General features: G+C 39.9%; 7 protein-coding genes and 2 long non-coding RNA genes across 13 annotated transcripts; 5 read left to right on the forward strand and 4 right to left on the reverse strand.

Moving 5' to 3' along the window:
• Positions 1 to 4,969: 4,969 nt before the first annotated feature.
• Positions 4,970 to 16,222, reverse strand: LOC140565495 (receptor-type tyrosine-protein phosphatase H-like). 2 transcript variants are annotated; one of them, XM_072691429.1, is made up of 18 exons: positions 15,762 to 16,222; positions 14,539 to 14,629; positions 14,165 to 14,428; positions 13,284 to 13,547; positions 12,393 to 12,656; positions 11,483 to 11,746; positions 10,638 to 10,901; positions 9,440 to 9,694; positions 9,222 to 9,315; positions 8,738 to 8,761; positions 8,558 to 8,639; positions 8,230 to 8,320; positions 8,082 to 8,155; positions 7,700 to 7,837; positions 7,424 to 7,546; positions 7,031 to 7,191; positions 6,745 to 6,880; positions 4,970 to 6,353 (listed from the first exon to the last, which is right to left on the reverse strand). In XM_072691429.1, the coding sequence occupies exons 1-18, from the start codon at positions 15,813 to 15,815 to the stop codon at positions 6,123 to 6,125; spliced, it is 2,874 nt and encodes a 957-aa protein (XP_072547530.1). In that variant the 5' UTR covers positions 15,816 to 16,222; the 3' UTR covers positions 4,970 to 6,122. The 2 variants fall into 2 exon arrangements, with proteins under 2 accessions (XP_072547530.1, XP_072547536.1); XM_072691435.1 differs by lacking the exons at positions 8,558 to 8,639; positions 8,738 to 8,761; positions 9,222 to 9,315 and having other exon boundaries at positions 9,507 to 9,694; positions 15,762 to 16,220.
• LOC140565510 (uncharacterized) lies at positions 14,771 to 17,919 on the forward strand. Its single transcript, XR_011980600.1, has 3 exons — positions 14,771 to 14,800; positions 16,230 to 16,280; positions 17,901 to 17,919. It is a non-coding gene; the product is annotated as an uncharacterized lncRNA (long non-coding RNA).
• Positions 17,920 to 22,149: 4,230 nt separating this feature from the next.
• LOC140536701 (ferritin, lower subunit) lies at positions 22,150 to 26,058 on the forward strand. The gene is made up of 5 exons (XM_072658669.1): positions 22,150 to 22,257; positions 23,771 to 23,872; positions 24,055 to 24,201; positions 24,826 to 24,951; positions 25,381 to 26,058. Exons 2-5 carry the CDS (start codon positions 23,771 to 23,773, stop codon positions 25,528 to 25,530), a joined length of 525 nt encoding a protein of 174 aa, XP_072514770.1. The 5' UTR covers positions 22,150 to 22,257; the 3' UTR covers positions 25,531 to 26,058.
• Positions 26,059 to 30,676: 4,618 nt separating this feature from the next.
• rpgrip1 (RPGR interacting protein 1) lies at positions 30,677 to 48,162 on the reverse strand. Its single transcript, XM_072658681.1, has 28 exons — positions 48,078 to 48,162; positions 47,902 to 47,952; positions 47,634 to 47,751; positions 45,665 to 45,870; positions 44,600 to 44,705; positions 44,409 to 44,423; positions 42,830 to 42,973; positions 42,435 to 42,540; positions 41,882 to 41,905; positions 41,364 to 41,510; positions 39,984 to 40,057; positions 39,531 to 39,739; positions 39,314 to 39,420; positions 39,148 to 39,198; positions 38,879 to 39,058; positions 38,257 to 38,374; positions 37,166 to 37,678; positions 36,487 to 36,641; positions 35,847 to 36,201; positions 34,315 to 34,511; positions 33,995 to 34,039; positions 33,661 to 33,855; positions 33,454 to 33,517; positions 32,790 to 32,878; positions 32,493 to 32,682; positions 31,354 to 31,438; positions 31,025 to 31,152; positions 30,677 to 30,897 (listed from the first exon to the last, which is right to left on the reverse strand). The coding sequence occupies exons 1-28, from the start codon at positions 48,160 to 48,162 to the stop codon at positions 30,677 to 30,679; spliced, it is 3,978 nt and encodes a 1,325-aa protein (XP_072514782.1).
• On the forward strand, positions 38,345 to 39,834 carry LOC140536717 (uncharacterized). Its single transcript, XR_011977623.1, has 3 exons — positions 38,345 to 38,377; positions 38,885 to 39,078; positions 39,732 to 39,834. It is a non-coding gene; the product is annotated as an uncharacterized lncRNA (long non-coding RNA).
• A 2,976-nt stretch (positions 48,163 to 51,138) lies between the features above and the next one.
• Positions 51,139 to 56,077, reverse strand: btr33 (bloodthirsty-related gene family, member 33). The gene is made up of 6 exons (XM_072658701.1): positions 55,508 to 56,077; positions 54,609 to 54,704; positions 54,025 to 54,258; positions 53,117 to 53,264; positions 52,919 to 52,945; positions 51,139 to 51,713 (listed from the first exon to the last, which is right to left on the reverse strand). Exons 1-6 carry the CDS (start codon positions 56,075 to 56,077, stop codon positions 51,139 to 51,141), a joined length of 1,650 nt encoding a protein of 549 aa, XP_072514802.1.
• Positions 56,078 to 59,508: 3,431 nt separating this feature from the next.
• On the forward strand, positions 59,509 to 71,052 carry syt5b (synaptotagmin Vb). 2 transcript variants are annotated; one of them, XM_072658714.1, is made up of 9 exons: positions 59,509 to 59,675; positions 61,876 to 62,070; positions 64,742 to 64,923; positions 65,896 to 65,997; positions 66,245 to 66,412; positions 67,216 to 67,383; positions 68,856 to 68,973; positions 69,069 to 69,202; positions 69,739 to 71,052. In XM_072658714.1, exons 2-9 carry the CDS (start codon positions 61,887 to 61,889, stop codon positions 69,946 to 69,948), a joined length of 1,266 nt encoding a protein of 421 aa, XP_072514815.1. In that variant the 5' UTR covers positions 59,509 to 59,675; positions 61,876 to 61,886; the 3' UTR covers positions 69,949 to 71,052. The 2 variants fall into 2 exon arrangements, with proteins under 2 accessions (XP_072514815.1, XP_072514824.1); XM_072658723.1 differs by lacking the exon at positions 66,245 to 66,412.
• Positions 71,053 to 72,196: 1,144 nt separating this feature from the next.
• cavin1b (caveolae associated protein 1b) lies at positions 72,197 to 92,990 on the reverse strand. Its single transcript, XM_072691454.1, has 2 exons — positions 92,195 to 92,990; positions 72,197 to 74,765 (listed from the first exon to the last, which is right to left on the reverse strand). The coding sequence occupies exons 1-2, from the start codon at positions 92,714 to 92,716 to the stop codon at positions 73,914 to 73,916; spliced, it is 1,374 nt and encodes a 457-aa protein (XP_072547555.1). The 5' UTR covers positions 92,717 to 92,990; the 3' UTR covers positions 72,197 to 73,913.
• A 3,585-nt stretch (positions 92,991 to 96,575) lies between these two features.
• On the forward strand, positions 96,576 to 120,079 carry atp6v0a1b (ATPase H+ transporting V0 subunit a1b). Of its 3 annotated transcripts, none has more exons than XM_072691467.1 (22): positions 96,576 to 96,658; positions 100,072 to 100,254; positions 100,392 to 100,470; positions 101,345 to 101,442; positions 101,554 to 101,682; positions 102,008 to 102,090; positions 102,186 to 102,312; positions 102,468 to 102,550; positions 103,288 to 103,381; positions 104,679 to 104,891; positions 105,090 to 105,240; positions 106,294 to 106,433; positions 106,677 to 106,840; positions 107,229 to 107,319; positions 107,494 to 107,612; positions 108,284 to 108,500; positions 108,797 to 108,904; positions 110,936 to 111,130; positions 113,230 to 113,247; positions 115,976 to 116,093; positions 116,695 to 116,866; positions 118,217 to 120,079. In XM_072691467.1, exons 2-22 carry the CDS (start codon positions 100,138 to 100,140, stop codon positions 118,308 to 118,310), a joined length of 2,610 nt encoding a protein of 869 aa, XP_072547568.1. In that variant the 5' UTR covers positions 96,576 to 96,658; positions 100,072 to 100,137; the 3' UTR covers positions 118,311 to 120,079. The 3 variants fall into 3 exon arrangements, with proteins under 3 accessions (XP_072547568.1, XP_072547585.1, XP_072547576.1); XM_072691484.1 differs by having other exon boundaries at positions 111,023 to 111,130; XM_072691475.1 differs by having other exon boundaries at positions 96,588 to 96,672.
• Positions 120,080 to 126,445: the final 6,366 nt, after the last annotated feature.

The following is a 126,445-nucleotide window of genomic DNA, read 5'->3' on the forward strand; positions in this document are numbered from 1 at the left end:
GTAGATATATTCACAAGAACCATTATATTTAAACAATGCAGGTGGAAGGTGTGAAAATAAACATGTTGGCAGGGTGTAAGATAGCAATGAGCATTGTGAAGTACCTTGCGCAGGGTGTAAGATAGGGCCCTGAGGTAGGGCCCTTATTATAGTATATCTTGAAGACTATGGTAAAGTATGCAGGGTCTCAAGAGGATAGACCTATAAGCAACCATAGACCCATATAGACCATGCTTACTTCTATTCAATGTTGGCTCCAACTGTCAGTATTCCATAACTCAAAAAAGATTATTGGTAGCCAGCTTTAAACTATACTGCAGGCCTGAATCGATTTTGGATTGTGTCATAATATATATTTGGCCATTGCCTGCCTTGAATGTAGTACAGCAAGGATCAGTCAGGCAGATATTCTACTGGTGCTTCATGGTGGGGTGTAATTTAAGCATTAAAACAACTCCTTTAGCTATATAGATCAGTAATATCATAATTTCTCCTATGTTTGAGAATATAAATTGCTGCCGTTTATATTCTGTGTTAATCTTGTTTTCTGCCCTCCCCCCCTATTTCTTTCCTTAGATGCATATTTTACTCTGTTGGCAAATGCTAAGCATTAAAATTGTAACCACAAAAAGAATGTAGTTACTTCAAATGTTTTACTGCTCAATGCACAGATACACACTAACCTGTTCCTTAGGTGATGACCCCTTATTGTCGGGTCATTTGCAAGATTTCCATTGCAGTCTGCTTTGTTTAGTCTGTCATATACAGATGAAAGATACGTATTGTGTGTCTGTCCTGTGTTTGTATTTGCCAATGAGGGGCATTACCAGCAAGGCTGTATAACAGGTCTGAGAGGATCCATTTATCATTCACTTTCTCTTTATGTTTACTCATTTTCTTCCCTTAATTCTGTTGCTTCTATATATTTTATGACACAATTCTGTGCAGATTTAAATCACATTAATTACATGAATCAACATTTTTTCCCCTGTTTTATCAATGTGATAGAACTTTATAATTAATATAAAAATATATAAATGTTTAATTAAACATCTACCACCTTCAAATTTTTCTTTGTCTTAAAGAGTTTTACTAAAAAAAAGTTTGTGTCCTTGATAAAGGATTTTAAAAAGAGATTTGTACAATACGGAAAATGTGTGAAATATAACTTATATACAGTATAACAAACATTTGTGCATACAATTAATTATTCATCGTCCCTATATGTGAAATGATGAACGCAAACATTCAAACTTTTAAAATGAACAGAAAACATTAAAAACTGTTCAGGGTTTTATTTACGGCAATTAGCAGAGGCTCCTGTCCAGAGCGACTTAGGTTATATGAAGGTTATATGATGTCATAGCTAATATTCTTTAATGAGCCTTACCTTAACATGCAATAGTAGCAAAACTGTTCAAAGCTCATGACTGCCCAAACTTTCTAAAGACAGTGCACTTTTTCCATTCACATTCTACACTTCACAGAAGCTTAAGGGAAGGGTTTGATTACACCAACATTATAGTGTTTTTAAAAACTATAAAAATTTGTTTAAATAAATTGTATTTAATCTGGTAGCTCATGTAAAGGATATTGGAAGTTCTGTTTGGATTTATTTCATTTAAATACTATTTTTTGTCAGCCAAATGAACATCACTCTGAATGTTTGTACAGGTGAGTTTTATTCTTCTACTTCCTCTTATTTTTGTTAAATAATTAGACAACATGCCATTAAATAAAATTGAATAGAGAAGACATGAGGGGTTTCAATTATTAACTATTATCAGCTTTATCCTGTAAACCTTTATCTTGTACTCATAATATTACAGTAAACGGTTTTTTATATGCAATGATAAAGCCTTTGTCAAGTCTGCTGCACTCTAATAAAAGACTTTGCAGAAGCGTTTCCATACTTATAGAGCTGTATGAAATACATATGATATTAGGAATGTGAGATTTGAATGAGCAAGTTCTATTTTAGGTAAAAAAACATCCTCCCCTCAATATATACATTCACATTTGGCCAATCTGTGATTATTTATTTTAATGTACTTACATATATATATATATATATATATATATATATATATATATACAGTCATGCCCGAAAGTATTCATACCCCTGGCAAAGTTTGACTTAAATTTACTTTTATTTAACCAGAAGTTATATTTTTGCCTTGAAACGACACAGGCATCTCCCAGGAGATAACACGATGATGTACAAGAGGCATCATTGTGGGAAAAAGTATTTCTCAGCTTTTATACACATTTGAACAAAAAGTGGCATGTCCAAAATTATTCATACCCTTTGAAAACTGTCACAGTATATGGGAAAATCCAAAGTTCTATACCATTCCAAATAGTCCAAGCTGTTTTAAAGCATCCTAATTACCCTGATTCATTGGGAACAGCTGTTTTAATCAACTCAACAGGAGAAAAACAGCAGCTCTCTGCAGTTGGTTTGTGGACAGTCATGGCTAAGACAAAGGAGCTCACTAATGTGGAGCTCACTTGTGGCCGCTCACAAGTCAGGAAAGGGCTATAAAGCCATATCAAAATGTTTTCAAGTTCCAGTGGCTACAGTGCAAAGTATTATTAAAAAATACAAGAAGTTCCGCACTGTGGAAAATCTCAGAAGATGTGGTCGGAAGCCAAAAGTGACACCTGTGCTGGCCAGGAGAATAGTGAGAGAGGTGAAGAAAAATCCAAGGATCACCACCAAGGCCATCCTGGTGAATCTGGACTCTGCTGGTGGCGACATCTCAAGGCAGACAGTTCAACGGACACTGCACACTGCTGGGTTCCACGGACGCAGGCCAAGGAGGACACCACTTCTCCAGAAAAGGCACACAAAAGCCCGCTTGACCTTTGCAAATGCTCATCTGGACAAAGAAGAAGACTTCTGGTGTTCTGTTTTATGGTCAGATGAAACAAAAATTGAATTGTTTGGCCACAATGATGTGTGCACCATTTGGCGTAAAAAAGGAGAAGCCTTCAACCATAAGAACACCATCCCCACTGTCAAACATGGTGGTGGGAACCTAATGTTTTGGGGGTGTTTTTCAGCCAATGGACCAGGGAACTTGATCGCAGTAAATGGCACCATGAAAAAAGAGCAATACATCAAGATTCTCAACAACAACATCAGGCAGTCTGCAGAGAAACTTGGCCTTGGGAACCGGTGGACATTTCAGCACGACAACGACCCAAAACACACAGCCAAAGTGGTGAAGAAATGGTTAGCAGACAAAAACATTAATGTTTTGCAGTGGCCCAGCCAGAGTCCTGACTTGAATCCAATTGAGAATCTGTGGAGGGAGCTAAAGATCAGGGTGATGGCAAGGAGACCCTCGAACCTCAAAGAGTTGGAGCTCATCACTAAAGATGAATGGGCAAAAATACCAGTGGAGACATGCAAAAAGCTGGTCAGCAATTACAGGAAGCGTTTGATTGCTGTAATAGCCAATAAAGGCTTTTCTATTAATTATTGAGAAGGGTATGAATAATTTTGGACATGCCACTTTTTGTTCAAATGTGTATAAAAGCTGAGAAATATTTTTTCCCACAATGATGCCTCTTGTACATCATTGTGTTATCTCCTGGGAGATGCCTGTGTCATTTCCAGGCAAAAATATAATTTCTGGTTAAATAAAAGTAAATTTAAGTCAAACTTTGCCAGGGGTATGAATACTTTCGGGCATGACTGTATATACCATATATATACCATATATATACCATATAAAACTGCCACAAATTTGAATAAAATAATAAAGATATTCTTTAAATTGTAAATATGTTGTCACACTCTCTTTAATACAAAATAGATACAGCATGCAATCCAATGTTATTAATGTATTTGAGCAATAACTGACCCTGCTTTGCTGTGTACTTCCTTTGTACCACTATTTTACTCTGTTCTAAAAGAACCATTTTTATTCAATATTTGTTTTAAAAAATCTTTAAAAACTAATAAAACGTCAAGTTGCAGAAACCGAAGATTAGTAGACACCATTCCCAGTATACTGACTGACTTACCCACACAAGAGCAGCACAGTGGCACAGAAACAGTGACAGCACAAGTTGTCCCATGATCCAGTCAGGAAAAACTGTTCATTAAGATCAGTAGGTTTTTGGACAAGATATTGCTTAAATGTTCGTATTTAAAGTCTATTAGTCTTTCTTTCTCCCTAAGAACTTATCTTGTCTCCTTTTTCCAGAATATCCTGGCACTTCAAACTTTGTTCTCCCTTTCTTATACTTCTCTGTTTTGAATCTCCACCTCTTTTAGTCTCTCTGTCTCATGTATCTTAATGCTCTCTTTCATTGTTGTTGTTGTTGGCGCATTCATTCTACTCACTTTGTTCTTTCAAAAATAAATATTTTGCATATCTTTTATCTAGTTCGTCATATTTAAATAATTTATATTTAAATACATTACATTGCTGTCGCTCAGTGAAGTCAATGTTTTTCTAGACACTATAATATGTTTCTATGCATTATAAAGTTTACTCTGAACTTCTGCATCAGTTCCATCTTTTGAATTTGTTCAAATCCCAGTGAATACACATGTTATGATATATCAGGGAGGTACTGCATTCTTCAAGCTTTAAGGAATATCTATCAAAGAATGTGTAAAATGTAATTAATAAAAAGTCAAAGTAAAACATAGTTGTTAATCAGCAACATCTTGGCAGCACTAACTGTGTATCTGCATGAACAAGCTGAAACCAACTGGCTGTTTCCTTTTTGCAGCTCAGTTCCTAAAACATGAAACCCACAGACTATATCTATGCTAAAAAACTGAAGCAAATATTAGTCTGTAGTCTATAAGAATATAAAGTGTTTTTGAGGATTTTAAGCTATAAGTGGTGTTTGCTTCAGACTTTCAACAGGAATTCCTAAATCTGAAATTTCTAAATATTCAGTGCATTACAGAAGTATTCAACCCTCTAAATCAACGGAGACGCTGTTTGTTCCAGCAAGAATATATTTATTGCAAATCAACAAAAATATATTAAAATATATTTTGTCAGCATTCCATCTCTTCACATTACCACTTCGTAGAACCACCTTTTGCTGTTCTTTTGGAAAGGCACGCCAGTTATAGAACCCTTTTCAGTACTGGAACCATTTATCTTACCACTGCAAGCCTTAGTACATATTAAGGCATATTATTCAGTAACTACAGGGACGTCTCTACAAGCTGACATCTCTACAAACGTGCCGACTGGCCACAGGCTGTTTAAGGGGTTAAAGCTTTATACCCTGCTTGGGAGTGACTTTCACTCATTCTTCCTATCACATTTGCTCCAGATTGCTCAGGACTACAGTGAAGCTTGTGGACTACAATGTGCAATAGTTCTACAGATTCTCAACTAGGTGGACTTTGACTTGATCATTGTAAAATCCTTTTTTGTTTCCTTTTTTGTTTACTTACATGCAATATGCTATTAACAATCTAAATGTATTAACTAAAGACAAAACTTTTTTTAAACCCACATTATTACAGCTATTTTGCACCCAAAGACTTAATATCCCATACCTAAAGTGACTACAGTGCAAAACAAGCTGATTTAGTATTAAGGTATAGAAGTGTGTAACATTTGATTGTGAGTTCAACAATAAAAATTACTTATTTCATATTTGTTAAAAACAAACTGTTAACAATTAACTGTGTATCTGCATCTACATATAGAGCTCTCAATGTGAATTTAATAAAATACTGTTGATCTTTTAGTGTGCTTTGTGTTAATATGTAATATTACCCCTGTGTTTAAAAATTGTTTACATTTTTGCAATATTTCACATAATTCAGATAATCATAGAAGCCTATCAAGTCAAAATAGGGGTCATGAATATTACCATCATTCAACTTTGCATTTTTGCTTTGTGTATGCACAAACATGGGAAGGTGAGACATGAACAATTACTGGCAGGCTAGCAGATGTCATATCAAGTAAAATAGAACAACACGTTCTGCTTAGGGGTATGAAGTCATCAAAAATTATCTAAAAAAAACAAAATCAAGTATCCTGACAACGGTGATTAAGATGAATCTAATGAGAGAATTAGTGATTGATTTCTTGTGAACTAACTGTTTATACTTTTGAGTTGGCTGTGTTCTATGGTGTTAGGACAATAGCATTAGCATAGGTCATATCTGGATTTTCATAAATATCAGAATTTTCATTAGTATCTGGAATTTCATAAATATCTACATTTTCATTAGTATCTGGATTTTCATAAATATCCGGGTCTTCATAGATGTCTGAATTTTCATATACTGACTCAGGAATGGTTTTTGTGGGTCGCAGAGAATCCATGATGCACTGGTGCAAGAACATATACTGAGACTGCAAGGGAAAGGATAGCAGTGTTGGAAAAGCTTAAGGATAAAAGCAATATTAACTGCAATTACTGCAAGGTTTTTGTAATGATACATTTAAAAGCACGTATCATTATATGTAAGTAGAAATATAGATATAATACTTCTTTTATTTTAACATTTTTGCTTTCACTTGAGAATGTCTATTTTAGTTATTTCATGTAAAAATATACAGCAAGATCATAATAAAGTTACTAATAAATTTCTAATTTTACAAACATGTCTACAACATGTGCACTGGAAAGATATTGTAAAGTACAAGAACCTTTTCAACATATTTCTCCTCAACAATATCTTTCCATTGTTCTTTTTGCTGGTCTATGCTAAGGTCCCTCACTGCTGCTGGTAATGGGCTGTACCTCAGTCTGCACCATGAGAGGCCGGTTGAGTCTCATGCGATGTACACAGGCGGCAATGCTGACAGCTCTCTGTTTCTCAAGTTGCTGCAGTACCGTATCCAGGGCAATAAAAATGCCTGTCCTGCCCACTCCAGCACTGCAGAGCACACACACACACACACACACTCACATTCAACAGGACATACATACAACAGTCATCTTACTATGTTATAATTATTAAATATATAATTTATGCTTTATGTCTATTCTACATGTAGCATACTACTGTAGAGTGTGATGTGTTTACCTGCAGTGTACTACTGTAGGTCCTGTGGATGGGGAACTCTCTATGTGCTGTCGGACAGCCCCTTGGAACTGGATCAACTCATCTGTTCTCCTGGGAACTCCATGATGGGGCCAAGTCGTGAAATGGAAGTGACTTACTCTCCGTTCCTCAAAGTTAACAGTCTACACAAAACGCACACAAATAACAGACACACACACACACACATACACACACACACACACACACACACACACACACACACGACAAACAGTTTGTTCTCTCATGTTAAAAAAAATAATACAGTAAGAAAATAATAATAATAATAATAATAATAATAATAATAATAATAATAATAATAATGCATAAACATTATAAGGTATTTCTACATTTTTACCATTTAAGCATTAAACTCACATTTTTCACTTCAAATTCTCGCAGAGTCCAGCTTTTCTCTATCTGCTCTGATTTGACAGTGACCTGCAGGTTGCCATAAGCACAGGGACTGGAGTCCACTGGCCAGTACTGATCACACTTGATCTGCAGAACAATCAGGGAAAGAGTGTGAAAGGTCTCAGGTTCACTAATACAGTAGTAAAAAGCAATGCTTTTATATTACAACTGATGTTCACGACCGCTGTGGAATATAACGTTTATAAATAGTGCTTTAGTGCTGTATTCCCTCAAACATACCCTTGCACTCTCTGTACAGCTGGTCAGCATGACAATAGCCTGAGACTTCTGTTCCCACACCATCCTCCAGAAGTCACAGACCATGGAAGCAAGAGGACCCTGAGCAGCTATATACTGTTTGTTGTTTCTGCCATATCCCTAGCATATGTACACACACACACACACACACACACACACATTGAAACATTCATAACATTGTAGACCACAGTGTAGAAGTTGTACAGACTATGATCAGATTTGCTTAGCAACCTCAATCAATATATAACATATTATTACATTATTATTACTGGATTTCTTTGTATAGCGTTCAGTTGGATGTACCATACTTTATTTCCTCTGTTGTTTCTATATGACATTCAGGTGTGTTTGAAGGAAGACTTACAGGCATGTAGTTTGCATTGATATAGTCAGAGTCAGCACTGCTGTGTACACTGAGCTTTACACGAGATGAATCATCTACAGAAAAAGAAAAATATGTATATTTTGTTGTCTATTGTATTTTTTATGATATCCATAAGAGTAACACTCACAGGCCAGAACATTGCTGAATCTGTTCTTGCTCTGGTTCTTAGGGAGGAGAGCAGCTTTACAGCTCTGATCTGTACCCACAACTTTTAAGTCCTGTAAGCAACGAAACAACAACAATAATAAATCATTTCTGCAGCTGAAAATGATTGAGTAAAGCACATTAGAGGAAAACAGTTTTTTCACAGGCAGACCTTTTCCATGTGCCATTTCTATCTGGAAAGAGTACCATGGTTGCTTCTCACCATTGCACCATTGACTGTAATATGATTCATATTTACCCAAGACACACACACACACACACACACACACACACACACACACTGACTGTACCTCATATTCCTTGCTAAAGCCGCGATTCTCATCATGACTCATAGAGTTGAAGTGTTTTGGAAACTGTTTCAGGGAAATTGGCCTGGAAACAATGAAATAGCTAAATACAAATTGCTAAGCTAATCCCACACAATAATGAAATAATGTATATATATAACTACTACTGTAGAGCAAACTTACTCTTCAGATGACTTTCTAAACACACTGGAACAAAGAAATTGTAGACATCATTGGTCAGATTTGAATTGCTTTAAAGATAAAATATATATTGGAAATTGCTTCTAGACTCAAAAGTATCCAGATAAACAGCTTTAAAGATAAGACTTGTGTAGAAAACTACACAAAAACAGGCTGTATACAGCAACCATGTGAAAATATCATAGCCTATGGCTAAAATATCATAGCCATAGCCTAGCCATAACCATTTTTGTGATGACTATTTTTGTCAAATAAGAAGAAAAGAAAACAGGCCAACAAACACTTTATTTTATTCCCCCGTTCTCCACAAGGCAAATTACCATTTTTGCTAGTTTTTTCTAGATGCCCTAAACCTAATCAAACAGGTAATAATGACCTGTCCTCAAACCTGAGAAAATGTAGTAAGTGCAATCTGACTGTGGCAACGCAATCCAAGTGTTGTCTTAAAAACAATAGCAACACCCACCTGGGAAGCTCTGGCTTGTGATGCCATATAAAGATACCAATACAAAGAATGATGATGACCAACAGTAGGAACACCACAATGCCAGCTATGACTCCTGGAATAAATAGCTGAATTAGTTGTTTAATATTATTATTGATGGTTTGGATTCTTGAAATAAATCTGTTAAATATTTAAAACTGGAGGACTGTGTAGAGCAATCACATCTGTAACCTTCTCACCTCTTGGGTCAGTCTGACAGGTAATTGAGAGTAGGTTACTCTCTAAACCCCAAGAGAGTGCACTCACAGTCAGGGTGTACCACTTGGCAGGTTGCAGTCCCCCTACAGACAGACTTTCCCCACTCTCATTAAAACTTTGGCCATTCATGTTGACCTGCACAGCTGTCCTCTTCCCAATAGGAGGACCCCAAAAGACTGCTAGACCATAGCCTCCAGATACATACACACAGCGTAGACCAGTTACAGCAGCTGGAACTAGAGACAGGAGTGACAAGAGAGACAATAGAAGCATCATGATAAGGACAGAGCCTAAATGAAACATGCATTAGTGTTTATAGGCTTTTCTTGTTGAGTTTAATTTCTCTGTAAGTCTGCTTGGATAAATTGGTCAAATAAAGATTTTTCTTTTTTGCATGAAGTTTGTTAAAAATCACAAAAATTTCCTCTGCCTACCGAATTACTAGGAATAAGCATACATGGATATTCCATAACTGTCTGTGAAAGCATGGCAGGCAATTTCAAGTTTCACACAAACACTGCTGTACTTAGAAGTCATCAGTTATTGAGTTTCCCCACAAAGAAGGTGAGAAAATATTCCAGTGGGAGTGTGTGTGTGTGTGTGGGGGGGGTCATGAGAAAGGAGAAAACGGTGAAGACCTTGCATAGATCAGATGCAATACTTCAAGTTTCATTTGCTGTGCAGAACATCTTTCAGTAATTGGTCAAGTAGGGAGGATCTTGCTGGTCTCAAAGAAGGATAGCTGAAGAGGAAAGTGATGAGAGGGTCTGTCGCAGTTTTCAAAAGGGAGAGAAGGAAATATGTGGAAGGGTAGTTGCAATAAATGGAGCAAGAAGGTGAAAGACTTTGTGGAGGAGATGTGCAGGAAAAGCAGGGTTAAGAGTTAGAGTTAGTTAAGAGTTAGTTCAGAGTTAGTTAAGAAGGTTTCTTCGTCCAGAGTTTTTCATTATCACTGTTGCCTTGGCTTGCTCACTGGGTTTTGTTTTGTTGATCTTTTGTACTGATACTGGATTCCTGAAAAGCTGCTTTTTACAACATCAGCTGTAACAGGTGCTATGCAAATTACATTTGATTGATTGTGACAATGCTTTGCAGTCCATAGCATTCTGGCAAACCTAGGCTTATCTGGTTTTCATATAAAGTTGTTATTTCCTCGCTAATATAAACGGCCACACTTACTGGTGACACTGGTAAAGGTGTGTCCACTGCTCTCCACTCCTTCAAATACAGTGTACAGATTGAAGGTGTATTTAGTTCCAGGAGAAAGAGATGAGACTGTGTGTGTCACTACAGAACCTCCCTCTGATCCACTGATGGTGTTGTTTATTCCATTGTAGTTCAGTCTGTAACTGTAACTGCTGCTGTTGTTCACTTTGTTCCACTCTAATGTTAACTCAGTCTCAGTGCGACTCTTTACAGATACACTGTCAACACTGGATGGAACTGAAAGAGAGAGAGAGAGAGAGAGAGAGAGAGAGAGAGAGAGAGAGAGAGGGCAGTGGTAGAGGGGATGGAATTTTAAATAAGAGCTTAATTGCAAAACAGTGCTGAAGTGCACAACATATATCATTTATAAAATCTTCAGTTGTCTTTTACACAAAAAAGAAAATACCAAACACTGATGAAATCACAGCGCTTTAAACCTTACATATTTTTATAAAATATTGACAAAATGTGGCACCCAATTTTTGCCTTAAGCAAACAGAGCCAGTCAGGGGTGTATCCATGAAATATAATACACTGGGCCCCACATCCCTCATTTAATTATTACATTTTTAGGGCCCCTGTCAGTCACAGGCTATTTGAATTGCCCAAACACAAACCCATTTCCCCTCCCCAATATAGCACCCCTGGTACCAGTGACTGAATGTTTTTTATAAAGATTCACTGAGCACTGAAACATACAGTAACACATTGTGTAATTTATCATGGCACATAACATCAATGAGGAAATGTGTTTAAAAGGTTTGCTTTGATAAAGATTAATTATTTAAGACCCACAAGGATACAGTAGTTGCACTTACTGGTGACACTAGTAAAGGTGTATCCACTGCTCTCCACTCCTTCAAATACAGTGTACAGAGTGAAGGTGTATTTAGTTCCAGGAGAAAGAGATGAGACTGTGTGTGTCACTACAGAACCTCCCTCTGATCCGTTGATGGTGTTGTTTCTTTCATTGTAGTTCAGTCTGTAACTGTAACTGCTGCTGTTGTTCACTTTGTTCCACTCTAATTTTAACTCAGTCTCAGTGCGACTCTTTACAGATACACTGTCAACACTGGATGAAACTGAGAGAGAGAGAGAGAGAGAGAGAGAGAGAGAGAGAGAGAGAGAGAGAGAGAGAGGGCAGTGGTAGAGGGGATGGAATTAAATTTTAAATAAGAGCTTAATTGCAAAACAGTGCTGAAGTGCATGAAATAAATCTAAACATGACTGTGGGGTAAAGATTAATGTATATAAACAACATATATCATTTATAAAATCTTCAGTTGTCTTTTACACAATAAAAAAAAGAAAATACCAAACACTGATGAAATCACAGAGCTTTAAACCTTACATATTTTTTATAAAATATTGACAAAATGTGGCACCCAATTTTTGCCTTAAGCAAACAGAGCCAGTCAGGGGTGTATCCATGAAATATAATACACTGGGCCCCACATCCCTCATTTAATTATTACATTTTTAGGGCCCCTGTCAGTCACAGGCTATTTGAATTGCCCAAACGCAAACCCATTTCCCCTCCCCAATATAGCACCGCTGGTACCCGTGACTGGATGTTTTTTATAAAGATTCACTGAGCACTGAAACATACAGTAACACATTGTGTAATTTATCATGGCACATAACATCAATGAGGAAATGTGTTTAAAAGGTTTGCTTTGCTAAAGATTAATTATTTAAGACCCACAAGGATACAGTAGTTGCACTTACTTGTGACACTGGTAAAGGTGTATCCACTGCTCTCCACTCCTTCTAATACAGTGTACAGAGTGAAGGTGTATTTAGTTCCAGGAGAAAGAGATGAGACTGTGTGTGTCACTACAGAACCTCCCTCTGATCCATTGATGGTGTTGTTTCTTCCATTGTAGTTCAGTCTGTAACTGTAACTGCTGCTGTTGTTCACTTTGTTCCACTCTAATGTTAACTCAGTCTCAGTGCGACTCTTTACAGATACACTGTCAACACTGGATGAAACTGAGAGAGAGAGAGAGAGAGAGAGAGAGAGAGAGAGGGCAGTGGTAGAGGGGATGGAATTAAATTTTAAATAAGAGCTTAATTGCAAAACAGTGCTGAAGTGCATGAAATAAATCTAAACATGACTGTGGGGTAAAGATTAATGTATATAAACAACATATATCATTTATAAAATCTTCAGTTGTCTTTTACACAATAAAAAAAAAGAAAATACCAAACACTGATGAAATCACAGCGCTTTAAACCTTACATATTTTTTATAAAATATTGACAAAATGTGGCACCCAATTTTTGCCTTAAGCAAACAGAGCCAGTCAGGGGTGTATCCATGAAATATAATACACTGGGCCCCACATCCCTCATTTAATTATTACATTTTTAGGGCCCCTGTCAGTCACAGGCTATTTGAATTGCCCAAACGCAAACCCATTTCCCCTCCCCAATATAGCACCGCTGGTACCCGTGACTGAATGTTTTTTATAAAGATTCACTGAGCACTGAAACATACAGTAACACATTGTGTAATTTATCATGGCACATAACATCAATGAGGAAATGTGTTTAAAAGGTTTGCTTTGCTAAAGATTAATTATTTAAGACCCACAAGGATACAGTAGTTGCACTTACTTGTGACACTGGTAAAGGTGTATCCACTGCTCTCCACTCCTTCTAATACAGTGTACAGAGTGAAGGTGTATTTAGTTCCAGGAGAAAGAGATGAGACTGTGTGTGTCACTACAGAACCTCCCTCTGATCCATTGATGGTGTTGTTTCTTCCATTGTAGTTCAGTCTGTAACTGTAACTGCTGCTGTTGTTCACTTTGTTCCACTCTAATGTTAACTCAGTCTCAGTGCGACTCTTTACAGATACACTGTCAACACTGGATGAAACTGAGAGAGAGAGAGAGAGAGAGAGAGGGCAGTGGTAGAGGGGATGGAATTAAATTTTAAATAAGAGCTTAATTGCAAAACAGTGCTGAAGTGCATGAAATAAATCTAAACATGACTGTGGGGTAAAGATTAATGTATATAAACAACATATATCATTTATAAAATCTTCAGTTGTCTTTTACACAATAAAAAAAAAGAAAATACCAAACACTGATGAAATCACAGCGCTTTAAACCTTACATATTTTTTATAAAATATTGACAAAATGTGGCACCCAATTTTTGCCTTAAGCAAACAGAGCCAGTCAGGGGTGTATCCATGAAATATAATACACTGGGCCCCACACCCCTCATTTAATTATTACATTTTTAGGGCCCCTGTCAGTCACAGGCTATTTGAATTGTCCAAACGCAAACCCATTTCCCCTCCCCAATATAGCACCGCTGGTACCCGTGACTGAATGTTTTTTATAAAGATTCACTGAGCACTGAAACATACAGTAACACATTGTGTAATTTATCATGGCACATAACATCAATGAGGAAATGTGTTTAAAAGGTTTGCTTTGATAAAGATTAATTATTTAAGACCCACAAGGATACAGTAGTTGCACTTACTGGTGACACTGGTAAAGGTGTATCCACTACTCTCCACTCCTTCTAATACAGTGTACAGAGTGAAGGTGTATTTAGTTCCAGGAGAAAGAGACGAGACTGTGTGTGTCACTACAGATCCTCCCACTGATCCGTTGATGGTGTTGTTTCTTCCATTGTAGTTCAGTCTGTAACTGTAACTGCTGCTGTTGTTCACTTTGTTCCACTCTAATGTTAACTCAGTCTCAGTGCGACTCTTCACAGATATACTGTCAACACTGGATGGAGCTAAAAAAACAGAGAGGTGTGAAATGGATTTCAAATCCAGGTCTATTAAAGCTTTGATCATCAGCCAATGTAAATAATAACAGTAACAATCAAGTTACAATACATCATACGTGGTTGGGCTGGCAGTGCTCCGATTGTGACGATATGGCTAGATATCACCATAGATGTAGACAAAGATGTTGGAGTTGAGTAGAACTGACCCTGTGAAAAGAGCAGTAATAAACTTATGACCTATGTGCATACAACAGTATAGGCCCAGACTTTAATATGTAGTTAAAGTCATGTAGTTATTTTTCATGTTGGTTTTGAATTTCACACACATTTATTCTTAAGTATGTGCACATCTAATGCCATGTCTCGCAGAAGCAAGTGGTAAGAAGCTTCACTCGTTTTAGAATTGAGTGGTTAGAACTTTTAGGCTAAATATAATTACCAACTTCATTTTTGTTAGTTTCTGTTTCTAATCAAGGATAGCATACTGTGACATTTGTGCATTTTGTTGAGAAATGTGCACTAAAAAACTAAAGATACTTTAATTTGGAATGATTTGCTTTTAAGCTTTTCTTTGATCTGGCAGTGATAAGTTAGACTGGATAAGTAAAAATTAGAGCAACACTGTAACTCAACTAGTAAAGTATGATTCATTGTAATGCTGAGGTTTTCAGATTGATCCCTTTTGGCAGTGCAAAGATCACTTTTAACTGTTTCTCAGATTTTCAAAATATCAGTAACACTTTGCTTGGATGGCCTGTTGTAGATTGTGTCATAGATGTTTACCTAACATTCAACTAACATTCAACTGTATGTCTCTTCAATGCTGCATGATTTAGAAGATTGGGGTAGATATAGTAGGTGTTTTGAGTGAAACAAAATGAAAAATAATGAAGGAATAATTATTGTATTAGTAATTTATTCTGTAAACCATTCCATTTCATGTGAAACTAATAACAGAATGATAAGACTGCACCGTTTTTTCTTACATTTTGTTAATATTCTGTGCATTCATATCCCTTTATGTGCCACACCTTCTTGTTATCTGCTTCCCACTTTGTTCGTTCAGACTCTCAAACTGTTTGCCTGCTTATTTTATTTTTTTTATTTTACAAAATGTATGAACTCAAACATGCACTGATTTTGTTTTGTTGTTACTGATTCATTTCAGCAGTGAAAGAACTGGTTAAAACAAACAAAACAGAAGTGAATAAAAAATTAATTATTGAGCTACACCACAATATTTAGCCTTGCATTTCTTTACTAAACTAACAGAAGATTTTGTAGACATCATGATCTTTGTGTCTCAAGCATAGCTTACTATAGATTAAGACTGACTTACCCACACGAGAAACACATAGTGACACAGAAACAGCGACAGCACAAGATGTCCCATGATTTAACCCAGCAAAACAGTCCATAAAGACTAATGAAGTTCTTTACAGACAGCTCAACACCAGTCCTCCACAGCTTCACTTGTTGTAGAACTTTTACTGCACATAAACGTTAGACAGGTTCTTAGTTTGTCATTGGCTTCTGATTTGAAGCCTCTCTGTCTTCCTCCCTAAGAGCGTATCATAACCTCTTTTAATGGCACTTCTCTTTTTTCTGCTGCTCTGAATAAGCATTTCAATCTTTGTCCTCCCTTTCTTAAACTTCCCCGTTTTGAAACCAATGTATCATACTTAATGAGTCTAAGTTTATATCTAAGTTTGTCCTTCGTTTTGAATTTGTCTCTCTTTCTTCATCCTTAAGGGCATATAAAGGTTACATTTAGTGACGTGCTAATTACACTTCTCTTGTTTTGCAGCTCGGAAAATTCGAGCACTTCAAGCATCAAGGAACACCTATCAAAATACAGGTTAGACATAATACTTGTTAATCAGCAACATCTTGGCAGCACTAACTGTGTATTTGCATAAACAAACTGAAACCCTCTGGTTCTTTGCTTTTTGCAGCTCAGTCCCTAAAATATAAAACCTACTGATCATGTTGTTTCCTAGTGTGCCCATATTAAAAGAATGGGTTACCCATTCAATTTCTTTAGTCTATAAGAATATAAAGTAAATTTGAGGATGATCAGCAATAATCAGTAATATCATACATTTCATACAATCAGTGTCTGTTTATGGCTTTCATATCTCACATTGTTTACTTCAGCTCATCATCGGACTATTCAACTCTACAAGTCTTTTATTTTGTCTGGTTTACAAATAAAACACAAACTGTTCCGATAAGCATATTAATTACAAATAAACATGCTCTTAACGTACATTTTCAAAGTTAAAATTCATATTTTGACTGCATTCAATATCTTAACATTAGCACCTTTTAGAACCAGCATTTGCTACAGAAGTCTGTTGGGGTACAGCCTTGAAAATTAAGCTCTTTAACCCCTTAATGCAGAAAAGCTTATTACACACTAAGGTGTATTATTCAGTGACTGCAGGGACGTCTGTATAAACTGGTGGGCTATCCCTCGTTAGAAAATGTTGTAAGAACACCCCTGGCGGGCCATAGGCTGCTGTAAAGGCAATGTATATATATATATATAAAATAAACTTTTCACAGCAATATAATGTAATGTTCTCCTGGCAGATCTAGGTTGTTCAGGTTGTTTGGATGAAGCGTGTGGATTGGACTAAGATCTGGACTTTGACATGGTCACTGTACAATGTTCACTGTACACTGAACAACTCTTTTTGTTGGTCAAATTGTGTTGCCTTGGTCTTGTGCTTGGGATCTTTGTCCTGTTGAAAGGTAAATTTATTCATCCATCCTATGATTTTACAAATATCTCCACTGAGGAAAAGCTACCCTGATAACCCCTTATTGTATTTTTTCAGGAATAAGCAGTGTTAGATTTGCACCACAAATAGAATTTTGAGACAAAACCGCACAGTATAGCTGGGTTACTCTAATGCTTCACTCTAATGTTTTTAACAGTTTTTGCAGAGCTCTGGTGAACCTTTATGCCAGTCTCCTTCAAAGTAATTGTGGTGGCTTGCTGTGTCTGCTATGATGCATACGTTGGGGTGATGCAGCTTCTATTTCCTCACATTGAATATTTTTACCTACTTAGTTGACTTGTTTTTTGGTCTTTATTTTTACAGCTTTCTTCCTGATTCACTGTTTGCCCAATGGCACTTGAATTAAGGTGATCATTTACCCAGAGAAGGTGGATTGTTCCTTGTTAAAGCATTTCAGTAAGGAATTTTATCACAGAATATTTTATAACATAAAGCAAATAATGATTTAAATAATTAACTTAACTGAGGTCAATTCAATGTTGAACAGGAAGCTGGAATCCCCCCGTTGCTCTGAAGTAGAGAGGATGGGGTCATGTTTGATTGTCAGATTTTTAACCAGGAAATGAAATAGAGAAGGTTAGAATTTATAGGGCATAGAGTAAAGAGATGTTTTGCCTGTGGTCCTGCTGCCAATAGTAATCGTAATTTGTACTTATGCTTTGTGAATGCAGACCACACCCAAACTGAGCCGGAACAAGAGGAGATCAACTCTTTTCATCAGATTTTTATATATTGAATATTAAAATACAGCAAAGTGGGCCCAATGCCTCTACCAATGATATGTTCCTAATACCACTGACTGCAACACAGGCTAAAAGCATGATCAGTGAACCCCTATGCTTAACAGTTGGAGAGATACGCTTTTTAAAAATTTCTGTACCTTTTTTTTTCCAAACTCAAAGTGTATGGAGCACTTTATGAACTACAACCCGTGGGAGGCACTGTTCTATTATAGCAATTGCTTTGCTTTGTGTCTCATTTCAGTAGTAATGCGACCCTATATATGCTGCAGTAGTGAACCAATACACCATCATTAAACTTATCTAAAGTATAGATTTGTTTACGTTACTGTGATTAAAAATGATTGATTTTATTCTTGAGCAGTTTGATGTTATCTTCAGTTCAATTCAACTTTATTGTCATTATAATAACACAGGACTGTAAGGTACAACAAACACACTGTCAGGCTACATTTTAGAGTCAGAGGAGATGCTGATGGCTTTCCTTACATGTCTTATTACAGAGGTCCTGTATGGGTGGGAGGGCAGCTGCAGTGATGTACTGGACAGTTTTCACCACTCTCTGCAGGGCCTTGTGTTCAGCAGCAGTGGCACTGCCATACCAGACTGCCAACTGGTCAGGATGCTCTGTACAGTGTACCTGTAGAGGTTGCAGTGGAGCTGTTGTGGGAGGTTGACTCTCCACAGCTGTCAAAGAAAGTGGAGATGTTGCTGGGCCTTTCTGACAAAGTTTGCTTCTTATTTGCCAGCTTAACGTTTGAGATGATGATGATGAACCTTTTCTAGATGGTTTCTTAAAACACTTTTAGAAGCTCCTCCACATTTCAAATAGAAGAACCTCTATGTTCTTCAAGGATCTTGTCTGTTTAACAGTGTAGTTTCAGAGAGAAACTGTGTTCTCGAGTAGTATGATGGTTTTCCTTGAGATGAGATGGCTGCACTTAAGGTGCTGCCATGGATTTTGGGCCCCATGAAAAGATATTATACTATAAGTTTAACAATTCTGCCAAAATATTTAATTAATAATTTTATGGTCCCTTTAAGTCACAGGCCCTTAGATTCGGCTTATCGCCCCATGTCCCCCTTGGTCAGCTTGGTCATGCTGGTCCACCAACTTGGTGATGCTAGACACCCTAGTCAACCAGCTTGGTCTTGCTGTTCATGCTGGTCTACCAGCTTGGTGATGCTGGTCATGCTGCTCAACCAGTATGGTTAAGCTGGATCATGCCTGTTGTCTAGCTTGGTCAGGTTAATCATGCTTGTAGACCAAACAAAAACATACCTTATGCTGGGCAACTAGCTTTAGCTAGTTTATTGTTAATAGTATAGCCTGGGAGAACGACTACACACTGATAGTGTGTCAAGGGGGACATGCCCAATATGGAAATAGATGATGCCAGGGGCCAATGGGAAACTTTCAGGAGTGTGAGAGTGCTGTTAAAATCCCCTGGTGTGTAAGACTGAAAAGCCCAGAGGTCTGTGTGCCTTAGTAAGCATGTGCAAAAGTTCAACCAGTCACATTGTGTAATACAAAATTGCTTGGTCAGGTAGCATAGAGAATCGTGTTGGCACAATATCAGCATGAAATCTGTTGGCATGTTTTTGTCTGTTCATGCAAAGGAATTCACATTTCCTCAGCTCAGTGATTCAAAATCCCAAATCAGGGGAACCAAATATAGTTGTCATTATTATAGTGTAACTAATGTGGTTGTCTTTTTTCCAGTCATTGTAAGTCTGCCTACCTCCCTTGAATGTGTACTCCAGCCTTTTAGTGTGTGAGGCCTCACTATGGACGAGATACAATACATGGTGAAAAACGCTTACTGATCACATTCCACAAGCTGAATGGCTTTGTTTTTTTGTTTGTTTGTTTCTTTTTCTTTTTTTTTTTTTTGCATGAATCTATTTAAAATTCTGTAACTGTATTTTCATCAGCTTGTAGTATCTGAACTGTCTGATGCTTTAATAGGTTGTGTTGGTTATGTTTAAATATACAGGCTGGAAAAAAATGGAAGAAAAGCATGGGAAACCAGATCGCTGTATCAGTGTATGCAGCACTTGCAAACACTTCATTCTCATTATCTGTTCAGGCAGGGTTCCTGCAGTGGTTTTCAGTCAAAGTGTGTTTTAAAATGTATCACATTGTTAAATAAATTTTTATTATTATTGCAAACCAGCCAAAACACAATTTTTCCCTGCCAATTTCATGTAAAAGCTTTCAATATCTGGCAGGAAACCACTCGTTTCGGTAACTCATTTTGGTAAAATTAAACACCTTCTCTCTCTTTCTGTTGTGTTAAATGACGGTTACTATCTTCCTTGTTCAATCCAATGAAAACATAAGGTGGGAAGAGATGTCAGACATCCCACCTCTCCTCCTGTGACTCACAGGATTCTCCAACCTATTGATAGAGGTTTCCTGATGCACGCAAGTCATATGCAATTTACCGGTACATTATATATCAGGCTCACATGCACTTGCAATTGCCTTGCATTCCTCATTAGTGTGCATACTACACACACACTACACTCACTCTCTATGTACATTATTGCACTGTTTAAATGTACAGGATTTAATATATGATAAAGTGGTGGCTCAGCGGTTAGAGCGCTGGGTTATCGATAACAGGGTTGTGGGTTCGATTCCCGGGCTCGGCAAGCTGCCTCTGTTTGGCCCTTGAGCAAGGCCCTTTACCCTCTCTGCTCCCCTCCGCTCTGGGTGTGTGTGTACTTACTGCCCCAAGATCACTAGTGTGTGAGTGTGTGTTCACTACCACAGATGGGTTAAATTTCGCTGTGCAGTTTACACATACATGCAGTATGACAAATACGTGCACCTTACAAATGTTAACATGTCTTCTATTTACATACAGACACTGGATAAGGTGTAATTTCAGGTGTAGTGAGAGTGGGGAGAAGTCTTTGTGGGTGCAGTGTGACTGAGCATAGGTCATAGTAAGCATAGGCCAGTAAGTAGGTGCAGGGTGCAGAGTGTGTTTGAATGGGGTGGAGGGGTGATGAGACTGGTGAGATAACTTGTGGACTATGGACACTGCACTACTGGCTGTTCAGCAGCCTGATTGAATGGGGGTAGAAGCTGTTTGGAACCGGCTGGTTCTGGTCTTCATGCTTCTTTACCTGGTGTACAAATCCCAAAGGTTTGGAAGCTGAACCCTGATGATGTGCTGGGATGTGCACATCAGATTCTGCAGAGCTGTCGGCTACAGAGTGGTGCAAGTCACGTACCAGGTGGTGATACAGCCTCTCAGAAAACTCTGAATGAATGTGGGGGTTCATACCTAACCTCCTTAGCCGTCTGAGGTAGAAGAGGAGCTGTTGTGCATTACTTGCCGCCTGTGTGTTAGGACCATTCTAAGGACCTGTGACTGACAGGGGGTCCTAAAACATGTGTTAACTGATCATTTAGGCAGAATTTTCAGAATTGTAGGGCCCAGTAATCTCTTGTAATCTCTTGCAGCATCCCTGCTGCTAGGCGTGCAAGGCTGTAGGGTGTCCCTATATTTCTTTAAATTTCCCCAATAAGAGTGCTCATGAGCGCCCCTCTTATGCACACTTGATGTGACCCTCTCATAAGTCAGCATCAGATAACACTTTTGTAAGGCATTTACCCACGTTCCACAGTGATCCAGAGACGTTCCTTGCATGGACCAACAGAAAAATTGAGAAAAAAGTGTAAATGTAATTTATTATATTTTATTATCATTTACATTTACATTTACATTTACGGCATTTAGCAGACGCTCTTATCCAGAGCGACTTACAAAGTGCTTTGCTATGTACCCATTATCAATAATGAAAAGGTTCATACCCTAGTAAAATAATACTTACCCCCTAAAATAATGGCGGCAAAAAGTGAAAAAAAAAATGCTGGCAAAGAAGGACAAGCCACTACAGGCACTACATTTCCCATAATGCCCCAGCGTCTCTCCAAACGTTTGAGCTGCTAACGCTTTCAGTCAGCGAGTAATAGACATTAGTAAATGTTTAAAGGACAGTCAGCCTCGCGCCAGACAAGGTAATGATAGCTATATGGTTTGGTAACAGCCACTATAAGCCACCATAAGGGGTTTGCAGGGTTGGCTGTCAGAGCTGGATCCAGCTCCGCCCCCTGGACCTCTGCTCCAGCCAGTAGGTGGTGGTGTTCACCCCCTCGGTTAGCGTCAGCTGCTTCACCACGAGGAAGAATAAGAAGAAGACGCCAGTCAACAGTAGAGCGACTGCAGGGCTGCAGAAGAGCGGAGCTGTCGTCGAGTAAAGGGGACCAAAAGTAAGTCCGCTACACTTTAGTTCACAGGTTCATTGATGTTGGGTCCAGTTTTACAAACTGTTGACATTGCAGGACACCTTTTAGGCAGCACGGTAGATACCCAGCTGCCGTCCGTTCATTTCAGTCACACTGTTATTGCTCTCAGCGTGTTAAAAATACGAGGGTGGACAAAATCCTCCAAGACATTTTACGACTTAAGGAAGGAATAGAAAAAATATATATTGTCCTCCGGACAACGTCTTGGGTAAAGCTAATGGAGAGCGCAAGATACACTAGACAAAAGTTTTGGGACACCTGCTTCTTCACTGCTTCTTAGGAAGTCAATGGTGTTAAACATAGCTAGCTTATCCAGCTTTTTTTATTTGGAGCAACTGTCTCTACTGTCCAGTTAAGGCTTTCTGCTAGATTTTTGAGCTTTGCTGTAAGATATTTGATTGAACACAGTCCCACTGCTCCACAGCTTAATGTTAGGGGGCTTTATACCCCTCTAGCCCTGGCCTGACCTCAGACAGGGTGCCAATAGGTTCGTGTTTATCTGCTCTGTGGTCCTCTTTCAAGTGAACCCTGGTAGAAGTGCAGCTCATGGGCCCTCTGTATTTTAATGCAACATAATGGGTTGGGTTAGATGCTCAAATCCAGGACAGAAGAGAAAATGCAAACACACATTTCTTCACTATTTACTCAGAAGATATCCTTAGCTAGTTTGTATCGGTTAGGATCCAAAATATAACTTTAAGCTTAGATACTACTAAATACAAATGTCAGTATGGAGACCACAACACTCAACACTACACTTCGCCCAAGTGCTCTTAGAGGCGATGGGTCTTCAGTCTGCGTTTGAAGACAGCGATCTACTCGGAGCTCTGTTCGGACACCCAGGGGAAGTTCACTCCACCATTTCAGTGGCAGGACAGCAAAAAAAGTCTGAACGCTTGTCTTCCATGGATCTTAATTGATGGAGGGTCAAGCCGAGCCGTACTCAAAGCTTTAAGGGCTCTTGGTTTTAATTAATTGTTGTTTTTTTGTTAAATGTTGTTGTAGATGATCATTCAACGACTGGGTCAGTGGATAGATGTCTTTCAAAAATGCTGATCAGCTTTTATTGAAATAATTTGATGAGTATGTGTTGTCAAATTACTGTTCCTGAAGTTTGAACCATGATTTTTTTTTCTTTTTTCTTTTTCTTCACCATCTAAACATTCTTCTTCATCCAACATGTAAACTACAGGAAACTACTACTCAGCTACTGTGTCATACAGTTCATTCCAGACCTTGACTTGTGCCGCTGTTATGAGATAATCAGCATTATTCGAGTGGTCTTATTATTGTTTTGACTAGCAATGCGGCATGTGTTTAAAGAGGACTGCGTAACCAGTCTACCGGCTAGCTTGCCCTGAAATGTAGCTCCTGTTGTGTAGGAAATTGATGGAAATGTTTAGATTTGACTTCTTCCAAATAATTGTAAGCTTTTAAGAAAGTGTCTTCATTGTAATTGTTGTTTTTGTTCTTAAAGATGCAGTCGGTGGTCAAACACAACCTCCATTCTGAGAGTGAAGCAGCTCTTAATAAGCTGATCAACGTCAAACTAACAGCGTCCTACACCTACCTTTCTTTGGTAGGTTATTTACTCACTCTGTGCCTCTTGCTATTAATTAGTACCGCACTGTTCATTCCACCAAGATAATTCCAAAGCTGGTCTTGATATTGAATGTAGTAATACACACACACACATACATACATATAGTTGCAACTTGTGGAAATCTGCAATTCACTTACAGTTCTCTTTTGGTCTCCCAGGGCATGTATTTTGACAGAGATGATGTGGCTCTGCCCAACTTCTCCAGTTTTTTTCTGGAACGCTCAGTGAAGGAGAGAGAGCATGCTGAGAAATTGCTGGAGTATCAGAACATGAGGGGTGGAAGAGTCCTTCTTCAGACCATTGCGGTGCGTATCCTAGTTTAAATTTTTCCCTTTCTTCCCCATCTCTCTCTAAATTTGATGGTTGTGTCTTTACGTCAAGTTATCAACCTGAGTTGCAATGAAAGTAAAATGAGTTAAGATTTAGGCCGTGCTTTGTTAGTAGCCCAAAACAGTGTGTGTAGATCAGGATATACATTTACAGAATTGACCTCTGCCTTCAATCCATCCATGCAGTGAACACGAACAGCAAGCATACATGTACAGGTATCAAACCTGCAACTGTGTCCTCAATAACCCAGTGCTCTATCCACTGTGGTTTGGGACAATACACTGCTTTTGTGTTACTGGCCTCAAGCTCATGGCACATTGCCTCTTTATTCGTATGTATACTTAGTGTAATCGTAGAGCAGATAATAATAAAGAGCAAGGACATCGTGCAGATGCCAGGCACCACTTTGACTCAGTACACTAATGTTTTCAACCCCCAACACATAGCCTAACTTAAGTGTGATCTTGTGAATAATCCCCCAAATCAGATTACAGAGCTATTGCATCAATTATGAGTTCAAATGGTGTGTGGTCAGAAAAATGTAGACCTGTATTAATAAATACATTGTGTATTAATATTGTCCAATTTTTCACCTCCAGAAACCAACTCGTGAAGACTGGAGGGGAGGCCAGGATGCCATATCTTTCTCTCTTGAGTATCAGAAATCTCTGAACAACTCCCTGCTGGATATCCACCGCATTGCAGGCAAACACACCGACCCACATGTGAGTAGTTGTGTAAACTTAAGGAATCACAACTCTGTACTGTGAGGTGTTGTCTGCATCTCCACTGATACATTCAGAGCTGTCTTCTATTCCAAGCAAAGGCAATGAGCTTTTGTGCTTAGGTGCTGTAATTATGTAATTACATACTATGTTAATAATTTGTTTATACCGTATTTAGTCTGCGTATAAATCTAGACCTGTTTTCTCACTCAAGTGCTGGAGGAACCTCTGTACTGCATTCTTTCATGTTGTCCCTGGATCAAAGTCCTAGATTTAGCTAATCAACACTTTCCTGGCCTGAATTGAGTTTAAAAGAGTGTGGGGAAACATGTGACTGTAGTACAATTGGCCCTCCAGGACTGGTTGGACACCTTGTGACCTGTGACGACAACTCCACTTTAACTTTAAAATATGATCTTTCATTTCTAGCTGTGTGACTTTTTGGAGAACCAGTTCCTGTCAGACAGCCATGACACCATTAAGAAACTGGGGGACTACCTAAGCAGTCTGACACGCCTCACCTCCAGCGAGCCCAGCGGCCACATGGGAGAATACCTTTTCGACAAGCACACCCTGTGAAGAGGTCCTCTGCTCCTTCAGCAATCTTGCTATTATTCCAGTTAGGAAAACCTTCATTCCTTGGGACCAGAGCATTAGCATGACCCAAATGCTTCTCCTGCCAATAACAAAGCAAAAATTAAGCCTGCCCTCTCAACTTCCAAATCTCCTGTGTTTGCATTCTGAGATTGTGGAGGTAAAGCCATTTGAAATCCCTCTAAGAATGAGGTCTTGCAGCTCAAGGAAAAAGTGGCATATTGAACCGATTTAATACCAGCTATGCGTACAAAGTAGTTTGAGGGGTAGATTTTCCAACCCCAGTTAGATACCTCAAACCATGGCAATAAAACTTTATAAACTGCGGTGCTAAGAATCATTGTGGTTAATGTGGTCTGACATTTGCTTTTCTGTAAATGAAACAAGTTGTTTGTATCAAAATGCCATGTTTCAAATCAATCACTGCCGGTATTCCAGCCAGGTTTCCGTTAGTTCTCAACTGAAAATGTGAATTACAAAGCTAAATGAAATAAAGTGTAATTTACATTGTTATTTGGTGTTGCTTTTTCATTTGAGGTTGTTTTTCTTGATTTCTGTTTTACCTCATTCATAGCTTCACACAGACTCTGTGTCTGTGTCTCAGGCTCATAGATTGATCATAAAGTAATCCATTACATTTCAGACTCAGTCTAATTTTTACAGAAACTATTCTAAATTAGCATGTTTAAAACTGCGGCACGCTATATATCCAAATGTTTTTGGACCCCCTTCTAATAAATGCATTCAGCTACTTAAAGTTGCACTTATTGCTGACAAAGATGTACAAATGTGCACACCCACGTCTTGTCAAATCACTGTTGAGAAGTGTTGCCAATAGAATAGGACTCAACATTTTATTGGCACTATGTATAATGCCAGGTGTGGGCTAGAGGAGGGTTAGCACCCCCAGCACTAAGCTGTGGAACTGTGTTCTCTAAGATCATTATGCTTTTTCCAATACGTTTCGGATGAGTTGGGGATTAGTGGTGATCATCCAATAGCCTTCCTCACTAACACTGAATACGATCGAATCTTCAATGCAATGCTTTTAAAATCTTGCAGCAATTCTTCCATTAACTGTAAAAACAGTTACTTCAACAAAAGCTTTTGTTTTCCCCCAGAAAAAAAACACAATGAATGATCAGGTGTCCTAATATTTTTGTACATATGGTGTATTAAGTACCAGTTGCCATGTACTGGCACACTGATGTTTGTAACCCTTGCTCTTGCTCTACACAGCTGTGTACACAGTGTGTAAATTGGCATTTGATATTCTAACTGATGGTACTTTAAACTAGGATTTATTCGTTAACCAGATAAATTAAGGACAAAGTCAAGCCTCTCCAGTAGGAGCAGTGGTAAGGCAAGGTCATTTTGGGCAGTCCTCACTTTAGGCTTAAGTCATCCTGAGAAATTTGTGAAATAACACCCCACCCGTCCAAAAGTAAGTTTGGCAAACCCTAAAGCTAATTATTTGCACCAGACTTGCACTGTCATTGGGCGTGATCGGAATGGGCCCCTACTCTGTGATTAGTATTGCGCTGTGTAGGGAGGGAATATTTAGCTTACTCTACCTAACTCCATTCACAAGAACTGAATTCTGAACTGAAGTCAGTAAAAGCATTTTGCTCTTTATTAAATAATCGCTGACTGTTTTTGGCATTGCTTAGAAACATAAGCCTACCATTAAGAAACTACATAGGAGCATATCTGAAGTTCACACTGTGCGCTTGCTTGTAACAGACACATGCTTATATGATACAACATCTTTGGATCCTTTTAGTTTCACTGTCTGTTGCTTAGTAACAAAGTGTCTCGCAGTACATTTTGGTCCACATTCAGCTCGTGTAGTGAACTACGCTGTTTGCTATAAATTACCAGTGTGTTGTGGATACTGTGGGTAGTCTGTAATTTGAGGCCTCTGTTACTACTCCTTGAAATTCAGTGGCCATAAAAATGTGTTAATCTTGGTAATCTAGAGTAAGACCCTGTTTACACCTGTTCACTTCATGTGATTAGTATCTGGATGGTATCCAGTTAAGATTTTTACACTTGATCAGTCAAATGCGTCTCCAGTTAGACTGAAATCTAATTGATGTGTGTTATAGTACATGCACTTGTTGCATGGCGGTTATTACATGTGTACTGGTATCAGTTGTACTGGGAGGGGTTTGGGTTGATGAATGTGTCTAGGAGAGATGGATTTGTTTCCACTGCTATAACGTGCCTCAACTGCGTCTCAGACCACCTCCTGGAGTGATTTGGGGGTTGGGACTTGTATCTGTTGACACTTGCGTTTTTATGTGACTTGGCCTTATCCAGATATGATCCTGATACTCAAGACAAATGAAGTGACCAGGTGTAAACAACATCTACAGTAATATCTTCATTATTATCATTATTAAAATCTGAGGTTTTGTATGCACAAATATGGAATCCTAAACAGAGGTCTGAATTTCTTTTTCACATTGGATTGTAGGCATGTATTCATAATGTTTTGGCTAACTGTTGTATAAATGACTGAACTGAGGTGCACAAATGCCTTCCAGAGTAAATAAATAACGTTGTGTTGCGGCAGTTTTAGGTTGTTGTGTTAGTAATACCCACCACTCCCACTCCCAAAAGTTCTGTTTTTTTGCTTATCTCATGTTTGCTCCTCTCTGAAACAGTGGAGATAAGAACTGGACTTTCTGGGTCTACAATATTGCTGAGTCATTGCCTGAATCTTAAGACTTGGATGGGTTTTGGAATTTAACAGCTAGTAAAAGAATTGGAGGATTGTACTTGTTAAACAATAGACTCAAAGAGCAGGTTTTTTAGTTTATGGTCTTTATATGGTCTGTAGCAGAACAGTGTGCCAAAAGTACTGCAGTATAGTTCATCATGTTTAAAGTCTAAAGTACAACTCAGTGCACAGACAGGTAATGTATGCCCTAAAACTGTTGTGTCAGATCCTGGTCCTGTAGAGGTACACCACCACACATTACAGACACTAAGTGTGTCCGACTAGATGCATATAGTTTTAAAGTAGTAATTAAACTTCTTTTTATAGATCAGTTTTTAAGGACAAGGTCAAGCCTGTCCAGCAGAAGAAGTGGTAAGGCACATTTCTAATAGCCAATCCTCACTTTCGGCTTTTTTGGAAATTTGTAAAACCCCACCTCCTAAAAGCGAGTATAGCAACCCTTGTCTAAAGTTGGTTTTCTACACTAGACTTACAGTCTCATTGTGTTTGTGTGCTAGACGACCAGTCTGACCTTAGTCATTAATAGCAGCTGTCAAGAGAAGACAAAAACATTACTTTAGCTAAAAAGCATAATAACAGCACAAGCCCTGTCATTTACCGTACACCACACTGAGTACTGTTGCAAAGTTAACCATTAGTGTTTTCTGTAGTGTCTGGCATAATGAACAGTGAACATAATATGACTTTCAAATGATTGTGTACTTGCTGACATTTTAAAAAGGCCAAGGTCCAGCTTAGTTTGATTTCCCTGCATCTTACCTACTAAACCCGTTAACAAACTGCTGAGTTTAAATACCATGTGCATCAAAATTGCCAAACATGGATTGATTTACCTGTGTTAAGTAATTCAGTCAGCGTATACTGTAAATCTGTATATATTTTATATATATTTATATATATATATATATACTGTATATTGTCATTGTTACAGTGGTAGTTGTTACAGTTGTAGTGTAGACAGTTTATCCACTAAATATAGTAATAGGCCTAATACAATTAAAATTATACTGTGGTATGCAAGGTTTGAGCACCCCTGTTTAAATAGTCTGTTACTGTGATTAGACGATGAACTGAGCTCCAAAAGCCTGCAAGATAAGAAAATAGAAGCCTGCAAAAAAAGAAAACAGAAGCATGCAAGAAAATAGCAAGGCATTTTCATGTAGCCATTTCCTCAGCTCTTAAAGAAATGGCAGGAATGGTGGAGGTCAAGTTAAGGTCTTAAAGACAAACATATTTTTGAAAGCACTGCTCAAAAGATTGATGGAATGGCAAATCAAACCCCTGCTTGACTGTAAAATACCTTCAGGAAAGGTCTGAAGTTGTGGTGCACTGTTCTACTGTGCAGTGCCACCTGCACAAATATGACCTTAATGAAAGTCATCAGAACAAAAGGTTCCTGCCTTCTCCTCACAATATTGAGAATGTTGCGTTTTCAGAGGAACAAGCCTGATGCGTTTCGGAAATGTCAGTCCCATAACTGCTTGAACCTACAAATTCACAGGCTTATATTTTTAAATTAAGTTAAAACTAATCCAAAGATTTTCAAATATATATTTACTGATATCAGTAAATCAGTCTTCCTAGTAGTATGTACTTAATTCACACATATTTGTAAAGACCAATGACTGTAGAAAACATGGACACTGGATCCATTCCCTTCCATTCTGTACAAATGCAGCCTAATCAGTCCACCATGCAGTCAAATTTGCAACCAGATTCTGCGCAGTGCCAGATCCAGATTTTTCCCCTGGATACTTATTTTGTCCAGTAAGAATGTTTCTACAGTACAACTTCAGCTACTTCATATAATGAACAGAAAGGGTGAGATGCAGGTCATGCAGACGAACAGTCTCTTCCAGGCAAGATTGTCAATCACTTCACTGCAGAATAAAACTGATTACCTTGGGTCTATATTAGAACTGTTGGAATTGGAGATGGAAGGACAGGTTAAAACATATGGGCATGAACAGAGCTACACATCATAGTGCAACCAGCCAGCAGAGGCGCTAGACCTTGGCTTCACTTTTGAGAAATGGTGCACCGTCCATGTTTCCTACTGTCATTGGTATAGATCATGCAGGGTTATTTAGATCAGTGTAACTCACAAAAGTCTAAAGGGTTAATAAATTAACTCTTAATTTTACAAACTTGGCAATAAAGAAACATAGCAATAAAGAATTATAATAAAGACACCAGATCCTTCTCCAGGTATTATTTCAGTTTCTAACTCTCTGGATATTGTAAATCAAGGATGCACCTTTCAAAAATACTGGTGTAAGCACATACGAATACAACACAAAACAGTGTCAGCTTTACAATCTTTACAATCTTTATTTACATTTAGAATAAAATAAATGTTCAGAAAAAAATATTTATTGTTTTCCTTTAGAAAGAGTCATCATCAACATCAAAATCAGTCACTTGCATCTTGCTTTTCTTTTTCATTTTTTTCCTCTCCTCTTCATTGTCCTTTGTGCCCTCTGTTGTTAACTCCTTCTTCTCTCTCTGGTCATGGTACTCCCAGTAGATTCCTGTTAAAGCTTGAGCAGCCTCCAGAGACACTCGCAGCTTCCCCACCACTTCCTGCTCTTCATCCATACTGATGACTGAGAGAAGAAGACTCATTCTCAGCTATGCTTTACTTCATTAATGACACTAACAATAATATCTTATATTGATATGTCATAGCTGGTGCCATCTCAATGCCCCTTTAAAAGGTTAACCTCAACTTACTGTCAATTTGCTTTTCAATTACATCATTTCCTGTAAGCAGAAGTTCCTGAAGATCCAGATAGGCTTGGCCTACATCTTCACACTCATCATCCTCATCCAGCGGCTCACTGACCACAGTGAACTTTAACCTGATGGATTACACAGGTTAGCATCAAAGCTCACAGCATTTTTATGGAATTTAAAAGGTGTAATAATCTGTAATATTATGTGTTACAGCCTCTTCTGTTTTACAGGTTAGGTTCTACTGAACAACAGTTCCTTGCTTCCTTAATCACTGACAGCACCAGGTAGGTAGTGTGTTGTTAATCTGATCATCAGGCTCTGTTTACCTGCCCCTGTTGGGATCAGTGCCTTCCAGCATAGTGTAAAGGTAGTGCCGCAGAAGAGCCGCCTCCATGGTGTCCACATGTATGACTGAAAGAAAATAGAACGTTTCATTGAAGCAGGATGACAGGCATGCTAATTCCATATACATTACTCTAATGTCCTGCCTGCATTCTTTAAAACAGTGGTGCCAAAAAGCAGTGATGCCACAGAAGAACCACACTTGGTTCCTTCAGGAACCTTGTGAGTGAGATGTCATGTCTGAATGTAAAAGAAAGACTGTTTTCCCAGAACCATACCTGTAAGCCATGGACCATTCAGGAACCATTCTTTTTAATGGGCCTCTTCCTCACAACCCAGTGGTTCCCAACTCTGGTCCTGAAAGACCTTCTACCCTGCACATTTTAGTGGATTCCTGCTGTAACACACAATTGTCGACTCAGGAAGGGCTTGTTAATTTGTTGATTAGATGGATCAGGTGTGTTTGGAGCAGGGTAAACACTAAAATGTGCAGGGCATGGTGTTCTCCAGAACCAAGGCTGCAAATCTCTGCCATAACTCATATTTTAACTTTACCAGTTTTGGCAGGCTGGAAGTGGTTTTCTTTTTGGTTTATTAGGGGTCTTTAAAGCAATGTGATGTGGGGACAAGTGGACTTGAACATGATGGTGTCAAGCTGTCAAGCATGTAAGTGTTTGTCTTGTTTCTACATACATCTACTCCTAGTAGGTTCAAGTTTCATGTCTTCAGAAAGATAGTTATGATACACTATATGGACAAAAGTATTGGGATGCCTGCTCATTCACCGTTTCTTCTGAAATCAAGCGTGGGGGGATTTATAGCCCACTAGCCCACACCTGGCATTAGACATGGCAACTTAAAGTAGCTGAATGTATTCGTTAGAAGGGGTGTTCACAAACATTTGGACATATTGTAAATCTTAAGCTGGGAGCAGTATTAGAGTAGTAGTTTCATTGATACTGATTGTTCTGTATGGTGTTCTATCAAAGTTCAGGCTAAGCAAGCTAAGGAGCCAGGTGGGTTGCCACAGAAACAGATATAGGAACGAAAGAGAAGAGAGAGTAGATGTAAGAAGTGTACCCTACAGGCAAATGAATACAGTAGCACTCAATAGTCTACCTACCTCTGGAAAAGTTGTAATGTATTTCCTCCCCCTCTGTTGGTTTCCTTAGAGACATGGGGGTCTCTGTGGTCTCCATAGGAACACCCAAGAGGCGATATTCCACATAGACTTGCTGCACAGATTGGTTCAATGCAACACTAGAGGAAGGGTCCAGTAAGAGGGATAAGATCTCCACTCGAAGTCGGTCCCTCTGAAAGACACAATATACATAACAAGTTATTTGAAATTTTCCTCCATTTTTCTAAGATTACATTTGGTGGAAATGCAATTTAAAGTGTTATGAACTGTCTCATGTACCTTTGTGACAGGTTTTGGTGGTTGAGGGACTATTATCACATCACTGCCACTTGATTCTTCAGACTCTGGGATATCGCTGTCCTCTTGAGCTGCTCAGATGAAGTCAAAACAAAATTGTTTTGGACAATTTTAGAGTGAAAAGAAAAAGATGTACCATGTAAAGGTTAGGTCACCAAAAATGAGCTCAGATTACTTTTTACCAAGGTGTCAGACCTTTGTAATTGTCTTGTTTGCAGTCAGCCTTAGGAAAGGCAGAGTAATGCAAAGAATTATAATACGCTGACTCCTAAAACCTTGTCCCAACAATCAGCAGCCATTGGCTCCTCTAAACAGCAGTCTATGGCTTTTTAGTTAAAAAAAATACAATAACTGATGCTTATAAAGCAGGAAAAGACTATGAGAAAATAGAGGAGTCCCCTCAGTTTGTAATGTAATTAAAAAAATGGCAATTTACAGGAATGATGGAGGTGAAATACCAAGAAAACCTTCAGAGAGAACTGCTCATAGGATTTTTAGAACGGCAAATCAAAACAATCTTTGCTAATCATGCTAATATTTTTATGATATTTTAATAAATCAAATGTTTAAAAGGTTCAATTCAAACAATTTCAAACACAGCATTGTATGTACATGTATAAGACTGCACATACAAAAACTTTCTCACCTCTCACACTCCTAGACTGCTGCTTACCTTCCTCCTCTTCTTCCTCCTCCACCCCTATGACATCCTTTAAGGAGAAAATAGAAAAGACTAATGATACACCTATGAATCAGCTGGAACTAACTAAAGTCTAGAGCTTGAGACTTGATTTTTGTATTTTGACATTTAATCAACACAGATTTTAAAAGCATCACCATCTCTTTATCTTACTTGTACACTTGTATCACTCGCTGATCGCCTTTGATAGCTGCTTGTAGAGACTGGTGATCGCAAGTGTGTAGTGCGGTCTGAATTAGGTGAGCCGGTGGGCTTGACTCGACCCTTATTAAGTAACTTCATCTGAACAGTTTGAGCGGGTGAGCTATCAGGTTTGTGTATTTTGATTGGCGGAGGGCGGGGCATTAGCTAAAACAAAATAAAGGAAAACAGAGAATAGTAGGAGAATAATTTGATAATTATTAAAAATATTAAAGATATTTAATAAAAACAGGTAAAAAGTAAGTAGTGTAAGTAAAACATTAAAAGAGTGCAATATGATCTTTACCTGGTCTCTTTCATCTTTCCGGGGACTCTGTTGAGCTGTTTTTAGCTGAAAATGAAGACATATGCAATTAATGAATGTATTTTTATATACATTTATTAATCCATAAAGTATGCAAATATACACAAACATATTAAAGTTAAGATAGGCATTATGGCAAACATATTCATTTATCTACATTTTAAGAAGGACCAGGAAGCAAAACCAACTGGTAAATTAATATGTAAAATGCATAATATGCTGACATCCAGTCATCTTTTTTACTTTACAATTTGTTTGTATAGTAAATCCATGTCTCCAATTCTAATATATCTAACACTTACCCTAGGCTTAGCAATGGGCCTGTGTAACGCTTCAATTCTGTTTTCATTTTTTTCCAGCCTTTCGCCTTCCCTCTCTCTTCTCTCCTTTCCACTTGATCTAGAAGGAGCTTCTGGTGTTTGCAACGGATACCTCCACTGAAGATGCACCCTCACTGTGCCTCTAGGTGCCCCTGCAGGGTCCCTCAGGACGTAATCACCTGATGAAAGGCCAGAGATTAATTTCACTGACACAGTGCAAGAGCAAAGCTGTAGTGCTGAATTAATAACAGGTTAAAAAGGTACCAGACTGTCTCTGGGATGGTACGTTGCTTTACTTAGGGTACTTAATTGTACTGTATTAAAGGGGCATGCATGTGCATTTTTCTGCCTACACATACCCTGTCTTGATTCCAGCCATTGTATGTTATGAAAAGGAAGAAATATGCACATTTGAAAAATGAATGGAAACCTGTATTTACCTTGAATAATCAGAAGTACATGGAAGTGACACCTCTTTCAAAAGCAAAACCAACATAAGTAATGGAGCCTAAATGATTCCAAAGCCAGTTCCAAACCCCCAAAACTGTTACATAACAGTTTCAACTCATTTTATGTATGGCCCTAAAAATGTGCATATATCCAACCTGTTACTGAAAGCCTTTCAACCCAAAAGCTGACTAGGTGAAGCACTGCTCAGATGTTGACTGCAGGGAAACCAACAAAGCAAGCCAAGTGCTACGGCTGGTGAGCCCATGAAGCTGATAAAGTTAGCTGTGTGCTAGGTAACTAGATGCTAGGTTAAAAGATAACTCTACAAAGACTCTACTACAACCTCTTCAGCTAGCTAGCTGCACACTGTGCTGACTGGACACTGAGCAAACCCAGAGAACCCAGAGAGGATAGCAATACTCTAAGAAATATGCAGAAATACAGACTCAGAAATATATCAAAAGTCCCTGTTATTAAAAGCTATATTAAAAGTTAAAAATGATGTATTAAAATCTATGCTACACTTGGCTAGGCTATGCTATTACTTGAGCTTGCTTTTTCCACAAGACCTCTATTAATACAATTTTATTCGGAGGCAAAATAACAGGGTGGCAAATAGACTTGCACAACCACATCTGAGCATTTTTCACCCCAACCAAAGTCACATACTATTTATACAACAAGCACAACAAGAACAACTTACTGAATCCATGCATTGTTTGACACCTGTTATAGTTTTGCATGTACAGTTACACTGTTTGTACCTTGAATATACATGTACAGTCACCTTTTTTTGACAAAGCATACACAGCCATCACACAATCACTGTTAGTCTTTAAAATGTGCCATCAGCAAGTTGACAATTACCACTTGGAAAGTGATAACTAAGAGAGTGTGTTTTTTTTCCTCTCTGAAAAGCGATACAGTGCTGACCTGGAGAACAACTGCTGTAATTAGTAAAAGTACTAATAGTACTTTTTCTTATCCCTTCATTCAGGCAATGAGTGAACACCAAGCATAACAGCAATGCTCTTAAATATCAAATCTGCTCTGCTTCAGTTTACCTTTGATTGGTCTGCCTGTTGCCAGGGCCCGGAGTGGAACTGGTGTCTTGGCCAGATATGTATGCGGAGCCTGGCCTTCACTGTCATCAAACACATAAACCCATAGGCTGCCCACCTGCAGGTATTCCATCAGATCCACTGTTACAGCTAGTGGGTAGATGGTGGAGTCTGAAAACACAGGGTCTGCACAGCACAGCACTGTGGGAGTGGAGTGTGGCGGCAGATCATAAAGACGATAAGTTAAATAAGAATCAGGAAGAAGTCCTGGCCAACGTGAGCTGAGGCCCACACAGCGTTCCAGTACCACTTCCAGCTCATTTGGTATCCCTCCACCATAGTCAAAGAACTCTTGAGTCTGTAAAAGCAAGAATAAGGATTGTAATTAATTTACTATATCAAGATTAATAATTGCTAAATCAGTTTTTACAGGTAAATTACAGATCAGGCAAGGACTATAGGCAATGCCTATAAATTCAGCCTACATGTGATGTTCCCAATGCTATTATTTTCCATAACAATATGGCTAAAGCCAAATAATAATTAATAACTAATAATAACTACTTCAGTTTCACCTTAATACTGAAACGGTAAAATTCTACAGCAATAATTTATAACAATAGAACTGCAGCCAGTCCATTACCACTGGCTGTGCATGACTCCAGTCCATAGGTTTGTGTGTGGGCCATCTGTCAGACATTCTGTCTGTGACCCTATCTGTGTGCGCCTCTTTTGCCTCCATTTGAGGATAGAGCCGGACCCAGAATTCCAGGACACCTAGTATCTCCCCCTCAAGCCCTGGTCAGAAGAAAGAAAAGTGAAAGGGTAAGTCTGTTTTTGAATCAACATGAAAAAAGTCCCTAAAAACGTTCCTTCTACTTCACTGCATGGTAAATGTTTTCTTCTTACCCATTTTATTTATCTTACTAGCTAATTACTAGTCTGCTTTAGAAGAATAATGGCCTGCCTGAAGCCCACAGCTTCGAGTACTTATATATTTTTCAGTAATAATAGATAGTAATAAATTAAATATTTCTTTAATTTACATGCATGTTTATCTTACCCCTATGTCCGAAAATGAACCATTGCAAATGTGGAAACATTTTCTGCCCACATACTTAAGCTGGCATGGATTTTGGACAAATGCTAACACTTTAAGGTACAGAAGTATGTCTAGACATCTGGACTGTGGTCTTAACAAGTGCTTTCGCATGTTTACTAAACCTGGATTAGCATAAATGTGCACTTAAGCTAGACCTCAACCTGCAAGTGCAGACTTGAGTACAGGCCATGAACTCGCACTAACCTATCATTTCTCTGACCTGTGATATTGGCTCTTCCTTTTATTTGTTCTCCTCTGTGCTGTAGCATCCCCACCAGGGGAATCCTCACTCTGCCCCTGGTTACGAATCGCACCCCTCCCAGGGCCTGATGTAGTTCAGCATGCACTGACGCTCCCTGACCACCGAGCTTCGTGAGATCATGGGTAGCAAGTGCGTAGGAGGATGTGAAGCCATAATTTGGCTGAGTCCCTGAAACCAGTGGCGTTGAGTGCACTTCAAAGTCTAGGAATGCATAAGTGCAAAATGTGACAACCTCCTGGTGACCCCTGATGTCCCCCTCTCTGTCCTGTTTCATGATTCTCAGTCCTATGGGGGTAAATATGGCTCCCAAGAGATGGATTTCAAGCAGAGATTCTCCCTCCCGTAGCTGGGTGAAGCTGGAATCTTCTTCCTTTAGTTGGACTACCTCCTGCTCCACTCCCGTCCAGGTGTACTGCTGTGGCATGGTCCGATTATAGTTTCTAGGACTGTAGGCTACGTTTTTTAGCTGACCTGGCATAATAAAAGAAAAGCAAGACAATACTGAGTAAAAAATAGGCCATTATTCTAAACAATGCATGCATAAAATGAATGCAGCTACATTAATATAATTAATGACTGTAGACTACTTGTTTCTATTCAAAAATTAATACTGCATTCCATTTGAACTCAGAATGGCGGATTTTTCCCCACAAGTTAGATGTCCTACTCGGAAAGTCAGGAGAGCCTCACCAACCCCAAGTTCAGAATCCAAGATGGTTACACCGAGCAGTAGCACTTCTATCAATTTATATCTTATTAAATCAGTCATACACTCAGTACTGTCCAAATTCTTTTTGTGGACGTGTTTCCATGGTGTTTGAATGCACAAAATACCATTATCAATATCAATAGCAATGCTAACCTGGGACATAAAAAATGGAACATAATTTGGTTAGATTTACCATAAAACACTGACAAAAAAATTAAGTGGAACGCTGTCAACTAGGGTGTGACATCATGCCCAACTCCGACTTCTAAGGCAAATGAAACGCAGTATAAGTGCACCTGTTTAATTGGGTAGCAAATTAATGTGCTTATTATTTCCATACCTTGTAAGCTGTTGATTTGAAGAGACCTGCTTTTCAACAGTTTGTCTTTTTCAGTGACCCGCTTTCTGTTGTCCTCTCTTTCCATTTCAGCTCTCTCCATCTCTAGTTTCAGCTCAGCCTGGTAAAGTGGAGCCATCGATTTCATGACTGTGTTATTAGTGTGCAAGAAATGTAGTCCCCGTGTACAACCAATAAGCACTTTATTTGGAACAACTGTATACCTTCTCATTCATGTAATTATCTGATCATTATCTGAATCGTGTGGCAACAGTGGAATCAAATTGTAGATCCTGCAATTTATGCAGACTTTCTGCAGAAGTCAACACAGATGGGCCAAACTGGTCTTCAGTAAGTCAGGTGATCATTCTGTACAGCTGTGTACAGAACAGCACAACACAGCAAACCTTGAGGTGAATGGGCTACAACAACAGAAGGCCATGACGTTGTACAGAATCTCAAAGGGACGTTTCCAATGATTCGATGTCATCGTGTGGAATCAATGTCATTAATTCTTGGAGATTGACCTACCTAGTATTATTAGTGTGTTCCTAACATAGTACTTAGTGAGCATATACTGCATGTATATGGTCTCTATACAGTGTGTGAGGATGTGTTTGATTACCTGCAGGTCACTACAGAGACGATGCTGCATTAAAAGCAGGTCTCGGGTTTTCTGAAGCTCTACCACAGTTTCTGCGTGTGAGGCCTGTAGAGCAGCCAGGTCTTGAGATGAGTCCACCACCTTCTCATCAGTCACCAAAAATCGCAGCCCCTCATGACTCTCCTGCTTCAGTCTGAAAGCCTGGAGGAAGAAAAGAGAAGGTAAAACGTCCTTCTGTACAGATGCATGTATGAATTTTCTCCAAAAAAAAAAAAAGCATATTGCCTAACCTTAATCTGCATTAGAGTTTCACTGAGGTCCTCCACACTCATATCAAACTCCTGCGACATAAACAGAGAAGAGGTAGAAAAGAAAAATAGATGATTGTTCGGCTGTTAGGTGAAGAAGCATTGCTATTTTTACTCTAATAAGTTGTGACTTTTAATAAGTTGTGACCTTTGTCACTCTGTCTAGTCTCTCTTGTAGAGATGCCACTTCCTGTCTGTGCTGTAGAACGTCTTGCTCCATGCAGACATGTTTTTCTCTGAGGACAGTGGCCTGAGCTGTGTGACAAAACAGTTGTCATGTTTTATGAACAATTCCATGGCAATAACTAATTAAGATTAATTAGTTTAAAGTTTAAAGAGTATTCATAGCCTAGCCCGACTCTTACCCCTCTCCTGTTCTCTCTCCTCCTGAGTCCTTTCATACTCTTGTCTCATCTTTTCTTTTTCTGTTTCAAGCTCTTCCCTCTCTCTCCTTTCCTTTTCCAGCTTCTCCTCAAGTCTTTGCAGTTCAGCTCTCCACTTCTCCTCTCTCAGTCGCTCCCGCTCTCTTTCTTTGTCCTCATGTTCTTCTTGATGGCTCTGGGCAGACAAGGTGCTGGAGAACGACAAAGAACACAGAATGAAATGGTTTTCAGTGAATGTGCATCTGCATCCAAACGTCAGCTCACGTCAAAGTCTGGGATAAACTCTCTCAGAGCAGGAGGGGGAAACCTTGAGAGCAACCCACCCTCCTCTGGTGAATTAACTGGTTATTTACAACAATGTTCGAGTCCAGTTGGTCTACTTATCGAAATGCTCAATGGAGGCTGAGTTTACAGGGATGCGCCACTGTTACCCACCTCTCCAGAAGAGTGTCATATCCTCTCTTCAAGAGGTTCCTCTCCCCTTCAAGGTCTGAGACCCTCTCCTGAAGCTAAGATACACAACCACAGATGATGATTTAGTCATTGAGAACTCAATATGGTGCAATGTGGAAAATCAGTGCTTGAGGTGGAAAAAGTGCCACTTCTCCGCTTTATTTACATAGTGGTGGCAAGAAGACCAGACCACAAAACCACTCATAGGATTAAAGTATCCTGGACATTTAATGCTTTTTTAGTGTATCGGTGTAGTCACTGTATATATTGGGTCATTATGAATCTCCCACATGTGTTCCTTTTGGCCTACTTTGCCAGTCACAGCTGGCTTGGTATTGCTGCTGTCCTCATACTGCATGTCAAACATTGCTTATTGAAGCTGACGTTCATCTAAAACGGGCTTCAAACGGGCTACATTCTTGCAATGAATGCCTGGTTTTAATCATCAGTGAAAATGTTCATGTGAAATGTGAAGTGTTTAGGGTCACTACAGTACAGGACTATAGGACAGATACAGCTGCCCCTTTTCACGTGATTGTATATGGGAATGAGAGGGGAATACTGGTCAAATCTGGTGATGGACAGAAGTGTGGCTTGCAAAACTTACAATCATAAAATTTTATCACAGAAAAAGTGCACATTTAGATCTGACATAAACTTAAAAGGACATTTAAGCTTATAATAGATATACTCTCTTAACAATAAAGGTACTACAAAAGATTTTTTAAGTGATGCCACAGAAGAACCATTTTTGGTTCCATAACAATATTTTATACAGAACCTTCAAAGGATTAGGATGTCAATGTCAAGGTTACGTACTACTCTAAAGCTCCTTGTACAAAATGGCCCTTTACGGAACCAAAAGTGTTTTTTTTTTTTTTTACTAAATTCTCACCCATTGAAAAACCAAATGTGGTTGATTGACTCCACTGTTACTTCCTAATTACATTAGTTCAAGTTTCAAGTTTTCAAGTTTCAGGTTTATTTGACATTTGCACAACATGTCAGGACATTTATGCATTGAAATGCCTGTGGTGAGGCTCAGGTTGATACTCTACAGGAGGACAAAACTATATACATACTAAACATATTAAAATAAAGTTATATACAAATTATATTAAATAAATACAAAATGCAAACAAAATATACACAAAATACAGAATATACAAAGACAGGAGGGATCTACTTGAGGTCTTATAGTCGTTCAGTATTTTTTTGCTAGTATTGGTGTGCTAGCATGTTGGCTTCAAAAGGTTAGCACATCTAAGACGAAATGTGTTTAGCGTCTCCTGGTATATATTGTTTTCAGGTGTCATCGCATTACATTTTTGCCATATCTAAATATTACATAAATAGTAATACCTCTTCCAGGTTTTGCAGTGAGAGAGCAGCAGTACTGAGCTGACCCTCTAGTGTCAGCACTCTTTGCTTTTCCTGTTTCAGTTGTTCGCTCAATTCCTCCACCTTTCCCAACAAGGCCCCCTGGCTCTCTCGCAGTGACTTCTGGCCCTGTGGAGCATATAAGATAATAACACACATTATTAAAGTAATGACAGTGCTAAAGTATTTAATGATTGTAAAAACCTAGTGTTTTATATGCAAGTATAACTACCACAAATTAAACTCAGACAGTGTTTCACATTGAGCAGACTATAAATGTTAGTAAAGAGTAAAGGCAGTATAATAATTTGCTCCGAACTGCAGGTCAGTGTTATACCCTGGTGGATCTGTTGACTGCCACAGGAATCCTACTGGGTGATTTTTGCTGCTAGCCACAGAGTCAGCGATATGTCAGAGGACTGAAGTGCATTTAGAGTTTGTCTAGCAAGAGTGATAGGAAGTAACTCAACTTGACTACAAGAAGAATTTAGAAAACTCACCTCCTCCAGTTGGGTCTCATAAGCCTAGTAAAGAAAAGAATAGAAAAAAAGGTGGAGGAAGTTGAATGCACAATGCTTAAAATCATAAAGTCAAATGCCAAGTCATTCTCCATTTACAACAATTGTATGGGTTTATGAACCAAAAGCATTCCTAATTATTGTTTTACATTACCATTAAAAACATCCCTTTATTAACAGGCTGCCCTGTATTGTGCCTCATTCAAAAGGCCAGCCCTGCTGAGGCATCCCTGTCTTTCATACTTCAGTATGAATAGGCAGAACAAACCTGCTTTAGCCGTTACAGACAGATATGGGTAAAAACATTGATTTTCATGACAGCAGAAGAATACTGAATTGAACTGGGGACTGGGGAGTGAATGGTGCATTTTGAAATGTAAGCTTTACTCCTACACCAATATAAAATTGTGAAATGATCATTTGATTAACGATGATATGTGTCCTTATTATGAAATGATTATAATAAAATTGTAATTATTTACCATACAAATGCTAATCTATTTCTAAGCATTTGTTATTACATAATCTGTCTCACCTCTTGCAGACTGGTGAACTTCTCCTGAAGAACCAGAAGAGCCGTACTCTTCTCAGAAAGTTGTTTTTGCAGTCTGATCACATCTACATTATCTTTTATGCTGAGTCTGTAAACAATGGAGAGACAATGTGTAACTGATGTGAGTGTTTTTGAATGTGTAGACACCTGGAATTCTCCTGCAATGAGGGACTTGTGCTTATGTTTAAAACATCTCAAATCAAGACATGACCAGGTCATAACACCTAATGTCCCAGAGCGCCATCTGCTGGATTATATAAATATTTGCTGGGTGAATTTAAAGGCAACTTAGGATCTATGCAAAGGAAATTAACATTCTTTACCATCTTGTCACACAATTTGTTTTAATGCAAACCATTTTTAAAACTTTTCTCCACCTGTGTCCATCAACTTGTTGTTTGCGTAGCTCTTTCACTGTGTCTTCTATTTCTCTCTCCTTCTCTTTAAGGGTGTCTCTGAGGGACTGAGCAGCCAGCTCAAGCTCTGTTACCCTCATATTCTGTGTTTCTAGAACACTAGATCTGCTGACGAAGAGAAAAGAAGCGAAGAGAAGAGCAGGAAAGAGAAGACCAAAGTAGGAAAGAGCAAAAAGAAGAAGAGAGAGAGGAAAAGAAGTCAAAATGAAAAAAAAAGGAGAGTAGAGAAGGAAAGAGAGGAGCGGAGAAGAGAAGAGCACAGAAAGGAAGAGCAAAACATTACAAGAGAAAGGCAAAAAAAGAGTATGAGAGAAGAGCAAAAAAAGAAATAAGAGAAGATACAATTAAAGAAGAGAAGAGCAAAGAAAAAAAGAACAGCAAAGAATAAAAAAATAAGAGAAACATGAAAAAGAAGAGCAAGAACAAAGATACAAGAAAAGCAAGGACAAAAAGAAAAGAGAGAAAAAGAGCAAGGAAGAGACGATTGAAGAGTAAAAGATGAGTAGAGAAGAGCCCAGAATAAAGAGAAAAGAAAAGGGAATAGTAATACAGAAAAGAGAACAGAAAAGAGAAGAGCAAATAAGAAATGAGCACAGAAGAGAAGAGCAAAGAAGAAAAATTAAGAGAAGAGCAGAGAAAAGAAAAGAAAAGAAATGAAAAGCAAGGACAACAAGAGAAGAAGAGAGGAGAAGAGCAGGGAAGAGACGATTGATAAGAAGAGCAGGAAAGAAAAGAGCAAGGAATAAAGAGCAAAGAAGAGAAAAAAGAGTAGCAGAGAAGAACACAGAATAAAGAGAAAAGAAGAGGGAATAGTAATAAAAAAGAGAACAGAAAAGAGAAGAGCAAAGAAGAAGAAAGATGAAAAGAGAAGGGAAGAGGAGCAGGGAAGAAAAGTGAAGAAATAAGAGAAGATAAGTCATTGCAAATTTGTGAATATAGAGAAGACAAAGTTATAGATGAGATAAAATGATAAACATCATAAAACAATAAACAGTCTATGCAACTGAAAAGCATCCTTACAGAGAAGAGCTACAGTCAATGCCAGCACATGCGTTTAACTAATGTAAGAGTTTTTAGAACTACAGGTCATCCAACGATTACACAGTAATAATATCGTAAAATGTCTATAATATAGTAATAATATCTTTATATTAAAGTTTTAATACATTTACATTCCATTTGGTTGGAAAGTCTGAAAATCTCATGTTCTCAGATTCAGTTGTATTAAAGAACAAATAATGCAATAAATGCAAGTTTGAGCCCTAAAGAAAAGAACCCTCATACTTTTACTTTACAGTAAAATACTTCATCTATTACTTTACCTTCAGTGTTGAGGAAAAAATGAAATATCAGGGGAAATATCAGAACATTGGCCAATAGACAGATATACTTGTCCTAATTTGTGATGAGGTAACACTGACGAATACAAGCAGTAAATAACACTGCCGCTGGCTAATTGCTTAGTAATTACATTGTGCTGCCTTAGCAAAACCTAATGAAGGCCTCTGTGCAAACTACGTAAATGCAGCTGCTCACAAACCTGAGTAGTGCATGTCTGTACACATAGAGAGGAATAAGAAAGAGGGAGAAAGAGAGAAAAACAGAGGGATTGAGTGGGTGAGACATTACTCTACATGGGTAGATAATTTGAAGATGTACTATTGAACAATTACAGAGGTGTAAACACCATTATCTGCACCTGCTCACAGTAAACATGAGGCCCACACTTACAATCTCTCAATCTCTTCTCTGGTGTCCTCCAGGGAGCTGTGTGCATAGCGGGCAGGGGCTGTTTGAGCCGCCCGTCTGACCCCTCCATCTCCCTCTACACCTCGTGCTAAAAGATAGATATTTTACAAAACCTTGTATCTCCATTTTTCTTTTTTTTATATAATCTAAATCTGGCACTTGTTGTATACAATGTGTAAATCATGATGAATGAACTTATAGAAATGCTCCAATCTATAGACAGGTTTAACTTTATTGTTGTTGCTTTAGGACAAGAACAAGGCAACAAAAAAGTGCAAATAGTAACTCTGTGCATGTGTGTAAGAAAGCCACAGTGGAGCTGCTGTACCACACCGTCACACAGTTGCTGTCAAATGTCACAGTATGCTCTCAAAGGTACAGCAGTAAACATTTGTGATGATTTGAGGAAATCTGCTATATGTACAAAAGTATCTGGACACCTGCTCATTCATTGTTTCTTCAAAGGTTATTAAAATGAGTCCTGCTTTTATTGGAGCAACAGTCTGTACTGTCCAGGGCCTTCTGCTACTTTTTAGAGCGTTGCTGTAAGGATTTGACTGTGCAAATGCATATATGTATTGCGAATAGAAGCCCCCCCAGCATTGAGCTGTGGAGCAGTGGAACAGTGTTCTCTGGAATGACGGTGCTCTATCCATTACTTCAGTACTGAGGAATGGTGGTGATCATCCAACACACTGACCTTACTTTTGTCACTGAAGGCAATCAAATCCTCACAGCAATGCTCCAACATCTAGTAGGAAACCTTCCCTGTACTGTTACACCAACAAAAACAGGATAAACTCTTTTTATTACCCTTTCATTTACATTTCAGGAGAAACAATGAATGAGCAGGAGTCCCAATACTTTTATCCATATAGTGAACCTTGTATCTAACATTTTATCAAGTATCTTCTATATAGGTGCACTTAACAGACTATTAACAGTCATTATATTCATCAAAGAATGGCTATAGAATTACCAACAGAGAGAGGCATGCTTTTAAAAGGAATATTTTTTTTATAGAGACCTCCTGACAACTTCCCTTACCAGTGCGTGGTCTGTGGTGAGATCGTCCAGTCAGACTCAGAATCTGCTGTCTGGCCACACTGAGTTTGCTCTGCAGCGCCTCTTTCTGGCTTTCCAGAGTGGCCACACGAGTCTCCAGCTCTTGAATAGTGTCCTCTGTGTCAGCCTCCCGTCCCCCAGCTGAGCCAGGATGGCCATACCTCAGCCTTAACACCTTAGTAGACAACCTTACAGGCAGAGATAAAGAGAATGCCACCACTTGCTCCAACATACAGAGGCTTTCATAACAGAACTGCCTGTTCTGCCTGTTGTGTGACAGTATCCCTTTACATGGCACAAAGGCTGCCTAGTCTCATGGACAAAAGTATTTGTACACAATCACTGAATTGAGGTGTTTTGTACAGACCCATTTCCACAGCTGTAAAAGTCAAGCACCTAATCATGCAGTCTGCCTTTACACACATTAGTGAAGGAATGGGTCGTTATAAAGAGCTCACTGAATTCCAGCGTGGTACTGTAATAGGTTGGCACCATCACAAGAAGTCAGTTCTTCCCAAGCAATTTCTTCCCTCCTAGATATTCCTGTGAGTGGTACTATTGAAAAAAGTGGAAGCATTTGTGGAAGCAGACCACAGTGGAAGCAGACTACATACCATCTTCCAATGCTTTGCTGCCTGCAAAGGTGGAACCAACTCGATATTAATGTTATAGGCTTAAGAATGGGCTGTCATAAAGGCTTCTGTAGATGTAATGTGTAGGTTTCCACGTATTTTTGTCCATATAGTGTACTGGTTAAAACATTTGTGCACACTATTAGAAGTGAATGTCTGTGTAGTAAGTAAAGTATGTAAGTTTTTGGATTGGAATTCACAAAAGAAACACAACCAGGAAGTACAGATGGGTTTTAAATGGAATACCGCCATTTAACTCAGAGAGAGAAATGACTAGAAAAGACTAGCAGATATAGCAGAGAAAGTGAATCTTGTGCTGGAAGGCTCTGATTGGATTTCAGGATGCCATGTGATCTAACAGTACAGAATTCACAACATACATAAAATTACATCAAAAACAGCTTTCTTTGCAAGCCAAAAACATATCTGATGACATATCTGATTTATTTATTTATTTAACTGTGTTTGATGGCAACAAGCTGCTGGGCAGGACTGGGAATTGCTGCAGGACGTTAGTAGAAACATAGCTACAATGTGCACCTGCAATGTTTTATTAAAAGCAGCATTAGGTCAGATTTGGTATTTCTTGCTCATGTGCTCTCCCTACAGTCGCAAAGTGTCATTTGCACTTTGCCAACCCCAAAAGCACAAGCTTACATGCATTTCTGAAAAAGCTGAGAGAAACAGAACCATCACTGAAAGTGAAAGAAGCATGTGGACTGAAGTGATAGAGTAATATTACAGAATTTTACACAAATAAGGTGTACCGTTACACAGCTCCTGAGAGCACTGTCCTAACCACTTTGCCAGAGTTATATAGTGCAGTTAGCAGCAAGCTGAGCCGGGGGTGTAAAGAGAGAGACACTACTCTCCTTCCCTTACAGATCAGTTGAGCATTAACATGATTTTGAAACCTTTATTTTAAGGTAAAATGCTTTAAAGCGGCGTTATGTGAGAATGTCTTGCTCCTGGGCTCCCTCTACAGTCGGGAAGTATAATTTGTGCTTTACTATCCCTTTGCTTTACACATGCATTTCTGGAAAAAAAACGGACAGGTACACTGTGACTTACGATGAAAGAAGCATGTGGACTGAGGATGTAGAGAAATATTATAGCATTTTACACAAATACGACTCAGGTTACACAGCTTTGTGCCGTTCTGGCAAGCATTTTCCTGCCCGCTTCACCAAAGTTACATAGTGCAGTGTGCCAAGCCTGGAGTGTCAAATATGCCATTCCTTATTACAGTCAGTGGAGCATAACAATAATTTTAATAGTGTCATTTTTAGGTTAAAATATTACACAATACTGTGTTTTACCTGCGTAGTTTCTGTTCTTGTATACGGGTGTGTTGTTTGAGAAGCGTATTTTCTTCCTGCAGACGGAGACACTGCTCCTCAAGATGCTCTCGCGATACCCTGAACACACGCTGACGTTCTAAAGGAGAGAGAGCATGACACACTGAGGAAAAAGGAGCCAAGGCATATGAACAAATCAGTGTGAGAATGTTGTGTTCATTCAGAATACTCAATATCACTCAATTAGATGTGTTATGAAATGTAAAGTGGTCCGGGATGCATGTCCTACCTTTAATGCTCAAGACCTGCGGTGGTCTTTTCCAGGACCTTGCTTCTTGTTCTGAGTGTTAGACAAAGATATACATTTAGATACATACACACACACACACACACACTCATACACACTATGCCAATACATGTATAAACATCTGGACATGCACAAAAATACCAACATAGATTACACACCTTGTGTGACAGTCATGGCTCCTCCTCTCAGGCCCACGTCCCTTACTGGAAGGTCCCCTGCTGTTTCATCCACAGTCAGTGACATTTTGACTGGTATCTCTGGTCATTGTTAAAGACGAATAGGCTGAGATTCAACACAACACTAACTCACACTTATTATTCAGCATTCTGAATGGAGATTCTCCACTGAAATGAAAATGCATTCCAGAATCAGGGTCAATCCCTGGTTGGACAGAAATGGCCCAAAGACAACATGTACAGAAGCTCTACACAGATACCCATGTTCAGTTTTCATTGGTTTTGGGATCGGAACCTCAGCATAATTTAAACGGTTCATAAATCACCTGTTTTCTAAAGAAAATCCAGGTATCCTGTGTTACAGGTAGTTGCTAGAGGATTGCTTGGTGGTTGCTTTTGTACCCTAGGTGGTTGGTAGGGTGTTGCTAGTGTAGTTGTATCATGCTAAAATACACACAACTTTTGTTAATCTATTTTTCGAGAATTCTGCATTATATGGGTGTCAGTATCCTAAAAACAGCAGGGCGAGCTCATAGACATAAAGTAGAATAAAGGAGCAGGAGAAGAAGAAAGAAGAAGAAAAAGAAGGAGGAGGAGGAGGAGGAAGAGGAGCAGTGGAAGAAGAAGAAGAAGAAGAAGAAGAAAAAGAAGAAGAAAACGAAGGAGGAGGAGGAGGAGGAGAAGCAGTGGAATAAGAAGAAGTGGAGGAGGAGGAAGAAGAAAAAGCAGAAAAAGATTAAGAAGAAGCAATAAAGGGAACATAATAATTAGAAAACAAGAAGAAACGAAGAAGAAGCAGCAGAGGAAGAACAAGAAGAAGAAGCTTGAGAAGCTGAAGAAGAAGAAGAAGAAGAAGAAGTAGAAGAAGAAGAAGTTGAAGAAGAAACAGAAGAAGAAGAAACAGAAGAAGAATAACTTCTAGTAAATTATAAACCTACAACACCATGTACTAACAAATTTCCTATATATGGATTAGGTATTGCCTTATACTAAAATGCAACATGAACGATGGCTCACCATGAAAACCTTTTTTAGATAGCTGAAAAGAGAAAATGGGGAAAGGGGAAAGTCAGGGTGGTGGTATCAACAAACAAAAAACCTGTATACTCACTTTTAATACAGTAAATTTACACAGAATCGCTGATCTTGATGATGGTGACTAAAGCTTTCTTGTTCTTGTCCGTTTGCCTGCTTGTCACTGAGTGAAGTCATTCAGTTGCTGTTAATCCTTCTATCTTTCTTCATGCATTTCTCCTTCTCCTTCTCTCTGAGAAACCTGTCCTTATTCATGTGCTTCTCTCCGTCCTGCACGTTCAGCTGATTCTCTTAAGCTTTCCTCAGTTTAAGGCAAGATGTTAATTCTCTTTCCCCTCTCTCTAACGAAACACATAGACCCTGATCTAATCTGCTTAGCTCTCTCTCTCTCTCTCTTGCTCTCTCTCTCTTCTCAGCACCTCCTCCTTCGATCTTAGCAAACTCCTTCTATTTGTCTTTGATACAGCAGAGTCTGCTTTATGGATTGCTATCTAATTGATACTGTATTTCTAATATCTAGAACATTGTTAGCAATTGGATATTACTTGCTATTGTCTCATTTAAGTGTACAGAAATACCTACAATCATGCATATTTATCATACATATTAAAAATACATGTAATATGGAGATGCAATGTAATACTTTGATCTAATTGGCTGCAACTACATAAACCTGTCTCATGCACTTATTTCATTGGCTAGAGTGTTATGACATGCTTGTGTAGACAAAGAACAGAAGGTCTATGCAGATAATCAGATTACAAGGACTGAGAAAAAAGAAGGCTTAATGTGTGTGCGTGTGTGTGTGTGTGTGTGTGTGCACGTGCATTTGTGGGGGAGGTGACTGTAGGTGGAGGTGTGGTGAATGTATTTACATCAGCAGGTTTGTGTGTGTGTTGTATTATTGTAGTATTGTGTTGTATTGTATTGTTAACAGTTGTATTACTAGTTTCAACACCTTCATCAAACATTGGCCTGATCAACTGAAATCTTTTCAGAAGGTGCCCTAGAATGGGAAACTGTATTTACCTTAGCATAGTTAAATAATGAGAGTTCGGTACATGGAAGTGACATACTGTGAACCTCAAACACCGTTGTGTCCTCCTTCAAAAGCCTTTCTTTTTTTGTCTACATGAATAAAACACAGCTGTAAAACAGGCCAATTCCAAAACCTCAAAACTGTGACATAACAGTCTTGACACATTTTGTTTACACTCCAAAAAGTACATACACCCAGCCCACTAGCAAAAGCTTTTCAAGGATAAACGCAATGGCTGCTTCAGGAGAATATGGAAGTGACTCTAAAAAGACTAAATGCTAACGCTGACCAACCAGGTGAAGCACCGGGCAACAATTAATTTGCTCTACCGGAGAGAGTGAGCAAGCCATCTAGCCACCCAGCCAGCCAATCTTCAGGAGAATATGGAAGTGAGGCTAAACAGGCTAAATGCTAACACTAGCCGACCAGGTGACACACTGCTAAGAGGCAAGTAATGTGTTCTAATAAAGTTGATAAAGCTAGCGGTAGCTAAATCCGGGCCGGGGCAGCCAGCCCACCAATTGCATGCAATAGCCCAAGGTACTACATCACCATAGGCTAGACTAGGCTAAGCTATGCTATGCAGCTGTGGGTCATCATGGTGATGTAGAGCAGCAAATAAAAGCAGAGCTCATAATTCTTGTGTTTTATTCTGAAGCAAATTTCAGGGTTATAAATAGGCTTGTGAAACAGTTCCTGAGCACTTTTCACCTCCAAAGTCACAAATCTTCTATTTATACAACAAAGAACAACTTAAAAAAACACTCACTGAACAACAAACTGAATGCATTCTTTATTTTTATTTTTTTGTATTCCAATATAACTTTCTTTTACGATCTGCAGTGGTGTCACTAATCAAAGTGAATGATCTTCAGGTTCACTTCTACATTAAACATTAGTGAACACTGTTATGATTAGACCAGATTAGCAATTAATCTATTCATTTTGTCTGATAAGATTAGTTAGGTTTTATATTGTTACACCATCATACAGCTTATGGTTCTGATGCCTAACAGCTCGTATAATCAGTGGATCTCTGTTATTTCCAGAGTCATTCGTGTCAGGGTTGAAGAAGGCCAGAAGACACCCAGTAAAGCGCTGCCTGGTGAAGGAGAAGATATGAACCCGGGATATTGGGTCATAAAATGACACCTGTCCATCCTCATAACACACATATATGCCAATCCTTTGTGGTTGACTGCGGAGAGAGAGCAGTACTGATTCACCATCACACGCTCTGTACTCTTTCCCCCTTCTCAGGCAAATTGCCCAATAGCCATCCTTTGGGCTCAACGTGACTAAGCCCTTTCTTTTGACTGACTGTCTAGCCACACCCAGATCCCAAGCTGTCTTATTGGCCACTTCCACTTCCCAGTAGCTTCTCCACCTTGAGATGGGTTCTCTGGCAAGGACGCATGGTGCCGTATCAAAACGTTGAAGATCATCTGGAACATCCTGCTGTACATTTGCATCCTTTACACACTTCCCATCTGCAGAAACCACTAGCCAAGGGTTTGCTGTGCTTGGGTCAAGAGTCAAATCCACTGCAAGGGTAGAAAATTGTTGTTTAAATGTTAGAAGGTTGTTGGTTATTGCAAAAAATACGTACTGTATATTGTGTGTGATGCTATGATAAACTAGTTTCCCAAACATAGTTAGTGTAAGCAAAGCAGGCTTGGGAGTACAGTATAACAGTATAGAGTTAGCTAAGCAGGCTATATTAACATTCACATCTAAGACATTTAGCTGAAGCTCTTATCCAGAGAGACTTTCAAAAATGCTTCACTGTTTATTCAGGAAATATCCTTAGCTAGTTTGTATAGACAAGGATGAAAAGGTACTTAATGCTTAGATACTACTAAATACAAAAGTCAGTATGGAGATCCTAGCACTTAACACTACTTGGGTCTTCAGTTGGCATTTAAAGACAGCAAGCAACTCTGCTGTTCGGACACCCAGGGGAAGTTCGCTCCACCACTTCAGTGCCAGGACAGAAAAAAAGCCTGGATGTTTGTCCTACGTGGATCTTAAAGGATGGCGGGCCTAGCCAAGTCCTACTTGAAGCTCTAAGGGCTCTTGGGACTGATCAATGTTTGACCATTACCATCAAGAATGGAGGGGCTGGTCCATTCTTGGCTTTGTAAGCCAGTGTCAGGGTTTTAAATCTGATGCGGGCACCTACAAGGAAGGGAACGCAGCAGTGGAGTTACATGGCTGACCTTAGAAATGTTGAAGACAAGGCTAGAGAGTATAGTAGAGTATAATGGAGTATGTCTAAAGGTTAGAGAAGCAGGCTTGGAAGCATAGTATAGTATAGCCATGGTTTAAAGGTTAGGGAAGCATGCTTAGGAGTAAGTAAAGTATATAGTCAGCGTCTAGAAGTTAGCAAAGCAGGCATATACTGTATAATGCAGCAGTATATAGTAGTGTAGCAAAGTTGCCAGTTCAGTCATCTGTATTGGCAATAATTGGGGTTGGGAGAATGAAGGAACAGCACTTCTCCATCTACATTCACGACTGATGTGCCCTTGAGTACCTAACCCCCAGTTGTTCCCTCAGTTCTGTCCACCATGTGCTCGTGGCCCCTAGTTACTGCTGTGTGTTGACTACCACTGATGGGTTAAATATGAACTGCTGTGCAATAGCTATAAAGGATGATCTTAATCTATTTAATGGCATACAAGTCTTAACAGTCAGATGCCCCTTTAAGGCAAGATTACCGCTGTTTAAAAATGTAGGCTTCTTTTACCTGCATATTTGGATACTGCCTCAAGTTCTGTGAAAGAAAGTGAAAATGTAATTTTGGCCTGTGTCTGTAAACATTTTAATTTAGCTATACATTTGAATTTTCAATACTAAATTAAGTGTAATATACAGCATTGTGTCCTAAAAATATGATCATGTACTAAAAATGCATGTACTAAAAACTGCAGAAGGCAATACAGACCTCTATCTGTGATTTTATGTATCTGAATCCTCAGTAGCTCTTCTATGTGAGTCACTGCTTTTCTCAGCAGGCCCAAACAATGCACAGTGCTAACTCTGGTCTGGCTCCAGCCTTTAGTGCAAGGAACAGGACTTACAGATGAAACTACCTGTGGAAAAACATTGCATGAAAAACATGGGTCTGTGGCACCACACATTTGGGCAGCCCAGACTCACTGGCATCCTGGTAATCCTTTTATTTTAGAGTTCTTGTTTTTGTCTTTTCACTTTATTTACTTCATTTATACTGTGTGACTCGCCTTGCCCTCTTTTCTGCCATTTGTGGTCTTTATATCAGTGTTTGCTCCCAACAGTGTTTTGGTCTTTGTCTCAGCTCTAGCTCCACCCAGTCTTTAGAGTTTCCACCTGTGCCTCCTTTATAGTCATGTCCTCTTGTTGTGCTCCCTAGGGTCTTCAGGTTGTCTCAGGAGTTCTTATACCCTTGTGTTTGCTGAGTTCCTTTGGCTTGCATTGCAGAACGTTAGCTGTTACCAGCCTTGTTATTTTGTGCTCATCTGTATTTTCCAAGTATGAATTTAACATCTCCTTGGCTTTTTTGTCTTAAGAGCACAAATAAAGAAACTTTGCATTTGCATCCTGTCCCCTCACCCAGATATTGCACATTAATTCTACTTGGCTTTACTTTAAAAGGATCTCAATGCTCTATAGAACCATTTTTTTTTCTTTTGATTCCTCATATTTCTATATAGATTTGAACTTTACTAAATATCCCCTTTTTAGGAGTGGAGGTAAACCAAAGAATGCGCTTTTTCTAGCATTATTTCCAACCATCTTTAATAAACATAGCAACAGTTATGGAGTTGACCATAGTGTCCTAACAATCTCAGGCTTTTCCAAATGAGCACCAACCTGTAGGAGATGAAGGTAGTCCTCAGAGTGAATGAGCTGTTCCAGCTCTGAATCTTTACCCTTCAGTTTAGCAACTTCCATCTCCAGCTCCTTGATAAGCTCTTCAGCTTGTCTCTCTGCTGCTTTCTGCCTCTCCTCCATCGTCTTCAGCAGCTCAGCCCGACTTCTCTCAATGTAGCGAACCAGGCCATTGAAGACCTCCATACTGTCTACAATCTCTCTGTCAGTGTTTTCCTATTGGAAGGAGAACGTATGGATGTCTGTAATTAAACAGGCTATTTTGGTTACTGTGAATTTGTGCACATTTGAACACCTGTGTCAGGAATGGCTGCAAAGTAGCAGAATGCATTCATTAGAAGGGGCGTCCCCAAACATTTGAAAAGTAGTTTCTTGATACCAACTTTGGAAATCTATGACTATGCAAGATAAGTAAACTGTATGATGCATTCATGTTTAAAGTTTTATGTCAAATTTAAAGTCAGTTTGTTCTATTTTATAAAAAATGTGATCATATGTTGATCAAGCGAACAAACAGATCAAAGAGATCAAGAGAAACACTAATACAATTGAGCAGTTGACTTTACCCTGCTCAGTTGGATTGATTGTTTGAGCTCACTAGTCTTCTTCAGCCTCTCGCGGATCATCTGCTGGATATCAGACTGGGTTTTCAGCAGTTTGGTCTGGAAAGAGACATATGACAGAGAGATTTTTCATTAAACTTCTAATGAGCTACTGTATATAACTACAGCAACATACGGTTGCTGTGTAGTGCTTACAGTCTGTAGTAGGCAGAGAAAGATGAAAAAGAAAAAGAGCTACAGATGCATTAAGTTCTCAATGTTACATGTTATCAGTTCAAACCACAACAGTCAATGAGCTGTGTAGGTCCACAGGCTGCTAGCTCTTCCTTAAAGTTAGCTTCTAGTAGCTCAATACAGCCCCTAGCTACAGTTAAGTACTGAAATTATTTCTATTTCACAGAGGCATTGAACTGAAAATAATGTTATGCTGTAATAATCAGATCATTGTTAGAGGCTCCAAAGTTTAGTTTTTGTGTTCCTAAATATACTATGTCCGAACATTGGTGTAGATCCCTTCTGAGGCATGCTTCTACTTGTACCCAAGTTGCACTCATTGCTGATACAGATGTGCAAATGCACCCAGACAGCTTGTCTAGTCCCTGTAGAAAGGCATTGCCAATAGAAGAGTCCTGGGGTATAAATTCAGTATTGATCTGTGGAGCAGTGAAACTAGTAGAATGAAGGATGGTGTTTTCCATCCAATTTGTGGATGAGATGCAAGTGCATGTGGTGATCATCCAACATCCTTATCTTATTAACTCTATTTTTGCTGAATGCAATAAAATCCTCACAGCAATGCTCTGATATCTTGTAGAAAACCTTCCTAAATTAAATCTATTTTCATTGATATTGGAAGTAAAGTTGCTGACTTAAGACACATTGCTGTCATTTATGGCCCTTACCTTCCTCTCTGCCCACTCCCTTTCCACCGGTACAGCATGATGGGATTTGTGTTCTGTATCCGTGCACAACACACACACACAAGTCTGGTCATATCTGCAGAAGAGCTCCAAAGGTCTTTCGTGGTTCTTGCACATCCTCTCCTCCAGAGGGTGCCGTGCCTGCACCAGAGTGTGCTTGGTAAAGCGTGCTTCATGAGAAACCACATGCTGCTCACAGTATGACAGCAAACACACCAGGCAGGACTTCACAGCACGTAGCGGCTTTCCGGCCGGGCACAGGTCACACACAGCCACTTGGGCACCATGATCCTCCACTGTTGGTTTCCCTCTCTGTTCCCGTATCTGCCTGGCCATCTCTTCAGCAAAGAAATTCTCACAGAGCTCTGGTGGTGCCATAAAAACTGCTGCGCACTTGGGGCAGTGAGGGGAGCCAGTTGTCATCCACTGGGTTTGGATGCAGGAGAGACAGAATGTATGTCCACAGGGAAGGGAGACAGGCTGGGTGAAGACATTCAGACACACCGAGCACTGGAACAGGTCTTCAGATAACAGGGAACTTGACGAGGACATGACTAATGGCAAACATAAAGACAATTTGAGGGAAAATGAATGCCGGTGAATATTCTGACCAGGGGGATTTTTTTACATTTAATGTTTTGTGTAGTAGAACAAAATGATAAGAGATTAATGTATTATTAAAGACAGTTGAGAACTACTTGACTTTTTTAGTCAAACAGGGTAATAACTAACCTTGTAATAGTAGGCATGCAACTCATGACCATAAAATGGATAGGTCAATTCTGAATCTTGGGAATCTCTTGGGAATTCCCCAAAACAATTAATGTCAATTAACAATTAATGTTTCTAAAAACAATGAATGGCTCAAAACAATGCACCAACCAATAAGTTTTTTTTTTTTATCTGACAGTTGAGAACTGACAGTTATATTTGCCAGTTCACACAGACTAGTTGGGATATCAATCAAGCTCTTTGTAAAATATCCTTTTTTTATTGTATTATATTGTCCATTACTGAAAGTTATCACTCATTACAATCAGATTCAGTATGGGTCAACATAATTTTGAATAGACCTTAGGGGTCTGAGACTCATGACTCTCAGGCCTGGTAATCCAATTCTACCAACCTTATCTCAAGTTGTAAAAACCCATACAACGGGACAAAGTCCAGCCATAGATCTTGTGTGCACACAGTATTCACATGGTGTTATTCAAACATATAAGAAATCAATTTTAGTTTGTATATATGAACTCATTCTCAGGGCATCAGAGTGCTGCCATACTCAACAAAGCCTGAGGTCATTGTAAGATCTCACCTGAGAACAGGAGTGTGCAGAAGTCAACAAGTGCCCAGGACCAGCTAGCCGCAGTTATCAAGTTTCACTCCTGAATGACTGTTGGAGTAAGCTCCACCTTCCCACACCTACCTACCTACCTACCTACCTACCTCATTAACCCTTTCCCCTCAGCTCAAAAAGAGCTTTAGGGAAAGGATTTGGTTGGGGAATCATTTATTATTTATCATTTATTATTATTTATTATATACATTCTGTTCTTGTTTTTCACATGTTCAGGATTTGTGATGAGAAGCAGGATACAAGACCATAAAGACAAAACACCAACATAAGGAGATCTGTTGACACATATTTCTTTATTTCTTTACTTGGAAAAAACACAGTGTTTCACAGTTGCCCATAGGCACATAGCGCAGCCCACTCTATGTGATATGATGATGACCTCTGTTATCCTGGAGAGGCTTGGAGGAGACCTGCTGCTCCTTTTATGTATAGGAGGAGCCAGTTGAGGTGGATTGGACAACTGATAAGAATGCCTTCTGGTTGTCCTCCTTTGGAAGCATACAAAGCACAGCCAACTGGATGAGATCCTGAGGAAGACCCATGACCTGTTGAAGGGATTATATATCCTGACTGCTTCAGGAGGAGCTGGTGGAAGTGGCTGAGAACACTTAATATTTGGTTAAATGTCCCTTAGCAATTTGGACCTAGCATACCTTTCACTTAACATATTTCTCAAACACAATATATCCCATACTGCAACATCAGCAATGTTCACCAAAGCCACTGTAACCTAATGTAACACCAACAATGTTTACCAAAGCCACTGTAACCTACTGTAACACCAAACATATTAAACACTGTAGACACTGTAACCCATACTGCAACACCAAAGATGTTCACCAAATGCACTGTAACCTACTGTAACACCAAGAATGTTCACCAGAGCCACTGTAACCTACTGTAACACCAAACATGTTTACCAAAGCCACTGTATCTTACTGTAACACCAGAAATATTCACCAGAGCCACTGTAACCTACTGGAACGCCAAAGATGTTCACCAAACGCAATGAAACTTACTGTAGCACTAAAATGTTTACCAGAGGCACTGTAACCTACTGTAACACCAGAAATATTCACCAGAGGCACTGTAACCTACTGTAACACCAGAAATATTCACCAGAGTCACTGTAACCTACTGTAACACCAAACATGTTTCCCAAAAGCAATGTAACTCATACTGCAACATCAACAATGTTCACCAAACCCACTGTAACCTACTGTAACACAAGAAATATTCACCAGAGCCACTGTAACCTACTCCAACACCACAAATGTTCACCAGAGCCACTGTAACCTACTCCAACACCGCAAATGTTCACCAGAGCCACTGTAACCTACTGTAACACAAGAAATATTCACCAGAGCCACTGTAACCTACTCCAACACCACAAATGTTCACCAGAGCCACTGTAACCTACTCCAACACCGCAAATGTTCACCAGAGCCACTGTAATGTACTGTAACACCGCAAATGTTCACCAGAGCCACTGTAACCTACTGTAACACAAGAAATATTCACCAGAGCCACTGTAACCTACTCCAACACCGCAAATGTTCACCAGAGCCACTGTAACGTACTGTAACACCGCAAATGTTCACCAGAGCCACTGTAACCTACTGTAACACAAGAAATATTCACCAGAGCCACTGTAACCTACTCCAACACCACAAATGTTCACCAGAGCCACTGTAACCTACTCCAACACCGCAAATGTTCACCAGAGCCACTGTAACGTACTGTAACACCGCAAATGTTCACCAGAGCCACTGTAACCTACTCCAACACCGCAAATGTTCACCAGAGCCACTGTAACCTACTCCAACACCGCAAATGTTCACCTGAGCCCCTGTAACGTACTGTAACACCGCAAATGTTCACCAGAGCCACTGTAACTGTAACACCGCAAATGTTCACCAGAGCCACTGTAACTCCACTGCTACTCCAACACCGCAAATGTTCACCTGAGCACCTGTAACGTACTGTAACACCGCAAATGTTCACCAGAGCCACTGTAACGTACTGTAACACCGCAAATGTTCACCAGAGCCACTGTAACCTACTGGAATGCCAACGATGTTCACCAAACGCAATGTAACTTACTGTAGCACTACAAATGTTTCCCAAAGGCACTGTAACCTACTGTAACTTCCTATAATTGCTCATTGATGGGAGGGAAATCGCAAGTGTAATCCGGGAACCAGTGATCAAACAGATTAACAGAGGGGACGTCCATTCACAGTGGGAGCGTGTCCCAGATGCAACAATAATGTCGGAAGCGATGTTTTATGCCCTGCGGATTAGTAGCTAAGAGGTGGGAGGTCGTCGAAGCTCCTGCTATTCTGTCTGAAAGAAACACAGTCAGTGCGCTTGGTGTTAATGAGGCAGCCGATCTAACCGCAGACAGAAATCCAGACACAGTTTTACCAGACTGAGAAAAAAGAGAACTGCTGCTGACTGATTCGGCATCAGTTTTCAGATGTATGGATTAATATGCTATAGATGAGCAGATGTGGCTGGGGAGGGGGGCCAGAGAGAGATTAGAGCAGCAAGCTGCGCTTTGGTGATTTGACAGCGCTTTAGCTTAAAGAGAAGCGGAGGGAGGGGTGGGGGATGACATTCTTCATTATATAGAACGGCTGAGAAAAGAGGGTCTGCCTCGGGGCTTGTGGGGATATTAAGGTGTACTGTTGTGCAGAGATCGTTGTGCTGAAGTGGTTAACTTTGGAAAGGTGGTGGGCTACCTGACGCACATTTAGCGCAGGGCTGGGAGAGAGGAGAACTGCTTTTCTGGTAAGGCTTGATGTTTACTTTCAGCATGTGTCGTATTATGCAATATAAGAGGGTTTAGTGGGGATTTGGTGAGCAGTCCACTGTCTTATTTCGTCGTATATAGGCTACACACATAAACAGCCAAACAAATAGCCTCACCGTTGGGGATTTCTTCAGCAAGTGAGTCACTAACCTGTTGCTGCAGAGTGAGGTGGGCTTCGTGGGCGCTTTCGTTTGTGATAGATGACGGTTTCTGTCTGCAGAGGCTCTGGCTGTTTCTGCTCATTCCTGTGATCTTGTGATTAACGTTCAGTCGATGAGCAGTTTGTTTGGAAGTTCTGAATTTCAGCTGAGTCTCAAGCAAAGCAACGTTGATTAAGATGTTGAGATGTAGACTTTATTACTTCACCTTTTCGTAAGATTTAGGCTATAGAAAGAATGAACCAGGTATCATTATTATTGCTTGACTTAATTAATATCCAATCAAAATCTTTCTAGTTGTCCCAGTTTACTTGCTCGGTGCTCATCAATGCACAAAGCTCAGGTCTGCGTCACCTGGGTCCTGAAAATAAAGGTGCTACAAAGGGTTCTTTGATCATGTTACAAAAATAAATGGTTTTGGTCACATGAAAAAACATTTTTGCAAATGAGATGTGAGTGAGAGCCTTACAATGGGGAAATAACCTTTACATCCACATCTTTAAGCCTTTAAAAGGTTCTCTTTTACTAAAACAGTTCACCATGGATCCAAAAATGGTTCTTATATGGCTCTGCTCAAAGAACCTTTCTTGGCACCTTTATTTCAAAGAGTAATGTGTGAACTGTCTCCACCAACATCAAAATACAGACCACCTGCAGGTGGTGACGGGACGTGTATGTGGGAACTAAGTAGACGCCTGGCTTTAGTGGTCAGTGATGAGCAGGATCAGGGATGCAGGCTAAAGGGTTCCTGTAATCAGAGCAAAACTAGTTCATCTGATCTGGACACTGTGAGCATCACTACTATGGACAAAGCAGCAGTACTGTTCCTATAGGCACAGCCTAACCTCCCACAAGCTGTTCAGAAGTACAGTTTATTGGAGTGGTAATATCTGTTTTTATTGGTGGCAGAGATTCTCTAGTGCCTTGGGCCAGCAAAATAAGTGGGCGTGGAGGAGGTGGAGCGGGCATGGGCAAGGAGTGGTGCCCAGTGTTTATTTAAGCTCTAGTTCTAGGCTTCTGGATTAATTCTGATTATAATCTTGTTATGTGTTAGAGAGAGAGAGAGAGAGAGAGAGAGAGGGGGGGGGGGGAGGTAGAGAATCAAAGAAAGAAAGTGAGAGACTCAGATAAACATATAAAGAGAGGGGTGGATAGAAAGAAAGAAAGAGAGAGTGAGAAAGATATAAATAAAAAATAATTATATATATGATAGATAGAACAATATATATATATATATATATATATATATATATATATAGATAGATAGATAGATAGATAGATATATATATATAGAGAGAGAGAGAGATTTATATATAGATAGAGAGAGATAGCGAGAGAGAGAGAGAGAAAGCGAGGAAGGGAGGGAGGGAAAGCAAGGGAGGGGAAAGATGGTGGGTCCCAGGGTGGGATAGAAGTGGAAAAGAGAGAAACACTAAGGATTAGGGTCAGCCATGTTAGGCATCTGGCAGACACACACAGGCATGTACACTTGTATATACAAACACAGTACTACAACTCAGCTATATTAAACCATGTCACAGCTTAAAAAAACTATTGTCACACAAACACTGTTTAAAACGTTAAGGTCTCATGACTACAGCATACAAATACATACTTACAGCTGATGAAAGTATAGTTAATAAAAAATAAAAGGCTGTAAATACTGACTGTAAGAAGCCTTGTGTTTCTGTGAGTCAGTGACCATAATCCTTCAAATGCTGTTTTTATGGGTCCTACATGTTTAGTGTTGTTATCCCCATTTAATATCTTGTGACGTCTAATTTATTGTGTGTATATCTTCTGAATCATAATATCTGGGTAAACATCATTAAAACTTCTGAATTTGTGCTGTAATAGGAATAGCATTGTGTTTTTGCTCTTTTTCACTTAATAACACAAACATTAATTGTTCTTTATTATATATATATATATATTAAGTTGTTCTTTCCATTATCAAATTCTGGATGAATGGACCAATATTTTTATTTTTACAATTTTTATGCTGTGTTTCTGACTGTAGTGGTAGGTGCCATGAGGCTGGCCAGTATGGCGCTCCGTGTTCGGCGCACTGCTGAACCAGCAGAAAACGAACCAGAACCAGAGCCGGAACCAGAACCAAAACATGAACATCATCCTGCTCCTCTAGCTCCTCCCTCTCATCACAACTATGACACTATGAAGAGCAAATTCATGAATGAACTGGAGCATCTGCCACGTGAGTAATGCCACCTGATTGTGAAGCTGCTCTATTTGTAAGGGTAAACACTATTAAAATGCATTTAGTTCATTTAGTTTCCAACTTTAACCACATAACATTTCCAACTTTAACTATAGACAGTTCCAACTGTACCTATAGAAAATCACTGTAGAAAACTACAACTACATACAGATTCCAATTCTAACTACACATAGTTTTCAAATTTTACTACATTCAGTTTCCAACTTTAACTATAGACAGTTCCAACTTTAACTATAGACAGTTCCAACTGTAACTATAGACAGTTTCCAACTGTACCTATAGAAAATCACTGTAGAAAACTACAACTACACACAGTTTCCAAATTTTACTACATTCAGTTTCCAACTTTAACTACGTTCAGTTTCCAATTCTAACTACACATAGTTTCCCAATTTAACTACACACAGTTTCCAAATTTAGCTACGCAGGTTCCTACTTTAACATACATAGTTTTCAACTATAAACTATAATAACTTTAACCACAGCTTCTAACTATTACTACATACAGTTTCCAACAATGACTACATACAGTTTCCAACAATATGCAATGAAATATACTCTGATAATAAAGCATTGTTTTGGAATCACTTAGGATAGGTAGGTATAGGTATGCTGCTTGTAGAATGCATATTTTAAGTCATATCTAAAGCCTGAAAAAAGTTTAATCAAATCCTAAAAACCAAGTGTCATTATATACCTTATAATTACTAGATGATAATCTTGTAACATCATCAATACCTGAACCATTAAAAACTGTGTACACCTAATTTATTCATTGAACCATATGTACACACTCTTCCATTAGAAATATACATGTAAAGCATACATTTATAATATCTTTCACTGATTCAGCATAAAACATAACTGGATCTAACATGATCATTTAGTTCAGAATCATTTAGTGTAGTTTAATCATTGTTAATTCAGAAAAGTGGTTGTTTATTGATGTAATACAGTACTAAAAACTATCACTGTATTACATTGGCTATTTATGAATTATTTATTTATTAATAAAGGTGTAATAGACAGGACATAGGAACCAAACTGAGTAGTGGAGTTTATATCTGCCTTGCTGCAGTTAATATGAACCTATGAGCATTAAGTGTGAATGCTCCTCGAGTAATGAGTGACAGAGGCTATCCTCACTCTAATCTTTAAAGCTATGCTGAGAGCTTCCAATCCTCTTTACTTCATCACATCTATCAAATGGGGTAAATATTGCTGTAAATATTTGGTGAGACTATGTATGCTGTGTGCGAGTGTACATCTGCAAGGTTAGACATTGGGAAAAAGGAACAGCAACAGTAAAGCAAATGTGAAATATTACCAGTGCAGAAGCTTGTGCATGAATGCTTACACTGTCTGCAAGCTCATTAAGAACAATGCTGATTCTGCATTTAAAGCTCCATTATACTTTTCTATGCAAGTCTTAGTTCATCATATTTGCTTTTTTTAAAAGTTTCTTTATTTCACATAAACTCTTTCTAGTCAGATGCTCTATGAATATGTGCAATGTTAAACTCAACAGGCTTAGAAATTACAAGCTTGCAGTAGCTTGCGAGTCTTGCAGTATCGTTTGTCTAGATGGATGAAAAGTGGTGGATTCAATTAGGGCTACATAACTATTGGGAATTTTCAGCTGTTCATATCTTTTTTTTGTTCAATCAGAAGTCTGTCTAGGAGAGCCATGTGAGATGACCATCTCTGTCAGAAAATACAATCTTTTTTAAACACTCATTAAAATGAGCCATGCATTTACAAGGTCTTCTGTTATAGCTTCAATCGCCCCCTAGCTATTATTATCATTCATAATATTTAATAATTGGTATAATATTTAATAGTTGGTATATTCTGTATATTAATGGCTTAGTAGTAATATTCACTTAGTTCTGTAATGCTACTCTTTATTAAACATCTGTTGAATGTTGTAGGTGTTAATGTAGGTAACATAATGGGATATGTAGTAGTCTATTATTTATAATTACATGCATCAATCATAATTTTGAACATTGTTATGCTGGTCAGTGTGCAACCCTGTTCACTTTCTGTTCCAACTCTGCCTCCTTTGAATTTCTTTGAAGCCGCTAATTGAGGTGGACTGACGACACAAATGCAAGAAATGAACATTAATTGGTATCAGAGTATCTGTTTTGCTTATAAAACCATTAATTAGGCCCCCATTCCACTACTTTCCTATATTTGCCTCATTAGTGAGGCAGCAGCACAGCGTTTGACTGCACACATTTGTTGACTTCAGAGCAAACTGAAAGCTTATGTGACTAATGGGCCCATAGACTTTCTGTATCCTCAAACTTATCCTCATTTTTTTTTCAAACTCTCTTAAAATCTTTCAGATGTGTTGTGACATAATAGTAATAACAAATAAAACAACAGTTTCCAAAAGAGTCCTCCTTTCTAAAAATCAGGCAAAATCCAACCCCTACTATAAAAACATTATTGCCCATATTAAATGGAACCTGAACTTAATGATGCAGTTACTTCACAACAGAAACCGATAAAGCTTTGAGATCACTCTCTGAACACGAACAGTAATGCAGCACAGTCACAGTCAGAGAGAGTTGTCCTTGATGTCATCTTTTACCTGTTGCCATGGAGACTGACCTGCGCTCTATGTCTGTCTGTGCAGTTCCCATGTGGGCAGTGGGAGCCATTGTGGTGGTGGTCCTGGTTCTTGTGGCCTGCTTTATTTTTTGCTTTTTTAAGAAGTGCTTTGGCAAGAAGAAGAAGTCCAAGAAAGCCAGAGAAAGAAAGGGAGCTGCACGCCGCAAGAAAGGAGGAGAGGAAGGGGAAGTAGGAGGAGGACCGAAGGTATGAAATTAGCAGAAAATGTCAAATGACCCTGAAAACTTTTTTGAGAAAAATGAAACTTTAAAAAGCGAAATTATAAAACATTTATTTGTTTACTACGTTATGCTAGTGATCTTACTTTAGTCAACAAGCTTCTCTGTTGGTTTTATAAAGTAAAATTGACCCAAATATTAAGAAAATAGTCAAACTCAGTAACTATTAGTTCAACACAATAAATCGTATTGGCATAGCTACATCAACAACCTGTTCAGTTGATGAATTAAAATTGTATTGTGAAAATTAAAAGAAATTTGAATGATTAGACATTATCTAGCTGATACGCAAATCATTGAACTTTCAAGCTATTTCATAAAACCATTTGTAATTTCAAACCAGTGCCTGAGCACTAATAAGAAACATTTTGTCAGCTAAGCAACAGGGTTTGGTTTGGTTGTTACCTATTAATGAAAGAACACAGTCTTTATACTAATGCATCCTTAAATGTAGGACAGTTAATGCTATTGTAAAGCTGAGCAAGTAAGTAAGTAATTAAAACTAATAAGTGCAGCTTATATAACTAAATTAATTAAGCTACCTTTGCTAGTTGATCAAAGCCATTTAACAACCCTTTCCCTCAATTTAATAAATCACTTCAGTAGAGGGAGCACTTTAGTTAAACTGCAGGAACAATTAATTACATTGAGGGAACAGTTTACCTTAATACTTCAGGGACTCTGTACAGATCAGTTATCCTGATCATTAGACCAAAATCTCAGCAGAAACATATTGTATCATTAGATATATATATTTACATTTGTATTTACTAGTTATGGTACACAAATTAAGTATTTGGATCATATGTACCCAGTGTGTTTGCAGTAAATAACATAATCTTAAATAATAAATTAAAAAATATGAATTTGTCACTTGTTGCATATTTCAGTGAAATCTCTACTATTGACTCATTAACTCTCATTTTTCTTTACCGTCCAGCAAGAAGAAGGAGAGAAAAAGGAAGGAGAGGAGCAGAAAGAAGAACAGGAGCACCTAGGAAAGCTGGAGTTTTCTTTGGACTACAACTTTACTGAAGCTCAGGTACTATGATGTTCAATGTTGTACAATGTACAGTGCTGTTTAGTTAGCAACTATTCAAATTACCAACTATATAAAGGCTTGAGGTAGATATATGAGGTAGGTCTAGCATTAGGTAAATACAGGCTTAAATTGCTGGTGTTTATGAGAATAAATATATCTCATGTTGCATCATTAGGAAATGATGGGCTGAAATGAACTAAAACAGGAAAATATCTAAAGTAATAAGGAGACTTTTTTCTTATTCCAGCTTATAGTAGGAGTACTGCAAGCACAGGATCTGGCTGCTATGGACATTGGAGGCACCTCTGACCCATATGTAAAGGTCTACTTGCTCCCAGACAAAAAGAAGAAGTTTGAGACCAAAGTCCAGCGCAAAAACCTCTGCCCCGTGTTCAATGAGACCTTCATCTTTAAGGTTTCACTTTGATCATTCAGTTGTTTGTCTGTGTGTGTCATTCCGGGCTTGAATGTATGCAGGCCTTAATTAGAGCATTCATTTATTTCACTAATGCAGATGTAGATTAGTGTTGTGTCTTCATGTTGTGGTTTTTGATTAATAGTTTGTTTAAAAGTCTGCTTCCCTGATGTTTTTGTCTTTTTCTATGTTGGAATTTGTGACGCTCTTCATGTGTGTGTGTGTGTGTGTGTGTGTGTGTGTGTGTGTGTGTGTGTGTTTAGCTGTCTATCTTGGTCTCTGTGTGTGTGAGACTTTGTAGCAGCATGTGGTGCAGTCCCAGCCTCATGTCTCTTCATGCATAGTGTCCTGACCTCCCAGAAGCCCCTGCTTCCCCACCGTAGTTTTGTCGTACATTCTATGGTTGACAGCAGTGCAGGTATTACTGAGCATCAGTTTACAATTAGAAACAGTTAACATTCCTCTTTGGCTTTTGTTGTCACGCAAAAGCCTCAGTTTTTCCCATTTTTAACTTTTTGATGTTTTCTGAATCTGCCAGTTGTTCACTGTATTGTGGTCGGAATGTCATGATGAATGGACCAATAGAAATGCTCCTACATGACTTGGAAAGTCATTTTTATATTGACTTCTATTGAAAGTTAAGAAGATGCAAGTTTTTTGCATGACAGTTTTGAATGTTAACAGTGTTTAGAGTTATTAGTGTTAACTGAAATTTCTCTGGACTTATGATTTATGCTCTCTCTCTCACTCTCTCTCTCTCTCTCACACATACACACTCTGTGATCTCCTTTCCTCTCTTTCAGATCCCATATGCTGAGTTGGGTGGTAAGACTTTGGTTCTTCAGGTGTTTGACTTTGACCGTTTTGGTAAACATGATGTGATTGGCCAGATTAAGATTCCTATGAATAGTGTAGATCTTGGACAGCCACTGCACCAATGGAGGGACCTGGAAAATGCAGAGAAAGAAGAGGTACAGCCAAAGTCTTCTGTTATTCTTGATGCATTATTGTTTAATCCACCTGTTTGTTTGCTACAAAAGTAATGCTCAGTCTTTCTCACTACTTAGGAAGACCTGTATATCTACTAATTCATGTAATTATTTCATCAACTAATTGAGTTACAGCAATGTAATACATAAAATGGTGCAAATTTCGGCCAGCAGCTTTAGGTAATGTTCCCATTAACCATCAGAATGGGGGGAATGTGATTTTGAGTGCCAGACAGTCTAGTTTGAGCATTTACGTGATATCCTAGGAATTTCAGCACAACAATTTCTAAAGTTTGAAATAAAGAAAAGAAAAAAACATCCAGTGATCCAGAGAACAGAAAATGACCAGACAGGTTAGAGCTAACAGGATGGCTACTTAAACTCAGATAACGCCTCGGAACAACTGTGGTGATCTCAAAATGCACAACAGCAGAAGATAGCGTCTGGTTCCACATCTGTAAACCAAGAACAGAACAGTGGGCACAGGCTGTCCAATAGTGGACAGCTAAAGACGAGAAGCATAGTCATATATAGAGAAGCATAGTCATATATAATGAATTTTGATTTCTGCTGAGGCACACCATAGGTTCAGAATTTGGTGCAAATAGCATGAATCCATTGGCCCAACCTGCGTTGTGTCAACAGAACAGATTTAGGTAATGGTGAGGAGATGTTTTCTGGCCAGTCAATTATCTTGAATGAATTTGAGCATTGTTGCTGATCATGTGCAGCCCTTCAGAACCACTATTTGCCCATTTTTCCAATGGTCTTTCAAACTGGTTTATAAACATGACAATTATTTTAGTGATCTGGATCCAAGGTCACTGGATCAGAATCCAATGGATCATTTTTGAGCTTTGGTAAAATGGGAGATTTGCAGCTTTAAAGTGCCTGATAGCTGTGCAGAGACTGCATGATTGATACATGAAAAACAGTTTTTTCAGAAATAGGATTATATTGCTATTTGCATCTTCAGTGGCAGCTTAGTTATTTTTAAATCCTCCTCTTCCAGCAGTGTTAGACAAATGAAATTGTGCAAGATACAGAGCAAAGTAGAATCCCCTGCAAACCTTTGCTTATGTTCTGTTGCTAAGTAACTAGTGGGCTTGCTGCTTCCATTGCTAAGATTATTTGCATCTTTGTTCTTGACCGTAGAGCCCTTGATGTCTGTAGGTCTATGAGCGACTCTGCGGGATCTTGCAACCACTGATGAAAACTTATTATCCAGTTAGATATGCCCTTGTTTTGGGGATGCATGTTTGTAATTCCTGCTGCTTGATTAAGACGCTGAGCAAGAACTGTTTTCTAGAAATAAATGAGCATTTGTCATGGCCTATAGTGCTACATCTATAGAGTTACAGTTACATCCTGTGTAAGCCTACATTCAAACTGTTAAGATAATTTGTTAAAATGCAAATTTCAAATCAGTCTGTCTTTGTCTTGCTGTCTTACAGCAAGAGAAGCTGGGTGATGTCTGTATCTCTCTGCGCTATGTCCCCACTGCTGGTAAACTCACTGTCAACATCATGGAGGCCAAAAACCTAAAAAAGATGGATGTAGGTGGTTTATCAGGTACCTATCCTCAGCTTTACCTGATTTATCTTTTTTTAATTCTCTAATGAAGAAGGTAAAAATAATAACACCTCCTGTGATTCTTCATGTTTCAGATCCTTTTGTCAAGATTGTGTTGCAGCACAATGGCAAGCGGCTGAAAAAGAAGAAAACCACGGTTAAGAAAAACACACTGAATCCGTATTTTAATGAGAGCTTTAGCTTCGAGATCCCATTCGAACAGATACAGGTAAGCTTATCCGTGCATGTGCAACTAATTTTCATTAAAGCTTGTGCATGGTATGTATTAAAACAGAACAGAGACATCTTTGAGGTCAACAAAGGCCTTTTTGACAAGTTAGTTGGGGCAAGAGAGCTTAGTAAAGTTTTAGTGAATGTGGTAGCTTTGCTGTTAGTGGCTTGTTTCTCAGCACCAGTAATTCCAGACTGAGGTTTGTTATGAGTTAACGTACACTCCTAAAACTAAAGGTGTTACGAAGGGTTCTTTGAGCGATGCCATAGAAGCACCATGTTTGGTTCCATAAAGAGCAATTCTTGTAAAAGAGATGTGAGTGTGAGCACACTTTAAATATCTTCTTCAAACCCTTTTAAAGATTCTTCACACATGCTGTACAACCTTTTTACAAAAATGCAGTCAATTCTATGGAACCAATAAAAAACAACCAAAAAACAATGAGTGTATGAAGAACTCATGAACTGGTGGTTTTAGAGTTCTTTGTGCTCTAGGTTATAAATTAAATTCCTAACTGTTCTCTCCCAATCCAGAAAGTCCAGCTCCTCATCACTGTTTATGACTATGATAAGCTGGGGAGTAATGACGCTATTGGCAAGATCTTCATTGGCTTTGGAGCAACTGGCGTTGGCCTACGCCACTGGTCAGACATGCTGGCTAATCCCAGGCGTCCTGTGGCCCAGTGGCACACCCTCCTACCTGAGGAAGAAGTGGAGGCTGCACTGAAAGCACCTCATCGCTAAACGCAACCATCCCAACCATAGATCCAGCTTCCCCATAATCTCCTCCCAGTTGACAGCATGACAGTCAGTGTGTGACCTTGAACTCAATTTGGTGTGGTCAGGGGTGATCAGTTTATTGTTATCCTGAGCTATAAATCTTGTTTACAGTAGTCAGTGACACAGGCCTGACAATAAAAGTTTTGTCATTAAATTTTGTCATGGCTGCTTTTCTTAGGCAGAATTATTCTTTTATAAATCAGCTGACTTTCGTTTGTGGCTCTCTCGTGGCTGTTTTGTGTTCTGTGAATGTTGCAGTATAGTGTGTTGGTTTTTTCAAATGAGACGATCGTCATATCCAAAGTGAGTGATGTCAGTCCAGATTGTCGTGGTGACCTTGACTGGTTGACCTTGTGTGGTTTCCTCCATGATTTGATGAGATTGGTGATGTCTTAAATGTGTGGTTGTGAATAGTATCTGCAGAGGTGACAGTGCATAACTGGCAGTCTAGATGATATTTTTGTTCCAGATAGATGCTCTATGCTAAACTGATATATGCAAACAACAAAAAAATAGAAAAAATGTCCAAAGTGTTGGACTTTGGAGTTCATGTTAAGACCCTGTTTAAGCTGTATAGATTTCAGGACCACTTGTATATAGTAATCTGTATACTGTATTGTTCTGTATCACAGCTATTACTGCTTGAATGTGGTAGCTTTGCTATTAGCACCACTAACCTGTTTCTCAGCGCCAGTAATTCCAGACTGGGGACCGATGAACTGGTGGTTTTGGTGTTCTTTGTGCTCCAGGTAGTAAATGAAATTATTATCTCCAGCTTCCCATTACTGTTAATGACTATGACAAACTGGAGAGTAAAGACCTTCAAGACTTGCAAAACCTCCATTGGCTATGCAGCAAGTGGTGTTGGCCCACATCACTGGTCAGACATGAGAGATAAATTGCTGTGAGATATTTTTCCCATTTTGAGATTCTTGAATCTTAACGTTTTATTTGTATCTGCACGCTGCATGAAATGAGTCATTAAATCACATTTTGTTTGCTCTGTTGTTCTTTCTATAGAATTGTAAAATTGTTGTATGGAACTTCTTTCCACAGATCTTCCAAAATAAAACACCACCAAGTGGTTTTTGGATACACAAACTGGCTCAAGGCCTACAGATTTGTTGGTGAAGGGACTGGTTGTATAAAAAGCTTTTTTTCATTCAATTCAGCGGCGGTTAATGAAACCTCTGCTGTGTCTGAGCCAAACCTGTGAGGCAGTGAAATGGCCGTGGAGAGGATGCCATTTTCATCCACATTTAGCTCTAAATATATCCCTCACTGATAACCGAGCCACTAAGATAATGTGATGGAAATCTAATTTCAAATCTCTCTCTCTCTCTCTCTCTCTCTCTCTCTCTAGCTCACTCACTCACACTCTCCCACACACACACACATTTACATGCACTGATTTGAGCAAAGGCACTAATCTCACATGCAAACAAAGGTAACATTGGATTCTTGTGTCTTTGTCCAAGTTGTCCAAACACTTTTTTAAAAAAAATTAGGCTTCTTTGAGGGTTGTCATAGAAGAGTCACTTATGATTTTGTAAAGAACCATGTGTGTAATGAAGATTTTACAGTGTAAAGAACCTTTACATCAAGTGAAGACTTTTTAGACTCTTTAGATTCACACTCACTATTTCCATTATACCCGTGATTATTTACTGAACCAAAAGTTGCTCAAAGTACCATTTAAAACTTTGTGACTATGCTCAAACCCACAGGTAGACTACTGTCAGTAACAAAATATACCATGCAAATAATCCTAATTTTACATGTTTATGTTGTACTTAACATTTATTATCACCGAACAGTGAAATAACCAGTTGATGATGAATACTACAGCTACACCAATCAGCCATAGCATTAATACCACCTGCCTAATATTGAGTGGACCCCTCTTGTGCTACCTTTTGTGGAATCTGGCACCAAGCCGTTACACAGCACATCCTTTTAGTCCTATAAGTTGTGAGGTGGGGTCTCCATGGATCCTATCAATGAGCCTTCGATGCCTATGACCCCGTCATTGCTGGTTCACCGGTTGTCCTTCCTTGGATCTCTTTTGGTTGGTACTGACCTCGGCATAAAAAAAAGAAAAAACCCACAAGATCTGCTTAATGTTTTGGAGATGTTCTGACCCAGTCAGCCAGTATATCGTTCATGATTTTGGTGGACTCTTGATTTTAAAAACAACAGAGTGAAGCGATACTGTGAATAAGGCTGCTTTTATTAACATATTAGTAGGCAGTGTGACATTATAACAGAGATAGACTCCATATTCATCAGTTGCACAAGCAAAAATGTAGATAAAACTAAACAAACAAAAAATGCAAAATGTGGAAAGGTAAATATGGAATTTGTCACAAAATACAAGGAGTGATGAAGAAGAAGAACAGCTATTAACTCACTGACGTCTGAGCAATGAAAGCGATACAAAGTGAAGGCAGCGTGCTTTTAATGCTTTTTAAGAAAAAAGGCTCCAGCTGTGGTGTTGAAATGCAGTGGTTCAGCTTGTGAAGAGTTTGATCATTAACTATGCAAAGATAACACACACAAATGTGTACTTCAAGGATTCTCTAGGTGCTGAACTGAGATTATCTAGTGCTGTGGCAGTGATTCACATTTACTTATAACTTGTATTTACATTTGCTAACGAGGCTGGACAGTGTGAAAACGGTACTAAAACAAGCAACATGGACATGACTTTGTTCTTGATTGATAAATGACTGTTTATATATATATATATAAATATATATATATATATATATATATATATATATATATATATATATGCTTGCATGATTAAAAAAATAGACGTAGGTGTATAGTAATATGTGTATAGTTATATGTGTTCTGTAGCTGTTTTACACAAAGTTCAGCTTGTTCCTCAGTTTGCATTAGCTTGATCCATCACTACCAGAATTGGCCACTAGAGGGCGCAATGGTGTTTCTTACAACTACAAGCTAAACATTTTGCTGCATTGGAAAACTGGAAGTGACACTACCTCCAGGACTAAGAATTTGTCCAAGGATAATATCTTGCAGTGCCAGTCAGCTGCAGCCGTTGGGCCTCAGATACTCATGTGATGTCGATCTGAATGATCTTTTTAAAAAAAAAAGCAACATAACAAAGATAAACAAAATGCTCAAACTTCAGTGTAACAACAGAAAATAACAACTTTGCATTTTACACATGAAATTCTGTAAATAAGATGTAAAAAAGGAAGCAAAATTCCAGAAGCTTGTTTTTCTTTGTTGCTTCTTGTTCCCTCTCTTTCCCTCCATCATGTAAGTGAAACTGAGTTGGTTGACTATACTAGAACTAGGTACAGATGTGGTGGTAGTACATTAATAAGAAAAAAATCAAAGAAAACAAGATGTTCTAGATCCACAGAAGCACCAGTCCAAGTCATTTGTTCATCTGAACATCTCACAATTCAGCATTTTCATTCTCTGGCAACGCCCATAATCCTTCTATCTTACTCACCTTGTTGTCACCCAGCGGTAATGTTTTCTTGTTCACCCCTGGTGCCATTTCATTGGTCAGAAACCATCACCTCAAACCCATCCTTCTTGTAACATCAACCTCATTGAGCGATCAAGTTACTTCCACTAGTAAGTATGCTAGCCCTTAAACGTTTAATGACAATTCTCTATGCCAGTTGGTTCGCAACCCTGGTCCTGAAGGACCCTCCTGACCTGTGCAGGGCAACTGGTCCTCCAGGACCAGAGTTGGGAACCACTGCTCTAAACTATGGTGATTCAATGGGGAGATTATTTTCAAAATTAAATGTACACATACACACCATACTCTCATATACACTCGCATGCTTTCCACCCGCAGAGTAGCGTATACTCCCAACTTCTACACATTACACACAGACAAACACACATACACACACTCCCACCCACGCAACATTCGCTGTCTAGTCGCTGTCTCTCTCCTGATCCTGTTCAATGAGCACCAGCTCTGAATCTTCTGCTGTCTCCAGCAACTCAGGGCTATCTTCCCTCTCATATGCCTCTCCTCCTCCCTCCATCTCCATCTCGTCTTCCTCTCCTCCCTCCATCACTCCGTTCTCCACCTCCTCTGTCTCCCCACCTACTTCCACCATTTCCGTGCCCTGGATCTCCACCTCCCCGTCACGGATCTTTTTCACATGGAAGGTGAAAGGCGGCACCTTGTACACGGCGGTCTTGGACCGAGCGTAAATGGTGTGATCGGGTGTGAAAGACTTCACCATTTTCTTCTGCGAGGTTTTCATCTTCTCTTTCCGTTCTGGATTGACGGACATGCGGGTGCTGAGCTTGCCCATCTTCTTCTCAATGTTGTGCCGCGTCTTCTCCAGATTCTCCCGAGTCTTCTGCCTGGTCTTCTCCAAGTTCTCCTTGGTCTTCTGCTTGGTCTTTTCCAGGTTTTCTTTGGTCTTCATGCGAGTCTTCTCCAGGTTCTCTTTGGTCTTCTGCTTGGTTTTCTCCAGGTTTTCCTTTGTCTTCTGTTTGGTCTTCTCCATCTTTTCCTTGGAGAAGGCCGTTTTGATGTTCTGGACCCTCTGCAGGCTGCTGCGTTTGATGCGTTCTGCCCGGGTCTCTTCAATAGTCTCCTCAATCTCTACCTCTTCTTCATCGGAGGACAGGTCCACATGAGCCTTCTCTCCTCCATCCTCGCCACCCTCCTCCACAGCCGCTTTGAGCTCCAGCTCACTTTCACCCTCTGCTGACTGGGCCACTTTCATGGACTTGCCCACGGTAACTTTGGAGGGAAGTTTGACCTCATCCTGTAGAGGGACAGAGGGAGATGTGTTCTATAATCAGACATGTAAGTAGATGCACAGTCTGCAGTATTACACCACTTGCACACTAAGCATAGATATGTGCTGTAGTTAGGGTTGGCCATAATTCTATTTAGTACCTAAAAACTGCTCTGTTAACATCAAACCCTTTATCTTGGTAAGTAAAATTATGTAGATTGCTGTGTCTTATTCCTGGTCTCCCCCTACAGTCGTGAAGTTTAATTCATGCTTTAAGGCACCAGTAAATGACATGCTTTACACATGCATTTCTGGACAAGCTGAGAGATACAGAACTGTAACTGAAAGTGAAAGAAACATGTGAACTGAGGTGATAGAGTAATTCTACAGGATCTTATGTTATGCAGCATTATGCAGGTCTCATGAGCATTGTCCTTCCAGATTCCCAGAGTAACACAGTGCTGTTAGAAGCACCCCAGGCCTAGAGTAACAACAATTATGCTATTCTTCTTGTTACAAGTCAGTGGAGCATTGCAATTATTCTTAGACTGTAATTTGAAGGTACACATGCTACATAATGTTACTTTTAATTATGTAATTGACTTATTTCATTTTTTTTTTTTTGCAGAAGGCATGTTCGTGCAGAGCTAAGACCATGTGTTAGAACATTAACAGACATGAATTCAGGGAGTTACGCAAGTTCTCTGCCATTAAGAGCTTTAAACAAGTGAAAGAACTTCAAACTTCAACCTCTAAGATATAGACAGTCTAACCATTACAGTTCTCAGAGGGCACAGCAAAAAAAAAAAACTAAAAATAAGACACATTATTGAGTAGCCCTAAAGTGGAAGTAATGTCCGTTTCAATCTCAATATATGATATTCACCTGGTTTATAACACGTTAAACAAAATGTTTATTGCTCTGTGAGGGGCTTAATTCCTGTTTGAGACACTGCCACTGAAAAGTCCCAGAGCTTATCTGGTAAATGTCAAGTCTAAACAAAAGTAAACAGGTATGAGCACTCCATATGTGTGCCTGTATGGCTGGGGGAGTAGCTTTACCCTCTGGGAAGATTATTTTCTGTGTCAGCTATACCTTATCACCCTTTACCCACCCCTTTTTTCCATCTTTCCAACTCTCCATTTATTTTTCCTCTGTCATGTCTCTTCCCTGAAGGCACCGACAAATTAATTATCTTTCTTTGCCAAGCCTGTAAGGGTGAGCCCTGCCAAAATCATTCAATGTCCTGTCTCTATTTACTGCTCTTAATGGGCCTATTGTTCTAAGTATGCACGGGTAAGAATAGTGATCTACCACACACATGCACAGACAGTCACACACACATACAATCACACTCACACACATGCTAACGCGTATGCATACACAGAGACACATAGCAACAGCGAATCTCCAGAGCTCTGGTAGATCGTTCAACAGTTGATTTGACTGACAGGCCCTTTCATGTTCGCAGTACAGTAGTCTGTCATCTCAAAGGTCCCATTGTGCAGCAGAATTATATCTATCTATCTATCTATCTATCTATCTATTTGTCTGTCTGTCTGTCTATTTATATATCCATCCATCCATCCATCCATCCATCTATCTAGCTATCTGACTAGTTAGCTATCTATCTATCTGACTAGTTAGCTAGCTATACACAGTTCTGTGCTATGGTTTTAGATAGAAATACAAGCTAACTGACGCCTGTGCTGATCACACTGAGAGAGATGTGGGGAGAAGGGGGTATCAACTCACCCCTAAGAGAGCAAGGGCAATTCTAAGGAATTCAAGGCTTTCTCTGACTCCTACTGCTGATGGCAAGCAGCGTGACCTGGGATTCAAACCAGCAGATCATAGTGGCAGCACTTTAGTCCGCTCGACCACTCAGAGCCCAATGAATGTTACCAATGTTACCATTCATAGTCTGCTTGTTAATCAACTACTATGGTGTAAGTAGTAAACTTTTACCAATGTCCAATATCCATCCAATAATTTCCCAGAGGCCTCTAATGGCATATTAATCTACTTTGTAAACACTACACACACATAAAATATTTCCATGAAATCTTGTACAGTTAGCCTTAGCCTATGCGCACTTGTATTGTGTTGCACTTGTGTTTTGTATGCACTGTCTATGTTGCACCATGGTCCTGGAGGAACGTTGTTTCGTTTCACTGTGTACTCTGTATGTAGTTGAAATGACAATAAACCCACTTGACTTGACTTGACTTTGGATAACAACTCCCAGAATTCAAAGCAACTTGTACTTGTTTTAAAAGTACTGTAAAATGACACATTTCTTTTACAGTGCTGTACAACAGATAACAGCAGTTACTGTAGATTCCTAGTACCGGTGACCATAGTTAAACTAGTTAAACCACAAAAAAGAGACTGGGAGAACAAACCATACCTGTATGTGCATGTGCTTGCATATCGTCTCCAAATGGATCTCCATTTTCCACTTTTTTGACATAATGTGAGTCTGACATTTAACATTTTTATGATTAATGACCCAATAGAAATACTCCAAAATGATTTGAAACAAAATCTTTTCACAATGACTTCCATTGCATGTAAAGAATAATTTCTCCTTCTCCTGTAAAATTCCATTTTTGTGTGACAGCGACAAGATGTACACGTGATATGAAACTTGTTTTCTCCACTCATGCACCAAGTCAGTAATGCGCAAACAGAATCCGTCAGGTTCACCATTTTTAACATTGACAGTGGCGTGACCTTATAGGGTTGAACCACATGTCAGACTTTGGTTCATGTTTTATATGGGGTTTCATAAGGGAGCTCTTCAAGGCCTTTATTTTGGGAAACTATTTTTTCCTGGGAAACTCTAGCTCTCTCTTCTCTCTCTCTTTCTAACTCACACACACACACAAACACACACAACACGCACAGTTCTCAGGACCAAATGTGCTTCCCTTCCTGTCTGTGGAGCAGAACAATGAGACATTAATGAGATGGGCAGGGCTCTGGCTTCTGGCTGAATGAGGTGATTGCCTGACTTCCTGTTACATGTTTTCCATGTTCCTGTCCTTCTATTCTAGCATCTTTAAAAGAATGCTGTTTACATAGGAACAACTCAACCTGGTCCCACAATGATTAGTATACCATGAGGCTTATAGAAATGTAGCTGTCTGAATCTGTTCTGAAACCTCTTTCCAAACCTTGACCTTAGTGTCGACCTTCAGAGCTTTAAATTATGTGGGAACATACTAACAAAGTGCATCTTTATGGCAAATGTCCAGTAAGTGTTGATACGGGGTATGAGTATCTAATAAACCTAATAAACGTTGCCTTCTGAAAACCTTGGCACCTTGGCATAATTAAATGAAGAGAGTTCAGTACATAGACCATACCGTGAACCTCAAACACTGTTGTGTTTTCCTTCAAAAGAAAATCCATAACCAAAATAAGTCTGTGAATTGGGTCAATTCCAAAATCCCAAAACTGTGACACAACAGTCTTGAAGTCAAAGCTGGTGAAACACAATGGCAACTTTGTGAGAACATGGTGTTACTGATACTCGAGATACTTATTACGACTGAACTCATAACTGCAGCATTTCCTGTGCCAGCATTCACAGAATGGGAGCTTAAACTTCTCATGCTACGAAGCGATAACCAGGAAAGCAAATGGGGATCCACCCTAGGAGAAAAGCTAACACTAGACGACTGTCTATTAACAGCTTTTCTCTTCAATGTACACTCTCTCGAAAACTAACTAGACTCCATCAGCTGACTACTAAACTGGAGCTGAACATGAAAAGGGAATCTACCAGCGACATTTTTTTTCCTCTAAAAAAAGTCAAACCCAGAAGCGAGGTAGGGCAAGGCTAAAAGCTAACTCAGCTACAATCTCTTCTGCTAGCTAACCGTACATTGCACTGAGAGGACACAATGAGAGGACAGTAACACTATCTAGTAAGACTCTGGAATAAATATAGTGTTTTGGTTCCAGTGTTAAAATTATGCTATAATATGAAGCTTCTGTGAGTCTGTTAAGTTGCTGTAAACTGGCCAATAAAAGCAGAGCTTGACTTTTTTTTTTTAATGAGTCCCCTGTAAAAGAAAAATCTGTGTGTTTCATCCTGAGGCAAAATAACTGAGAGGTAAATAGGCTTGTAGCTTTGCAACTGAGCACTTTCCGCCCCAACCAAAGTCAAATATGTACTATTTCAGTGAACAACTCAAAATACTCAATAAATGGCACCTTTAAGACTAGACCGAGTCTGAACTGTCCATGATAACTCCTGATCTGATCATGGTCATCAGACTCTTACTAATCAAATTTAGTTTGATCCAAAACATGTTGGTGATGTTTCTTGTAGGCGGAGAAGAGACAAGCACTCTTGAGAGCTTTAGAGCTTTGTAATAAATTCGGGAAATAGATACAGGCTTGGTGATCACACAAAGCTAAGGCTCATAAGGGAAAGCAGGTTATGCTTGAAATTATTTGTTCGCTATTTGCATCTCAAATATTACTCATTCTAATCATGTCTTATACTGCCTCACCGGAGAGCAAAGCGTTAGTAAAATTATGCTTTTGAATATCGGTACAACATGCAGAAACAGGTGTACTAAAGGGTGAGATCATTAGAAATATTATCCTGATGTGTCATACCCACACACACACACACAAACACACAGGACCCTCAGGCCTACGTCTCAAGGCTGACTCTTGGCTTTGAGGGTTTTTTTATGGCGAAGAGGGAAACAGATGAATTTCCACCCATATAAAAGAACCCCTACTGCTGCTGAGGGACTTCGGGAGCAGTTCTATCCATGAAAGCTCTCAGACACACAGCTCTCGTTTACATCACATCAGAGGACAATAAAAAAGACAATGTGTTTGTCTTTTTCATGCTTGGAGACAGAGTATGTTTGTGAGTGACTCAGTGTATCGCACTGATGGAAAAAAAAGCCTCCTTCACTAATAGGCCAGAGTTTTGCGTACAGGAACCAAGGGCTTCCGTGAATGGAATGCAGAGAATGAGAGTAGGGAGAAGGCCTGGGTGGGACAGAGGTGGGAAGGGAAGGGCAGGGAAAGAATGGAGAAAAGGACAACAAAAGAGACAGCTCCTCTGGAACTTAAGCACCACTCCAGCTGTGTGTCCATGCCCTGCATCCTTGGGGGTGGTGAACATGAATGTGCATGTGTGCATTGTCAGTTGGGTGTGGATAGAGGCTTCTATCTTATGTGAGTTAGGAATAAAAATGTTTATTTCGTTTTCTTTTATTTTAACTTGTAAACTTGTAAACTTATTGTTAGTGCATTTTCTGCAAGCGTCTTTGACTGTAGTCATGTCTGTAAAAACAAGCCAACAATTCACACAATATACAGTATTTTTGTTTGTTTGTTTGTAAATGTTTTTCCCATTTTCTCCCAGTTTGGTACTGCCAATTAACCCACCCGTTCGTAGATCCCCTAGCACTAGCAAAGCTCCCAACACTAGGAGGGTAAGGACTCGCCTCCTCCCACCCACGGCACTGCCTCTTTTCAGCCTGCCAATGATGCGGCACTACAGGGAAAGTGACACGCTCGGAGGAAAGTGTTGGGTGCCCAAGTCCACTGCTACAGCTAGCAGACGCCTATGCTGCCCAACACTGCTTATGAGTGATGAGGGAAGAGAGCATCATCTACCCAAACGGAGAGAGCATGGCCAATTGTGCTCTCTCTGACTGGACACCTATGGCAAAGCAACATGGCTTGGCCATAGTGGTAGCGCTTTAGATCGCTAAGCCACTTTGAGCCCCAAATACTGTGGTTTTAATGCTTTACGCCAAAACAGAAAACATTACAGTATTGTATACTTACAGTATTTTGGTAGAAACTTCAAGTAGTCATTGCATTCAAGAGATATGCAACAAAGTATTAAACATAACTGCTTTAATGTACCTATGAGTGCAATGTCCCAAAAATGATGGTGCCTTGAATTGAAGAGGACTGTATAAAACATTTTATTATGTCAACATGGTAAAACCTAAATGAAAGCAAATACCACTAAATGCAAATCTGCAATTTATACTGTTATAGTTTGTCCTGCTAATTTATATCATTGTACTGTTTTTTTTCTAACAATAACCACCCTAAAAAAACTGACACATCAATCCCATTCTGTGGGCTTAAACATCATGGTTCAAACCAGTGTTTCTAAATTCACTCAGTCCCACACCCACCAATCTTCTCAAAAGCATTGATCTAAAGTGTCTCTAACTCAATTGTACTCATGTTGTGCACGATCCATAAATCTATGTCCTATTCTATTTTTCTAGGCTTATCTTTCCTCAAAACCAAAATAATTACCATGAGAAACTCCCTGATGATCTCATAACTCTCTCTTTTTTCTTGCAAGTGGAGGAATAGTAGTATCAGGTCTCTTTCTCCTCTCACTCCATCAGTCATTACATAGCAGCTGTCTGAGTGAATCCATCTAAACAGGAATGTATCCAGAGAGTCAACCAGCTACAGGACCTGACACCTGGGGACCTCCCTGCAATGGGGGCCCTTCATAGCCTTGGAAATAAAATTGAAAGTTTGTCATTTCATTCTTTCTTTAATTATAAAAAATAATTAACATTACAGAGACTAGGTTTAAGTCACCTTCACTCTTAAAAATAAGTGCTACAAATGGTTCTTGCATATGCCATAGAAGAACCAAATATTATCTAATCACAATTCACCTTATATATATAGATATACTAAACTCTAGATGAACCAGATATTTTAAAGAAGCATCACTTGTGTAAAGGTTCCTCAGTACATTTGGTTTAATGTAACTTCATGAAGCCAAAAAGGGTTCATCTTTAGCACTGCACAAGGAAAGTGGGGAAGGACAATGTTTGTGAGATGTGTATAATGCTGTGTAGCTGTGTGCTGAGTCACATTCCTATAAGTCTCCTGTAAAATTACTGCCTCAGTCCACGTGCTTCTTTCACTTTTAGTGACGGTCAGCATCCCTCAGCTTGTCCAGAATTGCATGTGTAACAATGTCGTAACAATGCTGCTTTGAATGCAAATTAACCAATCTAATAAAAAAAATACAACATAATGAATATATTATTATATTTCATTATTATTACTTTATTTTCTTGGAATGGGAGTAGGGTGTTCTGGCCAAGGACTGTGCCCACAGGCAAATGCCTGACACATGCAAGTCTCAGGGATGCTAATTCTCCTTTATAAAATAGTTTTCTTCTTGCCATGCGTGTGAAAGCACACACACACACTTACACACACAGACTGGGTTGCTCGGAGTGACCAGAGTAACTGAAACATAAACAGAGCAGACAACTTTACTTTTCCATGAGCTATGAGTCAGAACACATTGAAAGAGTGAGGGGGGGGGGGGGGGGTGCGGGTGCTTGGGGGGAGAGAGAGGCTGGCATGATTTGCGACTAAATAGAGCAGAAAGAATATATGAATATGGTTCCATTGTAGCTTATCCTTTCATAAAGCAATAATTGTGCCAACATGACGTGGGTCGTGTTTGGTTATGCTTGAGCTCTGTCTCTTTCTGTATGTGTGAGTGGTGTGTGTGTGTGTGTGTGTGTAGAATCATATGCTGAGATCAGCTGGCTCAAGGCCTACCAGTCAGCAAAAACATTCTCTCGTTTATCTGCCCCCTAGCCCTCCCTTTCGTTCACCCTCAGTATTTTGTCAGGGAAAGAACCGTTACCCTGCAGTGCCATGCTAGAAACACACACACCAAATGCTCCAACAGCGAAACACTCATGAAAACAAGTCTCCTTTTTTAACCATGCCCATAGATTAATGTGTAGAATGTGAGAGAGTGGTGTAGATGTGTGTGTGGTGTGTGTATGTATGTGTGTGTGAGGGAGAGAGAGAGAGAGAGAGAGAGAGTGTGTGTGTGGACAGTGGAAGGTTTCCACTTCCACTAACAGAGTTCCTTCTCTTTGGCCACATATGAAGAGTTCTTTTACCTCTGTTTGACGGCAACTGACCATGTTGCCATGGCAACGGGGGAATCCCTCCACCCTTTCAGAGCCACCCTGCCCCAGCCCCCAGAGCCCCGCCCTCAGGATGACCTCAGAGCCAGAGGAGAGGAAACACGGTAGGGGGGAGTAGGGGGGTTCCCGGGGAATATAGCTTTGGTACACTATGGAACAGGGAATCCTCTCTACACGTTACATCACCCCATCAAAACCACAAGAAAATATGAGTCAGGCCAGGAAATGAAGAGGGGGGGGGAGAGGGGGAGAAACAAAGAAAGAGAGAGAGAGAAGGGGAGAGAGAGAGAGAGAGAGAGAGAGAGAGAAAGAAAGAGAGAGCATTAGAAAGAGAGCATTAGAAAGAGAGTGTTAGAAAGAGAGACAGACAGAGCAAGAGAGAGAGAGAAAAATGGGTAGAGAGTGAGAAAGAGAGAGCACTAGAGCAAGAGCTAGAGAAAGTAAGAGAAAAAAGGGAGAGTAAAAGAGAGAGTGCTAAAGAAATGGCAAGAGGGAGAAAGAGTTCAAGAAAAAGGGAAGACAAAGAGAGAGAGAAAAGAGAGAGCACTAGAAGCAAGAGGGAGAGAGAGAGAGTGGGTGAGAAATCACAGAGGGAGAGAGAGCTCTACAAACAGAGCAAGAGGGAGAAAGAGAGTTAGAGAGAAACAGGAGATAGAAAGAGAGAGAGAGAGAGAGCACTAGAAGCAAGAGGGAGAGAGAGAGAGAGTAAGTAAGAAAGTGGGGAGAGAAAGAGAGCTCTATAAAGAGAAAGAGGCTTTTATAATTTGTCACTGACGATGTTTGTTAGCCTCCAATAAACAAATACAAAAATATGAGAACGAGAGCAAGAGAGAGAGAGAGAGAGAGAGAGAGAGAGAGAGCATGAGAGAGAGTCCCGTGATCTGCTATAGATGAATGGGCTCTTTGAAGAACAGTTATTTCTTTTTTTTCTGGGGGGACATGACTGTTAGTCATCGTTAAAGCTGGACTGATAACCATCTGACCACAGGATCCAGGAGACTGTCACTCAGTAACACAGGACTGACTACAACAGATAAAAGTTCATAGGCTAAACACACTGTAAACAGAGATTGGCTACGCGCACACATACACGCACACACACACTAACCGAAGAGAAGCAAAAAGATGGGTAAGAAAGCCCGGACAGCACAGTCTCTAAAGGGGGAAAAACAGAGGGGGAAGATTACTATATAAAGTAATGGTATGCTAGCTCTGCCTGCAGGGAATAGGGTTTGATGAATCAGATGGTTGTTACTGAGATTCAGCCTTAAAGGCCTGATCCACAAACACTCAAATCCATTGCAATGAGACAGCAACGGTATCCATGGTGACTATAAAGACCAGCAGTGACAGTTGTGGACATGGGACCCATAACTGCTCTTAGGGATTATATACGATTCACTCTAAAGTCTGGCACTAAGTGAGGTGATTCATGTTTTTCCTTTCTGGTACTCTGCCTGCCACAGTGTGAAAGCACACATTTGAACGAGGTCTGGGAACCAACATCCTGCAGTATCGAAGGTTTATTTAGATAATTTCACTGCAAAGTGCAATATCCAATAGAAGTACTGCTTGTACATTGAGTAAAGCAAAGTAAAGCACATATTCAGAGCATACTATAATAAGAATGGCTGATCCCTTTCAGGTGCTAGATACCATACACTCTTAGAGATAAATGGAGCATCACCACTCCAGCAAACACAGCTCCACTGCTCCACAGCTCAATGCTGGGGGGCTTTATACCCCTTTAGCACACACCTGGCATTAGACAGTGGCAATAGGTTCATGCTTATCTGCACCAGAGAGCCTAGACAAGCTGTTTAGGTGTAGCTGAATGCATTCATTATAAGGGGTGGACACATGGAGCATATGAATAAAAAACCTCCAAACTGGTGAATAACCTTTACATTAATTGAAGGTGCCCACTCTTGCAGTACACATCTGTTTTACAAACATGGTTCTTCTATGGGATCTCTCAAAGAGCCATTTAAAGCACTTTTATTTTTAAGAGTGCATATGATAGCTGGCATGATCATCTTCTGCCCGTTACGCTACGAAAGAATTACAGCACCGGAACCCGTTATGCTCTCAGGGTGCTATGCCATCCACCCCATCCTGCCCTGTGATTTACAACTATGCCTCCAACCACACTCCCTGTTGCCATGGCACTGTTGAGTTACTCTTTCCAATAACAATGGGAGAGCAGAGAGGGCTGTGTTTACAGAGAGATTTATGACTCTGTGGAACGCCAGCATGTCCTCGTAGCACGCCCACCAGGGGAGACGGCACGGTGCATAACCACATTCAAGAAGGAGTTTTAATTACAACTCATTACACTGGACAATACCAGAACTGTATCAGAATATTACGATCACTCACAGTCCTCATATGATTCAGCCAACCAAAAATGCATGCAATAGAGCAGAAAGATCACCAAAACTGTGCTGGTCTGCCCAGAGTTGCCCAACACTGCTTTACAGAGGGAGTAGAAAGGACTCAATCAAGTGAACCATAGATATCTGCATAGTTATGTCAAGGATGACTGCCTTATAACATGTAAAGTCCACTATTATGCAGGAATATTTAAACAGGGCTATACTAAACAACAGAACAGAAGGTATTGATAGGATTGATGGTTTAATCAATACCCTCCACAATGGAGCATCGTTGATAGTGAGCAGAACCACTCTCAGTTACTGTTCTCCTCAGGAAATGCCTTACAGGTGCCAAATAATGACTGAGTGTGTTACATTCTCTGCTGGGTATGTCCTTGTCCGTTTAGTGTACATCATTTGTAGACTATTGCAGTGTATTGCGGGATTGTTACAGTGCATTAAAACTTAGTCTTTGCATTAGCTATTAGCCTAGCACAGATCCCTGCTTGCTCCCCCTGGCTTTTGCTTTGTCACGTACCAAGTTTGAATTCCCCTTCTGCAGATATTGGCACAGGAAAAGCCCCTGTCACAAGATCTGGTTTGCGTAGGAACTTGTATTACCATAACTGGCACAGTTTGGTGGTAATGTGCTGCTCTCCAGTCGCTGCTACATTTGACTGTTTCGGCAGCTCTGGCTAGGACTTTAGTAAGTGTGCTGGTATATGTAAATGTTGAGGGTGCAAATAAAATGAGTGAAGACTGGTACTAAACAGTTTTGGGGTTTTGGAATTAGTCCATTTTCCAGCCCTGTTTTGAGTAGGCCGGAGTTTCTTTTGAAGGAGAACACAACAGTGTTGGAGGATCGTGGTATGTCAGCTCCATGCACTGAACTCTTACTATTCCCTTCAATGTCTTCTTCTTGCCCTTAACTGCTCAGCAATAATGGTCCAATTTGAACTTCTTTGAACGTCTCAGTCAGCTTTACTGCATGCACTGTACAAATCAACACCAGCTCAGAGAAAGAACAGCCCTCTAGCAATGGAATTTTTACTATGATTCACTACATTAACATTGACGAATCCAGTGTGTGAGAGAGATAAAAAGAGATGGCAAGCGGGCGAGAGAAAGTACAGGGGTAATGCCAAAAGATAGCGCTCACTGTAGCAGGAGCAGGCCAGAGACCCCTGAACCATCCCTGTGTCTCAGACAAGCGCAGAGATTAACTGCGAAGAACTGGGAGGAATTACATGACCCAAACTGGCTAAAAAAAACACAAAGCAGCGACTGATGCCAAGAGCGAATAAAGCCATGTACGGCCCCATGGGCCAAGGCCAAACAGAGCAGAGGATTTCTCCAAGCTCTGCTACTTTATGAGCTTTCAGGCTTGGCTAGTCAGGGAGAGCCCTGAATCAAACACAGAGAATAAATACAAAACACACACACACATAGGGAAGCAGGACCCAGAGCCCTCTTCCCCAGAACAATCAGCAAAGTATGCAATGGAATCTATTTATAGCGTCCACAGGTCATCACTCTTACCCCTCCCACAAGTGTGTGTTTGTGTGTGCATGTATTTGGGGAGTCCAGATGTCTACTTCTTCCCTTTGGTTTCACCTCATATGCTACTCGCTAATCACTTGACGTAATGTGAGGATAGACTAGGCTCTTTCCCTCCTGCCAACAGAGAAGGGCGATTACCTCTGCAGAACCAGCAGAACGTGTGCCAAATAGATGGAAGACAAACTGATCTTTCTAAATGACGTAGATGACTGAGGTATTTCTGTAACTTTGCCATATAAGGCAGCTGAGTTTCAAACAGGCAGATAAAATACATTAATTATCAGCTCACTCATGCATGTATGTCATCTGTAACATCAATCATGGCCAATGTAAACGGTGAACTCATGGGCTCCATCTGTAGACAGCTTACATAAGAAAATCTCCTCTAATTTCGGAGACATATTACATGCTCTAAGTGTTTAAAAACAGAGCTCAATGTCACATTTCTCTGTCTGGCTCTTAAGCCGCTCCTTCACAGCTAGACTGAACAATTCAGGGCCCATTAATTTGCAATTAATACTTCTAGAGTCGGCTTGAGGAGAACAACTGATTTCTGTTGAGCCGTTTTCACAAATAACCTCTGGAAAAATGTCTGGAGAGTCAAGTCCGGACATTATCCGGTTGTTACCCGTTTATACTTGTAGCATACAGCCAGACTCTTCCGTGTGAGGTGCAGTCTTACTACAGTAAATGTTCCATGTGGTTTAGGCGAGGGGCGGCGCCTGTGTAGCACTTGCAGGAGGCACGGCAGGATGCAAAAAATACACTGTGGGAATAGCAGTGTTTTTTTTGTTTACAGTACATCGAAGATGGCGGACGAGGCTACTAACTCATCCATAATGATGTCATTAACACACCCACTGTGAATTCTTCGGAAAATTACCTGCTCTATTCACACATGGGCTTGAGGGGACATTACCGGGAAATTGTGCTAGAGGGCTGGCAAGTCCAGCTAATGTCTGGAACAACTGAGCTGGACATTTGCATTCACACAAAATAAGTCTTAGTCTTATTTAAAATAAGTTTTACTAACTGACTACTGCTCGGATGCTATCAGTGGAGAAGTAGAAGATAATGCTCCGTCACCCAAAGAATAATGGTCTTACAAGCAGACATCTACAGCTCAAGTATAATTTTTTTAAGCCATATCTGTTCTATGCTTGCTAAGTGGTAAGCCAAAGCAACCCATGTCTAGTTGGGAGGGAGGAGCTTGAGGTCACATTTTGGAAATAGGAGCAGCCGAAGTAGCAGCAGGAGCATAAATAATGGTGGTGACAGAAGATGCAGAACATTGAGATCTGCAGAAAGAGGTGAGTGATGAGTGAAGCGGGAGTGAGCGAAATATTGGAGTAATTTAATAATGCACAGGGGAGTGACTGGTGTGGGTGGATATCACTATAAGAGTGAGCACAAGGAAGAGTATTTGTGGGTTCCTGACAGACAAAGTTTAGAGAGATCACGGAGAGGTGGGATTGGGAAAAGACCAGTAGGAGTGAAAGGGAGAACAGAGGGAGAAAGAGAGGGGAGTGAAAGGGAGAATGCCTGAGGGATGAATCAGCCTGGTAAATATGCGCCTCATTAAGATACCACACCCTAATACCTTTTCTCTCCCTCGTTCTCTCTCGCTCTCTCTCCTGCCTCTATGCATCTCTTAAAACAGACAAACAGACACTGAAAAAGTCAAATCGCACATGTATCCATTTACCTAACTAAGGGGGCAACTACACAGCAGGCCACAGGCCAAGAGTTGTTTTTTAAGCAATTACCTTACTCAGAATGAAGACCTTCTGCTGAGAACCTGGATGGTTACTGATAAAACCAAGCTGATCGGACCACATCTGCTTGGAACAGCATTTTATTTACTCCACAGAACTCAGATAAGCAGCATCTTTGTAGAATTACCTTCCCTTTGGCAGACTAGGGTTCTGGGTAGAGTAAGCACACCACTTTACTCCAAGATGAGTCCTTGGGAAAGACTCCTAACACTACATTTACCTACCTGTGTAATCATTTATATGTAAGCCACTCTGGATAAGAGCACTAGCAAAATTCCAAGAAGCAGAAGCCATACAACAGGCCATAGGTACATTACAAAAAAAAAGAACTTCTGCTGAGATCCTAAATAGTACGGATAAAACCAAAATAATCTGACCACATTCCATAGGAACTGCAAAAGATCTGCCAAAGATCTAATCAGCAGCAGCTTCTTACTGAGTGGCTGATGTAGCGCAGTGCATAACAGCATTGCCTTCCCTGTGGCAGACTACGGTTTGATTCCCTGTGTGGGCAAGTACACCACACTATGCCAATAAGACTCCTTACTCCTTACTCCTTACAGTCACCTACCTGTGCAATATTATTCAAATGCAAGGATCTCTGGTTAAGAGTGTCAGCCAAATGCCATAAAAATGTGAATGTACACAGTATATGCGTGTTTGGGTCCTGCATTAGAAAAAGAGTTGAATGTAAACACATTATTTGTCTTCATGGTAATTCACAATGTGTGTGTTTATGTGCAAAGGAGAGAAGAAGGGAGGCCTTGTCTGGGTGGGGCTGGCTACAGTAGCCGTTCCCTCAAGCACCCAGCAATTCAGAGGTTTCATCACAACGTAGGAATCCCCCCTTGCACACAAAGTACACAAGCACATGAAATTCCGTGTAAAGAGCAAACAGAGGCAACAAAGGCAAAAGTAACTTTTTACACAAATAATCAGTTCACACTTTACTCTTTTCCCTACTGAGAAACACACTCTCTCACTATCTCAAGGAGTCTCTGCTGTAGAGGAATTTGTCCTTGACGACTACAGCCTTTGCTCTTCTTCTTCAGTCATTCCTTTTACATGCCTAAAGCTGAACAAGCTACAAAGAAACCCTTTCTCGTGTCAATGTTACTCACTTTTTCCTAACTATCCCACCTACACTGTCTTTATCTGTCAAAACTAGTGATGATTTATGGCCCACTGGAGCTTGCTCTCGCTCTCTTGCTCGCTCCCTTGCTCACTCTATCTGCTATCTGTTGGGTAAAAACCATACTCTCAATGTTTCCAGAGTTTCCTTTCCCACACATGACATGTATTAGCAGGCTGTCACTGCAAGTTTTATAGTCGTGGTGAGTAAGAGTCAGAACGAGTGCTTCAGTGAATGAACGGATCTCCTACTGACTCGAGAGAACCGACAGAATTTAAAACCTTTGAATAGATGGGAAGATCAATCCTTAACCCGTGTAACACACTCTAGGCCTTCAATGGGTGGGCAACTAGCATAAACAGCCCTCTGTTGATTATTCATGTGCACTGGTACCTCTACAGAATTAGAGCCTCTAGCAGACAATGTAAAATGCAAGTTATAAACAATGTATGTCCATGGTTATAACACATCTAAGCATTTGAACTGTTTGGCATTTGTCTTGCATAAATGTGACTGTAATGTTGCTGCTAAATTGGAACCAGTTGACACTGGAGAGACCAATTGGAACAACATGCAGTTTTCCATAACCTTCCCTTCAAGATATACTTTCAGCCTATCACAGCTGCTTAGGCTCAAAGCATTTCCATTAGCTCTATACACTCAGTTTGGTTATTAAACGTGGCACAGGCTAACATGAGGCCTACACTGGCAACGATTAGCGTTTACCAGGGCTGGGTAGAAGATAGAGTGTCTGTTCTGCTCATTTCAGCTCTAGGACTCTAGACGCTGTTTCCCTTCACTTCTTCACAGTACTTTTTGTGTGTGTGTGAGAGAGAGAGAGAGAGGGAGCGAGCAGGCGAGCTTGAGTGTGCGCTATGGCAGGCTCCTCTACCCCATCTGACTCAGTATGTGGAAACTCTGAATATTCTTGCACCACTGTGCAAAGCTGTAAGCTATTACACATTACAGCATCCAGACTCAGAACAGTCTTAACTACAGACACACAGCCTGGGCAGCAACCAACCAGCTGCCACTCAAAGGCAAACTGCTCATCGCTTTTTTCCTTGTTTAGTTCCCTTGCTATTTTTCAACCCTGCTCTAATTACTCTTTAATTTCTACTCTGCTTTTCTCTCAAGCCCACTCATTCACTTTTTTCCATCTTTGTTTGACAGCAACTTTGGCTGAAAACCAAAGATTGTGTGTTAAAACACATCAATGCTGTGGGGTGAAAACTTTGTATGTCCAAAAATGGCAGTTCTGCAGAAGAAAGATAAAAACTTGCTTTAATAGAAGTCGATGTAAAACGATTCAATTCCACGTCATTTCTAGGGGCATTTCTAATGGTCCTTTTATTGTGACATTCGGATACCCTGTAAAGAACAACTACCAGGTTCTAATTATGTCAAAAAGTGAAAAATGGCAGAAACGGAGATGACAGTGATTATATACACGTTCTTTGAATTCATATCTCTTACACTTCACTAAAGAGGCTGTTGTGTGCAACTGTTCCACAGTCATAAATGTGTAACTGCATAAGCTAGATTCTCAAAGAAGCATGAGTGAAGTGAAGAGAGGAATCCTCTGTTCTCGGAAAGTGTACATATGAGGGCTTGCTTCTGAACTGGGTGTGGTACAGGGAGTGAGCGGTAGCAGGAGGCTGTCTAAAAATGACATGCCGTGCTCCTTATTCATGGATTTACATGTTCCCTGGAGTGCAAATTAAAAAAGGGTACTCTAAAGTTTTATGCTTATTATTAGCATTTAGCTTTTTTTAAGGACACACTGCTGATGGGTATAGCACTGCAATAAGGCATCCAAACAAGTATATAAAAATGAAGGGAAGCATTCTTCATCACAATCAGATATTAGTCAGATAGCTTATAGCTATATTTTAATTACAATGTGCTACTTTTGGTCCTCACCTTCAAGAAAAACCAAATCCAGACACTGTGTATTCATGCACATGTTCTAATCAACACTTAATTGCATATGAATGTTTTATAGTTTAAATGTAGACTACTTATACATTTAATTTAACTCCTTAAACCCTGTATGTACAGTAGGTCCACACTTCAGTCAGGTCTTCACTCTTATAACTACTCTACTGTCACAATTTACATCGTGCCATTGTTTCATAGACCCTATAAAAGAATCCTGTGGGATGCCACAAAATATGCTAAAGTGAACCTGTTACCAAATTACTGAAGGTTTAAGGGGTTAATTTGACCCTGCTTCTTTTAGCCCTTACCTTCATGGAAACCACACCCAAAATACATTATATGCACACACTTACTCACACACACAAACACACACAGGTAAAGTTCATAAAATATCATGATGTGCTGTCAAAAACATGTTTCTTCTTTATTTATGTATGTTTGATGTTTTTTATTTCTGTTACATTTTTGGAGATACAGGGTTTTTATGCAACAGTAATAATTGAATTGTCTAAGCCTAATCCTAAACCTAGTCCTAACCTTAAACTCTAGCATCAAAATGTACTATGATATTTCCCTAGTCAGTTTTAAAACTCTATTTGGGTCTCTATATTACAGATTTTTGTAGGACATTTTTGACAATATAAACAAACAGAGACACACTTACTCTCACACAAACACACATTTCCTCACCTGGTAGATCATGACTTTGAAGTTCCTCCTCTTGAGGAGTTCGCTCTCATTGCTTTCCAGCCTCTTGATCTGGCCAGCCTGCTTTTCTAGGTTGCTGCGCACCGTCTTCACGTTCACACTCACTTTGCGCACCTTCTCCAGCATCTTGTTGACGGAGTTGGCCGTGGTTGTGTGACTCTTGGTCAGCTTGGTGAGCTCGCCCTGGATGCCGTTCACTGAACGCTCCATCTCCTGCTGCCTGGCCTCCAGGCCAGCCTGGGTCTGCTGGATCTGGTCCACTGTCCCAATGATCTTGTCCAGCAGGGACAGGATCATCACACCATTCATCTGCCCATTGTTCTTGTCTCCTTCCTCCACTTGCTCTTTTTCTCCGGCCTCTTTAGCCTTCACCTCCGAGGTTGTGGCAACCTCCTCCTCATCGTCAGAGGGTGGCAGGTTGATCTCGTCGTCAGATATCTCGGTGAGGGTATTCTGATGCTCAGGAGTGTCCAGCTGCAGGGTGGGGACTTCCAGCACCTCCATGGCGACAGAGCTTCAGACTGCAGGTGAGAGAACAGAACAGTGAGGGGCTTTTTCTGTGGCCTTGGGGGCACTCTGCAACTTCACCTTACTGTTTCCTCTTCAACTTTCTTCTGTCTTTCTGCCTGAAATACCTCACACACACTCTCTCTTTCTCTCTCAGAGTGTGTTCTAGGTGGCTGTAGAGGCTCAGTGCAGCATAAGCGCTGGGACACGAATGGCAGAGCGCTCTGGGAAACTCTCCTGACAAATCAGCTGCTTGCCAGCTTTTCCCTTTTTTCCCCTCCCACTCTCTCTCTCTCTCTCTTTCCTTCTCTCTCTCCCACTCCGGTACGTGCGTTTTTATTTGTATGTGTGTGTGTGTGAGTGTGTGTGTGTGTGTGTGTGTGTGTGTGTGAGCAAGCGCTACTCCACCCAGTGGTCCGCTATGGGGGAAGCCTTATATAGGGATTTTTGGAATAGTTAGCAAGGGGCTGTGGAGAGAGCAGTAGTGGTGGGCAGGCACAGACACAGCTAGGGGTGGAATGTGGATACACTGCTTCAGGGTTTAAGAAATCCCAAAGGCCCACTTTCCAGATGACTTTTTTTCCATGCAGAATGGCAACAGAGCAACAACTGGGAGAGGGATAGGAAAGTGACAGCTGGGTGTTTAACAACTGTGTGAGTGTGTGTGCATTAAAAAGTGCTGGGCTAAAAACAACCCAAAATGGGTCACTTCCACAACCCAGTCCTGAGTCACTGTATAATCAAACACACACTGGACTACAAAAACCCATCATCGGCGGATTATAAAAGTTATTTGTTGATATCCATCCATCTTCTTATCTGCTTTTTCAAGGCAGGAATACACCCCCCTCTCTAGACAGGCGCCAGTCCATTGCAGGGTACCACACAAATTACTAACACACTGACACCTTTAGGTGCAATTCAGCATGGCCGATTCACCTACCATATGTGTTTGTGGGAGGAAGGAGAAAATCCAGGAAATCCAGTACCAGAAGGAAACCTGCATGGACACAGGGAGACCACACCAGTCCCCACACAAGACTATTATGATAATTATTATTAATATCATAGAAATATGATATTATATAAAGTGTAAGTTGAAGGTACTGCTGTTCATATTAAGGGGCAATTACTTTTTTAAATAGTTGATTAGCATGTTGGGTTTTGAATTGCATGTTGGAACTTACAGCAAACAAATGTATTTTTCAAAATATATATATATATATATATATATATAGAGAGAGAGAGAGAGAGAGATAGATAGCACTTTGACCCGCAGTTGCTCCCCAGGTGCTGAAGTGGTGTGCTACCACTGCTCTGAGTGTGTGTGCTTACTGTCCTTGTTCATCAGTATGTGTGTGTGTGTGTGTGTGTGTGTGTGTGTGTGTGTGTGTGTGTGTTTTAGCTATATACATAGCTTCCACAGCTAAATAAATATTGTACTGCTGCACACTTCACCAAAGTTCTCCAAAAGCTGACGCAGGTATCACAGGTTGAGCTAAAACTCAGGCAGGCTTTGATTACTGGTTTGGACAAATTCGCAGCACATTTCCTTCAATAACAATTTTTACCAAGCATCTGACACTTCATTGAGCTGTAAACATTACACGTATCACCAACATTCCAAATGGCAACCTCTGCTCTGCCTAATTTCTCCTTTGAGTGTGTGTGTGTGTGTGTGTGTGTGTGTGTGTTGAAGAGAGACAAGAGAGGGAGAAAGGTGAGAGAGACTGACAAAGACAGAGAGAGTGTTGCCACCTCTGGCCCTGTAGTCATAGTTGACTCTAAATATACACTGGTCTCATTACAGGGCCTGTGCCACATTTTTCTCCATAGCTCCTCTCGCATCAGACCCACTGCAATGCAAAGCCTGTCTTCTGTACTCCACACTGAAACAGGCTTCACAATCAGATTCAAATCCAAAACGTTCCTTTTGTGCAACTCCCCAGCTGTAGGGGATTGCATTTGACCTTTGCTTGGTGTCCAGCGGAGCCAGTCAGACACAACTATGTCTTTATTTATGGTGAGATTGCAAAGATGGAAACACCGAAAAAATGCTGTATTGCAATTGTCCTGAAAGTCTCCATTTGACTCTCTCTAGGGTTTAATGGGGTTTACAATATTGAATGTTTGCGAAAGGAATGACCATGAAAGGAACCGAGTATAAGGGAATGTTATAAACAATGTTTTGGGAATGTTACCTTAAATGTTTATGTCGGGGGTATTTAATTCAAATTAAGGATCCAGTTAGAGAGAATTGCCAAGTCAAGGTCCTGGTCATCATAATGTCTAACTTGCCTTATGATTTAGTGTCATATCCTGTATCTCGAAGCAGCCAAGTAGTTCATATCAACATTTTATGTCAAATCAAATTAAAACTACAACAACAAATCAGTATATTTCCACACTGTTCACACTGAACTGAAGAATTTATAAACAGCAAATTAAACAACAAATAACAAATACTCATTACTCTTACCATCACTATTATAATTATTTATGCTATGTTATGATTATTATGATAATTATATTAGGATATTATGATTACGTTGCATACCTCAGCAGTAGAACAGTCCTATGCAGTGGTTCAGTGACTTTTATGAATAATTTATAAATAGTTCTGATCAGAGGAGGATGGGTCCCCTTTGTGAGTCTTGGTTCCTCCCAAGGTTTCTTCCTCCAGCTCTGAGGGAGTCTTTTCTTGGCACTGTCACTTTTGGCTTGCTCTCTGGGTCTCTGGGTCTTGGGTTTTCATGTCTTTTTATGTTGTTGATTTCTTGTCTTCTTACTGAATACTGATTCTGTAAAGCTGCTTTGTGACAACGTCAGTTGTAAAAAGCTTTATACAAATACAATTCAATTGATTGGATTTGATAAACAAATGTTCTTTTCTCATTCCCAGTCAAATATAATAATAAAACAGTTATTGTCCACTGTGTGTATGTGTGTGTTCACTGCACGGACCTTTACTGTGTCACACATTTTCTGAATATTCCTGGGACACTATTTCTAGCAAATAAGCTGATTCATTTACAGGAAGCCCATAGGCATAAGTGCACGGTAAACTCACAAAAAACAAAAGTATTGGGACACCTGTTCGTTCATTGTTCCCTCTAAACTCAAGAGTATTACAAAGTCGATCCTGCTTTTGTTGGAGTAACTACTCCAACTTTCTACTGTCTCTGCTGTCTAGAGAAGACTTTCTACAACATTTTGGAGCATTGCTGTGAGGATCTGATTGCATTCAGTGACAAGAGGGCTAGTGAGGTCAGGACATTGGATGATCACCACCCCACCTAATCCCCAACACCCCATCTCATCCCAAAAGTACGGAATGGAGCACCATCATTCCATCATTTATGGGACCCCATGGGTCACTCCTGGCATGGTGCCAAGAGGTCCATGTATATCTCCCCCAGAGAATGCTATTCTATTGACAGTACTTCTCTATAAGGACTAGACAAGCTGTGTGTGTGTGTGTGTGTGTCTGCATTTGCATATCTGTGTCCACATGCATTCACATGCACATGTCGTGTGCCAAATAAAACAATAAAATTCTTGCAGAATTATATTCACATAAAGGCTTACACAAATGAGAGGGGTCAGATGTTCTGTAAGGCCATCTGCCACATAACTGCACTGGCTGCAGTGGCCTTTTTATCCCTCTACTTTCTAGGCTTTCCATAAAGGCGAAGGCACTAGCAGACAGCGACATCCAGGTAAGAGCTTAGTAGGTTACTCCACATCACAGATCTGCCTGTATGTCTGCCTGTCTGCCTGCCTGTCTGTCTGTCCGTCAGAGGCTCTGCTATTTCATACTAGAAATAATCTCATCACGTGGTTTATAGTCGTCGACTTAGTGACGTCACGGTCATCTGTTCAGTACGCATCAGTACAGCAGCACAGTCTTCAGACCAGGCTTCGAGGACTTCGACCAGGGTAAGCAAAACCACGTAAGAACACTGTTACTTCTTAACAGACACTGGTATACATGTAATGCTGTAGCATGTGTGTGCTGACGGTGCTCTGCTGCACCGCCGCTGCCTCACCTCCATCAGAGCCGAGCCATCACTGCGTCTGAATGAATGAACGAATGACTGAAATAGGCCATGGAGGAGCTGTTTTCTTCTTTTTCGATAAACACTGTAGCATTAATCTTTAAAAAAAAAAAAAAGTACATTCGCTGGATGAAATCGCCATATTGGCTCCCTGTTTCTTCGTGTGTTTATTTATTTCTTTTTTCTCGTCTTATTCGTTTCTGAGAAGAAGTGTCCATTAACACCAGCGAAGCCCAAATGAATTAAAATACTGTGTAGTGGATATGCAGAACCCATGAGGATGTTTCTCGGTGTGTCTTTATCTTATTGAATTCCCCGCTGATACGGTAGACAGCCTGAGGACTGTCCCCATCTCCATCTCCATCCTCAGAGCAGAGCGGAAGCTCATGGCGTCCTTGAATCCTGAAGGACGGTGCAGCAGACATGACGGATGCTGCAGATGTGAGCGTGAGGATGCCAGTGAATGTTAACGTTAGGGTCAGGCTTAGTCAGGTTTTCTCTTTCGTATGTCTGTCGTTGCTTTTCTTTCTTATGTGTGTATATCTCGTTTATCAGCGATGTTATAAAACCCGGATTATCGGCTGGGAGACCGCCCTCAGTCTTCATCGCTGTGCCAGAAGGGCCGAGCTGTCAGTGACTCATGCTGAGTTCGCCTCGACACACTGTGGGCTGAAGGACTGTTTAAAATGACAGTTCATTCAAAATGTATTATTGTTTGCATAAAATGCATGTTATATAGGATATTATAGACCATACATAGACCATAGACCATACATGCACATATGATAAAGGATTGGGCTTATATTTCAAAATAGATGTACAAGTACAGACAATATGTGCAAGTGTTTGTAGACAGATCTTGTAATGAATGCATTCAGCTACTTTAAGCTGCACCCATTGGTGATGCCGATGTGCAGATCGCACCATGCCTAATGCCAGACAGGCTAGATGGATGTAAAGACCCACAGCATTGAACTGTGCAGCAGAGGAACTGTGCTCTCTGGAATGATCTATCCAATACTTTTTTTTTTATTTAATATACACCCAATATATATACATACATACATATGTGTGTGTGTAGATCAATAGATAGATACACACACATATAGAAGAACAAGTGAAATAATTCTTAAAATAGTTCAGCAACCTGACCAAGCTAGTCAACCAGAATAACCAAGCTGGCCGACCAGCATGACCAGCAAGGTGGCTGACGAGTATGACCGACCTGATTGTGCTGTTTCACTAGTATGATGAGCTTGACCAAACTGGTCAACCAACTTTATATATATAACTTTATGTAATATTACAGCTGGATGGTCATGCTGGTAGCTAAGCCATCAATCTGCAATGAAAATATATATACAGTCACTGTGTGTGTTTCACTGGTGTGTATGTGTGTGTTTACTGCACGGATGGATTAAAGGTGGAAGCCGAATTCCATCTGTGGCTTGCACAAATGGTGAATGTGGTCTTGAGGCTCTTCACATGCACACATCTCTATTACAAACATGGAACCAAAAGTGGTTCTTTTCTGGCATTGAGTGTATAATGTAACTGTATATATATATATATAGTACAGTGGGGAGAACAAGTATTTGATACACTGCTGATTTTTCAGGTTTTCCCACTTGCAAAGCATGTAGAAGACTGTAATTTTTATCATAGGTACTCTTCAACTGTGAGTGATGGAATCTAAAACAAAAATCCAGAAAAATACATTGTATGATTTTTAAATAATTAATTTCCATTTTATTGTGGGAAATAAGTATTTGATCATCTATCAACCAGTAAGAATTTTGGCTCTCACAGACATGTTACTTCTTCTTTAAGAAGCCCTCCTGTTCTCCACTCATTACCTGTATTAACTGCACCTGTTTGAACTCGTTACCTGTATAAAAGACACCTGTCCACACACTCAATCAGTCAGACTCCAGCATCTCCACAATGCCCAAGACCAGCGAGCTTTGTAAGGACATCAGGGATAAAATTGTAGACCTGCACAAGGCTGGGATGGGCTACAGGACAATAGGCAAGCAGCTTGGTGAGAAGGCAACAACTGTTGGTGCAATTATTAGAAAATGGAAGAAATGCAAAATAACGGATAATCTCCCTCGGTCTGGGGCGCCATGCAAGATCTCACCTCGTGGAGCATCAATGATCTTGAGGAAGGTGAGGAATGAGCCCAGAATTACACGGCAGGACCTGGTCAATGACCTAAATAGAGCTGGGACCACAGTCTCAAAGAAAACAATCATTAACACTCTACGCCGTCAAGGATTAAAATCCTGCAGTGCACGCAAGGTGCCCTTCCTCAAGCCAACGCATGTCAAAGCCCGTCTGAAGTTTGCAAATGACCATCTGAATGATCCAGAGGAGGAATGGGAGAAGGTCATGTGGTCTGATGAGACAAAAATAGAACTTTTTGGTTTAAACTCCACTCGTCATGTTTGGAGGAAGAAGAATGATGAGTACAACCCCAAGAACACCATCCCAACCGTGAAGCATGGCGGACAGGACGACTGCACCGTATTGTGGGAAGGATGGATGGGGCCATGTATCGTGAGATTTTGGCCAACAACCTCCTTCCCTCAGTAAGAGCACTGAAGATGGGTCGTGGCTGGGTCTTCCAGCATGATAACGACCCAAAACACACAGCCAGGGCAACTAAAGAGTGGCTCCGTAGGAAACATCTTAAGGTCCTGGAGTGGCCTAGCCAGTCTCCAGACCTGAATCCAATAGAAAATCTTTGGAGGGAGCTTAAAGTCCGTGTGGCCCAGCGGCAGCCACGAAACCTGAAGGCTCTGGAGGAGATCTGTATGGAGGAGTGGGCCAAAATCCCTGCTGCAGTGTGTGCAAACCTTGTCAAGAAATACAGGAAACGTCTCATCTCTGTGATTGCAAACAAGGTTTCTGTACCAAATATTAAGTTTCTTTTTCTGGTGTATCAAATACTTATTTCCCACAATAAAATGGAAATTAATTATTTAAAAATCATACAATGTATTTTTCTGGATTTTTGTTTTAGATTCCATCACTCACAGTTGAAGAGTACCTATGATAAAAATTACAGTCTTCTACATGCTTTGCAAGTGGGAAAACCTGAAAAATCAGCAGTGTATCAAATACTTGTTCTCCCCAGTGTATATATATATATATATATATATATATATATATATATATATATGCTTATAACTAAAAATAGTTTATAAGCATATCAACTATAGTTTTTCAGTGCTAAAAAATCATTTTAACTTTAAAGTCATTGTTATTTATCTTTTTTTTTTTTCCTCTCAGGTCCTCTGTTCAGACTCCCAGAGTCTGCATTTCTTTTCTGGTTGAGAGTGTCCGCAGTGGGTCATCATGGGAGAATTATTCCGTAGTGAGGAGATGACCCTGGCGCAGCTTTTCCTGCAGTCTGAAGCTGCATACTGCTGTGTCAGTGAACTGGGGGAGCTGGGAATGGTGCAGTTCCGAGATGTGAGTAGACAAAGTAAACGATGACTGTGTTTATTACAGTATTCTAAATCAGGTGACAATGGAGGAGATCTGTGTGTACATCTCTCTCCTTTCGTTATACTATATTCCTTCTGTCATCATCTCCTTGTTCTGTGCAGCTCAATCCTGATGTAAACGTGTTCCAGAGGAAGTTTGTCAATGAAGTGAGGCGCTGTGAGGAGATGGACAGAAAGCTGCGTGAGTCACGCACACTCACAAACATACAATGTTGGGCCCTTGAGCAAGGCCCTTTACCCTCTCTGCTCCCCGGGCGCTGGAGTTGGCTGCCCACCGCTCTGGGTGTGTGTGTACTCACTGCCCCTAGTTCACTAGTGTGTGTGTGTATGTTCACTACCACAGATGGGTTAAATGCGGAGGACACATTTCGCTGTGCAGTGCACACTGTACAGTGACAAATATGTGCACCTTTACCTTTACCAATCAATGTCCAGTAAAAATGAATGGCCAGGTCTAATGGAAGACGAGTATGTCCCTTCAATAAAGTAATACCTTCAGTGTAAAGTCATTTACAGAGCACTACAAAAAAAACAACCTGGTCAGCTTAAGCTGGTCAAGCTGGTTAAGCTGATTGACATCATTTCTCTTCTGTTTCACTAGTATGAAGATCTTGATCAACGTGGTCAACCAACTTTACCAAACTAGTTAACCAATATTACAGCTTAGGCATGATGGCCATGCTGGTAGGCCAGCTAAACCATCAGTCTGCAATATAAATATATATACACTTTGCTTATCAAGAACTAAAAATTGTCAATCATCTTGACCAGCTGGATTACCTGCATATAGTATGCATTCTCCTGGGGAAATCAGTCTTCAGGTGCATTCTTCAGCAGTATATACTGGCTTTTCAAGCTAGTTAGATTTTGGAGTTCTATCAGGTCAAACTGAGGGCCTATTTACTCCTGTCTCAAGACAGCTAAGCCAGGTAAAGCCTTCCAAAAATGAATGTAGTCCCCTTCAGTTACATACAGTATCTCTGGGATTAAATGTGGAAAAATGGATGGGTTTGTCTTCTAAGAGTTACAAAACCAGTTGCTGTCATGCTCCACAGGGTTTGTGGAGAAGGAGATTAAGAAAGCCAACATCCCTACAGTGGACACTGGAGAGAATCCAGAAGTTCCATTCCCTCGAGACATGATCGACCTTGAGGTAAGTTAACTGTGTTATTGTAGAAGTATCGTGGAGATGTGAATGTTCCTATGGAAACAGAACGTTTTGTCAGGTTTTCCAAATTTCTATGCTTTCATATATGGCCAACAGGCAACCTTTGAGAAGCTGGAGAATGAGCTAAAGGAGATCAATACCAACCAGGAGGCCCTGAAGAAAAACTTTCTGGAACTGACCGAGCTGAAGCACATCCTCAGACGCACACAGCAGTTCTTTGATGAGGTCAGATGTTTCTTTTGGGACAGGAATACATTTAAATAGAAGCAGTACTTGTGCTAAACGCTGGTGGACATTAGCTTGGTTTTGAGCACACATAAGTACAACTTTAGGGTTGATGCTATGTGTCATTCCTAGAACATGTAGACCAGTATAAAATATAAAACAAAGCTATCCTGTGGAATTTATATGGGGCTGCCGGATATGCTATGAGATATTTGGATATATCCTGGACAGCCAGACGTCTACAAAAAAGGGTTAGCATAAGCATGAGCTGTGTTTTGGGTAAAATGCACAATAATGGCTGAATACATATAAAAATTATTATTAGATGGAGGACCCCAACTTACTGGAAGAATCCTCCTCTCTGCTGGACCCAAGTGAGGCTGGGAGAGGGGCTCCACTACGGCTTGGGTGAGTCTGCTTTACTGCTAAAGGATCGGTTTTGTAATAGTTCTGTAAATTTCTGGTTGTCTATTATTGTGAGGCTGTAATGATGGGCTCTGCAGGTTTGTCGCCGGGGTAATAAATCGTGAGCGGATCCCCACCTTTGAGCGCATGCTGTGGAGGGTTTGCCGCGGCAACGTGTTTTTACGACAGGCTGAGATTGAGGACCCTCTCGAGGACCCTACAACAGTGGGTGCTACCACTCAGTTTATTCATACCATTCATAACATCAGTTTGTCCATATAGTGCATTTAATTTGACTCCTAATACACCTTGCAGTACTTTAAAAATTTCAGGACAAGAAAATGGTTTGTATGCTCTGTCTTACTTCTCTTGTCTTGCAGGGGGATCAAGTGCATAAATCAGTGTTCATCATCTTCTTCCAAGGAGACCAGTTGAAGAACCGAGTGAAGAAGATCTGTGAAGGGTAGGTGATCATGTATTACATATTGAAAATTACTTTCTTTTTTTTCTCTTAAAATTATTTTTTTTTTTAAATTTTACCCAAATTTCCTCTCATGTTTTAGATAGTAAATCCCCCCCCCTCCCCCCCCCCACTCTTTAGTACTCACTATCACTATCACTAATCTCACTATCACATGTAATGTGCCCAACACTGGAACTGAAATGACACATGCCTCATCCAAGACATGCACAACCAGCCATCAAGTTTTTTGTTGTTGACCTGCTGCCGATGCAGTGTCAACCGGCGACCAAAAAGCTTGGAGGAAAGCACAGATGCTTCATCACGCAAATGTGAATTGAGAAAGAGAGAGCGAGCCATCTACCCACACGGACAGAGAAATGCCACTTGTGCTCTCTTGGGCTCCGGCTGCTCATGGCAGAGAGCATGACCCAGGATTCAAACCAGTGATCCTTGGGTCATACTTTTTTCTTTTTTACAGAGAAGCTATTTGAACTGTTGCCCTTGGCTGACTGACTGTTGACAAACGTTTCCATAATATTTTAACTGCATTTAAAATATTAATCCTGTAGTGCCATGATTTCAAACCTGGGTGTCCCATGAATATGCTTATAGTTGAACCATGTAGCTTTGATAGCTGAACTGAGCATCATAATGATTTACTCACTTTACACACTTCTTTGTTGCTCATCATCTTTTACCTTATTCTTTATGCCTTTAATCATGAACTTGTATTCCAGGTTCCGTGCATCCCTGTACCCATGTCCTGAGACCCCACAAGAAAGGAAAGAGATGGCAGCTGGTGTGAACACCCGGATTGATGACCTGCAGATGGTGTGCCTAAACTTTGACCTAAATGTTCAGTTAGTTAAACTATATGTTCAAATGTTTGTGGACAAACCTTCTAATGAACGCATTCAGCTACTTTATGCTGCACCCATTGCTGACACAGATGTGTAAATGCACAAAAACACAGCTTGTCTAGTCTTTTTTTGGAAGTATTGCCAATAGAATAGGATAGTAAAGTATGGGTAAGAATTGAATTGAGCAGTAGGGCAGTGGAATTGTGTTTCCTGGAATGATGGTATTCTTTTTGGGATGATTTGCAATGCCCCATGCTAGTAAAAAGCCTTCCGTGAACAGTAGACTACTCCAACAAAAGCAGGATAAACTCTTTTTTAATACTAATTTCAGGAAAAACAATGTCTAAGCAGGTGTCCCAGTCCTTTTTTCTATATTGTGTATATTTACAAAGAAATCAGTGCTACACTTTTTTGTATATTGTAGACATTTTGTAGGTTTTTGATTGCTTGTTTGTTTGTTCGGTGTCAGTTTTCTCCGTCACAGTTGCCCCATGTTCTAATGGCTTTGCTGGTCACTTTCTAAAACAAACTACACTTTAAAACTAACTATGGCCTCCGTGAGAACTAGCAATCAATCGACGGTTGGCACTTAGTGTGCTTAGTGACGACAGATGTTACCTGGCATTTATAGTAGTTCTGTTGTGGTATATGATGGCTACAGCCTCCGTCCCTCAGGACTCATTGTCCAAAAAACACTGTGTACTCTTGTAGCATAGTTGAATCTGTTCCAGTTTTGGAGGATGTGTTTGGTACAGAGTGCAGTGCAGAGTGATTTAAAGCAATATTCTCAGTGGCAGTCATCCACTTCAGTAGAGGATAGGAGTATCCAGCACCAGCTGTGCTTTATTTAGTGTTTCTTTGGCTGTTAGTACTTTAAGGATGTTTCAGTGGGAGGGTCAAAAAAAGATGAAGATGTTTCTTTAGTATTCCAGCATAATGAATCTTTTAACATTAATGCGTTGTGACACATCTGCCCACATTATGAAGTCCACTTTCATAATAACTTCGTTAATGTCATAATTAACATCAGTTTCATAGGCCCTAAAATAGAACCCTGTGGGACTCCACAAGATATGATAAACCAAATAGTTACCAAACAATTTATAATAGCTTTTGCATGGGGAAAAACAACTGAATAATAAATCTAGGGTCCAAGTAGTTAAATAGAGAGTAAAAATGACATGTGACGTGGTTGCCAAGTAGCAGCATTTGGTCATTCATTTATGTTCATTCATTTAGATGTCATTTCAATGTGCTTTGTAATACAGGTGCTGAACCAAACGGAGGACCACCGGCAGAGGGTCCTTCAGGCTGCCGCTAAAACAATGCGTGTGTGGTTTATTAAAGTGAGGAAGATGAAAGCCATCTACCACACACTCAACCTCTGCAATATTGACGTCACTCAGAAATGCTTGATTGCGGAGGTGTGGTGTCCTGTCTCTGACCTGGACTCCATTCAGTTTGCTTTGCGACGGGGCACGGTGAGACAGCAAGTCACCTATGCAGGTTTCATCCAATCACCATCATCAGTAGTGGTTTATTTTAGCCACTTGGCTAAAGATATTCCTACATAAATGAGAACATTTACAATACTTCTAGCTCTAGAGGGAAGTCCTACTGATTTAATAAAGCATTTACATTCCCCTTTTTTAATAATTTTCTTTTTATTACTCTTGCAGGAAAGGAGTGGATCCACTGTTCCTTCAATCTTGAACAGAATGCAGACCAAACAGACCCCACCTACCTTCAACAAGACAAACAAATTCACCTCTGGCTTCCAGAACATTGTGGACGCTTATGGAATTGGAACCTACAGGGAGATTAACCCAGGTACTGATTATTGGTGCTGAGATATTAATCTGTTTACTGCAGCCCCTGAATTTGGACACAGCTTATATGTTCAAATGTTTGTGGACACCCCTTTTAATAAATGCATTCAGCTAGTTTAAGTTGCGCTCATTGCTGACACAGATGTACAAATGTTTACACACAGCTTAGTCCTTGTACAAGGGTTTTGCAAATAGAATTTTGGAGGATACTTATTGGCACCTATTGGAAATTATTGGTACCATGCCTAATGTAAGGCATGGGCTAGAGGGGTTCTCTGGAATGATGGTGGTGCTCCATGCAATACTTTTGGAATGAGTTTGTAAGGTGGGGATGAGGTAGGGTGGTGATCATCCTGACCTCACTAACGACACAATATACAAACACGACTCATTAACATTAACATCTCACAAAGTTTGATGTCACGTTCCTCAAGATCAAGTGTAATGGCCAAAACAGACCTAAATGCAGAGCGAACCTGAAGCACATTTTGTAACTCATCTAACTGTAATGATTTAATATTAACACACACAAGATCAAGCAGACAATAGTTTTATGTTATTTCACAGTGTACTGAAAAAGTAAACCAATTAGTTGGCAACAAGCAATGGGGCAAGTTAGCTTTGTGATGTTTTTTTTTAATGGCTGTTTTGCAATTTCGAGTGAAATGACTGAAACCGAAATAACAAGAAACTGCACTTTTATACATTTCCAAATACGTTGGGACGGGAACAACTGCTTTTAATGATTTTAGAAACAAATGAAGTAAATATCATCACACTCTTTGGCATTGCCAGTCAGAAATCTAGAAAATGCATATTTTTTAAATGAAATGCTGCAGAGAACCACCTTGATTTAAGATAGCAATCACAAAACCTTTGAACAGGTGCTTCCTGTCTAATTTCCTGTTTGCTATTTTGAACTGTGAATCAAACCATGAGGTGGCGCTAAAGCCTCAAATGCATATCCACCATAGTGAACTTCTCCATTGTCAGACATATTGTCATTTTCTTGAACATCTGTTTTGTTGTGTGTTTTTGTGCTGACTTCCTGTAGCACCTTACACCATCATCACCTTTCCTTTCCTGTTTGCTGTGATGTTCGGGGACATGGGTCACGGCTTGCTGATGACATGCGCGGCCCTCTACCTTGTCATCAGAGAGAGCCGTCTGCTTGCACAAAAGAGTGACAATGAGGTCTGAGCTTACTTATTATATACATTATTACTGTTTCAGTTTATGCAGCACTGCTCTGAATCTAGTGTTCAGTCTGCAAAAGTGTGCGCTAACTAACTGAGGCTGTCAAACTAGAGTAGAGCCAGACATAGTGGTCTCAGAGCTGATTCAGCTTTAGCTAATAGCAGTGCTGGATGTACTAAAAGCTATTAACAATAACATGTATCTCTCTCTCTCTCTCTCTCTCTCTCTGCCTTTGTGTAGATGTTTAACATGATTTTTGCTGGCCGATATATAATCCTACTAATGGGGATATTTTCCATGTACACTGGAGTGATCTACAATGACTGCTTCTCCAAATCACTCAACATGTTCGGCTCAGGTTGGAGTGTCAAACCCATGTTTGGCCCCAAAGGAAGCAACTGGTCGTAAGTTTATAAGATTTTCAAACAGAAAGGAGTAAGATTGACAGATATTGACATCCAGACTACTGCTGCTCATTGACTACTCATATCATTGTGCAGTAGGGCTCAGTTATTGTCACAAAAAAAAATTATTTGAAAACATTATGTAAAAAAACATTGATTCAAATGTGAACAGTGATTCCAAACTTTTGCATAGCAGTGTGGAACCTGTCACTGAGCAAATCTGACAACATGAACATGCTAGAGTTGATCTGTACAGTGGTGACTGCAGTCATTATGCAAACACAGACACTTTTTTTCCTGTACCTATTAAAGATTGGAGGGACTTTAAATAAGAGATTATTTCCCATTTTTACTTTTCTTCTTTTTGTGTGTTTGTGTGTTTATGTAGGTTTGAGACCCTCGATGGAAATGCCGTTCTGCAGCTTGACCCTGCAGTACCTGGAGTGTTTGGTGGACCATACCCTCTGGGCATTGACCCAGTAAGTCAATACAAGCATAAACACAAATGTTGACACAAATGTTGACACAAATGTTATATAAAATGTTTACTCATGATTACTCATCCACGTGGTTCCACTTACACTGCAGCATAACATAAAATATGTAGTTGAGGACATTAATCTGATTCTTCTGTATGGTTGCTCCTCTGTTAGATTTGGAACATTGCAACAAACAAGCTGACCTTCCTGAATTCGTTTAAGATGAAGATGTCAGTAATTCTGGGTGTGATTCACATGCTGTTTGGAGTCACTTTATCACTCTTCAATCATCTGTGAGTAGATGTATGATTGTGTTTCTTTATTGCCTATTTTGTAACAGAAATATTAATGTGTTGCTTACTTACAGTTCTCTAAAAAAGTTTTGGCCTTTGAGTTTTTGCACATTTCAAACACTGAGCAACATTTACTGTACATCCTAAACCAAAACCTAATGATGGCTACCTGGATAAGGTGCTTTGAAATAGGGGTGGGCAACATATGGTACAACATATTGGATCACAGACAAAATACATCAGTAGCAGCAGATTCTTTAATCAATGTTTGCAATTAAATGTGCAGTTGTTCAGTGTTCTTTAAGCACTGACCATATCCACAATGTGTATCACCATAACAAAAGTTATCACAGTTTGATAAAATATTGTTATAATACCCATCCCTAACCGTAGGAGAACAAAAAACATAATGATAGACAGTTGATGTGTTTATTAAGATAAGCTATTCAGCACCCAATTACTTTGAAAAAAGTGATTGCCCCCTGTCTTGCAATACCTGGTCACACCCCCCCCCCCATGCTCATGCCCCTCCATGCTCAGAACTGTTCATCCCTGCAGTGAAAAACATTTTCTTTTCCTGTAGCGTCCCATCCTTAAGGTTTAACATGTTGAGCATGCTGAGAAGCTTTTCTGCTCATCAGTTCATGCAACTGCCCTTGTTGTGTTCTCAGGTACTTTAAGAAGCCTCTAAACATCTTCCTGGGATTCATTCCTGAGATTGTGTTTATGAGCTGTCTGTTTGGTTACCTCATTCTGCTGATCTTTTATAAATGGACAGCCTACGATGCAGAAACTTCTAAAGATGCTCCCAGCCTCCTCATCGCCTTCATCAACATGTGTCTTTTTAACTACAACGATCCTACTAACAAACCCCTATACAGTGGACAGGTAAAAATGCATGAACAGACACCAATTGTAGTTCTCTCTCTGTCTCTCTCTCTCTACCCCCCTCTCTCTCTTTTTCTCTCACTCACTCACACATAAACACACACTTATTCCCACTTCTGAATGTTTAAAGCTTGGTAGGATACTGGCCTTCAATCCTGAAGACATTAACACAACACAGTCCAGCTAGCCCTGTGTTCTCAGTCAGTCTCAACACTGTGTTGGAGGAATAGAAATACGAACACTGTTACACAGACCCTGTATGTTACAATGTACAACGCTTTCTTGTTCTCCCTAAGACTGGCATTCAGTGTCTGTTAGTGGTGATCGCCTTGGCCTGTGTTCCCTGCATGCTGGTGGTGAAGACAATGGTTCTCCGTCGCCAGTACCTCTGGAAGAAGCACCTAGTATGTTTACGCCGTCTCCTACCTCATCTCACTGTTTCAGTCTCTGTCCTTTTTTCTGCAGTAGTTCTAAATAAAGTCATCAGGACCACCATGATGGTCCACATTTTTATCATTTTTTCTTTTTCTGCCTGGTACAAGTGTTTTGGGATCTGGATTAAAGAAAAATTGGTACTATCTGGGTGGCCCTCAGGACTGATCTGAGAACAACTGATTTTGATCGCTTACATTTACTCTCACCAAGCTGTTTATTAGGAAGACCATACTAGTACTCGGTAGGTCCGCCGTGTGCTCTCAAAACAGCCCCAGTTCTCCATGGCTTGGGATCCACAAGACAAAATTCTTTGAGATTCTATGTTTTCGTGATTGCATTACATAGTTCCTGCAAGTTTTTCAGGAACGCATTAATGCTCTGAATCTCCACCACTTCCAAAGGTGTTTTTTTGTTATTCAGATCTGGTGAGTGGGAATGCTCCTGCAGAACACTGAAATAATTGGCATGTTCATGAAACCAGTTTGAGATTACTTTTGCAGCCTTAGCTTTTTGTTCTTGGCTGACAGAAGTGCTACTTGATCAGTGTTTCATCAGTTGTGCATTCTGAGATGCCTTTCTGCTCACCACAACTATGCAGAATGGTTATCTGAGTGACTGTAGCCTTTCTGTCAGCTTGAACCAGTCTGGCCATTCTCAACAGTTTTTGTCCACGGAGCTTTCGCTCACTGGGTGTTTTTTTCATTATTATTATTGGGTGTTTTCTTCCTAATAAAGGGCTTAGTGAGTGTATATCATCTTAGAAATAATTCTTATACAGTTAACACATTAAGAATTGCATGTTTGGTTAGTTGCCTGAGTTGTAGTATTGCAGTAATGTGAGATGTGAACTCTGTTGGTGTCTTTTGTTTCTTGGTACTTACAGAATGCCACTGGCTAACCCAAAGCACAACATCATATCTCCATTTTTTAACTCATGCCTTTTTTTTGGTGTCCAAATCCAGCTCGAGAGCAACACAGCTTTTCCTGCTGTAATACATCTGATTGTTGAACCTTTCAGGAACTGAATAAGATGTATAAGTGAAGGGAATATGCTGAACTCGGCAAAGCTGTGGCAGGCTGCACCATGACTGATTTTGAACACTCTTGCCTTTTTAAGTGGATATTGCATACAGTAGATTAGATACATAACACTGTTAATAATTGTCTCAATATGTTTAGACTAATTCCTAATATTAGTAATAAACTAGAAAGAACTGTTTTGGCCCAGTGGGGCACCTACCATGTAATTAACCTTATGTATTTGCCCATTTTTTAATTAGCCACCTTGAAGACATTTAAGACACGGCATTTGCTCTTTAGATTATGCCATTTGTGTTTAATTACTTGAATGGCAGTTTACTGCACATGTAGTGGAGTGGATTGATTGCCAATTTGTGGAACCTAAACCTCAATTTAAAATGAGACAATATATGTGATATGGTCTTAATATACAGTATGCAATTGCAAAACAACTGATTACAAGCATGATACGTTATATCATACTTGTAATGGTACTGTATTAGTCCTTTGTGTAGATAGTAGCATTGTAGATAGAACATTCAGGCATTTTATTGGTATGATACCTTTATTTTTGAATGTCAAAAACAGAAATTACATAGTTATGGTCTTCAATACAAAAAGGCTAATGTACAAATACACATAGGATAGCTCATATCATTTTAAACTAGCAGTGCTAGTTTGATTGTATAGGATTGGATAAATCCCCAACTTGGTCTGCTGTTATTCAAATTGCAATAGACTTTCTTGCTGAAATCCCAGAAAATGTACACTTCTAAAAAGTATACATAAATTGGACAATTAGGAAATTAGTTATGACAATCATAAATAACAAATTGACATCACAAACTTAATCTAAGGTGTGTGTTTGGTAGGTGCCCCGAGGCTGTCCTGTACACACAGGCATACATATTCAAACTCACACCACAAAGAGCCCGTGGCGTGCTGTGAGCCATTCAGACTTTGTTGGGTTTTGTATTTAGTCCCAGATGAGGGAGGCAAGCCCTGCTGAGAAACTAGAAACTTTAGAGCAGGCAGGCACCAGCTCACCCACCGGACTCACCCAACAGGGCACGCAGAAGTTCGGAGGCGTTCGGGTTGGTAACGGTCCCACTGAGGATGAGGCCGAGATCATCGAGCATGACCAGCTATCACAGCATTCCGAGGATGGAGATGAGGTGGGTGAAGCTAGAGACTGTAGTTGTTGTCACTGAAGAGGAGATATACTTTAGTATATTTTCACTTTAATCTACTGAATTATAGATATTGAGTATATATATATATATATATATCATATTTGCCACTTTGTGTGTTTAAGGTGGTAGTAACCTCCTGTAGATGGCATTGCACGAGGATGATCGAGCTATAAATGCCTGCGTGGTGTGTATTCATAGATTGAGAAGAGGTGGCACAGTGCAGTCAGTGCTGTCTCGTTGGATGTGAGGAAGATGGGTTGCAAAGCATTAATGAGTTAATAATTGTCAAACAGGAGTGATTGCTTTCAGGCATGCCAAAGGCCATAGTGTGAAGGAAGTAGGTGAATTTGCAAGTGTTTAGAAGCATGTAGTCATACAGGTCACCTAGCACTCTACAGGAAATTCTCATCAGAATTATGACCAAAAGACAAAACTGTCAGACAGGGGCCACAGGCTGTTTTCTCGGCTTGTGAATGATAATGTAGTTCTCTGTGGAGTCTTCTTTCAGAAATTAGTTGTGAAGGACCTGCGTTGACTTCTACTAGCAGTTATTGTAAATCGATTTTTATTTACAAGCCGTGAAACATGACGCCGGTTTCTTGTCCATCAGTATTGTCTTTCATCTTTTTTTTGTCACAATTCTGACAAGAATTTCCTGTAGACTGGGATTTTTGCCACTGCTAGTAGACCTGTATGATTGTACGCCTCATTATGCCTGCAAATTTAGACACTACCTTCACACCCATGCAATCGCTCCTGTTTGCCAATTCTTAACATCGTCTTTGCAACCTATTTTCCACACATCGAACAAGACACCAGCTCTCGTCAATCTATGAATCCTGTCCCACACAGGCATTTATAGCCCAATCATCCTCATGCAACGCTATCTGCAGGAGCCTGAAGTTACTGCCACCTCTATATACACAGTTGTTTACATTAAAAAAGAACAATAGGAGAAAATGTTGTAACTACAGGAAGTACTTACTGGTATTTATGGAATGAACTAAATATGGTTTTATGAGAACTATATATAGTATATATTGTATTTAAAGCTGTATTTATCTGGACAGTAGGCATTTGTAATTGTAATTTATTGTAAGAATAGCTGTGTATTAATGTGTGATATATGTATTCCAAAGATAACGTGCTTTCAAACAAAGACAGACTTCCTGTCCAGATGAATGGCATGCATGTATGCAAGCAGGCACACATTGTTGTTTATATTTCACTTGTTTCATGTTTCATTTCATGCAGGATGTTTAAAGAGCTGTCCATACATCACTTTCTCGTGTGTGTTCTCACACAGACATTTCAAAGCATTGTGGTCTGTTGTTTTACCATCACTTACACACAGTCAACTAGAGTTTGTTTCAGTAATGGGAGTCTGCTTTCTGCCTGTACTTGAACGTGCTTTAGTAATACAATTAAACTGCCAGCCTCTGTAGTTCTGTTCTCAATATGTAATTTTGAGACCCCCACACCCCACTAGATGTAGTGTGTAATACTTCTGTTCGGTACAATCACTATTTCTCTTTAGCACCATGATATTGAAAAGGTATGATATTCTTACCTTGACGGAGCATCTGATGAGAGAAAGGCACAAAGGAGGAAATAGAAGAAAAGGAAGGAAGAGACGGGGAGCAGAAGGACCACTTTTCCACTTCACAGTAATTTGAGAAATGTAAACAATAGGATTTCTTCTCCCAAGGAGGCCGAGAGCACCCTGCGTCACCATCTGCGTACATTCCAGTGACGGCAACATGGAAAATATTTGCCACAGAATGCTGAGTGCCACAGTTGCTTTTCATGTATTGTTAATATTAATATGCGGTATTGGTTTGCAATTGTAGGAAGATGGGAAATAAATATAATAATGATCTGTGATTATTCATATGGCAGACTATCATTTCAGGCATTTTTATATGTATTGCCTTAGCAATAACTATACTACACCTCATGTTCAAATACTAGAGCATCCATTGCATTGTGTGTGTGACAGTAATATTTATATGTTCCTCATAGTGGTTTATAGTTTGGGTTTTCAACCACATGACTAACTCCCATTTTTGCTTCTGTCCAAGCACTCGGAGGAAGAGCCGGTAAGACAGATATGCATTGTTGTGTGTGTTGAGAGGATGTGTAAGAAAGAACGCATGCATTTATGTATTCTATATTATAATATACAGTGGAATGCAAATGTGTGTGCAACCCTGATATTTAGATGAACTGATCTTCACCATTCTAAAGCAACATTAGTGCATTGTTTTTACCAAGGTCTCAGGCTTTAACTAGCCTCTGAGAGCCATGGCTGGCTCTAAGCCTTTGTTACAAAAAGGTCAGGTCTAATGTGGTCCCAACAATCAGTGGCCATGGGCTCCTCTCAGCATGACTAGCATGCCTAGAAAAATAAAACACCAATGTTCACAAAGCAGGAGAGGGCTATAAGAAGATAGCAAAGCATTTCAGGTAGCTGCATCCTAAGTTTGTAATGTAATTACAGAGGAACGCTTGTAAGACTGCTAGACCTTCATGGAAGAGTCATCAGAAGAAAACCTTACCTACATCCTTACCACAAAACTCTTAAGATTTTCCAAGGAAATTCAAGACAAGCCTGATGCCAGATCCTCTTTTGCTGGCTTAGCTGTTCACAGTAACATACATTTCTACCAGGTCTGTCCAAACTTGCATGCCATTGTACATACCCATGCAAATGGATTTGTCTACAAGCATGTTTGCCTAAACTGGACGCTTATTTATCTTCAGAAAAAATGGGCCATCCCTTGATAATGTGTTTAGAATTTGCCACTAAACTGAATTTTTAATTTAGTTTACATGTACTGCACTTCTCCTGCATAACATAGTATAACCACGTTAGTGGGAGGTGAGGTTAACTGTCGACAAGTGTGGACTGCCTGTAAGCATAGGTTCTGACCACTGAGAAAACTCTGCAGCGCTTATAGTTTGAGAGCCCCTGAACAGTCCATGCCTCTGCTGTAGAACAATGAGTGCATTAGCTCACTGTTTTTCCATGAGGCTAATGGAGCCACACAGGCACGCTGAACAAAAGGATCAGGTGGGAAAAGGGAAGCAGGTCTTTGCCAAGTCAAATGTTACAAGACTGACATAGAGAGAAGCACCTCTGGTGGGTTTCCTATGTGATAAAGAAAAGCACACTTTAACCTAACAAAAGTACCATGCATAATACTGACAAGTACGGCTATCTGCATGCTTCAGTAGATGACAAAAAAGGCTTTCAAGTTGTTAGCGAGTAGAAGAAGACTACTTTGAGAAGTTGTTTCATGGGTCAGATTACGGTCAGGAAAAAAAGAGTTAGCCAGCTATCGCAGTCACCACACCATTGTTTTCAGCAGAAATGACTCAGTGTAGCTTACTCAATGAGAGGATATTATGATGGAAATAATGATTAGAGGTCCAGCATGTCAACTTCTTGAATAAACAGCCTGGAAGAACTGTACTTTTTATTTTCCAGTGTTCTTGTCATTTAGGGACAGTGGCAGAAACACTTTATTTTAGAAGTCTGTGACCTACACACATAATCAGTCATTGAGTATCATCTCGTCTGATCTAATGCGGCTTCTAGTTTTTATCTTCAGGTAAAAAATTACCCACCATCATGTTTATCAGCTGAGAAACTCCAAATGTGTTCTTTAAGCTTGACATTTAATAAGTTTTCTTGATTGACTCATCGGAAAGTGAAACACTGCCTTTGTTCATACTTCTATAAAAGCTCTACCCCATCAGGATACATAGGGATTATTTTTCACCCTTAGGACAAGGAAAGTATACAGAATGTCTATGTCTTGTAGTATGTCTCAGAAACATCGCCCTGCAGCAGGTGAAGTCCTGTTAACCATGTTTTGGTGTATTTGACTAGACCTGAACAAGGCCTAGTCTAGTATTTGAGTATAGGCCTAGTATTTGACTAGACCTGAACAAGACCTTTTCAAACATTTTTAAATCAATACTACTGTAAATGGAATACACAGTATTTGTAAAAACAAATGAGTCAGTTCTACTGGCCCATGTATTTCACAGATGAGATGGTATGCTTTGGAGCACCAACAGTTCCTTTTGAATCAGACTTTTCCCTGCCCATCACTCTGAGATAATCCTCATCTCAGTTGTACAGCTTTAGCTGTAACCTGGCCTTCCCGCTTATGAGGCTTACCTGTAGTTTGCATATACTGGTAAACCTGGTAACTACTGGTGTAGTCTTCACTTTGTGGTAGTCTTTGTATGTATATCCTGGATAGAATCCTTAATGTAGAGCAGAGGCGTTTCTAGACAACATCTTGTACTGGGGAACAGAATTTAGAGGGGCACAGCTATATCCTTCTGCTTGCCTCATAATAGTACTAGTTAAAATTATATAATTATATTGGCTGTATCACAAAGCTCATTTTGTCAGCTTGTCAAAGGCCTTTTACTGACTGATGCCTTTTTTAGTTTTAATGAATGTATTTGCTTTAGTGGTCCAAAGTGTATTTTTGGTGGGTTAGAAGTGTCTACAGCAAAGTCTTTGTATATAACATCTCTAGCTGTAGTGGATTTGTGGTGTGTCCTGTAGTGTGTGCTGTGATTCCTTGATTAATTCAGGGGGACTTTAACCTACCTGATAATCATTGTTTAAAAAAAAAACTCAACCTGCTGGAAGACAGAGTAAGAAACTGATGCAGTCCTTTGAGCTTTCCTGTCCCCAATCCCTTTTTGTTATTCCCTGTCCCAGCCCACCTACCCCATTCTACATCACTTGTCCCACGCCATAACCTGCTCAGCATCCTACCCTTTTTTTCTGTATGTGTGCAGTTTGACTTCGGAGACGTAGCGGTCCACCAGGCCATTCACACTATTGAATACTGCCTTGGCTGTATCTCCAACACTGCCTCCTACTTGCGCCTCTGGGCTCTCAGTCTGGCTCATGCACGTGAGTACTTACACATATACCATAGTTATTAATAACATGCAGTTAACAATACTACACAGTCATATCAGAATATTATGACCACCGACCTAATAGACGTTTGGCTTGGATTACACTAGCGAGACTGGACTAGATAATGATGGTGTTCATTGTAAAGGTTAGCTGGTCCACAGTGGCGCTTCAAATGCTCTGTACCACTCACCAGAGTCGTGGCTTCTTGCTGGCATCAGTGGCCTGTGGGACACCACTGTTATGTCGTTGGGAGGCACGGAATGTGCGGAAGCTTATTCTTGCTACACATTTTCTGCAATGATAGTGAATCCCACGTTAGCCGTTTCTGTGATGCTCTCACCCTTTGCCCAGTACCATGTTATCATGCCCTTTTGGACATCAGTCAAATCGTGTCTTGTGATGATCGTTCTGCACTCTGCTACAACTGACTGGTGTGCTCGCTTATTTATATGTACTAACCCTGTGACGTCCCGCAGAGTTCATTCCAAACCGTAAAACCAGATCAGAATATTCTGATATGACCATGTATAATGATTAAGCATCTGCGCATTATGTCAAATTTTACAACTCTCTCTCTCTCTCTGTCTCTCAGAGCTGTCTGAGGTGCTGTGGGGAATGGTTATGCACCTGGGCCTGGCCTCCCGGAGTGGTGGTGGATTCTTTAGTCTATCTATCATTTTCCCAGCCTTTGCCACATTGACAGTGTGCATTTTGCTTGTCATGGAGGGGCTATCTGCATTCTTGCATGCTCTGCGTCTGCACTGGTAAGTCACACAGAAACACAAAAAGACATGTTGAAAAACTTGTTGTTTGTGCCTTTCTTCACTTTAGGTGTTGTAAACCTCCAGTCTCCAACATTTATGATGTTTCCTTACTCATCATACAGCTTAACAACAATTAGCTTTTAGCTTTATCAGTGTCCTAGGTACATCAGTTTGTATGTTTTGTATGTGTACACTAAGAAATAGTGCATTTTTATGACCAGGAACCTGCCTATTAAACTGCAGCTCATTCTGCTTGTAAATCTAGAGCACAGGTCTAGCGGAGGCTGAAATTTCTAAATAAGGACACCTACATAATCCATTTGCAACCCTTACTTTATTATTCTCTGGTCTGTACTGTGTTGTGTTGTCTGTCCGCACTTGTTTGTTTGTGTTGCACTTGTGTTTTGTATGCACTGTCTATGTTGCACCATGGTCCTGGAGGAACGTTGTTTCGTTTCACTGTGTACTCTGTATGTAGTTGAAATGACAATAAAACCCACTTGATTACTTGATTACTTGATTACCACTTGATTACCAAAGCCCGACCCTGAGCTTTACTTGTATTGACCGTCTTTAAATACGGCTTCAGAAATAAAACTATTTGGACAAAAGTATTGGGACACCTGCTCATTCATTGTTTTTTTCTGAAATCAAGGACATAAAAACAGTTTATCCTGCTTTTGTTGGAGAAACTGTCTCTACTGTCCAGGGAAGGCTTTTCTGTGAGGGTTTGATTGCAGTCAGCGACAAGAGTTAGCGAGATCAGGTTGTTAAATCAGGTTGTTATCACCACCCCACCTCATCCTTAATTCCCCAACTCATCCCAACAGTATTGGATGGAGGCCATCATTCCAGAAAACACAGTTCCACAGCTCAATGCTTTGGGGTTTTTTACCCCTCTAGCCCATGCCTGGCATTAGGCACGGCGCCTGTAGTTTAATGTAGGTTAATTCTGCTCCAGAGAGTCCTGTCCTATGGGCAAGATTTCTCTACAGGGACTAGACAAGCTGTGTGTGTGCATAAGCACATCTGTGTCAGCAAGGGGTGCAACTTAAAGTAGCGGTTTGTGGGTGTCCGCAAACATTTACACATATAGTGTACATTTCAATTTCAGTTAATTCAGTTACATAGTATCAGTTTCTTTAAAAAGCCATCACTGACCACAGTGTTCAAACACACATATAGAGTCAGAATGAGGCAAAGAGGCAAATAAGGCATGGGCTAAAACTTTAAATTTAGTGTTTTTTATTTACCGTAGTGCATATTGAGCTCTTAAGGATAGGTTATGGGAGCTACAGGTGTTTTGGAAACCCTGCTGTAACCTTTGCCTGTGTTCTGTCGACTATCCAGGGTGGAGTTCCAGAACAAGTTCTACACCGGCCAGGGCTTCAAGTTTGTGCCCTTCTCCTTTGACAGCATCCTGGAGGGCCGATTCGATGAGTGAAACGGCTCTACGTATCTCCCAGCACATAGAAGGACTTCCCAGTATTGTGCTCTCTGCATGGAGCTCATTTGTATCCTCTCTTGTTGTGTCAATAGAGCTGCTGTTATGAAGTGTCCATAAGCTTTAACATTTCCCTCCAAATGCCTCCATGAAAGCCTAAAAAGCCATTTAGTTGTGTTTTTCCTCCCCTTCAGAACAGACGCTGCTAACCGTTCAGAGTTTAGATTCGACCTTTGTGCTATATACGTTGTCGTTTGTGCTATTCATACATTGTACTGTTATTATGTGACTAGTGCAAAATGATACACTGTGATCACACAGTAAGTAAGTCACTGAATTCATAATTGTCAGGAACAGTAGTTTTGTTGCTGAGGTGTAAAGCTTAGTGCATTCTTTGGAAAATGTCAAAATGACAAATATGATGAACTAAAGGTTAAACTTTATAATCCTGTGCAGTCCCCCTAAAGGAATTCCAACAATAACAAAGCATGGGGGATACCCATCCTCCTGTGGAAAATGCTCATCACCTCTCTTTACTGATCCTCTCTGATCACTCTGTCTCTCATCTGCAATCATTTTGTTGTTGGAATGCAACTATTTGAGGAAAGGAAGCAGGAGCAGATGTTTCCTGATCAAGCTGAAGATTCTTTAAACCTGACTTCAGATTTGCCAAACTGTATTCTCCTGAGGCCGGATTCACAAAAGCTTTCCTGAGAAAATTATGAACAAGACGACTCTCATAGGAATGTTCGTAAATGCAATTCTTAAGAAATAAAACCAAAATACACCAGTTAAAAGTTCTGAAATGTTCTCTTAAGAAATTCTTTTCTCAACATATTCTTTTCATTCTCTTAAGAAGGTAGCTTGTAATGTAGCCTTTAATGCTGCATTTTAGGACACATTTTTAACAAGTATTGGAAGTGGTGATGGAAGAAACACCCAGCTATTATTATTCCTTATGTAGGAACTAAGAGTACTAAGAACAATCTCAAGTTTTAATTTTGTTAAATTATGTTATAAATTATAAGTATATTTTAAAGGCTTATATATATTTTTTATATTTAATGTATATTTTAGAGACTGACTTTTTGACCTCTTACAGTCTGAGACAAGTCCATCATAAAGTTAAGAAAATATTTAATATTTATATAATTATATGTTTATACATAAGTATATCAGTTGTTTCTTAAGAGAATAGCCTAGGACAAATAAGACAGTTCTTACTTTTTTCAAAGAAGACCTATTTATCTTTACTTAACTTATTTTTTGCTTAAGTATGAAATTATTATTTTTCTTAAGACCTTTTGTGAATCCGACCCATGGTTTGTTTATTTTTCATGCTACCACATAATAGCCATATGGCAGCTAAAGATCAGTGACATATCTGTAGATCTTTAGGCAGCAGAAGGAGCATTTTAAAAAATACAACATATTTGTGTGTGTGTGTGTGTGTGTGTGTGTACACGCTTCATCCACAACACATATCTGTACGAGGTCCTCCATACAGTGTGGTTTGTGGTTGTAGTAGCAGACGTATTGTACATTTCCTTTGTAGTGATGGCCCTGGTCCCAAACAACTAAACGGAGGTGTTGTGCCCCATGTCCTTTGCTGGAAATGTTGTACTGTATGTAGAAGTGATATTGGTCTGTGAGTGTATGCATGTACCTTAAGAGAGACCTCTTCAAATGTGTTTGTTGATGTTTGTGATAAGGTGGAGCACATCTCTACCAGAATTCCACAATTAAATAAACCTGCTGGGAGAAAGCCACTGAATTGTCCAGTGTTTTCTTCTTAACAAAGGCAATGAAGAAACACTGGTGTAGTTAATCTGAGATTTCCATACTGTTAGAAATGAATTAACCGGGTTCTTATGAGTGTGTGGCTACAAGGAGATGCTCAGCCCTCCACACAGATGGTACCAGCTCTTCAAACTTCTCAGCGTGATATGCTGTTACCGATCTAAAGAGATTGTAGCTTGTTATCTTTTAGCCTAGCACCTGCTCGGTTCACCAGGTTTAGGTTTCTCAAGGCTTGCTGGATTAAAATGATAAAAAATCTGATGTGTGTTTAGTTCCAGCTTGGTAGTCAACTGTGGTAGTCCAGTTTGCTTTTGAGGAAGCAGACGAGAAGAGAAGACATGGTAAAAAACTGGTCGGCTAGCATTAGCCCAGTTGTTTCCCCAGCTTTAGTTTTCCTGCTTGCCGGTCAACCTGCTCAACACTGCTCTCTAGTATCAACCCCACCGTATTCTCCCCAAATTCTCGCTGTTGCCTTTTACCGCATCACAGCTGTAGTGGAAGGTCTTTTGCTAGTGATCAAGTTAGTGAGTTTTGGGATTGGCCAGTTTTATAGCTCTGTTCAGTTTGTTTATGCCAGATTCCAGAAGGCAAATCTTTTAAATGAAGAAACAATATTGTGAGGTACACGGTATGTCACTGCCATGTACCGCACTCTCATTATTTAACCAATATGCCAATACAAATATAGTTTTCTATTCTAGGCCAACTTAAACTATTTCCAAATCAGTCCTTGAGAAAAATAGTTGTAGTTTCTTTCAGAACTGTTTGTCTGATTTGTTTGTCCTTTATAAAATAAAATCTAATACTAATGATAGAATTGTGCAAATTCATACAGAAATAAACATGTGTTCTAATTATTCTTTCAGGGAAGATGTAAAAAAAAAAATCTTGTTACATTTGACTTAATTGAGGTTGATATGGATGTATGTAATTGGTTTAGGCCTATAGTGCTTTACAGGCAATAACACACTGCTGTGCTAAATAGTTGTCAAGTTTACGACTAATCTATTACATACATAATACATATATACATAATCAGCAACGCCAGGTGATAGTAACTAAAGTTTATAACATTTGGAACATTTGGTGTTCTGAGAGCACTCTCTCTCACACACACACACACACACACACACTGCTGCCTGGCACCAGAAGGGAGGACTGTTCTTCCTATTCAGTAAACACTATTCAGATTCCTGTGCAGGTCAGTGCTTGTCTCCATGTCTTTTTAATGGGGAAACTGCTTTCATTCTAAATCACCAACTTTCTTCAGAATTTCACGCCAACCTCTGATGGCACTGAAAGAGCATTCTGGCTCTCTGACCTTTAAACTCTGTGTTAGCTTGCATTGCATACATTAGACAATGTTTGGTAAATATCCTCCTAAATGCCCTCCTGATACTCTTACATTTTATCTAATACTATTATAAAGAATACTGAAGGGCCACACATAGTAAAACCAGTAGACTTGTGCCATTAAACTTGCATCCAGAATCAGAATCCGAATCTCTTTATTTCGCCAAGTATGTTACACAGACAAGGTGTATTGGTGTAAGGATTTTACAGTAGTATTTTAAGTATAACATGTAACAAACAAACAGACTGTTAATACGTATTACACTAATAAATATAATAAGAATAATACGTTTGAAAAAGTACTAAAAGTAACATCTGCACAGCTGTGCAAATAATCCACTACATGTGATTGTGACAGAATATGCAGTTACTAGAGAAAAGCTCTGTACTTAAAATACATTAAACACTTGATGCATTTGTAACATCACTTATTTAATCTATTCAGAGAGTCTGAATATCTAGACTGTGTTAGTGTTAGGTGCAAGAGGCGTTTGTGTAGTGTTAGGGTTAAATTTGGGTGTGGGTAGAGTGAAGTGGGTAACAACAGGCTAAGGTTCAAATATCCTGGCTGGGCATGCACACCACATTACACCAATAAGAGCCCAGGGGCAAGACTCCTAACACTACATTCTCTACCTGTGCAACATGCTGCAAGTGTAAGTCGCTCTGGATAAGAGCATCAGACAAATGCTGTAAAATATTAATAATACTAAATTGTACTTTATTTGGCATCTTACCCTTTCGTATACTGAGCATCACTTTACAAAACACTACAAAAGAAAGGCACAACAGGAGAACAGAAAATATTATAATAGATAACTGCAGTGAGGACGAGGAGACAGGTAAGCAACTGCTTACAGGAGGAGAATAAAAAAAAAGCAAAGGCGGAGAGGCTGCGGTAATGAAGTCAATCATTGGGGCTGATGATGCTAAAAGATCTGCAGAGAATAGTCTGGACAGAGAGAAGTCCAGCGTACACAAGAGACCTGAATGTACAGGCAGAGCAGTACAGGTGCAGGCTGTGTGGGAGGCAGGAGATTATACAGAGATGTTTGAGCATGAGGAGTTTATAGTAGTCCTTACTGATCAGTGATACAGATCATACTGGATCAGTACCATTGTATTACATAATCATAATATATTTATTTAACTGTATCTCTTTGATAACTCCCAGCTCCACACTAGCTTTTGGTCGCTGGTTTCAGATGGTCTTAGCTGGTTTTATCAGTAAAGGTGGTCATCCAATAAAAGCATACCTTATGCTAGTAACCTAGATGTCATGCTGGCATAACAGTGGGGTCTTGCTGGTCATGCTGGTTGTCCAGCTTGGTGATGCTGATCATGCTGGTCAACCAATAAGGTCATGGAGGTCTTGCTGGTCTTGCTGGTTGTCCAGGTGGCCAGGTTGATCATGTTTGCAGACCAGCTAAACCATCAAACTCACAAAACCATACTATTCCCATGCTGGTCAAGCGCTACGCTGGTCAACCAGCTTGAGCTGGCCATGCTGTTTTTGACTGTCCTTGAAAATACAGTTTGAGTGAAAGAGCGCACTCTACTGTTTAAAAAAGGCAGAAGTACACTGGTCAGGTTGGTCATGCTGGTAGACCTGATATACCATCAAACACCAATGAAAACATAGCTTAACTTGCTGGTCAAGAGCAAGAGCTAAGTCTACAAGCTTAACCAGCTTAACCAGCTTGTAGACTTGTGCTCAGGAATATGGCAGAAGTGTGGAAATATTTAGTGCTGTTAGTGTTTCCTTTTTTTTTTTTTACACAAATCAGTTCCCATGAACTCCATATGGACCCATTTCTCAAGAGCGCAATCTGGTGTCTGAACAAACCTGAGGACATAATCAATAGTGGTTTGATATCCTCATTACAAACTGTATTGATGATTAAATGAGGTTTTGAGAAAGAATCACTTGAAAGGCTGGTTCTCACTACTCACTGTTTTGTTTACCACTAATCAGTATTACATCCTCCTTTGCCTGCAGGGGTCACTGATGCATTGTTCTCCTGTAATTCATCACCCTTTGGTGTCGTCCACCTCACTCCTTGTCTGTATTACAACAGATGATGTTTCATTTCCGTTAGTGCCTCACACCAAAGTGCACAGGAAATAACAGGAAGTGTCGGTCAAACCAAGCTCAACCTTTAATAGAGTAAAGGTTTAAGAGGTCTGCAGCAGCTCAGGCCTCTGGGAAGGAGGATCTACTGACTCTGGTAAGGTAAGGTAAGATACCTTGTGTTGATGTGGTGAAGATACAGGGCACGTAAGTGTGACTATTGAGTTCTGCACTGCTGTAACCGAGTCTAGAATTTCACATTCTGCATAAAGACAGAGAGAAGAGAAAGCAGGAGCATTATAAAAGATTTTACTCCACCAAAGACACAATTGGCTTACAATTGACCTTTGCCTGTGAGGCTCACCACTTCTAACATGCTTACATCTCCTTAATGCAAGAACTGTTGTTCAGACTGTAAATCTAAAGGAACGTTTTACAAATCAAGACCAAAGGACCTTTTTTTTTTTTTGGTGGTTGACTATCAAAAAGAACTAAATGCTAATGATGCTGTTCACTCACTTTGTCTTTACATTTCTTTGCTGGTGCAACTGCATCACATCACCCAGGTACTGCTTAAAACCCCAGGTTTCTAGACTAAATCTGGGATTTGTGTCTAATTAGGTTTTGCTGGCTCCTCAGGGCCCCCAAAGAAAATTGACAAAGTATGTCATTGTAGAAGGGGTCAGGCCTACATCAGCATAACCCTAACCAATCTTAAAGCTAACTCTCTTCAAGTCTGGGCAACCTGGTGAGCTAATGCTAACTTAGTATCTGAGTAAGCTAGCCAGCTATCCGACTTTCTGCGTGTTTGGTACATCTGCGGTGTGTGCATTCCATGGATGCCCATCTGCTACACCGCAAGGAAAAACCCGGCTAAAAGCAAGGGAGAGCCAGGAGTTTAACCAAGCTGCTCCGTGTGGGCAGAGAGTCTGCGTAGCACTGTCAGAGAGAGTCAGGGCTAGGTCAGTGGATTTTCCTCTGCATGGGCAGAGCACTGGTCTCGTAGCACTGCAAGGAAGAGCCAGGGGTTAGCCAGGGTGCACCTTACTGTGCAGGCAGAGCAAATGAGTCTGCATAGCCCTGTGAAAGAGCACTGGGGCTTAGCCTGGGGACATACCTCTTTCATAGGCCAAGCACACGCCCTGTTAGTGCTGCATGGCGGAGCCCTAGCCAGGCTGGTCCACAGCGAGGGGACAGAGCTAATTCTACATAGCTCTGTTATTCCTAATTCAGTAGCTTGGCCAAATCTTGGCATTATAATTGATTCAGGGCTATCATTTCACCAACAAATAACTAATATTATTAAGATGGCTTTCCTGCATCTTCAGGACTTTGTCAAGCTAAGAAATGCCGTAATGCCTACATGATGCAAAAAACTTTGTACATGCTTTCATTACCTCAGCACAAGACTATTGCAATTCATAACTGTCAGGATGTTCCAGCAGGAACCTAAATAAACTTTAACTAGTTCAAAATGCTGTAGCCAGGCTCCTTAATAAAAAAAATACTATATTAGTCCAGTTCTATCAGCACTGCATTGGCTTCCAGTTAAATTCCATATTGATAATAAAATCTACATGGCCTCATTCCTGAGTACCTGCAAGATCTCCAGATCTCACCTGCAAGAATCCCATTATAAACCATCACAATTACTTTGATCACATGGTGCAGGCTTCGTACTAGTTCCTTCACTCCAGAAGTCTTAGCAGGAAGAGCCTCCCAACTCTGTAATAACCTTCCAGATAATGTTCGGGACACAGTCTCAATCTTCAAGTCTGGGTTGATAACTCACCTGTTTAGCTTAGCTTTTGGTAATTAGTTTGCCTTTAGATAAAGGTTGCAGATCCAGGGGTTCATGGACATAGGGGATTGTGGTAAACTGAACTGCTGGTGCTGTCATCCCATCGCTTATACACAATCACTCAGGTTTACTGTATTACTGTATTACCCTCTGGTATTACCCTTTTAATTAGGCTTTTATAGTCAGATCTGCCAGAGTTGACAGACCACACTCTGATACTGTTCAAATATTATCTGCTCTCCATATATCCAATTAGAACTAATTCTATTTCTTTACCTTAACTCTACCCAAGTTAATGACTTCCCACTTGCCTGGCCTGACTCAGCTGGGCTCCCCTGCTACCCATGTCAGACAAGCTGCCCACCCTCCTGCTACTGCTATCTCCATACCAACTATGTTAAAGGTTACATTAACTATTTGCTGCGATCAGTATTATTACCACCATTAACCATAATAACTTACATTATTCTTACCATTCTCTATTATGAGTTTATTCATTATTACATTACCATTATATCAGCACACAAGGGTGTGTCTTAGGGGAGTCGTAGTTCCTCCCAAGAGTTTTCTCCCCCAGAGTTTTCCTTGCCATTGTCGACTTTGGCTTGCTCTCCAAGGTTTTTTATGTTTATGTTCATGTTGTGTTGACCTTTTGTCCTATTACTGGATTTCTGTACAGCTGCTTTGTGACAATGTCAGTTGTAAAAAGCATTATACAATACATTTTACTCTCTCTCTTTCACTGTAACCTTTCTGAAAGCTTGTTGCATCCTTTGGCTCCAGAGATCTCAACCTGCTCAAACAAGGCTTCTGTTCATAATAGGATGTGAGAAGGAGAAGCAGAAGTTCCAAAGGAAACCTCAGAAGGCAGGTTAAAAAAATAGCGTAGATTTAGAATAAACAAGCAAAGGTATTATTCATCATGCAACTCCTTCATCCTTCTTTACTTCTGCATCTGAGTGCCAGTCGAACCGTGAGTAAGCAGTAACATTACCACAATGAATAACTGTATACCGCAGTAGCTAGTAGTAATATATGTTGATATTTGTAGAATGTTAATTCACTTTCATAAAAATCAATCAAAACCAACCACATTCATTTCCAGAATGT

The sequence above is a fragment of the Salminus brasiliensis genome, chromosome 1 (assembly GCF_030463535.1).
Source record: "Salminus brasiliensis chromosome 1, fSalBra1.hap2, whole genome shotgun sequence".
Classification (NCBI taxonomy): domain Eukaryota; kingdom Metazoa; phylum Chordata; class Actinopteri; order Characiformes; family Bryconidae; genus Salminus; species Salminus brasiliensis.

Coding starts and splice junctions, on each gene's coding strand:
- cavin1b (XM_072691454.1), bottom strand. CDS start 92,716: ATGGAGGTGCTGGAAGTCCCCACCCTGCAGCTGGACACTCCTGAGCAT. Junction 74,766..92,194: donor TCAAAGTCATGATCTACCAG/GTGAGGAAATGT, acceptor GTCCCTCTACAG/GATGAGGTCAAACTTCCCTC.
- atp6v0a1b (XM_072691467.1), top strand. CDS start 100,138: ATGGGAGAATTATTCCGTAGTGAGGAGATGACCCTGGCGCAGCTTTTC. Junction 103,382..104,678: donor GGATTGATGACCTGCAGATG/GTGTGCCTAAAC, acceptor TTTGTAATACAG/GTGCTGAACCAAACGGAGGA. Junction 105,241..106,293: donor CTACAGGGAGATTAACCCAG/GTACTGATTATT, acceptor GACTTCCTGTAG/CACCTTACACCATCATCACC.
- LOC140536701 (XM_072658669.1), top strand. CDS start 23,771: ATGCAGTCGGTGGTCAAACACAACCTCCATTCTGAGAGTGAAGCAGCT. Junction 24,202..24,825: donor TCCTTCTTCAGACCATTGCG/GTGCGTATCCTA, acceptor TTTCACCTCCAG/AAACCAACTCGTGAAGACTG. Junction 24,952..25,380: donor GCAAACACACCGACCCACAT/GTGAGTAGTTGT, acceptor TTTCATTTCTAG/CTGTGTGACTTTTTGGAGAA.
- rpgrip1 (XM_072658681.1), bottom strand. CDS start 48,162: ATGTCACTGACTGTGGATGAAACAGCAGGGGACCTTCCAGTAAGGGAC. Junction 42,541..42,829: donor CAACAAGTTGATGGACACAG/GTGGAGAAAAGT, acceptor CATTGTTTACAG/ACTCAGCATAAAAGATAATG. Junction 36,202..36,486: donor GGAGTCATGCACAGCCAGTG/GTAATGGACTGG, acceptor TTGCTTTTACAG/ACTCAAGAGTTCTTTGACTA.
- btr33 (XM_072658701.1), bottom strand. CDS start 56,077: ATGTCCTCGTCAAGTTCCCTGTTATCTGAAGACCTGTTCCAGTGCTCG. Junction 53,265..54,024: donor ACTACCTTCATCTCCTACAG/GTTGGTGCTCAT, acceptor GTTTTTCCACAG/GTAGTTTCATCTGTAAGTCC. Junction 52,946..53,116: donor ACATAAAATCACAGATAGAG/GTCTGTATTGCC, acceptor TTTCTTTCACAG/AACTTGAGGCAGTATCCAAA.
- LOC140565495 (XM_072691429.1), bottom strand. CDS start 15,815: ATGGGACATCTTGTGCTGTCGCTGTTTCTGTGTCACTATGTGTTTCTC. Junction 14,630..15,761: donor ACTATGTGTTTCTCGTGTGG/GTAAGTCAGTCT, acceptor CTCTTTTCACAG/GGTCAGTTCTACTCAACTCC. Junction 9,695..10,637: donor CACCTTTACCAGTGTCACCA/GTAAGTGTGGCC, acceptor TCCTGTCTCTAG/TTCCAGCTGCTGTAACTGGT.
- syt5b (XM_072658714.1), top strand. CDS start 61,887: ATGAGGCTGGCCAGTATGGCGCTCCGTGTTCGGCGCACTGCTGAACCA. Junction 65,998..66,244: donor ACAACTTTACTGAAGCTCAG/GTACTATGATGT, acceptor TTCTTATTCCAG/CTTATAGTAGGAGTACTGCA. Junction 67,384..68,855: donor AAAATGCAGAGAAAGAAGAG/GTACAGCCAAAG, acceptor GCTGTCTTACAG/CAAGAGAAGCTGGGTGATGT.